Source organism: Bactrocera oleae, chromosome Y, assembly GCF_042242935.1.
Source record: "Bactrocera oleae isolate idBacOlea1 chromosome Y, idBacOlea1, whole genome shotgun sequence".
Lineage (NCBI taxonomy): Eukaryota > Metazoa > Arthropoda > Insecta > Diptera > Tephritidae > Bactrocera > Bactrocera oleae.
In genome coordinates, this window is record NC_091542.1 from 70,944 (window position 1) to 192,839 (window position 121,896).

At 37.5% G+C, this 121,896-nt stretch overlaps 3 protein-coding genes and 2 pseudogenes across 3 annotated transcripts; 1 reads left to right on the forward strand and 4 right to left on the reverse strand.

The window, feature by feature from the left end:
- Positions 1-60,036: 60,036 nt before the first annotated feature.
- On the reverse strand, positions 60,037-60,654 carry LOC138858267 (uncharacterized). The gene has a single exon (XM_070112771.1). The coding sequence runs from the start codon at positions 60,652-60,654 to the stop codon at positions 60,037-60,039; it is 618 nt and encodes a 205-aa protein (XP_069968872.1).
- Positions 60,655-61,305: 651 nt separating this feature from the next.
- On the reverse strand, positions 61,306-68,694 carry LOC118680925 (uncharacterized). The gene is made up of 6 exons (XM_070112772.1): positions 68,612-68,694; positions 66,309-66,580; positions 65,158-66,236; positions 64,137-64,558; positions 63,200-63,563; positions 61,306-61,545 (listed from the first exon to the last, which is right to left on the reverse strand). Exons 1-6 carry the CDS (start codon positions 68,692-68,694, stop codon positions 61,306-61,308), a joined length of 2,460 nt encoding a protein of 819 aa, XP_069968873.1.
- Positions 68,695-70,603: 1,909 nt separating this feature from the next.
- On the forward strand, positions 70,604-82,095 carry LOC138858268 (uncharacterized). Its single transcript, XM_070112773.1, has 5 exons — positions 70,604-71,393; positions 75,943-76,221; positions 78,686-78,964; positions 81,420-81,698; positions 81,872-82,095. The coding sequence occupies exons 1-5, from the start codon at positions 70,604-70,606 to the stop codon at positions 82,093-82,095; spliced, it is 1,851 nt and encodes a 616-aa protein (XP_069968874.1).
- Positions 82,096-83,004: 909 nt separating this feature from the next.
- LOC138858293 (importin-4-like) lies at positions 83,005-98,684 on the reverse strand (annotated as a pseudogene).
- A 367-nt stretch (positions 98,685-99,051) lies between these two features.
- LOC138858269 (importin-4-like) lies at positions 99,052-121,345 on the reverse strand (annotated as a pseudogene).
- Between the last annotated feature and the right edge of the window lie 551 nt (positions 121,346-121,896).

The following is a 121,896-nucleotide window of genomic DNA, read 5'->3' on the forward strand; positions in this document are numbered from 1 at the left end:
TAAGCATACCCTGCTTAATAATTTGCTGTTGGTCAACCGCCACTTTGTTCCATTGACGCAATTTCGCTAAATGCTTCTTAAGTAGTGCAACAGAATATTGACGCACCTGTGGCTTCATTGTCGAGACGGCAATTTCGCAAATAGCTGGGACATTCCCAGAATGCTTGTAAGCCTCCTGCAAATCAGCGGTGGCCTTTTTGATTACATCGTTAGCCGAAGAAAGTAAATTTGTAATAATTTGGATCATTTACTGCATTTTGAATTCCAAAAATTGCTTTCTGTTCCCAAAGACACTTATTCCAGTAGTTTTTCGCTCTTTTCGCTTAAATTACACGCTTACAAATTTCCCAATTATTTGCTTCTCTTGCTTTGCGCCAACTGCTTTATGTTGCTTCATTTTTTTAGACGCACATATAACCGAACTCACACGTGAATACAAAAAAATTTATCGCAATTTCTACTTTTGAATGATAGAATACAAATAGCTAATAAGCAAATTTACTTAAAGCTTTTTCTTGTATATTGCCCAAAAAATTATTCGAATTGTGATCCAAATATGTGACTGATTGCGCCTTGTTTCGTTGTTTTATCCGTTCCGGCTCGAAGGACCATATATAACCAAGTATATTGCCAGCACCCTCTACGATAGTCTCATCATATTCGCTCTATTCAGCGTCTTCGTCTTCATCTCCAGTAAACTCGTCAAATTGGACAAAGAGTACAACAGAAACTTCTTCGTCATGATGCATAATTTGACCCAATTTGGGTATCATAATTGTAATAGCATTGTAAACGCCTTGCAAATCTTGTAGTTTGTATAGAGCCACAATCGAAGATTTCAATGCGTCAATCGACGCTTTACGTATATCTTCCTATGGATGATCGATCATCTTGTAAACATTTTGATAAGATTTCTCCAAGTAAGGCATGAAAGCGACTCTGGTATGTACGGTAAATTTCTTCAATGCTAAAATGACCTCCTCTTTTTCAACACTGTATCCCGCAATGAGGTTCAAATCATCATCCTCCACATCTGAGTTTTCACTCTTATGGCGCTTTTACCGACTGCGCTTATGTTAACCTGTTGCTCTCGCAACCTGTTGCTACAGAGTATAATAGTTTTGTTCACCTAACGGTTGTTGGTATCACCTAAAACTAATCGAGTTAGATATAGGGTTATATATATATAAATAATCAGGATAAAGAGACGAGTTGAAATCCGGGTGACTGTCCGTCCGTCCCTGCAAGCTCTAACTTGAGTTAAAATTGAGATATCTTTATGAAACTTGATAGACATTTTTCTTAGTACCGTAAGACGGTTGATATTGCAGATGGGCGTAATCGGACCACTGTCACGCCCACAAATCGCCAATAATCAAAAACAAATAAATTGCAATAACTAAGCTCCGCAATAAGATACAATAGTGTTATTTGGTAAACAGGATCACAGCCCCTCCCTGCATCTGCAGTTAAATTTTTTTTTTAAGTGGGCGTGGTCCCGCCCCTAATAAGTTTAATGTACATGTCTCCTAAACCACTAAAGCTGTAATAGCCAAATTCACTAAAAGCATATGGTTTTAGAACCATAGGGTGAAATCGGGTGACAAGCCCGGCCACTCTTTATATAACGGTACTGTTAAAAAATACTAAAAGCGCGATAAGCCAAGCACCAAACACGCCAGAGACGTTAAATTTTATCTCTGGGATGGTATGAGATGACTTTATAGGAACCGTAAATGTTCGGTTACATCCGAACTTAGCCCTTCCTTACTTGTTTATTTTGGGGTTGTTGTGTGCTAATTGATTAATAAGGAATATTTAAAATTATTGAATATAAAGATTAGACTGAAGAAAGTGTAGAAGGAAAATTATATAAGTCACATTGATTCACTATTCACCCTAAATGGTTAACTGATGAAAATGCCATTAATTTTCGTAGGGAAGATTGGTTGAGCCCTCCTAATGAACCAATAATTTTGAGCCAATAATTATGAATTCCATAAAGTTGGTTTCTGTAAGATAAGAGATTTACATAAGAGGTAAAATTTTTGATCAATTTATTGAAGCTATTGTATTTGTTCAGGAGAGCCCTTCTATTACATTAGGAAATCAGTAATGGAAGGGTGCTGCACCACTTTTTAATAATAACGATGAGATAATTATTGCATTGGGTTGGCAACTATGAAATTGCGGATTTCACTCATAGATGGCTTCAGTTGAATTTTTAGGTTTGCTGGCGTAGTCCAAATGTAAAACACATTTCGTTATTTGATAGTTGGTAATTCAGCTATCAATCAGTAAAAAAAAGTTCGATCGGTTGCGTAGTTTTCAAACGCGGTTCAAAAGGAACATTTTCGTCATATTTTGCGTTTTTATTTTCGAAAAAGGGAAAAACACACCACAAGTTCCCAAAGAGTTATGTGCTCTTTATGGCGAAGCAACCATAAAAGAACGGCAGTGTCAAAATTGGTTTGCCAAATTTCATTCTGGTGATTTTTCACACAAAGATGAAAAACGCTCTGGTCATCCAGTTGAAGTTGATGACGACCTGATCAAAGCAATAATCGATTCGGATCGTCACAGTATAACACGCGAGGTTACAAAGAAGTTTCAGGTTTCGCGAACTGAAAGAAACGCATTTAACGCAACGCATTAACAGTTGTGATTTGTTAAAGAAACTTAATGAAAATTATCCATTTTTAAAACAAATGATAACTGGCGATGAAAAATGGGTTTCTTACAACAATACCAGCCAAGTCCACACACATCTTTGGTCACTCGGCAAAAATTATTGCAGCTTGGTTAGGATGTTTTGCCACATCCACCATATAGTCCTGACCTTGCACCATCGAATTACTTTTTCTTTCGATCTTAACAAGGCTCCTTGATTGGGAAAAATTTCAATAATGATGATGATGTCAAATCGTACCTGATTTAGTTATTTGCAAATAAAAACCAGAAGTTTTATGAACGTGGGATTATGATGCTGCCTTAAAGATGGAAAAGGTCATTGACAAAATGTTAATTTGTTAATATAATATAGATATATATACATGTATATGTAAATACAAGTATTGTATAAGTACATATGTATATAAGTATAATCACCCCAATTTTTTAATTTTTTATGTATTGGTTTTTTGCAATTTTCCGTTAAAGTTAGGAAAAATATAAGTATATAATACTCAAATTTTTAGTTTTTATATTTTCCTTCAATGTTTCCATACGCGTGTTTTCAACCTTATAAAACGGATTTTCATAGTTTTAACGGTATACAGGTTCTACAAACATACATACATAATTAATAAAAAACTTAAAACGATACACTTACATTGTCTCGCCTCAAGGGGCTTTTCCCTGTTTTTGCTTAACGCCTGCTGTTCCGATGCCTGTAGTGCAGCTCTCTCTCTGTGTTTTTGCTGCTGTATATATTGTGTATTTTGTTGTGAATCTCGCTCCCGTGTTTGATTGTTAATGTCTTTTTTATACTCTCGCAACCTGTTGCTACAGTGTATAATAGTTTTGTTCACCTAACGGTTGTTTGTATCACCTAAAATTAATCGAGTTAGATATAGGGTTATATATATATAAATGATCAGGATGAAGAGACGAGTTGAAATCCGGCTGACTACCTGTCCGTCTGTCCGTCCGTCCGTCCGTGAGACCGTTGGTATTGCAGATGGGCTCAATCGGACCACTGCCACGCCCACAAAACGCCATTATTCAAAAACAAATAAATTGCCATAACTAAGCTCCACAACATGATACAAGACTCTTATTTGCTATACAGGATCACAATAGCGAGGGGCATCTGCAGTTAAAATTTTTTTTTAAAGTGACCGTGGTCCCTCCCCTAATAGGATTAATGTGTATATCTCCGAAACCGCTAATGCTATATTAACAAAATTCACTGAAAGCAAATGTTTTTAGTACCTCTATCTACAGTGTGAAAATGAGTGAATTCGGGTGACAACTCCGCCCACTCCCCATATAACGGTACTGTTGAAAAATACTAAAAGCGCGATAAGCCAAGCACTAAACTCGCCACAGACGTTAAATTTTATCTCTGGGATGGTATGAGATGACTTTATAGGAACCGCGTTCAAAATTAGTCAGTGAGCGTAGCACCACCCAATTTTAGGTGAAAACCCATATATTGGGATCTGCTTAACCGATTTTTATCAAATTCGGTGCATAACGTTCTTTTCATATTTCTATGTTATAGTGCGAAAATGAGCGAAATCGGACTACAACCATGTATATTTCCCATATAATACCATTTTCAATTCCATCTGATTCGAGTAGACTCTCGAAGCAGGGTATGCTTAATGCGCAATTGTGCTAACGCTCATCTACAGCTATTGCTCTTCGGCCGATCTTAAGCAAAGCGAGCTAGGTTCTACATTTGCTATTTTGGCTGCTGCGACTCCGGATCAATTTTTGCAGCATATGAAATCGATTTGCGAAATTTTCACTGCTGCACTGGTGGCCACCGAAGCAACTACACCTGTTATTTTCAACATACTAGCTAGTATGACTTCTTTGGTGCCGTTCACATTGGGTCACAACACAGCCAAACAAACGTTGCAGAAGTCCATACCGTTAATTGCTAAATCCCTTCAAGCATTTGCAGGCTGAGGTCGATCAATTTGTTCATACTTTTGATGTTCTCGAGAGTATGGCAGATTTGAATGCTAAATTGCTGAACAATCACATCAAATTATTGTTGGAGTTCTGCTTATGCTGGCTGGTTGGTGCGACTTAAGAAAAAATTGATTATCCACCACAAGTTGAGCGAGCCAATAATTCGAGTGGTTTTCAATTTGATGACAACTGAACCCGAACTACTCAAACAATGGATCTGCGTGCATTGAGCGTGCAACTTTTGGAGCCCGCCTTGATGGATCAGGACCCACTACCACGTCGTGCTGCCTACTTAAGCATGGCTATGCTGAATACTGTTAAAGTAGGCATCACCGACCTAATACTTGTTCGTAATGCAGCCTTCTTTGCGCTGGGACAATTCTCCGAACATTTACAATCAGACATCACCAAATTCGCATCACAAAACCTACCTATACTTTGCCAAACACATTGATCGTATGTTGTATGCGCTAGAAACGTTTTGTGATAATTTGGAAGACGAAATGAAGCCATATTTGTCGGTGCTTATTAAAATTTTATTCGAGGCTCTGAATCCCAACAATTCGGTTCGTCTGCGATCATATTTGGCTCCAACAGAAAAAGAGGGTATTATCAGTCTGCGTCCATAGGCTATCGACACTCATGCTGCCTTGGCTCGCACGTTCGGCAAGCAAAGCTTCATGCCGTTCGCCACAGATACCATGACGTTCGCTTTGAATTTACTCGAGAAGGCTAAGGATCTCGATGTACGTTGTGCTCTTTTTAATTTGATTGCCTTATTGGTTGAGGTGGTAAATGAGGAGCTGGCCTCCGTTTTCCCGAAGGTGATTGAATGCATATTTGATTCTATACTCTCTACAGAGAAGGTTGTACCAGCATTTAAAGACGATGATGGAGTATCAGCGGCAGCAGAGGAGGCCGTAGAAAACGAAGACGATATCAATATTGAAAAATCGGATGGGAAGGATGATGAGTTGGACAACATTGCGGGATACAGTGTTGAAAATTCATTTAGATGAAAAAGATGAGGCCATTTTAGCATTGAAGGAATTTGCCAAGCATACCGGAGTCGCTTTCATTCCTTACTTGGAGAAATCTTATCAAAATGTTTACAAGATGGTCGGTCATCCACAGAAAGACATACGTAAAGTGTCAATTGACGCATTGAACTCGTTCATTGTTGCTCTATACAAACAACAAGATTTGCAAGGCGTTTCCAATGCTATTACAATTTAAATACCCAAGTTGGGTCAAATTGTGAATGATGACGAAGAAGTTTCTTTTGTGTTGTCTGCACTTGTAGGTTTGGGTGATCTTTTAAAAGAGTTGAAGCAAATCTCTCTTCCAAAGGTTGAGCTTGAGCGAATACGATGAGGCTATCGTAGAGGGTGCTGGCAATATACTTGGTTATTTATGGTTTTCAACATTGTAACTGGTATGACTTATTTGGTGCCGTTCACATTGGGTCACAACACAGCCGAACAAATGCTGCAGAAGTCCATACCGTTAATTGTTAAATTTGAGGTCGATCAATTTGTTCATGCTTTTGAAATTTTCAAGAGTATGGCAGATTTGAATGCTTAATTGCTGAACAATCACATCAAAATGTTGTTGAAGTTCTGCTTGGAAACAGCAAGTAATGCCCTATTTGATAGCGCTGTGCGCATTAAAGCCGTGGCTTACGTTGGCTCGTTGGTGCGCTTTAAGAAAAAATTGATTATCAAACAAAAGTGGATCGAGCTCATTATTCGAGTTGTTTTCAATTAGATGGCAACTGAACCCGAAAACGAAGACGACGATGAAGAGTACTTTTTGGGTCAAGACAGCTCGAATCCGATGACAACGGCTACTCAAACAATGGATCTGCTTGCACTGAGCGTGCCACCAGAGAAATTAATTCCGCCATTATTGCAACTTTTTTAGCCTGCCTTGCAGGGTCAGGACCCACTGCGACGTCGTGCTGCCTACTTAAGCATTGCCGCTATAGCCGAAGGATGCTCGGAGGCTATTTGCAACTAATATCTTTAAACCAGGCGACCAGCGATGGAAGATCTTTCGATTCGAGCACCCGCCTTCTCTAAATTCACTTCGTTTTTATCAACTGATTTTACTTGCGGTGAGTTAAATCAAAATTAATTTTGTACTTGGCTATTATTCATTCACCACATCAATTCACATCCACCTCACCACTCCTACTTACCATATATTTCACATCACTACACAATGCACCAACACGCAACACATACAACATCACCACGATAAGACTACAATAAAGCCATCAATAGATATATAAGGGACTACAAAAGGATCCCGTACGCTTCTTTTTAGCATCGATTCGCTTACGAGAGAACATCTTTCGGTTCGAGCACCCGCTTTCCCAAAATCACTTCCTTTTTAACACGCTTATATTAGTTTCACTTGTATGTCTGTTTGTAACTAAACTAAACTCGATTACAAAGTATGCGCAAAATGTTTGCATACTTTTAGGCATATTTTGACATCTCAATCGGAACAAATCAACTGAACAGACAGAACAAAAATTATGATATTTAGGATAAAATTTTTTAATGGCAGATCAAAATATGGAATTTAATGGGTAAACTATGCCCCAGAGCACAAAGTCGAACTACACGGCTTCTGTATGCGTACGCACACAAAGCGAGATTGCGACCACAAGCCACTTACTAGTAGCAAAAACAAAAGTAGGGCCTTTAAAAGTAATAAGTCTATTACGACTTGAACTGTGTAGCGTTACTACTAGCCAAACTAGTATCTATGGTGCGAATGCATTTAAACATGGCTGACTAATTCCGCAATTTTCCCACCACTGATTTTATCGTATACAAGGTTAACACGGCTTTAATATAATATTATTGTTATAAATATATAATTATAAATAATTATGAAATTTATCGTGTTTATGTAGGTAACGCATATGTCCGAAAAGAATCAGCATTACAAGATCTGAAAGGTGCAGCTTGCCGTATTTTATCACACGGGTTGACCAATCGAAAAGAACAAAATGATATGGCGATCAGGCCCGTAGACAAAAACGAATGCGTTTTGTGTGTGGTGCGTCGTATGTGGCGAGGACCTGTGAGTGTTTTCTAGGGTGCGCCATTATTTTCCCGGGTATAGTGGAGTGTACATGTAGAGGAAGGTTTAACCTATTTAACCATTCTGGACCCCTTGGCGAATATTTTCCCTAGTTTTACACATGTTTACTGAAACGGTATATGTATTAATTTCGGCATACTGCTTCTGAAGTAGCCGATCGCGCAGTGGGTCAGATGGTGATGGAGTAATGTTATATCCATATTGACCTGTAGTGTATAAAACGGCTTTGATTTTTAAAATATAATTTGTATGCATTTTGATGCGCATTTAAGTGCTTTAAGGTAGGCAATTTTATTGTGCGGGTTTATGAAGTTTCGTATTTATTGTATTCTGCGGTTGTTTCTTGTAGAAGTTTTTTATTTGTATCGTTTATTTAAAATTTCTTTACCGTCGGCTTATTAAGGTTAACGACTCCACGGCTGACTCAGATATGGCCAGAATGGATGCTCTTTTGAAACCTTTGAAGAGGGATCTTGTGAGAGTACAGTGATTAGCCGTGAATTGAAAATGGCATTTTTTTTAGTTGGTAATGTGGTAAATTCGATATATTTATGTTTGAGATATTCTTTTTTAAGGATGTTTTGGTTGAATTATATATATTTATGTTTTTAACACTGGAGTAGTCAGAAGAAGCTCTGACTTGGTTTTTGTGCCAATTTGTAGAATGTTGGAAAATTGTGGCTTTGATGGTAATCGTACGACGTACCGGCCATTATTTTATCGAGTAGTTGTGGCTTTGTAGAAGTCCCCACAATACTAATCTTCTGAGGTTGTACTTGATAGGAGGGAGCGTTTTTCTAACTCCCGAAATTTCCTTAATTGTGAACTAAGGGATTCTTTTGAACTCTCGTCAATTTAAGTTGTTGATGTGGAAACTGGTTCTGTAACCAGTCCACTTACAATCCAACCGAATATAGTATTTTGTGCCACAAGTGGGTTTGAAATTTTCTCAATACCTTCAAATATTATCTGTGGTATGAGTTCGCGGCCTAATAACTTTAGGTGTGAAACCTTTTGCCAATGCTTGCTATTTATTGATTTTAAAACTTGTTAGTTTTGTTGACAGTTGTAGCCTGTTTTGTGCCCTAAACGCTATAAATGATCGTTGTGACCCTTGGTCTATTAAGGCCCTAAGCTTAAACAGTTCTCCTCGGTGTACGATGGAGACAACTGCTGTGGGTAGAAAAATAGTACTCTACTTTGATTTTCGCTGTGTAGTGTTTGGGTTTTTAATGCCTTTGAGCAGCATGGTACTTCTTGGCAATTTTCGCAATATTGATTATCGGGATTTGCTTTTTCAATTAAACCCTTTTCTTATAAGCGATACTTTGGGGTGAGCTGGGATATGTGCTGTAATGAAGCATTGAGTGGTGTTTGTTACAATAGAAGCAATTAAATTTGCTTACAAAATTATTTCGTTCGTTAACTTTTAAGTGTTTGAACTTCTCGCACGATTGTAATTTATACCCTCTTATGTATAGTTCGCGTGACGTATGTTTTTTATGTTCGGTTGAGAACGATTGTGTTTTATATAAGCTTCTGTTTATATTGTTGTTGTATCTACTTGGGGTCTGTTGAAGATTCTATTGTGGTCATTTTGATAGGTTTAGGTTTTAATAATTTTTGTGTCTACCCTTTCAGCGATTTCGTACTGGGTAGTTAGAAAGGCTCCCATAAAAGTAACGATTTTTCTGGTAATGCATATGTTTACCATTATAGGGTCCCTGCTATCTGTGAGAATATTCAGTCTATTAGTGTCTTTCGTTTTCATATCTAGATTTTAGAGCTTCCGAAGCAAAATTTAAGTTGTCGTCATTTAGTGCGAACTGTTTTACTATTGTGCCTGCTTGACCTTTAGTTTTGTATCGAAGGTGATAAAATTTTTGTGCAAGTGATAATTTTGGATGGTTGATGTATACGGCTGTAAACATGTCCCGGAAGGACGGCCGTTTTTCATAACCTCTGTAAAATGTTTCTATGTCACATGCGGGCACCTCGAGTTGGATGCCTGAACTTGCCTCGTGATTCTGTATTTGTGGCAGCTCTACTTTCGGATGTGGGGTAGGTACAATTGCATATACTTATTAGCTTTAATTGATCAGAAATCATAGATTTTCTTTCTTTGTACTGGTTTAAGCAGTTTTCGTATATTGCGTAAGCCGATGATTTAAAATTGTGTGGTAGGTCCAAACTGTCATATCTACATATAAATGATAATTAATACAGAATACTCTTTTACGTTTATAAGAGTTGTTTTTTGGACTAGATAAGTAATTACTTGCGAAATAAATGTTTTAATTTGTATTTTATCGTGAATATTTTGTTGTGAGAGTCATTTTCATTTTCTTAATTAAGTTATTAAGAATCGCACTTTTAATTTAACAATACTTATTATGTCGTTATGTTGATGTATTTAGGTACACCCTAATACACGGACTTGGGAATATATATATATATTTATGTGCTCATGAAATTGAGAGCTCGTTGAAGAGATCAAAACATTTTGTACACAAGTATTCACGGATTGTTTGTGCGTATGTATGTTTATTTTCTAATGCAATTGAGAGCTCGTTGAAGAGATCAATGTGCTTTTTATTGTTTTTTTTTATACGCAATACTGTTTATTTGTTACAAGGGGTATTGCGGGATATATGCCAATGTGGAATTTGAAAAGATGTACATATACATATGCACTTATGTTATTGTATTTTTTTTTTCTTATTGAGAGTTTTTTTTTTGTTTGCGTTTTAATAAACAATACAAATAAGAAAATTTTATATAATATTTAATATATTTTTATAACAATGTTGATTTATTTATATGAAAATCACTTTTAAGTGAATATTAAATTAAAATGTTAATTAAAATTGTATATAAGAGTTTACTATTACCCAGCGGAGGGTAGACAGGCAGATTCTAGGCCGTATGATTATATACTTGAACATATAATATGCGTACAGATGTTCGCATTACGAAGAGAGCGCGAAACCAAACTTGCAGGTACTTGTGCAATTATGTTTATATGCTATTATACTTATGTTAAAGTAAGTATAGATATAATAGGTAAGCATATATGTATTTTTTGTTTGTTTTTCCCCTCTTTGTTTTTCCTTTCATATTTTATAATTCTTTTGCTTACGTATTTTATGCAATCCTGCTTGTTGCTTTTTGTTTGTTTTTATTTTAACCTAAGGTGTATTGCTGGAGAAATGTGCAAGTATATACTTGAATTTGTTTGTTGTGTTTGTTAATAGGTGCGTTGGAATACATAAAGGTAAGCGTGTAGTTAGGCAATAACTTAATATTAATTTGTGTTCTTTTGTTTTAATATATAAGTATCTATTAGGAAATATATGTTATACCGACTGTAGTCAGTTTTTCCCTCCAAAAAACACTGCAAGACTGAGACAGTTTGGTAACCGTTTTTTTGGTAAACGTATTTGTTATAACCGGTTCTATATATGTATATAAAACTGTAATTTTTACATACATATATGCATGATAAACTAAAAGAATAGCAAAACGATACGACTCACTTTATACTCCCTCAGGGGTTTTCTGAGGGGATAATATATATGTATTGTATGTCCGTGTGTGTATTCCATTTTTGTTAATTCCTTCTCCGCTTCCAGTTGCGCCTGGTTTTAGTGAGTGTTGTTTTTGTTTATTGTTGTTTGTTTCGCGCCCATTTAAATTACTTTTATTTATGTTTTTGTATTTAGGTACTTTAGTATTTCGAGCTCGTTTGTGTTTCTGGCAGATTGTATTTAGCGCCCGATTTGTGAGTTTTTAATTTTTTTTAAATGTTTTGCAAATTTTGCACTGTGTATTTACATATGTAAATGTGTTTCTTTATTTGTGTTTTAACAATTGAACTTATTGCCATCTCTGTTTTTGTTTTTTTGGTATTATTGCATATGAGTTTTCTGTATATACATATGTGTGAAGATATGTACTTGTATGTATACATATACTTGTACATATATATTGTCACTGCACTTCTCTGCTTTGTCAACACACTTTTGTTCTGTAGTTTTGTTTTTTTTTTTTTTGTTTGCGTCACTACATTTTTTTTTATTTTAGCTAGTTACCGCACTTTGCATATTTTCGATATGTATTTTTTCCAATAGTGCCTTTCTGTGATGCTCGAAGGACCATGACTAATTCCCCAATTCGTTGAGAGCACACACCACCAATGATAAAACATTTCACCACTTCACTTATAATCGCGTGGATAATTTAAATAAAAATGCGATATATACAAGGTTGACACGGCTTTAATATTATTGTTATAAATATATTATTATTAATTATTATGAAATTTATCCTATTTATGTTGATAAATCATATGTCCGAAATGAAACAGCATTACGAGTTCTGAAAGGTGCAGCCTGTCGTAGTTTTATCGCACGGGTTGACCAACCGAAGAGAACAAAATGATGTGGCGATTAGCTCGTAGACGAAAACCCGTGAGTCTTCTCAGATGTGATGCGTCGCGTTAGGGTGCGACACTATTTTACCGAGTAGAGTGGTGTATGAAGGGAGGTTTTACCCATTTAACCAATGGCGAAATACAAACTATATCTGTGGTCCGATTCGGAAATTGTACTAGCCTGGCTGGAAGACGTATATTTCCAATCGAATGTCTCAAATACTTGACCTAGTAGGATCAGCCACTTGGCGACACGTAGCCAGTGCTGACAATCCAGCTGATCTAGAAACAAGAGGGTACAAAGCCCTGCACCTTGCCACCACCAACCTCTGGTGTAACGGCCCTCGTTTGTTGATAGGATCTCCCGATTATTGGTCACAACTGCCCATGCGTAAAATAAATGCCCCAGAGAGTTAACAAACCGATTCTTTTCTCACAACATTGCAGGATAATGACATCCTCGAGCGAAAAGCAAATACTCAAGTGCATTACCTCAGCAGCGATATATCACTATTGAGAGAATCAAAACCTTTGATTAGAGATTGGTTCTAAACCCATTCCTCGACACGAAAGGTCTAGTTCATGTGAATGGTCGGCTTGCCAATTCAAGCGTAACGATTATTACGCCTTGGAGCGAACGCCATCCCATAATTGTACCAGAGAAGTATCGACCTACGCATCAGTTATATCCACATATTAATGCTTGTTGCTGAGCATCGCCTCATGCAACATATGGTCCGCCAGGAATTTTATATTCCCTGACTTAAGCCCCAAATAAAGAAGTGCATTTCTTGTGCAAGCTTGTCGTAGTTCTGCACCACGCATAAGCAAAAGATGCGAACACAGATTTTGGCATCACTTCCCCGGAATGCTCCACTTTGGTCTGCCTTCTGCATTACAGGTGTCAATTTTGTTGGGCCGTTTCAAATAAAGGCGTCCAAGTTAAGGTCTCCCACTCTCATATAAAGCTGTGTGGCTGTCTTTATCTGTATATAATTCTTTCCAAAGTTTTCAAAGAAAAACACTCACAACGATTCGCTTTTAATACAATTGTAATTTTATTTTGTAATTGAAAGTACGGGTTTTATACACTCCCTAAATACCACAATCACTTGCGACGCAGCGCAGAGAAGAGGAAAAAAAATGTATATAAATGCCTTTGATAGCAATTTAACTGGTTCGGATCAGATCCGCTGATGTGACGAATCCACGGATGACGGTGCTTTCGCTGCGAGTTCAAAACGAAGAAGAGCCAAGCCGATTCTCGTGTCCGTGGTTTTGTTGATGGTTGGTGGGGTGATCGCCCGGTGTGTTGTGTATCCTGGGTGGTAGGGTCGTTGTGTGAGGTGTATGTTGCGTGAGGTGAGGTGGTGAATGTTGCGAGAGGTGATGTGGTGAATGTTGCGTGTCAGTGATGTGTGAGGTGTGTTGGTGTAAGTTTTCGGGACGACGTAGGCTCATTTAGCCATCCCGGCCCCCCTAGGCGAATATTAGCCTAGCAGACGCTGAAGTTGTCGCAGCGTGTATACGACGCTGCTCAGCCCAGTGGCACGGCGGGGTGGTAGCCGAAGCAGGCTACGGCGCGTAATTGCTTCGTTGCGTGGGCGCCAGGAACGCGGCTCCGGAGGGGGGGCCAAACGGCGAGGTCGTGCTGATGTGTGTCCGGGGAGTCGCCTGACTACGCCGCGGCGGTGGGATTCAGTTAGTCGACCACTGTCGCGCCTCGCGGTGCGGTGAAGGAGTGTGTGATGTTGCTCACCGCACATCTGACAATGGCCCCTTGACTCACATGCGGTTGTTGCATGGGTGTGCGCCAGACAATTCAGGCAGTGGCCATGTGCCTGGGCGATTTGCTGTCGTTGGACTGGTGGCATACCTTTAAATATGCCGCAATGTTGCAAGCGGTGTGAGCGACGACATAGCGGGCATCGGAGGCGATGCTGCTCCGCAGACAGCGAGGATGACGGGGTTAGTGGCCGCGTGCCACTACGAGGAGCGATTGGAGGGGCTGTGGTAGCCGTTGTTCGGGGTGCAGGATTTGCCCCAGGGCGTGGCACAGTAACGGGCGAACGTATTGCTGGCGTTGGTGTTGGTGCATTTCCGTCCATAATGATCTATATGCGAAAAAGTTATTTAGATTATAAGTTTGTCGCATGATTGAGTTGGAAATTTGGGTCACGTTAAGTGGCATAAATGGGTCGTTTGGTCGATCGACCTTTTACAGGATTTAGGTTTTTCTTTGATTTATTAATTTTAGCGGTTTTTGGTTCTTATCGGGTTATTATTTACGTTTGTTCGGTATTATCGGCGGTGGGTAAAAAGCATAGCTTTACGAGCGGTCTCGTTAGTGTTCCGGTTTGCGTACGGAGATCGACCACTCGGATGTGACCATCGGAACCATGGTGAAGGTTTTCTATGCGGCCAAGCCGCCATTCAGTAGGGGGGAGACAATCATCGTGTACTAGTACGCAATCTCCAAGCTTCGGCGCCTTTTCTGGAGCTTTCCAGCGGTACCTCTTGTGGAGGTCCTTTAGATAATCTTCTTTCCAGCGGCGACTAAAATAGTGATGGAGAATTTTGATTCTTTCCCATCGGTTTAATAAGGATAGCGACTCCACGTCTGGCTCAGGTATGGCCAGAATGGGTGCTCCTTTGAGAAAATGCTCAGGAGTTAGGGCGGTGAAATCGGAGGGATCTTGCGAGAGGGTTGTGATTGGCCGTGAATTGAGTACGGCTTCAATTCGAATTAATAAGGTCGAGAATTCTTCATAATTATACTTGTAGTTTCCAGCTACTTTTTTGAAATGGGATTTAAAGCTTTTCACAGCTGATTCCCATAAACCACCCATATGAGGAGCGCTTGGGGGGATGAACTGCCAATTAATGCCTTGGGGTGCGTACTTCTGTACAATCTCAGGTGAGACTTGTTGGATAAAGTCCACAAACTGTTTCTCAGTGGCTCTTTTGGCTCCAATAAACGTTTTGCCGTTGTCACTCATAATTTTTGAAGGAAAACCACGCCGTCCGACGAAGCGAGCGAATGCCGCGAGAAAAGCCTCTGTCGTCAGATTTGTACATAGCTCAAGGTGAAGCCTTTTATTAAAGTGGGAGATCTTAACATTGAAGCCTTTATCTGGAAAGGCCCAGCAAAATCGACACTTGTTGTTGTGAAGGGCAGAGCAAAGTTGCAGCGTTCAGGTGGAAGTGCTGCCATTATCTGCGTTCGCATTTTTTGCTTGTACGTTGTGCAAACTTTGCACATGTAAATGCACTTCTTTATTTGAGGCTTAAGACGGGGAATATAAAACTCTTGGCGGACTATTTTATTTCTCGGCTGAAGTAGCGCGTTTGCGTAGATGCGATAAGAGCGCCTTTTGCTTATTGTAAGTGTAGGTGCGTTAATTTATCGCATTGGGGGTATATTGGAGGTGTTCCGTTAACTTTAGTTTTGAGCTGCTCTATAAATTTGATCATGTATGCAACTACTCTGAGGGCTCGGGGGAACGATGAGAATCGCTCAAGGATGTCAGTATCATCCGATGCATGAAAGGAGTCGATTTTTCGACTTTCTGGGGCAATTATATTGCGCATGGGCGATTGTGGCCAAGAATCGGAAGATTATGTTAACCATCGGGGGCCATTCCACCAGAGGGTGGTGGTGGCAAGATGCAGGGGTTTGCATCCTCTTGTACCTAGATCAGCAGGATTGTCAGCACTGGCTACATGTCGCCAAGTGGCTGATCCTACTAGATCAAGGATTTGAGACGTTCGATTGGAAATATACGTCTTCCATGCATGTGGTGGTTTTTCTAACCAGGCGAGTACGATTTCAGAATCGGACCACAGATATAGTTTGTATTGTGCCATGTTTAAATGCGTTTGTACGATGGACACGAGTTTGGCTAGTAGTAGCGCTCCACATAATTCAAGTGGTGGTAGACTTATTGTTTTTAAAGGAGCCACTTTTGCTTTTGCTACTAGTAAGTGGCATGTGGTCGCATTGTCGCTTTGTGTGCGAACATATATAGTTGCGCAATATGCCTTTTCAGAAGCGTCACAGAAGCCATGTAGTTCGACTTTGTGCTCTGGGGCATAATTTACCCATCGAGGGATTTGTATCTGTGAGATATCATTTAGATTGCTCGCAAACTGGGACCACTTTTCTAAACGCAGTGGTTTTACTTGTTCGTCCCAGTCGGTTCCATCTAACCATAATTCTTGTATTAGAATTTTGGCTTGTATCATAACTGGCGAAAGCCATCCTGCGGGGTCGAAAAGTTTCGCCACCGAGGATAGAATTTGCCGCTTTGTTATGGCGGATATTGCAGATATTGACTCTGTAGTGTATGAAAACTGGTCAGATATTGCATTCCATTGGATCCCCAGAGTTTTTGTTGTACTTTCCTTTTCGAATTTAAGGAAATTAGTATCTAACAAATTTTCATGTGGTATATTTTTTAGAATATTAGGGTGGTTCGCCGTTATCTTTTCAACGGAAACCCTTCGGTATTTAAGGCTTGTATCACTTGTGATAGGGACTCGTATGATTGTGGAAGACTGTGACTTCCAGACAAGATATCGTCTACATACGTTTGTGTTTTTAGCACTTTGGTTGCCAGAGGGAATTCTGACTTTGTGTTTTCTGCCAATTCGTGCAGTGTTCGAATGGCTAGATATGGAGCACAGTTGACGCCAAAAGTAACTGTTTTTAATTTATAGTCGCGGAGTGGACTATTGGGAGATTTTCGGAAAATAATTCGCTGAAAATCTTAATCGTCTTTATGTACGACTATTTGTCTATACATTTTTTCGACGTCTCCGTTAAATACGTATTTGAATATACGCCAATTTAAAATTAGTAGCATTAAATCTGGTTGGAGCGTGGGTCCCGTAAAGAGGATATCATTTAGGGAATTCCCCGAGCTGGTGGATCTTGATGCATTAAAGACAATTCTTACTTTAGTTGTTTTTTTGTCTGGCTTTACTACTGCGTGATGAGGCAAGTAAAATGAGTAATACTTGCCATTTATGATTTTTTCGCATGGGCTTACTTCCTCCATGTGGTCTAAATGGAGGTATTCTTCTAACACGCTATCGTATTCTGGCTTAAGCTCACCTTTTTTAAGTAAGTTTTTTTCCATACTTAAAAACTGCTGTATAGCAGAGGTGCGAGAGTGACCTAAGGCGAGTGTGTTAGGAAATTGTTGTTTTAGTGGTAGTCGTACGACGTACCGACCATTATCTGATCTAGTAGTTGTGGCTTTGTAAAAGTCTTCACAATACTGATCTTCAGGGGTTGTGATTGGTATGGGGGGAGTTCTTCTAACTCCCAAAATTTTTTCAATTGTGAATTGAGGTATTCGTTTGAGATTTCCTCAACCTGAGTGGTCATGGTGGTAACTGGTTCCGAAACTAGTCCACTTATGATCCACCCAAAAATAGTATTTTGTGCCAGAAGTGTATTTGAAATTTTCTCAATACCTTCGAGTATTATCTGTGGTATGAGATCGCTGCCTAATAGAAGGTCTATTTGAGCGGGAGTGTTGCAGTTGGGATCTGCTAGCTTTAGGTGTGAAACCTTTTGCCAATGCTTGCTATTTATGTGATAGCTTGGAAGCATATTTGTAAGTTGCGGTAAGACTATAGCTTCTGCTTGTATGTGCTTATCCGCTTGGGGGGAAATTAAGGTAATGGGGCAGATTTTATTAGAGTTTTGAACTACTCTTCCGCCCATTCCTGTAATTTCAAAGTTGGCTTGTTTTGTTGGCAGTTGTAGCCTATTTTGAGCCCTAGACACTATGAAAGATCGTTGTGATCCTTGGTCTATTAAGGCTCTAAGTTTAAACAGCTCTCCTCGATGTTCGGTGGAGACGACTGCTGTTGGTAGTAGTACTCTACTTTGATTTTCGCTGTGTAGCGTTTGGGTTTTTAATGTCTTTGAGCAGCATGGTGCTTCTTGGCAATTATCGGGATTTCGCACTTCGGGATTTGCTGTTGCAACTAAACCCGTGGCTCTTTTTGTATTTTGGGGGTGAGCTGGAAAATGTGCTGTAATGCAGCATTGAATGATGGCGTTTATGACAATAAACGCAATTAAATTTGCTTTCGCACTCTTTAAGTGTATGTGCATTTGATAGGCAATTTGTACAAAGTCTTTTCGTTTTTATAAAATTGTTTCGATCGAAAATATTCATCTTTTTGAATCTCTCGCAAGATTTGAGCTTATGCCCCCTGTACATAGTTCGCATGACGTTTGCTTGTACTGTTCGGATGTGAACGTTTGATTTTTGAAGAAGCTTCTATTTAAATTGTTGTTGGTACTGGCTTGGGGTCTGTGGAAGCTTCTATTTAGGTCATGTTGAACGGGTTTCGTTCTGACCATTTTTTTATCTACCCTTTCTGCGATTTCATATTGGGTAGTTAGGAAATCTTTCATTTGTTGCCACGTGGGGAATTTTCTTCGTGATGAGAGCGATTGTTCCCATAGAAGTAATGATTGTTCTGGTAATGTAACCGCACTTTGTTTTAAACTAAAGCATTTTTTTCCTTTTTTTTTTTTTCTTAACTGCACGTACTGTTACATTACTGTAATTTTGCTTCTTTTTTTTTTTTCTCTTTTGGTAACTGCACTGTATTTCGATATGTATATGTATATCACTTAAGGTTTTTTTTTTTTTTTTATAAATGTATTTTTTATTTTTTTGTTTTGTTTTAAACATCCATAGTGCCGTCCACTAGGGCTCCAGCGACCATATATAATTCTTTCCAAAGTTTTCAAAGAAAAACACTCACCACCATTTGCTTTTAATACAATTGTAATTTTATTTTGTAATTGAAAGTACTGGTTTTATACACTACCTAAATACCACAATCACTTGCGACGCAGCGCAGAGAAGAGGAAAAAAAATGTATATAAATGCCTTTGATAGCAATTTAACTGGTTCGGATCAGATCCGCTGATGTGACGAATCCACGGATGACGGTGCTTTCGCTGCGAGTTCAAAACGAAGAAGAGCCAAGCCGATTCTCGTGTCCGTGGTTTTGTTGATGGTTGGTGGGGTGATCGCCCGGTGTGTTGTGTATCCAGGGTGGTAGGGTCGTTGTGTGAGGTGTATGTTGCGTGAGGTGAGGTGGTGAATGTTGCGAGAGGTGATGTGGTGAATGTTGCGTGTCAGTGATGTGTGAGATGTGTTGGTGTAAGTTTTCGGGACGACGTAGGCTCATTTAGCCAGTCTGTTTTATGACAAAAGCAGTGCACCTGGAGCTTTGTACTAATCTGACAAAGGACGCTTTCCTCGCTCCACAAGTCCGCACCCCAAAGCATTAATTGGCAATTTATATACCCAAACGCTCCTCAAATGAGTGGTTTCTGGGAATCAGCTGTAAAAGGCTTCAAATTTTACTTCAAAAAGATTGTTGGAAATTAAAAATTAATTACGAGGAATTCTCGGGATTTTTAATCCGAATTGAAGCCGTTCTCAAGTCACGGCCTCTCACAATCCGCTCGCAAGATCCCTCCGATTTCACAGCCTTAACTCCAAGATACTTTCTCAAAGGAACACCCATTCTGGCCATACGTGAACCAGGTGTAGAGTCGCTATCCTTATTAAATCGCTGGGAAAAAATTAAAATTCTCCATCACATATCTCAAATACATAAAGGATCTCCATAAACAATACCGTTGGAAGACTCCTAAGCACCAAAACTTGGAGACTGTGTGATCAATCATGATGATTGTCTACCTCCTACCGAATGCCGGCTTGGGCGCATAGAAAAGCTACATTATGGCTTCGACGGTCATATACGAGTAGTTGATCTTCGTACGCGAAGCAGAACGCTAACTAGACAGCTCGTGTAGCTATGCTTTCTCCCAACCGCCGATAATCGCGACACAGCAAGACGCAAACAATCAACCGATACTACCGCAATAAAATAAAATAATCAAATGCCGTGACACGAGCATCCGTAGCCTGACAAATCTGCATAATCAAACAAATCTTTAATACAGATTAACATGAATATACCCTACGCAGCCGCTCAACACGACCTCAACCCTTAACTCGTGTGGTACGCCCGCGGAATGGAGCATCAATACGGCATCGACAGCCTAGATCACAACCACGGTCGTTCCACGGCTCTTAGCAGCATTGTGGCAACGCTACAACAGCTGCAGCGACTACTAGGCTAGTCCTTTGCCTAGAGGGGCCGGGATGGCTAAATTATCACTCAGTCCCCCTCACCAGAAGACACTGTCACACCAGAGAACTGAAAACAACGAGAAGGTGCAGATTCGACAGCGAACAATTTGTAGAATTTTATCAAGGAGTTCACCTCACATGCACGAGAAACAAATAACATTTTTCGCTTTTATAACAGCGGTGAATCTGTAAACATACGCTCTTTTAACACTACCAACCGACTAAGATTGCAGATAATATAAAATGTAAGCAAAACTGGGAATATTGATATGTCATTTGAAATATATTTTCTTTTATTGAAATATTATTTATTATTACTTTTAAATTATTTTATGTTAATTCATTTTTACTTTATTGTGAGTTATTTATAATAATTTAAACATATTTTGATATATTTCTTAAAATCATTCATTTACTTGACACCATTATGGAGTCACAAAAGTACAGAATTGTGTTTTGCAGTCGGCATTTCACATTCATGCTTAAATTTTTCTTTTCAAATGCATGTGTAAAAGTAGTTATGTACGTAAATATGTACTTACATATATAATATTATGACATGCATATATTATGTCGTTTGCACATTTGTATGTATTTGTATGTATATATGCACACTCAATTCTTCATGTGAAATCTCCGTTGACACGTTTTTTGCTTTTATGTCAAAGAGTCAATCTGTCGAAGGACTGACGCGACGACAAAGCGTCACAACATTGTGTTGTTGGTAGAAAATCCGAGATGTGCCAAAAAATAAACGAACGCGTGCCGATTGTCTTCGCTTCCCTTGCCGCTTTAACAGCTTTGCCTACAAATTATTGTAGGTATGTATGGTTTTATATGAACATGTATACATATTGACGCAGAGTTTTGCGAGTCACGGAAAAATATTTTAGAATTGTAAAATATTTTAAATCAACAAAAGCTTTGTTGCCACTTTTGTCACTTTTTTCTGTGTTTTGTGGGCTTGCAGGGTTATCACCTTTCCCTTCTAGAGGAAACATAAAAAAGTTGTTCAATTTATGATTTCTAGCTTTTGCCATCGTCACGAAAAGACGCTTGTAGAAAAACGCATGCTCGGGGAGATGTGTAAGGCGTTTGCTTTCATGAATGAAACGACTTAGCTTATTGCTTGTGCGCCAGCGTTCATGAATGAAAATGTTGTTGGTGTGTGATTTACTACAAATTTAGGATTTGTCAATTTGGCTGCCATATTGATTTTGCCTGACGTACTTACATTTGTACGCTTAAATGTATGTATATTTGTGTATGCATTACTTATTTGCGCGGTCATACGTATATTTCTACATAAGTACATACTTACATATAGAGCAGTGCGCTCATATGTATTTATTGGTAATTGCTAATATATTATTATATTATATAATATAACATTTGTGCAAAAAAATCATATTTTATCAATTTTTCATCATAAAAATCGTTTATATGGCAAAAAATAATTATGTATATATGAAGTGGCATTTGTATTTTTTGCTTGCTACACATATCTACATACATTTAAGCGTAGAAATGTAAGTACGTCAGGCTGTATCGGTTGATTGTTTGCGACTTGCTGTGTCGCGATTATCGGCGGTTGGGAGAAAGCATAGCTTCACGAGCTGTCTAGTTAGCGTTCTGCTTCGCGTACAAAGATCAACTACTCCTATATGACCGTCGGAGCCATAATGTAGCTTTTCTTTGCGCCCAAGCCGGCATTCGGTAGACAATCATCATGGATGATCACACAATCTCCAAGTTTTGGTGCTTGTTCAGGAGTCTTCCAACAGTATTGTTTATTGAGATCCTTTATGTATTTGAGAATATGTGATGGAGAATTTTAATTTTTTCCCAGCGATTTAATAAGGATAGCGACTCCACACCTGGCTCAGGTATGGCCAAAATGCGTGTTCCTTTGAGAAAGTATCTTGGAGTTAAGGCTGTGAAATCGGAGGGATCTTGCGAGAAGATTGTGAGAGGCCGTGAATTGAGAACGAGAATTCTTCGTAATTAATTTGTAATTTCCAATAACCTCTTTGAAGCTGAATTTGAAGCTTTTTACAGCTGATTCCCAGACCACTCATATGAGGAGCGTTTGGGGATATAAATTGCCAATTAATGCTTTGGGGCGCGGACTTGTGTACAATCTCCGGTGTGACTTGTTTGATAAAGTCCACAAACTGTTTTTCGGTGGCTATTTGAGCGCCGATAAATGTTTTACCACTGTCGCTCATTATCTTGGATGGAAAGCCGCGTCGTCCGACGAATCGAGCAAATCCTGCAAGGAAAGCCTCCTTTGTCAGATTAGTACAAAGCTCAAAGTGCACTGCTTTTGTCATAAAACAGACAAAGACAGCCACACAGCCTTATATGAGAGTGCCGCCACTCACTTGGACGCCTTTATTTGAAAAGGCCCATCAAAATTGACACCTGTGATGGAGAAGGCCGACCCAAGTGCAGCATTCCGGGGGAAGTGATGCCATAATCTCTGTTCGCATCTTTTGCTTATGCGTGGTGTAGAACTACGACAAGCTTGCACAAGAAATTCACTTCTTTATTTGGGGCTTAATTCGGGGAATATAAAATTCCTGGCGGACCATATGTTGCATGAAGCGATGTTCACCCACAAGCATTAATATCTGGATATAACTGTTGCGTAAGTCGATACTTCTCTGGTACACTTATAGGATGGCGTTCGCTACAAGGCGAAATATTCGTTAGGCTTGAATTGGCAAGCCGACCATTCACATGAAGTAGATCTTTCGTGTCGAGGAATAGGTTTAGAACCAATCTCTTATCAATAGGTTTTGATTCTCTCAATAGTGATATATCGCTGCTGAAGTAGTGCACTGGAGTATATGCGATAAGAGCGCCCTTTGCTTTTCGCTTGAGGATGTCATTATCCCGCAATGTTGTGAGAACAGAGGATGGGAAGTTGTGACTAATAATCGGGAGATATGACATATATTTCCAAATAGATACTATATAATATATTAAAACAAAAGAAAAAAAATTAATATTAACTTATTCTAACTCCACGCTTACCTTTGTGTATTCCAACGCACCTATTAACAAACACAAAAAACAAATTCAAGTATATACGTGCACATGTTCTTAACTGTATTGTTTATTAAAACGCAAACAAAAAAACTCTCATTAAAAAAAAATACAATAACATAAGTGCATATGCATACAAGCATCTTTTCAAAGTCCACATTGGCATATATCCCGCAATACCCCTTGTAACAAATAAGCAGTATTGCGTATAAAACAAAAACAATAAGAAGCACATTGATCTCTTCAACGAGCTCTCAATTGCATTAGAAAATAAACATACATACGCACAAACAATCCGTGAATACTTGTGTACAAAATGTTTTGATCTCTTCAACGAGCTCTCAATTTCATGAGCACATAAATATATATATATTACAGGTCCGTGTATTAGGGTGTACCTAAATACAGCAACATAAGGACTTAATAAGTATTGTTAACTTAAAAGTGCGATTCTTAATAACTTAATTAAGAAAATTAAAATGACTCTCACAACAAAATATTCAAGATAAAATACAAATTAAAACATTTATTTCGCAAGTAATTATTTATCTAGTCCGAAAAACAACTCTTATAAACGTAAAAGAGTATTCTGTATTAATTATAATTTATCGCTGCGATTTTATCAGTTTACACTGAGAAAAATTTTAATCAACTTTGATACAGTAGAAAAAAAGTAGATAACATAACAAAAATGTTTAATGACGACAAAAATAAAATTACACCTGCAGAAGCTACACGCGCACAAAGCAAATAAAAGGAAAAGATATTTGTGCCACCAAATTTATTTCTGAGAGTGACAGATTAACACGATAGTGCACTCGATTTTCATTTTCACTGATTCAAGACATCTCTGAATCGTTATTGGAAATAAAAAACAAAATATTGACAATATTTGGACTCGTCTCCAAACGGCTCATGATGCCATAGTAGATTATGACAGTTTAGACCTACCACACAATTTTAAATCATCGGCTTACGCAATATACGAAAACTGCTTAAACCAGTACAAAGAAAGAAAATCTATGGTTTCTGATCAATTAAAGCTAATAAATGCAATTGCACCTACTCCACATCCGTGAGTGGAGCTGCCACAAATTCAGAGTCAAGAGGCAAGTTCAGGCATCTATCTCGAGGTGCCCGCATGTGACACAGAAATATTTTATGGAGGTTATGAAGAATACCCGTTCTTCTGGGACATGTTCACTGCCGTATACATCAACCATCCAAAATTATCAAAAGCGCAAAAATTGTATCACCTCCGATACAAAACTAAGTGGTCAAGCAGGCGCAATAGTTAAACAGTTCGCACTGTGAACCTTCTCTATAATCTACATTCTCTGTCAGAACCAAGAAAACAAAAAACGTGAGCTACGGCGTTTTGGCCCATTTTACATATTTATTAAAGCAAGTGTCAATAATTGCGCCAAAATCAAAGAAATACAATTTGCACCTTCTCGTTGTTCTAAGTTCTATGCTCCAACTACACCGCTTCATCAGGGTAAATAATGACACAACCTAATACAACACACCACACCTTGGAACACAACTCGCACTCACAACATACACGGCCACACTGCACACGATGTCACCACAAAAAACAGAGTGAGCTTATTGATTTCACCGTTTACTTATTGCATGTAAATATGTATGCTTACTGACTAAAAAACTATTAACAAAAAGCCGTTTTAACAACATATAGAACGGTTACCAAACCATCATACTTTCGGGCTTAATTTATAAGAAAAACCGTAAACAGTTTGGTACAATATAGGTATATCCAAATATATATACAATAAAAAATAAATAATTATCGGATGCCCTTATGCTTATCTTTATGTATACAAACACATCCATTCCACAAACACAAAAAATCGAAAAAATATTATTCAAGTATTTACCTGCAAATATTTTCCGGCAATACCCCTTATTTTTAACAAAAATAGTAAGCAGGATTGCCTAAAAAGCCAAATAAAGAGAATCAAACATAAACAAATCAAACCAACATGTACATATATGCATACCTATTATATCTATACTTACTTCACCATAGGTAGGTAGGTAGGTAAAGTGGCTGTCATTCGACACACTTAGGCCTTTAGGAGGCCCATTGTGATACCACTGGGACTGTGATCCCCTCACTCTATTGGCTCCTCTCTGAACCACCCCGTACTTCTGATGAACTTCATCAGTGAGACAAGTTTTATCTGTGCAACCTCCGAGACGTCGTCAAGAAACCCACGACCGATGGTTGCGATTCTTTTCCTATATAGTGCTGCGCAATCGCATAGCAGATGTTTAATGGTCTCCTCCTCTTTTACTTCCTGACAGCTTCTACAATAGTCGTTATATAGCGCGCCAAGTCTACTTGCATGTCTGCCTATTAGACAGTGGCCTGTTAGTACTCCTACGACAGTTCTTATATCATTCCTCTTGAATTTAAACAGTCGGCATGTGCGGCTCATATTCCATTCTTGCCACGTTTGCCTGCTGGTTGAGCAGGTCAGTGATTGATTCCACTGACACTCGGATATATTAATGACATGTTTGTCGATTAGGTATCTACACGTAGCCAGAGGCATATTTATGTCCACCTTACCAGGATCTAGTTGTAGGGTGGTGCCTGTTCTGGCTAGTTCATCTGCTACGCAGTTCCCAGGGATGTCACTGTGTCCTGGAACCCATTGCAGATTTACCGTGAAATAGGATGACAGATCCGCTAGAAGATCATGGCAATCCTTCACTGTCTTCGACGAAATCCTATGAGACATCAGAGATTTCAAAGCCGCCTGGCTGTCTGTATATATAAATACACTTCTTGTTGTGATTACGCTTTTTGTTAGTACAAGAAGGCTTTCTTTAATTGCAGTGACTTCTGCTTGGAAGACACTGCAGTGGTCTGGTAACCGGAAGGCGATTTTGGTATCTAGTTTAGCCGAGAAAACACCGCCGCCTACCATGGTTATCCAGCTTGGAACCATCCGTATAGAAGCTTATCCCTGCTGCCTTGTCCACTACATCCCTTTACCACTCCTCTCTGGAGGGGAAGGCAATATTGAGGACCGGATTTAGGTTAAGCTCCCAAGGATTGTGAAAATCCGTAGTTATGGGAAGAAACGGGAACTTCCTAAGTATCATAGAATACCCCTTGTTGCTGTCGACTAATAGGGAGGATTTCCTCAGTCTCAGAGCTGACTTCGCTGCCATTTGCTTGCAATACAAATCTGTTGGCAGCAAGTGTAAAATTATGTTGAGTGCCTGGCTTGGCGTAATTCTGAGAGCTCCACTGATGCAAATACTAGCTGCTCTTTGTATACTTTCCATGCTTCTAATCGCATATTTCTTTTTTGTAATTGGCCACCATACTACTATCCCGTAGGTCATGATCGGCCTTACAATTGCTGTGTACAGCCAGTGAGCCACCCGAGGTGTCAGTCCCCACCATTCTTTTACATGTGTAAAGCGCTGTAGCAGCTTTCTTTACCCTCGCTTCCAAGTTTTGTTTCCAAGAAAGCTTCCTGTCCAAAATTAGTCCCAAGTAGCTTGCTTTATCTCCTATCGTTAGCCTGGTGCCATTTAAAAATTTAAATTCAGTCCGCATGATACGGCCCATCGATTAATCTCGTTTAATATTGTCTGCATAAGACTAGCGAGGGTGTTCGGGAACTTGCCCCTAACCGAGACTGCCACATCATCAGCGCAGGCCACAACATGTACCCCCTTCTTTTCTAGATCCACAAGCATTTTATTCATTGTCAGGACCCAGAGAAGTGGGGATAACACGCCTCCTTGGGGTGTACACCTACGACAGATCTGTGCATCGTTGAAGCTCCCAGCGTTGAAATAATTGACCTGCCCAAGAGCATCTGTTCAATTAATTTCCGGAGAGGCTCAGATATGCCCAGATCTTTAAGCGCGCTCAATATGGCCTTCGGCTGGATGTTGTTGAAGGCACCTTCTATGTCTAGAAAGGCTACGAGGGTGTATTCTTTTATTTCCAGAGACTTTTCAATCTCTGCTACCACTTCGAGTACGCATTGCTCTTAAGTGCTTCCTGCATTTTTTCTGCATGTTCTTAAGAATTGGGGACCACCAAGGAGGTCTAATTCTTCCCCTACTGTACGTTAATGGACAAGCTACCTCTAGTGCTTGACGACAAGAATCTGTGAATCGTTTAACGAGGATGTCTAGGTCCACTTTCTTTTCCGGTTGGAATGGTGGAATCATAGGAATACGCTTGTTTACCTCCTGCATGTGCATCTGCCAGTTCGTTTTCCTATGATTCCTAAATTTCTCTTCTCTAACTACATTTTCTTCAATTATACACTCAATGTAGCGGTGGTCTGAGAAGGAGTGTTCCAATACCCTCCAATGTGTTATTTTATCCACCAGTTCTTCCGATACCAGTGTTATATCTAATACTTCCTGTCGGTTTCTGGTTATAAATGTTAGCGTACTACCTTTGTTACATAACAAAAGCTTACTTCCTATTAAATAATTAAAGAGCAACTCACCCCTTTCATTAATATCCTTGCTTCCCCATAGAGTATGGTGCGCATTGGAGTCGCACCCAAGTATAATCGAACACTTGGATGCTTCGGCGTCTCGTACCAGCTCTTTGAACAGCTGCGATGGTACTGCTACCTCGTCGTACGGCATGTAGCATGATGCCAGCCGGTATTTCTTCTTGCCCGTCTCCCAGCTTACCACCGTAGTGTCGTTACTACTGTAACTGTGTAATAAAAAGACATTAAGCTTTTTGCTAGCCAATATACATGTCCTAGGCTTACCTACACAACCATTCGCGTATAGGTTATATCCTGGTGTCCTCAGACCGCAAATACGCCCTCCGTTAACCCATGGCTCCTGAATGAGGACAAAGTCAGGCCGTTCTTCTGCCATGCGGTTAACTAGGGCTAGAGACGCTAGTTTGCTGTGGTGTAGATTAATTTGGAGAAGACGCATTAGTTATTGTCTTCTCTGCATCTTCATGAGAGTCGCTTAAAAGCCCACTCTCAGTGTAAAGTTTAGAGAGTCTGTCCGCAAGCTCAGACCCCGAAGTACACTCACCGTGATCTCTGCGTCGCTCGAGGACTCCATTGGATCTTCCTCGACTTCGCACTCCGATTCCGATGCTAAGTTTTCTCCTGCATCGGCGTCTGATTTGTAGGTCATGACCTTTACTTTTGTGAATCTGTAGTTGATCTCTCCGCCACTTTTCGCTAGCGGTTCTACGGATTCTTTTGTAAGAAGCAGCAGAATCTGCATTGTGGCTCGTTTCGTCTCCACACCAGATTCCGCTGCGGGGTCGTCAAAGGCCTTGACGAATCTCTATCCCCAGTTGGCAGATTTGGGTTGCAGGCTCTTATGAGCTGCATTATTTCGTCCGGCTGCGATGGTGTAGCCGGGATCCATACCCTTGCCCTCGGTCGGGATGGGATATCTTTTCTGTCTACCGCCACTAATTTGGCTCCGGGGTAGACCTCCCCTACCTTAGCTATTGCTGCTTTATATAGCTGGACTGATCTCTCGTCGTCACACGCTATCATCTTAATCTGCCCTTGATACCATCCGGCATCCTTAGTAGCACTTCCAAAGCCACATTCGTCAGTGCGGCTTGCACCCATTTCCATTGGGCTCTGGGAATTTTTCCTTCGGGGTCACCCTCATCCAGTACCCCAATGACAATGCGGTTCCGGGCCACATCAGCAAAAGATCTTACGGGCGTCACGCCCTTAGTTTTCGGTCTCTTAGCTGACGGCTTAGCCTCTTCAGCGGACCTTTGTCTTTTTGTTGCCACTATCTAGCTTGAAGTTAGGTAGAACAGCTCTCGCGCAATCAATGGATTTCTGGAGCTCCTTTGTGAGCTCCTCATTGGTTGGCGGTTGCAGCTCCACCTTCTTCACCTGCGTTGCTGTTTTCGTGGCGCCAGCCTTGGCTACTGCCCCCTTAGCATTTGCCTTTGCTCCAGGACCAAGCTTCGCACTTGTCCTCGCTTTGGCTGTTGTCGAGCTCGTGCCAAACGCTGCTCTTCTCTGGTAACAACTCGCTCCCTCCGGTCTTTTTAAAGGAGGTCCGGACTCCTTTTTGTTTTTGTTACTATTGTTGTTATTATTTTGGCTCATATTTTGGACCCATGAGTGTAGGGGAAAGTATGTCCGCTTGCGCATAGCCCCCGCTACGCAAGTAAGGCTATCTTATTACGGAGGGCACCAGGTATCCGTAAGCTCCGTGCGAGACTGGGCTATTAAAGGTACCCCAGCCAGGTTGATCTTCGGCACGGGTCGCATGACACCTTGATCCAGCCCTTTATATATCTCCTACCATGGTAAGACCTCCTATCTGGATGCTGCACTATTGAAGAGTCCCGAACACCCAGATAGGAAGCCTGACCTTAGCTAGATACCTCACTACTAACGTCGTGAACCTGTGGTATCTATTTCCAGTTGGCACCCTCGTGGAGGGTTCAGCGGAGGATTTTACCAACCTACTTTACCATAAGTACATATAATAACATATAAACATAATTGCATAGAGATAATACCTGCACATTATTCATTTCGCGCTCTCTTCGCAGTGCGACCATACATGTTTATACAAACGCCATTTAATCTATGCCTATGCTTATATACCCTCTATACATAGGGTCAGTTATACATTGAAAATTTACAATATAAAAAGTTATAAAATTACATGAAAAATAAAACAATAAACGTTGTGGTAAAATGAACACTACTAGATATTAAAAAATTAAAAATAATATATAATTTATTAAAAACAAAAATACACATATTTTCACAGTCCACATTGGCATACATCCCGCAATACTCCTTGTAACAAAAAAGCAGGATTGCGTACAAAACAAAAAAAAAACTAAAAGCACATTTATTTCTTCAACGAGCTCTCAATTGTATTAGAAAATAAACATACATACGCACAAACAGTCCGTGCATACTTATGTACAAAGTGTATTGATCTCTTCAACGAGCTCTCAATTTCACGAGCACATAAATATTATATATACTAACAAGTCCGTGTATTAGGGTGTACCTAAATACATCAGCATAAGATAAAAAATATTATTGAATTAAAAGTGCGATTTTTATCAATTAAATTAAACAAAGCAATATATTCAAAATAAAACCACAACAAAATCATATTGCAAGTTAATTTCGTTTACACTGAAAAAATAAATAAAAGGTTATATATTAATAATTCATTCAGACATTATATAAATAAAGTAACAAAAATGGTTAACGGCGACAAAAGTCAAACTACACCTGTAGGAGCTACACGCTCAAAACAGGTTGCCAATTTCATTTCTGAGAGCGACAGATTAACACGATACTGCACTCGATTTTCATCTTCACCGATTCAAGACATCTCTGAATCGTTACTGGAAATAAAAAAAACAAAATATTGACAATTTTTGGACTCGTCTCCAAACGGCTCATGACGCCATTGTAGATTATGACAATTCAGATCTACCACAAGATTTAAATCATCGGGCTACGCACTATACGAAAACTGCTTAGACCAGTACAAAGAAACAAAAGCTATGATTTCTGATCAATTAAAGCTAATAAAAGCTATGATTAAAGCGATGGCACCTACTCCACATCCGAGAGTAGAGCTGCCACAAATTCAAAGTCAAGAGGCAAGTTCAGGCATCTATCTCGAGGTACCCGCATGTGACACAGAAATATTTTATGGGGGTTATGAAAAATACCCGTTCTTCTGGGACATGTTCACTGCCGTATACATCAACCATCCAAAATTATCAAAAGCGCAAAAATTGTATCACCTCCGATACAAAACTAAATGTCAAGCAGGCGCAATAGTTAAACAGTTCGCACTAAATAACGACAATTTCAATTTGAAATTGAATGAAAATGAAAGAATATTGGTCGATAAACATGTAACGACACTAATAAACTTGCCTAAAATTCAAAAAGAAACCAGCGAAGAATTTATAAGACTACAATCCACCGTTTGTCGGTTTTATCGACACAAAACATTCCCACAGAGAGCTGGGGCCCTATACTGGTAAACATATGCACTGCCGCATTACCAGAAAAATCATTACTTTTATGGGAGCAATCGCTCTCATCACAAAAGAAATGCCCCACGTGGCAACAAATGAATGACTTTCTAACTACGCAGTACGAAATCGCCGAAAGGGTAGATAAAAAACTAATTAAAATAAAAATTGTTCAACACGACCTAAAAAGAAGCTTCAATTGACCCCATGCTAGTAGCAAAAAGAAATTAAACAGAAGCCTTTACAAAACGCAATCGCTCACATCCGAACAGTACAAACAAACGTCATGCGAACTATGTACAAGGGGGGATAAGCTCTTGCGAGAGATTCAAAAAATTGAATATAATAAAAACAAAAAGACTTTGTACAAATTGCCTATCACATGCGCATACACTTAAAGAGTGCGAAAGCAAATTTAATTACGTTTATTGTCATAAACGACATCATTCTATGCTTCATTATAGCAATTTTTCCAGCTCACCCCCTAACAGCGCAAATATGAAAAGAGCCACGGGTTTTGTTGCAACAGCAAATCCCGAAGTGCGAAATACCCAAAATTGCCAAGAAGCACCATGCTGCTCAAAGGCAATAAAAACCCAAACGCTACACAGCGAAAATCAAAGAAGGGTACTACTACCCACAGCAGTCGTTTCCATTGAACATCAAGGAGAACTGTTTGAACTTAGGGCCTTAATAGACCAAGGATCATAACGATCTTTCATACCGTCTAGGGCACAAAATAGGCTACAACTGCCAAACAAACAAAACAAAAATCTTTTCTCCCCAAGTGGATAAGAGAATTAAAGCAGAAGCTATAGTCTTACCGCAGCTAACAAACATGCTTCCAAGCTATCATAGAAATAGCAAGTATTGGCAAAAGGTTTCACACCTGAAGCTAGTAGATCCCAAGTGCAACACCCCGGCTCAAATAGACATTCTATTAGGCAGCGACCTTATACCGCAAATAATACTTGAAGGTGTTGAAAAAATTTCAACCACCCTTCTAGCCCAAAACACTATATTTGGTTGGATTCTAAGTGGACTAGTTACAGAACCAGTTTCCACATCAACAACTAAAGTTGACGAACATTCCAAAGAATCTTAGCTTAATTCACAATTAAGCAATTTTCGGGAGTTAGAAAAACGCCCCCTCATAACGACTCCAGAAGATCAGTATTGTGAAAACTTCTACAAAGCCACAACTACTCGATCAAAGAACTGCCGGTACGTCATACAACTACCACTAAAGGCTCAATTTTCCAACACTCCACATAATGGGACAAAAAACAAAGTCAGTGTTTCCTTTGCCAATGTTCGAAACACTAATATATGTAATCCAAACATATCACCCAAATATATTAATACCTATTCCGAAAGATAATTTTTTGTACACCAATTTCCTTAAATTTTAAAAGGACAGTACAACAAAAAAACAGAGGATCCAATGAATCTGTCTAGTTTTAATATCCTACTGATTCAATATCTGCGTTATCCCCAATAACAAAGAGGCAAATTTTATCCTCTGTGGCAAAACTTCGACCCCGCAGGATGGCTGTCGCCAATAATGATAAAAGTGCTGATTAAAAAACTATGGCTAGACGGAACCAACTGGGACGAACAAGCGAAACATATTCGCTTAGAAAATTGATCGCAATTTACACACAATTTTACCGCAATTTCGCAGCTACAAATACCATGTTGGGCGAACTATTCCCAAATTACCAACGCAAACCAGATTGCTTCGGCGACATCTCAGAAAATCCATACTGAGCACCAATTCAAATTGATCCAGTCCTTTTTGTTAAGTTGCTGTGTGGTATGTCATCATGTGTAGTGTTTTCAAATGTTGAGTGTGGTGTGGTGCGTTGCATGTGGCGAGGACCTCTGAGTGTTCTCTAGGGTGCGCCATTATTTTTTCAGGTATAGTGGAGTGTACATGTAGAGGAAGGCTGATCAGATATCGCATTCCATTGAGTCCCCTGTATTTTTATGTTGCCCTTTTCAAATTTAAGGAATTTAGTGTACCAGAAGTTTTCTTTTGGAATATTTAGTAATATATTTGGATGTTTTGGTTGAATTATATATATTTATGTTTGAGATATACTTTTTTAAAGTAGGATTTGAAGCTTTTTATAGCTGATTCCCATAAACCAGTCATATGAGGAGCGCTTAGATTGATGCCATAACTGCGACCTTTGCTTTCGATAAGTCTAGGTGCGTCACTGTATCACATTGGGAATATGGTGATCCTTTAACATTATCTTTTAATTGTTTCATAATTATAAAAATTTAGGCAACTACAATACGAGCCACTATAGTAACATAGGTGTCGATTTTTCGACTTCTTAGGACAACTATGCTGCGAACGATATTATGTATGGACGTGGACGATTGTGGCCAAGAATAATTATTAATGCGGATAATGCGGATATTGACTCAGTAGGATATGAAAGCTGATCAGATATCGCATGCCATTGGGTCTTTTGTATTTCTATGTTGCCCTTTTCAAATTTAAAGAAATTAGTGTACAACACATTTTTTTTGGAATATTTAGTAATATATTTGGATGTTTTGGTTGAATTATTAAATATATATATTTATGTTTTTAACACTGGAGTAGTCAGAAGAAGCTCTGACTTGGTTTTTTATGCCAATTTGTAGAATGTTGGAAAATTGTGACTTTGGTGGTAGTCGTACCAGAGAACTTAAATGAATGAAAAAATGAAAATGTTGTTTTAAGTTCTCTGCTCGTACGACGTACCGGCCATTATTTGATCGAGCAGTTATGGCTTTGTAGAAGTCCCCACAATACTAATCTTTCGTTTTTCTAACTCCCGAAATTTCCTTAATTGTGAATTAAGGGATTCTTTTGAACTTTCGTCAATTTAAGTTGTTGATGTGGAAACTGGTTCTGTAACCAGTCCACTTAGAATCCGACCGAATATAGTATTTGGTGCCAGAAGTGTGTTTGAAATTTTTTCAATACCTTCAAGTATTATCTGTGGTATGAGATCGCGGCCTAATAGCTTTAAGTGTGAATCCTTTTGCCAATGCTTTCTATTTATTGATTTTAAAACTGGTTAGTTTTGTTGGCAGTTGTAGCCTGTTTTGTGCCCTAGACGCCATAAATGATCGTTGTGATCCTCGGTCTATTAAGGCCCTAAGCCTAAACAGTTCTCCTCGCTATGTAGTGTTTGGGTTTTTAATGCCTTTGAGCGGCATGGTGCTTTTTGACAATTTTCGCGATATTGATTTTCGGGATTTGCTTTTTCAATTAAACTCTTTTCTTATAGGCGCTGCTTTGGGGTAAACTGGGATATGTGCTGTAATGAAACATTGAGTGATGTCTTTTATAGCAATTGAAGCAATTAAATTTGCTTGCAAAATTATTTCGTTCGTTAACTTTTAAGTTTTCGGTTGTGAACGATTGCGTTTTATATAAGCTTCTGTTTATATTGTTGTTGTATCTAGCTTGGGGTCTGTTGAAGATTCTATTGAGGTCATTTTGATAGGTTCAGGTTTTAATAATTTTTGTGCCTACCCTTTCAGCGATTTCGATTTTTCTGGTAATGCATATATTTACCAGTATAGGGTCCTTGCTGTCTGGGATAATATTCAGTTTATTAGTGTCTTTCGTTTTCATATCTATATTTTAGAGCTTCCCAAGCAAAATTTAAATTGTCGTCATTTAGTGCGAACTGTATTCTATTGACCCTGCTTGCCCTTTAGTTTTGTATCAAAGGTGATAAAGCTTTTGTGCATGTGATAATTTTGGATGGTTGATGTATACGGCTGTAGACATGTCCCGGAAGGACGGCCGTTCTTTATAACGTCTATAAAATGTTTCTATGTCACATGCGGGCACCTCGAGGTGAAAGCCTGAACTTGCCTCGTAATTTTGTATTTGTGGCAGCTCTACTCACGGATGTGGAGTAGGTGCAATTGCATTTATTCGCTTTAATTGATCAGAAATCATAGATTTTCTTTCTTTGTACTGGTTTAAACAGTTTTCCTATATTGCGTAAGCCGATTATTTAAAATTGTGTGGTAGATCTAAACTGTCATAATCTACTATGTCATCATGAGCCGTTTGAAGACGAGTCCAAAAGCTGTCAATATTTTGTTTTTTTATTTCCAATAACGATTCAGAGATGTCTTGAATCAGTGAAAATGAAAATCGAGTGCACTATCGTGGTAATCTGTCACTCTCAGAAATAAATTTGGTGGCACAAGTATCTTTTCCTTTTATTTGCTTTGTGCGCGTGTAGCTTCTGCAGGTGTAATTTAATTTTTGTCGTCATTAAACATTTTTGTTATGTTATTTACTTTTTTTCTAATGTATCAAAGTTGATTAAAATTTTTCTCAGTGTAAACTGATAAAATCGCAGCGATAAATGATAATTAATACAGAATACTCTTTTACGTTTATAAGAGTTGTTTTTCGGACTAGATAAATAATTACTTGCGAAATAAATTTTTTAATTTGTATTTTATCTTGAATATTTTGTTGCGAGAGTCATTTTATCAAAATCATTTTCATCATTTTCTTAATTAAGTTATAAAGAATCGCATTTTTAACTTAACAATACTTATTATGTCCTTATGTTGATGTATTTAGGTACACCCATAACACGGACTTGTAATATATATATATTTAAGTGCTCATGAAATTGAGAGCTCGTTGAAGAGAACAAAACATTTTGTACATAAGTATTCACGGATTGTTTGTGCGTATGTCTGTTTATTTTCTAATGCAATTGAGAGCTCGTTGAAGAGATCAATGTGCTTTTTATTGTTTTTGTGTTATACGCAATACTGCTTATTTGTTACAAGGGGTATTGCGGGATATATGCCAATGTAGACTTTGAAAAGATGCTTGTATGCATATGCACTTATGTTATTGTATTTTTTTTTAATGAGAGTTTTTTTGTTTGCTTTTTAATAAACAATACAGTTAAGAACATGTGCACGTATATACTTGAATTGGTTTTTTGTGTTTGTTAATAGGTGCGTTGAAATACACAAAGGTAAGCGTGGAGTTAGGCAATAAGTTCATATTATTTTTTTTTCTTTTGTTTTAATATATTATATAGTATCTATTTGGAAATATATGTTATATCTCCCGATTATTGGTCACAACTGCCCATCCTCTTTTCTCACAACATTGCAGGATAATGACATCCTCTAGCGAAAGGCAAAGGGCGCTCTTATCGCATATACTCCAGTGCACTACTTCAGCCGCGATATATCACTATTGAGAGAAAAACAGTTTGTGGACTTTATCAAACAAGTCTCACCGGAGATTGTACATACTTAAGTACAAAGCTTATGTGAAATCTCCGTTGACATTTTTTTTGTTTTTATGTCACAGAGTCATTCTGTCTAAGGACTGACGCGACGACAAGGCGTCACAACATTGTGTTGTTGGTAGAAAATCCGAGATGTGCCAAAAAATAAACGAACGCGAGCCGATTGTCTTCGCTTCCCTTGCCGCTTTAACAGCTTTGCCTACAAATCATTGTAGGTATGTATGGTTTTATATGAACATGTATACATCTTGACGCAGATTTTTGCGAGTCACGGAAAGATATTTTAGAATTGTAAAATATTTTAATCAACAAAAGCTTTGTTGCCACTTTTGTCACTTTTTTCTGTGTTTTGTGGGCTTGCAGGGTTATCACCTTTCCCTTCTAGAGGAAACATAAAAAAGTTGTTCAATTTATGATTTCTAGCTTTTGCCATCGTCACGAAAAGACGCTTGTAGAAAAACGCATGCTCGGGGAGATGTGTAAGGCGTTTGCTTTCATGAATGAAACGACTTAGCTTATTGCTTGTGCGCCAGCGTTCATGAATGAAAATGTTGTTGGTGTGTGATTTACTACAAATTTAGGATTTGTCAATTTGGCTGCCATATTGATTTCTGGTGCTGATGCTATTTGAGACAATTGTTCTTTTTTTGTACAACAATGTTTGTATTTTGCCTATTGCCTGACGTACTTACATTTCTACGCTTAAATGTATGTAGATTTGTGCATTGTATAAGCTTACAATTAGCCAAAGAATCAGCTGTTTTCTTATGTGTGTGAAACAGCCGTGATCACCTGATCGAATATTCCTTTTTTTGACACAGAGTTTTAAATAAAAGGATGTAGTTTAACAATTTGTTTATGAACATGTATTTGTAATGAAAATAATAATGAAAACTTTTAAGAAAATTTTCGGAACAAAAGATTATTATATATTTATTGCTTTTCCTCACCATGCAATATAGGCGCGTTACCGATCTTTTTTGGGTGTTCGGTTCCCCAGGAGGCCTATATTCACCCATATAATATATACAGTTCTAAAACAATCTACTTTTCATAACAATTATAACTCTAAAAGATATATACATAAAATCAGGTACATAATTCAGGTTCATGAATATTAATTACATTAACAATATAACATTAACAATATAAGTTGAAATATTCAACTTGATTTAAACAAAAAAGAAAATAAATATATAAAAATCAGGTACAATTCAATTATAAAATAATATATTTGATAAAATTGGAAACATTTAATAACATTTCAATAGAATAAATATTAATTTAAATAATAATATGTAAATTTAATCTTTAGAAATTAAAACAACCGAAAAATATTTGAATATGTAATAAAAACATTCTTAAAGTTATAAATTTTAAAACATAACACGGCAACACACTAGCAGATTTCTGTCATTTGGACGTTTTAGTAGCAGAATAATGGTTGGCAACCCGTACAAAGTGTGACTTTAGTAGCAGAATATTGGTTGGCAACCCGTACCAAGTGTGATTTTAGTAGTAGAATTTTCGAGGCAACCCGTACCAAGTGGGATATTTTTGCGTGTGTATTAGTGAAAATCTTAGGATTGGCTACTTGTAGATTTATACAATGGATTTGTGTATGCATTACTTATTTGCGCGGTCATACGCATATTTGTACATAAGTACATACTTACATACAGAGCAGTGCGCTCACATGTATTTATTGATAATTGCTAATATATTATTATATTATATAATATAACATTTGTGCAAAAAAATCATATTTTATTAATTTTTCATCATAAAAATCGTTTATATGGCAAAAAATAATTATGTATATATGAAGTGGCATTTGTATTTTTTGCGTGCTACACATATCTACATACATTTAAGCGTAGAAATGTAAGTACCATCGTAAAGGGGGAGTAGAGAAAGAATCAGCTGATGGATGTAAACAATGCTACAGCTGAGAGGGGTCCATGGAGAAACGTCAAGTCCGCCTAGGGGTTGAGTTTCTATTGATAGCCAAGATGGCCGACTTTTAACCGGAAAATGGTTGCATTTGGCTATTTTCTCTTAATTTATAAAAAAGTTGTCCAAAAAATATTGATTATATGTAAAACTTTAATATGTTTTCAAAATAGAATAAGTTTATTTTAATATATGTTCTTAAAAAAGCGACTATTATTGGCAAATTTCAGAGTAATTACGATATATATTTATGCCTTTTTTTAACTGTGGTAACTTAATAAATAATCACCACAGAGAAATGTAAGGTGCAATTAAGCAACCATGTCAAATAACAGGATGCGGAAAATGCTTATTCAACGAAACTGAGGGCAATGTTTAAAAATTTGCAATACAATCTTCGTAAAATAATGAATATTTCATATTGCTCCTGATAAAACTGCTCAAACAAGAATTTTTATCAATGAGCAGGTGTGTATTAATGCGTTTGACTAAAAGTTGTTAATAAATTCAAATGCCAGTATTGCTATTGAGCATTGCATAACATTGTTGCGCAAGCTAATTTTATAATACTTTTTAAAAAAGAAATATATCTACCGTATTTTATTTACCCTTATAAAATGTTTTATACTATAAAGATATTGCAACTTCAACAAATTATTTATTTTAGGAGTCTATATATTTGAAAACTAAATTTAGAACTATAGAACAATATGGTAATTGATTTATGTAAAGAGTTATATGTAAAATATTGTACATATTATAATGGCTACAGGCTGAAATACAGAGACAACTACCTGATATGTCTACCGTATTTTATACTATAAAGATATTGCAACTTCAAAAAATAATTTATTTTAGAAGTCTATATATTTAAAAACTAAACTAAGAACTATATAATAACATAGTAAGTTGTATAAACGATTGTACATATATCCACCCTTAATTGCTGATATATAAAACGTAAAAAAATTTGTGATTAAATAAATCTATACTTAAATTAGAGCACTAGTAAAATTTCTTGATATAATTACAATGATAAATTTTGCTTTATTGTTTAAATGAATTATTATCACTTGTATGGCAATGATAAGTTTTGCTTTTTTGATTATATAAATTATTATTACTTATAGTATCAAATTTTGTTACAATAGTTATTTCTTCCCGTCCACTCATAGTTAAATTGAATTTTCAGTTTGCCCATTAATAAGTTATTTAAATGCTTAAAAATATGCCGCATATTTACCTATATCAACATGGTATGATATTATATATTGTTAGCATTAAACATCAATTAATAACCAAAATTTAAAATATTTATAAATAATTATTTAGGCGTTTACTGCTATGCGCAACCCGTTTTAACCCCTCGCCACCCTAACTCACCATGGCCGCCATGTTGGTTTTATTGTGAACGTACGCCTCAGAGGTGGCGAAACTACTGTGAATGGGACTTCCCTACTCCCTTATACCATGGTAAGTACGTCAGGCTGTATCGGTTGATTGTTTGCGACTTGCTGTGTCGCGATTATCGGCGGTTGGGAGAAAGCATAGCTTCACGAGCTGTCTAGTTAGCGTTCTGCTTCGCGTACGAAGATCAACTATTCGTATATGACCGTCGGAGCCATAATGTAGCTTTTCTATGCGCCCAAGCCGGCATTCGGTAGACAATCATCATGGATGATCACACAATCTCCAAGTTTTGGTGCTTGTTCAGGAGTCTTCCAACGGTATTGTTTATTGAGATCCTTTATGCATTTGAGAATATGTGATGGAGAATTTTAATAGCGACTCCACACCTGGCTCAGGTATGGCCAGAATGCGTGTTCCTTTGAGAAAGTATCTTGGAGTTAAGGCTGTGAAACCAAAGGGATCTTGCCAGAGGATTGTGAGAGGCCGTGAATTGAGAACGAGAATTCTTCGTAATTAATTTGTAATTTCCAATAACCTCTTTGAAGCTTTTTACACCTGATTCCCAGACCACTCATATGAGGAGCGTTTGGGGATATAAATTGCCAATTAATGCTTTGGGGCGCGGACTTGTGTACAATCTCCGGTGTGACTTGTTTGATAAAGTCCACAAACTGTTTTTCGGTATTTGAGCGCCGATAAATGTTTTACCACTGTCGCTCATTATCTTGGATGGAAAGCCGCGTCGTCCGACGAATCGAGCAAATCCTGTACGGAAAGCCTCCTTTGTCAGATTAGTACAAAGCTCAAGGTGCACTGCTTTTGTCATAAAACAGACAAAGACAAGCTTGCACAAGAAATGCACTTCTTTATTTGGGGCTTAGGTCAGGGAATATAAAATTCCTGGCGGACCATATGTTGCATGAGGCGATGTTTAGCAACAAGCATTAATATGTGGATATAACTGATGCGTAAGTCGATACTTCTCTGGTACAATTATGGGATGGCGTTCGCTCCAAGGCGTAATAATTGTTAGGCTTGAATTGGCAAGCCGACCATTCACATGAACTAGACCTTTCGTGTCGAGGAATGGGTTTAGAACCAATCTCTTATCAATAGGTTTTGATTCTCTCAATAGTGATATATCGCTGCTGAGGTAATGCACTTGAGTATTTGCTTTTCGCTCGAGGATGTCATTATCCTGCAATGTTGTGAGAAAAGAGTCGGTTTGTTAACTCTCTGGGGCATTTATTTTACGCATGGGCAGTTGTGACCAATAATCGGGAGATCCTATCAACAAACGAGGGCCGTTACACCAGAGGTTGGTGGTGGCAAGGTGCAGGGCTTTGTACCCTCTTGTTTCTAGATCAGCTGGATTGTCAGCACTGGCTACGTGTCGCCAAGTGGCTGATCCTACTAGGTCAAGTATTTGAGACATTCGATTGGAAATATACGTCTTCCAGCCAGGCTAGTACAATTTCCGAATCGGACCACAGATATAGTTTGTATTTCGCCATTGGTTAAATGGGTAATACCTCCCTTCATACACCACTCTACTCGGTAAAATAGTGTCGCACCCTAACGCGACGCATCACATCTGAGAAGACTCACGGGTTTTCGTCTACGAGCTAATCGCCACATCATTTTGTTCTCTTCGGTTGGTCAACCCGTGCGATAAAACTACGACAGGCTGCACCTTTCAGAACTCGTAATGCTGTTTCATTTCGGACATATGATTTATCAACATAAATAGGATAAATTTCATAATAATTAATAATAATATATTTATAACAATAATATTAAAGCCGTGTTAACCTTGTATATATCGCATTTTTATTTAAATTATCCACGCGATTATAAGTGAAGTGGTGAAATGTTTTATCATTGGTGGTGTGTGCTCTCAACGAATTGGGGAATTAGTCATGGTCCTTCGAGCATCACAGAAAGGCACTATTGGAAAAAATACATATCGAAAATATGCAAAGTGCGGTAACTAGCTAAAATAAAAAAAAATGTAGTGACGCAAACAAAAAAAAAAAAACAAAACTACAGAACAAAAGTGTGTTGACAAAGCAGAGAAGTGCAGTGACAATATATATGTACAAGTATATGTATACATACAAGTACATATCTTCACACATATGTATATACAGAAAACTCATATGCAATAATACCAAAAAAACAAAAACAGAGATGGCAATAAGTTCAATTGTTAAAACACAAATTAAGAAACACATTTACATATGTAAATACACAGTGCAAAATTTGCAAAACATTTAAAAAAAATTAAAAACTCACAAATCGGGCGCTAAATACAATCTGCCAGAAACACAAACGAGCTCGAAATACTAAAGTACCTAAATACAAAAACATAAATAAAAGAAATTTAAATGGGCGCGAAACAAACAACAATAAACAAAAACAACACTCACTAAAACCAGGCACAACTGGAAGCGGAGAAGGAATTAACAAAAATGGAATACACACACGGACATACAATACATATATATTATCCCCTCAGAAAACCCCTGAGGGAGTATAAAGTGAGTCGTATCGTTTTGCTATTCTCTTAGTTTATCATGCATATATGTATGTAAAAATTACAGTTTTATATACATATATAGAACCGGTTATAACAAATACGTTTACCAAAAAAACGGTTACCAAACTGTCTCAGTCTTACAGTGTTTTTTGGAGGGAAAAACTGACTACAGTCGGTATAACATATATTTCCTAATAGATACTTATATATTAAAACAAAAGAACACAAATTAATATTAAGTTATTGCCTAACTACACGCTCACCTTTATGTATTCCAACGCACCTATTAACAAACACAAAAAACAAATTCAAGTATATACTTGCACATTTCTCCAGCAATACACCTTAGGTTAAAATAAAAACAAACAAAAAGCAACAAGCAGGATTGCATAAAATACGTAAGCAAAAGAATTATAAAATATGAAAGGAAAAACAAAGACGGGAAAAACAAACAAAAAATACATATATGCTTACCTATTATATCTATACTTACTTTAACATAAGTATAATAGCATATAAACATAATTGCACAAGGACCTGCAAATTTGGTTTCGCGCTCTCTTTGTAATGCGAACATCTGTACGCATATTATATGTTCAAGTATATAATCATACGGCCTAGAATCTGCCTGTCTACCCTGCGCTGGGTAAAATTAAACTACTATATAAAATTTTAATTAACATTTTAATTTAACATTCACTAAAAAGTGATTTTCATATAAAAAAATCAACATTGTGGTAAAAGTATATTAAATATTATATAAAATTTTCTTAATTGTATTGTTTATTAAAACGCAAACAAAAAAAAACTCTCAATAAAAAAGCACATTGATCTCTTCAACGAGCTCTCAATTGCATTAGAAAATTAACATGCATACGCACAAACAATTCGTGAATACTTGTGTACAAAATGTTTTGATCTCTTCAACGAGCTCTCAATTTCATGAGCACATAAATTTATATATATTCACAAGTCCGTGTATTTGGTTTAGGTACGCCCTTATACATCAACATAAGGACATAATAAGTATTGTTAAATTAAAAGTGCGATTCTTAACAACTTAATTAAGAAAATTAAAATGACTCTCACAACAAAATATTCAAGACAAAATACAAATTAAAACATTTATTTCGCAAGTAATTATTTTTGTAGTCCGAAAAACAACTCTTATAAACGTAAAAGAGTATTCTGTATTAATTATCATTTATATATATCGAGGTGCCCGCATGTGACATAGAAACATTTTACAGAGGTTATGAAGAACGGTCGTCCTAGCTAGATACAACAACAATATAAACAGAAGCTTATAGAAAACGCAATCGTTCACAACCGAAAAAACATACGTCATGCGAACTATACATAAGAGGGTATAAATTACAATCGTGCGAGAAGTTCAAAAACTTAAAAGTTAACGAACGAAATAATTTTTCAAGCAAATTTAATTGCTTCTATTGTCATAAAAAACACCACTCAATGCTTCATTACAGCACATACCCAGCTCAGCCCAAAGCAGCGCTTATAAGAGAAGGGTTTAATTGAAAAAGCAAATCCCGAAAATCAATACTGCGAAAATTGCCAAGAAGCACCATGCTGCTCAAAGGCATTAAAACCCAAACACTACACACCGAAAATCAAAGTAGAGTACTATTGTACTACCCACAGCAGTTGTCTCCATCGAACACCGAGGAGAACTGTTTAAGCTTAGGGCCTTAATAGACCAAGGATCACAACGATAATTTATAGCGTCTAGGGCACAAAACAGGCTACAACTGCCAACAAAACTTACCAGTTTTAAAATCAATAAATAGCAAGCATTGGCAAAAGTTTTCACACGTAAAGCTATTAGGCCGCGATCTCATACCACAGATAATACTAGAAGGTATTGAGAAAATTTCAAACACACTTCTGGCACAAAATACTATATTCGATTGGATTCTAATTGGACTGGTTACAGAACCAGTTTCCACATCAACAACTTAAATTGATGAAAGTTCAAAAGAATCCCTTAATTTACAATTAAGAAAATTTCGGGAGTTAGAAAAACGCTCCCTCCTATTAAGTACAACCCCAGAAGATTAGTATTGTGGGGACTTCTACAAAGCCACAACTACTCGATGAAACAATGGCCGGTACGTCGTACGACTACCATCAAAGCCACAATTTTCCAACATTCTACAAATTGGCACAAAAAACCAAGTCAGAAATTCTTCTGACTACTCCAGTGTTAAAAACATAAATATATATAATTCAACCAAAACATCCAAATATATTACTAAATATTCCAAAAGAAAACTTCTGGTACACTAAATTCCTTAAAGTTGAAAAGGGCAACATAAAAATACAGGGGACTCAATGGAATGCGATATCTGATCAGTTTTCATATCCTACTGAGTAAATAATCCAAACAATATTCACATCTCCCGATTCTTGGCCACAATCGCCCACGTCCATACATAATATCGTTCGCAGCATAGTTGTCCTAAAAAGTCGAAAAATCGACACCCATGTTTTTATAGTGGCTCATATTGTATTGTCCAAATTTTTATAATTATGAAACAACTAAAAAATAATGTTAACGGATCCCCATATTCCCAATACGATACAGTGAAGCACCTAGACTTACCGAAAGCAAAGGTCGTAGTTATGGCGTCGATCTAAGTGCTCCTCATATGACTGGTTTATGGGAATCAGCTATAAAAAGCTTCAAATCCTACTTTAAAAAAGTATATCTCAAACATAAATATATCGAATTTACCGCATTACCAACTCAAAAAAAAGCCATTCTCAATGATTAGCCGTCACTGTACTCTCGCAGGAGCCCTCTTCAAAGGTTTCAAAAGAGCATCCATTCTGGCCATATCTGAGTCAGGCGTGGAGTTGCTAACCTTAATAAGCCGACGGTAAAGAAATTTTAAATAAACGATACAAATAATAAAGTTATAAAGAAACAACCGCAGAATACAATAAATACGAAAAGCAACTACAACCTCATAAATCCGCACAATAACATTGCCTACCTTAAAGCACTTAAATAAGCATCAAAATGCATACAAATTATATTTTAAAAATCAGAGCCGTTTTATACACTACAGGTCAATATGGATATAACATTACTCCAACACCATGTGACCCACTGCGCGCTCGGCTACTTCAGAAGCAGTATGCCGAATAAATATATATACAGTTTTAGTAAACATGTGTAAAACTAGGAAAAATATTTGCCTAGGGGTCCAGAATGGTTAAATAGGTTAAGCCTTCCTCTACATGTACACTCCACTATACCCGGGAAAATAATGGCGCACCCTAGAGAACACTTACAGGTCCTCGGCACATACGACGCACCAAACACAAAACTCATTCGTTTTTGTCTACAGCCTTATCGCCACATCATTTTGTTCTTTTCGATTGGTCAACCCGTGTGATAAAACTACGTGAAGCTGCACCTTTCAGTACTTGTAATGCTGATTCTTTTCGGACATATGCGTTACCTACATAATCACGATAAATTTCATAATTATTTATAATTATATATTTATAACAATAATATTATATTAAAGCCGTGTTAACCTTGTATACGATAAAATTGGTGGTGGGAAAATTGCGGAATTAGTCAGCCATGTTTAAATGCATTCGCACCATAGATACTAGTTTGGCTAGTAGTAACGCTACACAGTTCAAGTCGTAATAGACTTATTACTTTTAAAGGACCTACTTTTGTTTTTGCTACTAGTAAGTGGCTTGTGGTCGCAATCTCGCTTTGTGTGCGTACGTATACAGAAGCCGTGTAGTTCGACTTTGTGCTCTGGGGCATAGTTTACCCATCGAGGGATTTGTATCTGTGAGACATCATTTAAATTGCTCGCAAACTGGGACCACTTTTCTAAACGAAATGGTTTTATTTGTTCATCGCAATCGGTTCCATCTATCCATAATTCTTGTATTAGTCTTTTGGCTTGTATCATAATTGGCGAAAGCCATCCTGCGGCGTCGAAAGGTATTGCCACAGATAATAAAATTTGTCGGTTTGTTATGGCGGATAATGCTGATATTGACTCTGTAGTATATGAAGACTGGTCAGATATCGCATTCCAGTATCCCCAGAGTTTTTGTTCTAATTTCCTTTTCGAATTTAAGGAATTTACAGTCCAACAGATTTTCTTTAAGTATGTCCTTTAAGATATTAGGTTCGCCATTATCTTTTTGAAGACAACTCCGACCTAAATATTATAATTCAGCCACTAATTACCCAACTGAATTTTTAGACTCGTTGGATGTGCCTGGTTTACCACCGCACAATTTGCAACTTAGGGTTGGCTCGACAGTGATCATGATTAGAAATTTAAACCAACCAAAACTGTGTAATGGAACACGTTTGGTGATAAGAAAACTGATGACCAATGTGATTCCCGCGTTGATATTCAAAGAATTTTAAAGAAATTTAGAGACGAGGAAGTTCTTATTCCAATGAATTTAAACGAATTCAATTCCCGATTCGTCTTGCCTTCGCCATTACGATTAACAAATCACAGGGTCACGTGGCATGTTTACGTGTCGGTAAGCCATCCGCTTTATTTGTTCTTGAGCCTGGCAAAATAAACAAAGAATGTCTTTTGCCACAAGGTGCTTGAATAAAAAGAGTTAATCCGAGTGCATCACATGCTACACAACATACTTTATTTTAATCTTTTTTTTTCTGACACGTGTTTGAAGTACTTAATTTTAATTTGTATTCTCTTTCTGTATGTATTGTTGATCATAATTAAATACTTTTATATATCTATCTATGTTCATATTTATTTTGTATCATTGTTTTACCTTCATCAGAGCCTAAATTAGTTCAGCTAAAAGATAACACGACATTAATTGACTGTTAGGCAGTACGAACTTCGCCGGGCCAGCTAGTATGTATTGTATATATTATATTAACAAATTATTGATTGCCTTAACTTATGCGCTTACATTTGTATACATATACTCACAACAACCACAAACTAAAAATTAAAGTTCAAGTATTTACGTGCAACGAATTTCCGACAGTAGCCCTTAGGCTTAATAAAGCAACTAGCGGGACTGCGTAACAACAAGTAAGCTAAAGACACAATAACAATTAAAGCTAGAATCTACAGCAAAAAGACAAAAATACAAACATACATACATATACATTCAATCGGCAAACAATACGCAAATTGCATTCACCGATAAACCTTATAAATAAAAATTATCTTATATATTTACATATATAATTATATCCGAATATATTAACAATAACTCTTATAAACGTAACATAGTATTCTGTATTAATTATCATTTATATGTAGATATGATAGTTTGGATCTACCACACAATTTCAAATCATCGGCTTACGGAATATACGAAAACTGCTTAAACCAGTACAAAGAAAGAAAATCTATGATTTCTGATCAATTAAAGCTAATAAGTATATGCAATTGTACCTACTCCACATCCGAGAGTAGAGCTGCCACAAATACAGAATCGCGAGGCAAGTTAAGGCATCTACCTCGAGGTGCCCGCATGTGACATAGAAACATTTTACAGAGGTTATGAAGAACGGCCGTCCTTCCGGGACATGTTTACAGCCGTATACATCAACCATCCAAAATTATCACATGCACAAAAATTGTATCACCTTCGATACAAAACTAAAGGTCAAGCAGGCACAATAGTAAGACAGTTCGCACTAAATGACGACAATTTAAATTTTGCTTGGGAAGCTCTAAAATCTAGATATGAAAACGAAAGACACTAATAAACTGAATATTCTCACAGACAGCAGGGACCCTATACTGGTAAACATATGCATTACCAGAAAAATCGTTACTTTTATGGGAGCCTTTCTAACTACCCAGTACGAAATCGCTGAAAGGGTAGACACAAAAATTATTAAAACCTAAACCTATCAAAATGACCTCAATAGAATCTTCAACAGACCCCAAGCTAGATACAACAACAATATAAACAGAAGCTTATATAAAACGCAATCGTTCACAACCGAACATAAAAAACATACGTCATGCGAACTATACATAAGAGGGTATAAATTACAATCGTGCGAGAAGTTCAAAAACTTAAAAGTTAACGAACGAAATAATTTTCCAAGCAAATTTAATTGCTTCTATTGTCATAAAAAACACCACTCAATGCTTCATTACAGTACATACCCAGCTCACCCCAAAGCAGCGTTTATAAGAAAAGGGTTTAATTGAAAAAGCAAATCCCGAAAATCCCGAGGAGAACTGTTTAAGCTTAGGGCCTTAATAGACCAAGGATCACAACGATCATTTATAGCGTCTAGGGCACAAAACAAGCTACAACTGTCAACAAAACTAACCAGTTATAAAATCAATAAATAGCAAGCATTGGCAAAAGGTTTCACACCTAAAGCTATTAGGCCGCGATCTCATACCACAGATAATACTTGAAGGTATTGAGAAAATTTCAAACACACTTCTGGCACAAAATACTATATTCGGTTGGATTCTAAATGGACTGGTTACAGAACCAGTTTACATCAACAACTTAAATTGATGAAAGTTCAAAAGAATCCCTTAATTCACAATTAAGGAAATTTCGGGAGTTAGAAAAACGCTCCCTCCTATCAAGTACAACCCCAGAAGATTAGTATTGTGGTGACTTCTACAAAGCCACAACTACTCGACAAAATAATGGCCGGTACGTCGTATGACTACCATCAAAGCCACAATTTTCCAACATTCTACAAATTGGCACAAAAAACCAAGTCAGAAATTCTTCTGACTACTCCAGTGTTAAAAACATAAATATATATAATTCAACCAAAACATCCAAATATATTACTAAATATTCCAAAAGAAAACTTCTGGTACACTAAATTCCTTAAATTTGAAAAGGGCAACATAAAAATACAGGGGACTCAATGGAATGCGATATCTGATCAGTTTTCATATCCTACTGAGTCAATATCCGCATTATCCGCAATAATAATTTCGACCCCGCAGTATGACTTTCGCCAATTATGGTACAAGCGAAAATCCTGGTCACAATTCTCCAATAATCCAAACAATATTCACATCTCCCGATTTTTGGCCACAATCGCCAACGTCCATACATAATATCGTTCGCAGCATAGTTGTCCTAAATAGTCGAAAAATCAACACCTATGTTACTATAGTGGCTCATATTGTAGTTGTCTAAATTTTTATAATTATGAAACAACTAAAAAATAATGTTAAGGGATCACCATATTCCCAATGTGATACAGTGACGCACCTAGACTTACCGAAAGCAAAGGTCGCAGTTATGGCGTCGATCTAAGTGCTCCTCATATGACTGGTTTATGGGAATCAGCTATAAAAAGCTTCAAATCCTACTTTAAAAGAGTATATCTCAAACATAAATATATCGAATTTACCATATTACCAACTCAAAAAAAAGCCATTCTCAATTCACGGCTAATCACTGTACTCTCGCGAGATCCCTCTTCAAAGGTTTCAAAAGAGCATCCATTCTGGCCATATCTGAGTCAGGCGTGGAGTCACTAACCTTAATAAGCCGACGGTAAAGAAATTTTAAATAAACGATACAAATAATAAAGTTATAAAAGAAACAATCGCAGAATACAATAAATACGAAAAGCAACTACAACCTCATAAATCCGCACAATAAAATTGATTACCTTAAAGCACTTACATGAGCATCAAAACGCATACAAATTATATTTTAAAAATCAAAGCCGTTTTATACACTACAGGTCAATATGGATATAACATTACTCCATCACCATGTGACCCCACTGCGCGCTCGGCTACTTCAGAAGCAGTATGCCGAAATAAATACATATACCGTTTTAGTAAACATGTGTAAAACTAGGAAAAATATTCGCCTAGGGGTCCAGAATGGTTAAATAGGTTAAGCCTTCCTCTACATGTACACTCCATTATACCCGGGAAAATATTGGCGCACCCTAGAGAACTCTCACAGGTCCTCGCCACATACGACGCCCCACACCACACTCAACATTTGAAAACACTACACATGATGACATACCACACAGCAACTTAACAAAAAGGACGGGATCATCACCCACACATTCAATTCACAAAACGCATTCGTTTTCGTCTAAGGGCCTGATCGCCACATCATTTTGTTCTTTTCGATTAGTCAACCCGTGTGATAAAACTACGCCAAGCTGCACCTTTCAGAACTTGTAATGCTGATTCTTTTCGGACATATGCGTTACCTACATAAACACGATAAATTTCATAAATATTTATAATTAAATATTTATAACAATAATATTATATTAAAGCCGTGTTAACCTTGTATACGATAAAATCGGTGGTGGGAAAATTGCGGAATTAGTCAGCCATGTTTAAATGCATTCGCACCATAGATACTAGTTTGGCTAGTAGTAACGCTACACAGTTCAAGTCGTAATAGACTTATTTCTTTTAAAGGACCTAATTTTGTTTTTGCTACTAGTAAGTGGCTTGTGGTCGCAATCTCGCTTTGTGTGCGTACGTATACAGAAGCCGTGTAGTTCGACTTTGTGCTCTGGGGCATAGTTTACCCATCGAGGGATTTGTATCTGTGAGATATCATTTAGATTGCTCGCAAACTGGGACCACTTTTCTAAACGAAATGGTTTTATTTGTTCATCGCAATCGGTTCCATCTATACATAATTCTTGTATTAGTCTTTTGGCTTGTATCATAATTGGCGAAAACCATCCTGCAGCGTCGAAAGGTATTGCCACAGAGAATAAAATTTGTCGGTTTTTTAATGCGGATAATGCTGATATTGACTCTGTAGTATATGAAGACTGGTCAGATATCGCATTCCATTGTATCCCCAGAGTTTTTGTTCTAATTTCCTTTTCGAATTTAAGGAAATTATAGTCCAACAGATTTTCTTTAAGCATGTCCTTTAAGATATTAAGGCGGTTCGCCATTATCTTTTTGAAGACAACTCCGACCTAAATATTATAATTCAGCCACTAAGTACCCAACTGAATTTTTAGACTCCTTGGATGTGCCTGGTTTCCCACCGCACAATTTGCAACTTAGGGTTGGCTCGACAGTGATCATGATTAGAAATTTAAACCAACCAAAACTGTGCAATGGAACACGTTTGGTGATAAGAAAACTGATGAGCAATGTGATTCCCGCGTTGATATTCAAAGAATTTTAAAGAAATTTAGAGACGAGGAAGTTCTTATTCCAATGCCCTTTGAATTTAAACGAATTCAATTCCCAATTCGTCTTGCCTTCGCCATGACGATTAACAAATCACAGGGTCACGTGGCATGTTTACGTGTCGGTAAACCATCCGCTTTATTTGTTCTTGCGCCTGGCAAAAAAACGAAGAATGTCTTTTGCCACAAGTTGCTTGAATGAAAAGAGTTAATCCGAGTGCATCACATGCTACACAACATACTTTATTTTAATCTTTTTTTTTTTCTGACACGTGTTTGAAGTACTTAATTTTAATTTGTATTCTCTTTCTGTATGTATTGTTGATCATAATTAAATACTTTTATATATCTATCTATGTTCATATTTATTTTGTATCATTGTATTATCTTCATCAGAGCCTAAATTAGTTCAGCTAAAAGATTACACGACATTAATTGACTGTTAGGCAGTACGAAGTTCGCCGGGTCAGCTAGTATATATTGTATATATTATATTAACAAATTATTGATTGCCTTAACTTATGCGCTTACATTTGTATACATATACTCACAACAACCACAAACTAAAAATTAAAGTTCAAGTATTTACGTGCAACGAATTTCCGACAGTAGCCCTTAGGCTTAATTAAGCAACTAGCGGGACTGCGTAACAACAAGTAAGCTAAAGACACAATAACAATTAAAGCTAGAATCTACAGCAAAAAGACAAAAATACAAACATACATACATATACATTCAATCGGCAAACAATACGCAAATTGCATTCACCGATAAACCTTATAAATAGAAATTATCTTATATATTTACATATATAATTATATCCGAATATATTAACAATAACTCTTATAAACGTAACATAGTATTCTGTATTAATTATCATTTATATGTAGATATGATAGTTTGGATCTACCACACAATTTCAAATCATCGGCTTACGGAATATACGAAAACTGCTTAAACCAGTACAAAGAAAGAAAATCTATGATTTCTGATCAATTAAAGCTAATAAGTATATGCAATTGTACCTACTCCACATCCGAGAGTAGAGCTGCCACAAATACAGAATCGCGAGGCAAGTTAAGGCATCTACCTCGAGGTGCCCGCATGTGACATAAAAACATTTTACAGGGGTTATGAAGAACGGCCGTCCTAGCTAGATAAAACAACAATATAAACAGAAGCTTATATAAAACGCAATCGTTCACAACCGAACATAAAAAACATACGTCATGCAAACTATACATAAGAGGGTATAAATCCTTAGGGCCTTAATAGACCAAGGATCACAACGATCATTTATAGCGTCTAGGGCACAAAACAGGCTACAACTGCCAACAAAACTTACCAGTTTTAAAATCAATAAATAGCAAGCATTGACAAAAGGTTTCACACTTAAAGCTATTAGGCCGCGATCTCATACCACAGATAATACTAGAAGGTATTGAGAAAATTTCAAACACACTTCTGGCACAAAATACTATATTCGGTTGGATTCTAATTGGACTGGTTACAGAACCAGTTTCCACATCAACAACTTAAATTGATGAAAGTTCAAAAGAATCCCTTAATTCACAATTAAGGAAATTTTGGGAGTTAGAAATACGCTCCCTCCTATCAAGTACAACCCCAGAAGATTAGTATTGTGGTGACTTCTACAAAGCCACAACTACTCGATGAAATAATGGCCGGCACGTCGTATGACTACCATCAAAGCCACAATTTTCCAACATTCTACAAATTGGCACAAAAAACCAAGTCAGAAATTCTTCTGACTACTCCAGTGTTAAAAACATAAATATATATAATTCAACCAAAACATCCAAATATATTACTAAATATTCCAAAAGAAAACTTCTGGTACACTAAATTCCTTAAATTTGAAAAGGACATCATAAAAATACAAGGGACTCAATGGAATGCGATATCTGATCAGTTTTGATATCCTACTGAGACAATATCCGCATTATCCGCAATAATAATTTCGACCCCGCAGTATGACTTTCGCCAATTATGGTACAAGCGAAAATCCTGGTCACAATTCTCCAATAATCCAAACAATATTAACATCTCCCGATTCTTGGCCACAATCGCCAACGTCCATACATAATATCGTTCGCAGCATAGTTGTCCTAAATAGTCGAAAAATCAACACCTATGTTACTATAGTGGCTCATATTGTAGTTGTCTAAATTTTTATAATTATGAAACAACTAAAAAATAATGTTAAGGGATCACCATATTCTCAATGTGATACAGTGACGCACCTAGACTTACCGAAAGCAAAGGTCGCAGTTATGGCGCCGATCTAAGTGCTCCTCATATGACTGGTTTATGGGAATCAGCTATAAAAAGCTTCAAATCCTACTTTAAAAAAGTATATCTCAAACATAAATATATCGAATTTACCACATTACCAACTCAAAAAAAAGCCATTCTCAATTCACGGCTAATCACTGTACTCTCGCGAGATCCCTCTTCAAAGGTTTCAAAAGAGCATCCATTCTGGCCATATCTGAGTCAGGCGTGGAGTCACTAACCTTAATAAGCCGACGGTAAAGAAATTTTAAATAAACGATACAAATAATAAAGTTATAAAAGAAACAATCGCAGAATACAATAAATACGAAAAGCAACTACAACCTCATAAATCCGCACAATAAAATTGATTACCTTAAAGCACTTACATGAGCATCAAATTATACGCATACAAATTATATTTTAAAAATCAAAGCCGTTTTATACACTACAGGTCAATATGGATATAACATTACTCCAACACCATGTGACCCACTGCGTGCTCGGCTACTTCAGAAGCAGTATGCCGAAATTAATACATATACCGTTTCAGTAAACATGTGTAAAACTAGGGAAAATATTCGCCAAGGGGTCCAGAATGGTTAAATAGGTTAAACCTTCCTCTACATGTACACTCCACTATACCCGGGAAAATAATGGCGCACCCTAGAGAACACTCACAGGTCCTCGCCACATGCGACGCACCACACACAAAACTCATTCGTTTTTGTCTACAGCCTTATCGCCATATCATTTTGTTCTTTTCGATTGGTCAACCCGTGTGATAAAATACGGCAAGCTGCACCTTTCAGATCTTGTAATGCTGATTCTTTTCGGACATATGCGTTACCTACATAAACACGATAAATTTCATAATTATTTATAATTATATATTTATAACAATAATATTATATTAAAGCCGTGTTAACCTTGTATACGATAAAATCGGTGGTGGGAAAATTGCGGAATTAGTCAGCCATGTTTAAATGCATTCGCACCATAGATACTAGTTTGGCTAGTAGTAACGCTACACAGTTCAAGTCGTAATAGACTTATTACTTTTAAAGGACCTACTTTTGTTTTTGCTACTAGTAAGTGGCTTGTGGTCGCAATCTCGCTTTGTGTGCGTACGTATACCGAAGCCGTGTAGTTCGACTTTGTGCTCTGGGGCATAGTTTACCCATCGAGGGATTTGTATCTGTGAGATATCATTTAGATTGCTCGCAAACTGGGACCACTTTTCTAAACGAAATGGTTTTATTTGTTCATCGCAATCGGTTCCATCTATCCATAATTCTTGTATTAGTCTTTTGGCTTGTATCATAATTGGCGAAAGCCATCCTGCAGCGTCGAAAGGTATTGCCACAGAGAATAAAATTTGTCGGTTTGTTATGGCGGATAATGCTGATATTGAGTCTGTAGTATATGAAGACTGGTCAGATATCGCATTCCATTGTATCCCCAGAGTTTTTGTTCTAATTTCCTTTTCGAATTTAAGGAAATTATAGTCCAACAGATTTTCTTTAAGCATGTCCTTTAGGATATTAAGGCGGTTCGCCATTATCTTTTTGAAGACAACTCCGACCTAAATATTATAATTCAGCCACTAATTACCCAACTGAATTTTTAGACTCCTTGGATGTGCCTGGTTTCCCACCGCACAATTTGCAACTTAGGGTTGGCTCGACAGTGATCATGATTAGAAATTTAAACCAACCAAAACTGTGCAATGGAACACGTTTGGTGATAAGAAAACTGATGAGCAATGTGTTTCCCGCGTTGATATTCAAAGAATTTTAAAGAAATTTAGAGACGAGGAAGTTCTTATTCCAATGCCCTTTGAATTTAAACGAATTCAATTCCCAATTCGTCTTGCCTTCGCCATGACGATTAACAAATCACAGGGTCACGTTGCATGTTTATGTGTCGGTAAACCATCCGCTTTATTTGTTCTTGCGCCTGGCAAAAAAACAAAGAATGTCGTTTGCCACAAGTTGCTTGAATGAAAAGAGTTAATCCGAGTGCATCACATGCTACACAACATACTTTATTTTAATCTTTTTTTTTCTGACACGTGTTTGAAGTACTTAATTTTAATTTGTATTCTCTTTCTGTATGTATTGTTGATCATAATTAAATACTTTTATATATCTATCTATGTTCATATTTATTTTGTATCATTGTATTATCTTCATCAGCCCCTAAATTAGTTCAGCTAAAAGATAACACGACATTAATTGACTGTTAAGCAGTACGAAGTTCGCCGGGTCAGCTAATATATATTGTATATATTATATTAACAAATTATTGATTGCCTTAACTTATGCGCTTACATTTGTATACATATACTCACAACAACCACAAACTAAAAATTAAAGTTCAAGTATTTACGTGCAACGAATTTCCGACTGTAGCCCTTAGACTTAATAAAGCAACTAGCGGGACTGCGTAACAACAAGTAAGCTAAAGACACAATAACAATTAAAGCTAGAATCTACAGCAAAGAGACAAAAATACAAACATACATACATATACATTCAATCGGCAAACAATACGCAAATTGCATTCACCGATAAACCTTATAAATAGAAATTATCTTATATATTTACATATATAATTATATCCGAATATATTAACAATAACTCTTATAAACGTAAAATAGTATTCTGTATTAATTATCATTTATATGTAGATATGAAAGTTTGGACCTACCACACAATTTTAAATCATCGGCTTACGCAATATACGAAAACTGCTTAAACCAGTACAAAGAAAGAAAATCTATGATTTCTGATCAATTAAAGCTAATAAGTATATGCAATTGTACCTACTCCACATCCGAGAGTAGAGCTCCCACAAATACAGAATCACGAGGCAAGTTTAGGCATCTACCTCGAGGTGCCCGCATGTGACATAGAAACATTTTACAGAGGTAATGAAGAACGGCCGTCCTAGCTAGATACAACAACAATATAAACAGAAGCTTATATAAAACGCAATCGTTCACAACCGAACATAAAAAACATACGTCATGCGAACTATACATAAGAGGGTATAAATTACAATCGTGCGAGAAGTTCAAAAACAGAAAAGTTAACGAACGAAATAATTTTTCAAGCAAATTTAATTGCTTCTATTGTCATAAAAAACACCACTCAATGCTTCATTACAGCACATACCCAGCTCACCCCAAAGCAGCGCTCATAAGAGAAGGGTTTAATTGAAAAAGCAAATCCCGAAAATCAATATTGCGAAAATTGCCAAGAAGCACCATGCTGCTCAAAGGCATTAAAAACCCAAACACTACACACCGAAAATCAAAGTAGAATACTATTGTACTACCCACAGCAGTTGTCTCCATCGAACACAGAGGAGAACTGTTTAAGCTTAGGGCCTTAATAGACCAAGGATCACAACGATCATTTATAGTGTCTAGGGCACAAAACAGGATACAACTGTCAGCAAAACTAACCAGTTATAAAATCAATAAATAGCAAGCATTGGCAAAAGGCTTCACACCTAAAGCTATTAGGCCGCGATCTCATACCACAGATAATACTTGAAGGTATTGAGAAAATTTCAAACACACTTCTGGCACAAAATACTATATTCGGTTGGATTCTAAGTAAACTGGTTGCAGATCAAGTTTACATCAACAACTTAAATTGACGAAAGTTCAAAAGAATCCCTTAATTAACAATTAAGGAAATTTCGGGAGTTAGAAAAACGCTCCCTCCTATTAAGTACAACCCCAGAAGATTAGTATTGTGGGGACTTCTACAAAGCCACAACTACTCGATGAAACAATGGCCGGTACGTCGTACGACTACCATCAAAGCCACAATTTTCCAACATTCCACAAATTGGCACAAAAAACCAAGTCAGAAATTCTTCTGACTACTCCAGTGTTAAAAACATAAATATATATAATTCAACCAAAGCATCCAAATATATTACTAAATATTCCAAAAGAAAACTTCTGGTACACTAAATTCCTTAAATTTGAAAAGGGCAACATACAAATACAGGGGACTCAATGGAATGCGATATCTGATCAGTTTTCATATCCTACTGAGTCAATATCCGCATTATCCGGAATAATAATTTCGTCCCCGTAGGATGACTTTCGCCAATTATGGTACAAGCGAAAATCCTGGTCACAATTCTCAAATAATCCAAACAATATTCGCATCTCCCTATTCTTGGCCACAATCGTCCACGTCCATACATAATATCGTTCGCAGCATAGTTGTCCTAAAAAGTCGAAAAATCGACACCTATGTTACTATAGTGGCTCATATTGTAGTTGTCTAAATTTTTATAATTATGAAATAACTAAAAAATAATGTTAAGGGATCACCATATTCCCAATGTGATACAGTGACGCACTTAGACTTACCGAAAGCAAAGGTCGCAGTTATGGCGTCGATCTAAGTGCTCCTCATATGACTGATTTATGGGAATCAGCTATAAAAATCTTCAAATACTACTTTAAAAAAGTATATCTCAAACATAAATATATCGAATTTACCACATTACTAACTCAAAAAAAAAGCCATTCTCAATTCACGGCTAATCACTGTACTCTCGCGAGATCCCTCTTCAAAGGTTTCAAAAGAGCATCCATTCTGGCCATATCTGAGTCAGGCGTGGAGTCACTAACCTTAATAAGCCGACGGTAAAGAAATTTTAAATAAACGATACAAATAATAAAGTTATAAAAGAAACAACCGCAGAATACAATAAATACGAAAAGCAACTACTAAAGCACTTAAATAAGCATCAAAATGCATACAAATTATATTTTTAAAATAAAAGCCGTTATATACACTACAGGTCAATATGGATATAACATTACTCCAACACCATGTGACCCACTGCGCGCTCGGCTACTTCAGAAGCAGTATGCCGAATAAATATATATACAGTTTTAGTAAACATGTGTAAAACTAGGAAAAATATTTGCCTAGGGGTCCAGAATGGTTAAATAGGTTAAGCCTTCCTCTACATGTACACTCCACTATACCCGGGAAAATAATGGCGCACCCTAGAGAACACTTACAGGTCCTCGCCACATACGACGCACCACACCACACTCAATTCACAAAACGCATTCGTTTTCGTCTACGGGCATGATCGCCACATCATTTTGTTCTTTTCGATTGGTCAACCCGTGTGATAAAACTACGGGAAGCTGCACCTTTCAGAACTCGTAATGCTGATTCATTTCGGACATATGCGTTACCTACACAAACACGATAAATTTCATAATTATTTATAATTATATATTTACTAGCAAACCCGGCAAACTCCGTTTCGCCACCAGATGGCTTTTTTTTATGTAACATTTCGTTTGGTAATTAAAAGATGAAGAAAAATTTTTTTTTGTTTTATATTCAAAAAGAAAAAATTTTATTTCATTTCACAACAGTAATGAATTCATTTCGATGACAAAAATGAAGTGTTATTTAGTTGAAATTCTCTAAGTAAATGAACGTGAATCCAAAGTGAATACTGAATCGAAGCGTTATACGTGTCCGCATATTATCCGTTTCATTGAAGTGCTCTCTGGTAAACCACATTTTTTGTTTTTTGGTCTGATGTTAACACAAACAAAGCGGATGGTTTCCCAACTCGTGAATACGCCACGTATATCTGCCCATGTGAAAAACAATAATTTTCTAAATTTATCCCGCAAACACTAAGCGATTGACCTTGCGACTTGTTAATTGTCATTGCGAACGCAAGGCGAACTGAAAATTGCAATCGCTTGAAGTCAAACGGAAGATCAGTCGGAATCATTGGTATTCGAGGAATACATACATTTTCACCTGCGTACTTGCCGTTAATAATGGTTGCCTCAATCAAATTCGGCATAAGTCTTTTTACCGACCAGAGGGTTCAAAAACTCCGTTGGATAATTTACTACATCATCGGGATTTGTTATGGAATCAACGGATTTGTATGTCACCAAATCGCTAGCAATTTTTGATTGAATGGTGAAATTTAGTGCGTGTACATCATTATTCTTTGCGGCAAGAATTGCTCGTTGACTCAACCAAGCATGATTCTGATAATTCTCACTAATGTTTGAGAAAACATTTTCAATAAGAGCTAATTGAGAGTCTACAAATCGGCAAAAGTCGTTGGTAAGAGTAATTAATCCAGATGTCGCATCAACTGGGACTTTCCCAATTCCTAAAGCTAACAATTGTTTGGAAAATTGTTCCGCACTTTGATCATTTTGAAGTTGAACTCTCATATAAGTGGTTAGCGATAATGTTTTTACGTTATTCCATAAAGGTGATGCCTTCAGGCAAGCATTCAATTCATCTGCAGGCGTTCCACGGGGAATTACTGGCAACGGCTGCCTGAAATCGCCTGCCAACAATACCATCAAGCCGCCAAAGATGTTGTTATTTCGCCGAAGATCCTTCAGTGTAAAGTTAAGTGCTTCAAGTGACTTCTTGTGTGCCATTGTGCACTGATCCCAAACAATGAGCTTGCATTGCATCAACAACTTTCCCATTGCACTGGATCGGGAAATATTGCATGTTGGAGTATCAATTGTTTTTAAATTGAGTGGCAACTTAAGCGCAGAATGTGCAGTACGACTGCCGTCAAGAAGAGTCGCCGCAATTCCAGATGATGCTAACGCCAAAGCTATGTCACATCTTGATCGAATGGTGGCCAAAATCAATCTCAATCTCTTGGTTTTGAACTTTAACTTTGATAGTTCGACCATTATCTTCTTTTGAACGCCGACGATAAACTGGATATCTGGAGCTTAGACTTTTATTCGTTGTTACGCCTGAAAATGCAAAATTAAATGAATTGTTAATGGAAACCAATAATAGCAATAATTAGTGTGTGAATATTGTACCTGAAATTGGATCGACCATCTTCAACATGATGTCGTACCCGTCTTGCCCTTGCCAATAAATGATTGGATATTGTAACGCATCGTTCAAACGATGTGTCTCGTTTACACGATGCATGATATTGCTTCTTCGCTGAACGAAAATGTCACGCGATTTAGTTAGATCGCCAACAATAATTGCAGCAACATCATTAACGGTGGGTGCATTGAATCTTCGCACATGTTCACCTGTTGGAGTACAATCCGCTCTTATGACAAATTTGTTCGTTCCAATGCTGTTTTGAACATATTAACCACAGCATTATTAGCGTGTAAAAATGATTGCAACTGTTCAATAATTCGTCTCTTTAATTGTTGTGTTCCCTGTATATTGCTCCGCACATTCAGCTGATCAACCATCGACGAAATTAAATATATTTGCAGAAATTGATGCGGTTCATCTGGTGTTGGCACCATTGAACCATGCAAATGATACATTTGTCCTTGTATCTGTAATTGCAAACAATCATTTGTTAAAGAATACGGTGTAACTTCTGATCGTGTGATGGTGTAGTGTGTGGTGTATATGTAGTTGTTATGTGTTGCAATTTATTGTGTTGGTGTGAATGATCGGTTATGTGTGTTGTATCTTAACCTTGCAAGTCGGCATGAAGCCGCCTTCTCGATTGATATTAGTTCCAAAGGAAGTCATGCGAAAGCAGTTATTGTATTCAAGGATGTGTTGAAGAAAATGGCTGGAATCGGGATCACTTCCATCGAACAATGGTCTCAGTGGTTCTGGTGGTGTAAGTAATGGATCCAGTTTGACTTTTCCACTTGCGCAGCACAATCCAGCCGTTTCTCTTTTGAAATTTAACGCATTGCAATATCGGCATATAGTCGTCATTGATCCAATATCTAAATTTTCATCATAACTGTAGTTCGCAGTGGGATCATATTGGAATGCCAAGCGATTGTATGAAGCTAATGATCTTCGTGTGTTCACGCGTTGTCTCAATCGGGCATGTTCTCTTATTATATTTTGTCTTTCTACGCTTAAGTTCTGTGAATACACTTGTTACTGACTTGCATGTCTTGTGCGACGGCCGATGTTTGCACGTCGTCCTCTAGGCATTTTGGACTATGGACAGAGTAGTGAATTTAACCTCAAATGCACGATCCACATAATTTACACAGTTCAACTTACCACCTGTGTATAAAAATACACGTTATTGATTTGATGGTTTCCAATTGAAATGTTAGGAAACGAATAACTTATTTTTTTAAAGTTTTTTTTCACAATTTCAAGTGAACACAATACCGGTTTGTCACATGAAATTAAATGAGCAGAGAACAATGAGTAGCTGTCAATCAATGTATCACGCACCGGCGCCATCTACTTAAAATATTGGTTTGTAGTACATGCTATGTATCAGAGATGGCGCTGTATGTGAAAAAAGATTTTCCCGCTTTTCTGTTGAAATTTTTCCTGAATTTTCTTTGCTATAAACCTCACGGAGCCCGAGACCTTTCCAACGAATGCGACACCGTGGAAATCGGTTCTTGCGTTCTGGAGTTATAGCCTCAGGAAGGAAAACCCGACTTATTTTTATATAGTAGACTAGCAAACCCGGCAAACTCCGTTTCGCCACCAGATGGCTTTGTTTTATGTAACATTTCGTCTGGTAATTAAAAGATGAAGAAAAATTTTTTTTTTGTTTTATATTCAAAAAGAAAACATTTTATTTCATTTCACAACAGTAATGAATTCATTTCGATGACAAAAATGAAGTGTTATTTAGTTGAAATTCTCTAAGTAAATGAACGTGAATCGAAAGTGAATACTGAATCGAAGCGTTATACGTGTCCGCATATTATCCGTTTCATTGAAGTTCTCTCTGGTAAACCACATTTTTTGTTTTTTGGTCTGATGTTAACACAAACAAAGCGGATGGTTTCCCAACTCGTGAATACGCCACGTATATCTGCCTATGTGAAAAACAATAATTTTCTAAATTTATCCCGCAAACACTACTCGATTGACCTTGCGACTTGTTAATTGTCATTGCGAACGCAAGGCGAACGCAAGGCGAACTGAAAATTGCAATCGCTTGAAGTCAAACGGAAGATCAGTCGGAATCATTGGTATTCGAGGAATACATACATTTTCACCTGCGTACTTGCCGTTAATAATGGTTGCCTCAATCAAATTCGGCATAAGTCTTTTTACCGACAGTCGAGTACCGTTGCAAAGTCGCGTTGGATTCAAATTACGCAATATCATAATAACTGTACCAACTTTGAGTTGCAAATCATGTGGTGGAAATCCTGGTAACTCCAGAGGGTTCAAAAACTCCGTTGGATAATTTACTACATCATCGGGATTTGTTATGGAATCAACGGATTTGTATGTCACCAAATCGCTAGCAATTTTTGATTGAATGGTGAAATTTAGTGCGTGTACATCATTATTCTTTGCGGCAAGAATTGCTCGTTGACTCAACCAAGCATGATTCTGATAATTCTCACTAATGTTTGGGAAAACATTTTCAATAAGAGCTAATTGAGAGTCTACAAATCGGCAAAAGTCGTTGGTAAGAGTAATTAATCCAGATGTCGCATCAACTGGGACTTTCCCAATTCCTAAAGCTAACAATTGTTTGGAAAATTGTTCCGCACTTTGATCATTTTGAAGTTGAACTCTCATATTAGCGGTTAGCGATTATGTTTTACGTTATTCCATAAAGGTGATGCCTTCAGGCAAGCATTCAATTCATCTGCAGGCGTTCCACGGGGAATTACTGGCAACGGCTGCCTGAAATCGCCTGCCAACAATACCATCAAGCCGCCAAAGATGTTGTTATTTCCCCGAAGATCCTTCAGTGTGAAGTTAAGTGCTTCAAGTGACTTCTTATGTGCCATTGTGCACTCATCCCAAACAATGAGCTTGCATTGCATCAACAACTTTCCCATTGCACTGGATCGGGAAATATTGCATGTTGGAGTATCAATTGTTTTTAAATTGAGTGGCAACTTAAGCGCAGAATGTGCAGTACGAGTCGCCGCAATTCCAGATGATGCTAACGCCAAAGCTATGTCACATCTTGATCGAATGGTGGCCAAAATCAATGATGACAAATGTTTTCCCTGTTCCTCCAGGTGCGTCCAGGAAGAATAGACCACCAGTATTATTGTCCACCGCTTGCATTAATATTTTGTATACTTGTTTTTGCTGTTCATTCAGCAACGGCACATTATTTCGAACGAATTCCTGCAATGTATCAACATTGTATTGCAGCTCTCGATTTAATTCTTGGTTGAATGCATCATGCATCGATCGATTTGGCGCAATCATTCCTACTTCAATCAGTAGCTTGTTTGCAATAGTCAAGCATTGATCCTCAATCAGCATCAATCCTTCATTGTAGATTTGATCGGTTATTTGGATGTCAGGATTATTCGTTTGGATGCGCAAGCGATGCAAGATATCTTCACATATGTCGTCTTTGTATTTGTTCCATAACTGAATTGGTTGCGAAAGAAAACATGTGGTGATGATAATTGCGAACAGCGTTCGTATTTGGTACGCATTTGATGAAACAACTGAATCCGCAAGTGTTAAATCCCAATGAGAATCGTTCTCCAGCAAACCCAATAGTTGACATGCTTCTCGATATGTTTGGCATTGGTGGCCATTCACAGTTTTCAAATGCGCAAATGATTTTGGTCAACGTACATTTACCAACAGCAGTCGCAAATAAAAACATTCATCATTTCTAGGATGAACAGTATACATGCGACCTAGTGCATCAGCGGAAAACAGATGTTGCCAATTTGGAACTGGGGTTCCTTGTTTGCGACGTTGGAATTTCTTTGTTGATTGATTCCTAGTGTAATACTTGGGCATTTCAACGTACATCAGCGTCGCTGCGAAGGGATCTGCTTCACACATTGCAAAGAAGCTAGTCAATGTTGTCGATAGTGGTCTCTCAGCTCGTTGTGCCGCATTAGCCTCAGTGAAGTAAACTCTTTGGCCATTTTCCAAATGCACTGCTAAATATACAACTGTGGGATATCTTTCATGAATTTGAAATGAGAACACAGTGCTTCATTAGTACTGACGTATCTGCCCATTTGGAAGTTGCTGATTTCGTCATTCGTATTTTCCGACGCAATACCAAACACAGCCATATCGCTGCCTTTTGTGACGTACTTGCACAAATATTTGATTGATTTGGCCGAATGACAACTCTCAACGTTTGCATGTGTTTTGAAAATACGTGATAGCAGTGGGCAATATGGTTCAATGAATTCATTTCCGATCTCAATCTCTTGATTTTGAACTTTAACTTTGATAGTTCGACCATTATCTTCTTTTGAACGCCGACGATAAACTGGATATCCATCGTTCCCTGTGACTATTTCGGTAACTAACGGTCGCGGATATCGTTTTGTGCACTTTCCATCAGCCATGCAAGGCGATATTGGATTTAATGCACCGCACGGTCCATGAACCATCTGTGTCATCACAATGTCGTGTAGATGGGGATCAGTGACTGGATCAGGAATTTCAGCTGATATGATGTCATCTACTTCATTTGAATGTAATTTGTTCAGCAACCAAATTAGGATATGAGCATGCGTTAGTCCACGCTGCTGCCATTCCACCGAGTACATATAACAACGTGTGTCACCAAAAACTTGATACTTAGTAAGCACATCCATCATAACCTTGAGTTTTTGCTGAAATACTCTGCCGATTATGTCATGGCGATCTTGCGGTTTTTGGCCCGGTTCCAACTCACGTTCAATTTCCGTCCACTTTGGATTGCATGTGAGCGTAATAAATAAATCCGGAGTTCCATAATTTCGCACGTACGTCATAGCATCTTGAGCGTATTCGTGCATGTGGCGAGGGCTTCCGATATAAGATGATGGGAGAATCGTCAGACGTCCAATATTCTGAACATCACCATCTGAATGAATAGCATCACGCAAGTGTATATAGTCCTCAGATCGTAGCTTTGCCTGATTGAATCGGATGAACGCTAAACGTTTGGTCTCGACTTTGACATACATGTCGGCAGCGAATTGCTGGAATAGCCGACGGCACTTCAGAATGACATTCTCCTCATGTGTGCGAATCATCATAGGATACGCATAGTAATTCATTGCGCTTAGATTTTTATTCGTTGTTACGCCTGAAAATGCAAAATTAAATGAATTGTTAATGGAAACCAATAATAGCAATAATTAATGTGTGAATATTGTACCTGAAATTGGATCGACCGTCTTCAACATGATGTCGTACCCGTCTTGCCCTTGCCAATAAATGATTGGATATTGTAACGCATCGTTCAAACGATGTGTCTCGTTTACACGATGCATGATATTGCTTCTTCGCTGAACGACAATGTCACGCGATTTAGTTAGATCGCCAACAATAATTGCAGCAACATCATTAACGGTGGGTGCATTGAATCTTCGCACATGTTCTCCTGTTGGAGTACAATCCGCTCTTATGACAAATTTGTTCGTTCCAATGCTGTTTTGAACATATTAACCACAGCATTATTAGCGTGTAAAAATGATTGCAACTGTTCAATAATTCGTCTCTTTAATTGTTGTGTTCCCTGTATATTGCTCCGCACATTCAGCTGATCAAGCATCGACGAAATGAAATATATTTGCAGAAATTGATGCGGTTCATCTGGTGTTGGCACCATTGAACCATGCAAATGATACATTTGTCCTTGTGTCTGTAATTGCAAACAATCATTTGTTAAAGAATACGGTGTAACTTCTGATCGTGTGATGGTGTAGTGTGTGGTGTATATGTAGTTGTTATGTGTTGCAATTTATTGTGTTGGTGTGAATGATTGGTTATGTGTGTTGTATCTTAACCTTGCAAGTCGGCATGAAGCCGCCTTCTCGATTGATATTAGCTCCAAAGGAAGTCATGCGAAAGCAGTTATTGTATTCAAGGATGTGTTGAAGAAAATGGCTGGAATCGGGATCACTTCCATCGAACAATGGTCTCAGTGGTTCTGGTGGTGTAAGTAATGGATCCAGTTTGACTTTTCCACTTGCGCAGCACAATCCAGCCGTTTCTCTTTTGAAATTTAACGCATTGCAATATCGGCATATAGCCGTCATTGGTCCAATATCTAAATTTTCATCATAACTGTAGTTCGCAGTGGGATCATATTGGAATGCCAAGCGATTGTATGAAGCTAATGATCTTCGTGTGTTCACGCGTTGTCTCAATCGGGCATGTTCTCTTATTATATTTTGTCTTTCTACGCTTAAGTTCTGTGAATACACTTGTTACTGACTTGCATGTCTTGTGCGACGGCCGATGTTTGCACGTCGTCCTCTAGGCATTTTGGACTATGGACAGAGTAGTGAATTTAACCTCAAATGCACGATCCACATAATTTACACAGTTCAACTTACCACCTGTGTATAAAAATACACGTTATTGATTTGATGGTTTCCAATTGAAATGTTAGGAAACGAATAACTTATTTTTTTAAAGTTTTTTTTCACAATTTCAAGTGAACACAATACCGGTTTGTCACATGAAATTAAATGAGCAGAGAACAATGAGTAGCTGTCAAACAATGTATCACGCACCGGCGCCATCTACTTAAAATATTGGTTTGTAGTACATGTTATGTATCAGAGATGGCGCTGTATGTGAAAAAAGATTTTCCCGCTTTTCTGTTGAAATTTTTCCTGAATTTTCTTTGCTATAAACCTCACGGAGCCCGAGACCTTTCCAACGAATGCGACACCGTGGAAATCGGTTCTTGCGTTCTGGAGTTATAGCGTCAGGAAGGAAAACCCGACTTATTTTTATATAGTAGGTAACAATAATATTAAAGCCGTGTTAACCTTGTATATGATAAAATCGGTGGTGGGAAAATTGCGGAATTAGTCAGCCATGTTTAAATGCATTCGCACCATAGATACTAGTTTGGTTAGTAGTAACGCTACACAGTTCAAGTCGTAATAGACTTATTACTTTTAAAGGACCTACTTTTGTTTTTGCTACTAGTAAGTGGCTTGTGGTCGCAATCTCGCTTTGTGTGCGTACGTATACAGAAGCCGTGGAGTCGACTTTGTGCTCTGGGGCATAGTTTACCCATCGAGGGATTTGTATCTGTGAGATATCATTTAGATTGCTCGCAAACTGGGACCACTTTTCTAAACGAAATGGTTTTATTTGTTCATCGCAATCGGTTCCATCTATCCATAATTCTTGTATTAGTCTTTTGGCTTGTATCATAATTGGCGAAAGCAATCGTGCCACGTCGAAAGGTATTGCCACAGAGAATAAAATTTGTCGGTTTGTTATGGCGGATAATGCTGGTATTGACTCTGTAGTATATGAAGACTGGTCAGATATCGCATTCCATTGTATCCCCAGAGTTTTGGTTCTAATTTCCTTTTCGAATTTAAGGAAATTACAGTCCAACAGATATAAGTATGTCCTTTAAGATATTAGGGCGGTCCGCCATTATCTTTTTGAAGACAACTCCGACCTAAATATTATAATTCAGCCACTAATTACCCAACTGAATTTTTAGACTCCTTGGATGTGCCTGGTTTACCTCCGCACAATTTGCAGCTTAGGGTTGGCTCGACAGTGATCATGATTAGAAATTTAAACCAACCAAAACTGTGCAATGGGATACGTTTGGTGATAAGAAAACTGATGAGCAATGTGATTCCCGCGTTGATATTCAAAGAATTTTAAAGAAATTTAGAGACGAGGAAGTTCTTATTCCAATGCCCTTTGAATTTAAACGAATTTAATTCCCGATTCGTCTTGCCTTCGCCATGACGATTAACAAATCACAGGGTCACGTGGCATGTTTACGTGTCGGTAAACCATCCGCTTTATTTGTTCTTGCGCCTGGCAAAAAAACAAAGAATGTCGTTTGCCACAAGTTGCTTGAATGAAAAGAGTTAATCCGAGTGCATCACATGCTACACAACATACTTTATTTTAATCTTTTTTTTTCTGACACGTGTTTGAAGTACTTTATTTTAATTTGTATTCTCTTTCTGTATGTATTGTTGATCATAATTAAATACTTTTATATATCTATCTATGTTCATATTTACTTTGTATCATTGTATTATCTTCATCAGAGCCTAAATAAGTTCAGCTAAAAGATAACACGACATTAATTGACTGTTAGGCAGTACGAAGTTCGCCGGGTCAGCTAGTATATATTGTATATATTATATTAACAAATTATTGATTGCCTTAACTTATGCGCTTACATTTGTATACATATACTCACAACAACCACAAACTAAAAATTAAAGTTCAAGTATTTACGTTCAACGAATTTGCGACAGTAGCCGTTAGGCTTAATAAAGTAACTAGCGGGACTGCGTAACAACAAGTAAGCTAAAGACACAATAACAATTAAAGCTAGAATTTACAGCAAAAAGACAAAAATACAAACATACATATACATTCAATCGGCAAATAATACGCAAATTGCATTCACCGATAAACCTTATAAATAAAAATTATCTTATATATTTACATATATAATTATATCCGAATATATTGACATAAGCGCCAGCAGAGGAGGCCGATGAAAACGAAGATGATATCGATATTGAAAACTCGGATGGGGAGGATGATGATTTGAACAACATTGCGGGATACAGTGTTGAAAATTCATATTTAGAAGAAAAAGACGATGACATTTTATCATTGAAGAAATTTTCCGAGCATACCGGAGTCGCTTTCATCCCTTACTTGGAGAAATCTTATCCAAATGTTTACAAGAGTATCGATCATCCACAGGAAGACATACGTAACGTGTCAATTGACGCATTGAGCTCCTTCATTGTGGCTCTACACAAACTACAAGATTTGCAAGACGTTTCCAATGCTATTACAATCTTGATACCCAAATTAGGCCAAATTGTGCATGAAGAAGTTTCTGTTGTGTTGTCTGCACTTGTAGATTTGAGTGATCTTTTGAAAAAGTTGAAACAAATCTATTTACCAACGGTTGAACTTCGTGATGTAGTCTTCTCTTGTATAACAGAAATGCTCCAGGGCAAGGTCGCTTGCCAGTTTGACGAGTCTACTGGAGATGAAGACGAAGATGCTGAGGAGAGTGAATAGGATGAGGCTATCGGAGAGTGTGCTGCCAATATACTTGGTTATTTATGATCCTTCGAGCCGGAACGGAACAAACAACGAAAGCAAGGCGAAATCAGGCACACAATATACAAGTAAAAGCTTTCAGTTAATTTTCTTATTAGCTGTTTTTATTCTATCATTCTTTGAAAATCATCTGCCAGCTGAGGTAGTACGGAGAATATTGGTGCAATTCACATAACGTTTTGCAAATAATTATATGCAAAAAGTAGAAATTGCGATACATTTCTTTGTATTACGTGTGAGTTCGGTTATAAGTGCGTCTAAAAAAACGAAGGAACATAAAGCAGTTGGTGCAAAGCCAAATAAGCAAATAATTGGCAACTCGGAATAAGAGTCTTCGGGAACAAAACGAAATTTTTGGAATCCAAAATGCAGCAAATAATCCAAATTATTACAAATTTTCTTTCTTCGGCTAACGGTGTAATCAAAAAGGCCACCGCTGATTTACAGGAGGCCTACAAGCGTTCTGAGACTGTACCAGCTCTTTGCGAAATTGCCGTCTCGACAATGAAGCCACAGGTGCGTCAATATTCTGTTGCACTACTTAAGAAGCATTTTGCGAAACTGCGTCAATGGAACAAAGTGCCGGTTGAGCAACAGCAAATTATTAAGCAGGGTATGCTTTATGCCCTCATGCAGGAGCAGCAAAAGTCTGGGCGTAAAGCAATTGCTCAATTTGTTGGTGTTTTGGTGCGTCGCGAAGCCAAAGAGTTTGACTCATGGATGACCGAAGTGCTAAAGTTCACCTACAGCTACTGCTCTTCTACCGATCCTAAGCAAAGCGAGCTAGGTTCGTCTTCATTTCCTATTTTGGCTGATGCGGCCTCTGATCAATTTTTGCAGCACATGGAATCGGTTTCATATTGGAATGGAATGTTCACTGCTGCAGTGGTGACCACCGAAGCAACTGGCAACATGGCTACACCTGTTATTTTCAACATTCTAATTAATATGACTTCTTTGGTGCCGTTCACATTGGGCCACAGAACAGCCGAACAAAAGTTGCAGAAGTCCATACCGTTAATTGGAAATCCCTTCAAGCATTTGCTGGGCAGACTGAGGTCGACCAATTCAGATGGCATTCAGTTGGCAGATTTAAATGCTAAATTGCTGAACAATCACATAAAAATGTTGTCGAAGTTGTTCTTGGAGGCAGCAAGTAATGCCCTATTTGATAGCGCTATGCGCATAAAAGTCGCGGCTTACGTTGGCTGGGTCGTTCGCTTAAAGAAAAAACTGATTTTCAAACGAAAGTTGATCGAGCCCATAATTTGAATTTTTTTTCAATTTGATGGCAACTGAACCCGAAAACGAAGACGATGATGAAGAATAATTTTTGGGTGAAGACAACACGAATCCGATGACAAGGGCTACTTAAACAATGGACCTTGCACTGAGCGTGCCACCAGAGAAATTGACTCCGCCATTATTGCACCTTTTGGAGCCCGCCTTGCAGAATCAGGACCCACTTCCACGTTCTGTTGCCTACTTAGGCATGGCCGCCACAACCGAAGGATGCTCGGAGGCTACTTGCAACAAATATCTCGAAACCATGCGCCGGAACATCTTTCGGTTTGAGCACCCGCCTTCCCTAAATTCATTTCGTTTTTATCAATTGATTTTACTAGCGGTGAGTGAAATCGAAATTAATTTCGAACTTGGTTATTATGGTGGTATGGCTAAATGACCACTCATTCCCCATCATCATAAGACACTGTCACACCACATTTACCACATCAATTCACATCCACATCACCACGCCTACCGCCCATACATTCCACATCACTACACCATGCACCAACACGCACACATATACAACATTGCCACGATCACACTACCATAAAGCCATCAATCAATAGATATATAAGGGACTACAAAAGCATCCCATACGCTTCTTTTTAGCATCGATTCGCTTACGAGAGAACATCTTTCGGTTCGAGCACCCGCTTTCCCAAAATTACTTCGTTTTTACCGACTGATTTTACTAGCGGTGGGTGAAATCAAAATTAATTTCGTACTTGGTTATTTATGGTCCTTCGAGTCCTAGTGAACGGAACTATTTAAACATAAAAGAAAAAATAATAATAATTAAATAACGTGAACAAAAACTAACAGCGTGAACAAAAAATAATGTGACAAAAACTGAACAAATAGTGAAATATAACCGGTTCATTTATTAGAAAACAAATAAAAAAAAACCCGTGGAGTGACAAAAACTGAACAAAAAAAAACCAAAAAGGTACAGTGACAGTTCTTGGAAAAAAAGTGCAGTGTAATATAAAGAAATATACAAATATATATATATATATGTTATTTGTGTACATAAAGAAAATAAATGTACGTATATATAAGTATATACATACATATGCCAAAAGCGAATTTGAGAGTTGAGTGACCGAACATATGTTCGAACACATAAACACACATATATAACATAAAAGAGGAAAAGCGGATAAACATATTAAATGTCCCAAAAAACAAAAACATTAAATTAAAACATACTTAAACACAAAAATAAACGAGCGCGAAACCAAAAAACAAAAAATCGAAACGCGGCGCGAATCCCAAAAATATACATAAAAACCAAAACATTAATAATCAAATATCATAGGTGGCAACACTTCAAGCTCTTAAGCTGCAATTCTTTTAGCTATGTACATTTGTGTTTTTATTTTAAAAAATTCTCGAAGTTTAACTAATTTTTATTACCGTGTTAATACAAATTTTTAGGGATTAAACTCTCAGTTTCATGATAAGTATTTTATGTTCTGTTTTTTGCGGTATTAAAAAGTTTAAACTTTCCAATTTTTGGTGCCGAGTCAGCCTTTCTTTCATTTTGTTTTATTTTATTATATTTTCTCACTTTGTTTATCTTATCTACTTCTTTATTCACAGCTGTGTTGCGTTTAGCTTTTTATTTGTTACAGTGCTTCTAAAACTGCTCGCTATATTGCTTCTTCAAATAGTCTTGGTTTTAAACTTTGTTAAAAAAAAATTGTTCTTAATTGAATTTATTATTATTAATATTTTATTAACACACTAATTTATTATTAATCTATTAAATTTTGTTCTACCTACTCTTTAATTTGATCTTCATTCTTGTGGTTTATTATGTCTTGTAACTTCCCCAATTGTAACATTAAAGGCGAGCCAGATCGCTACGTTTCATGCTGGCTTTGTGATGGGCTTGCCCATATTAAATGTGCTGGACTGACTGGTAGAATCTTAGATTCTATTATCGACTGTAAGGGATTGCGTTGGTCCTGTTTAAATTGTAGATCTATTGAAATCGATCTATTTAAAGTTTATAGGGAGACACGCAATGGCTTTAACGAAATCGGTCGTGATCTTGTAACCCTCACTGAAAAATTTAGGCACTATGAAAAATTGTTCAAATCTTTTAAGTGCCTGAATGATTCTCACGAATCCTCTAAACCTGCTCCTAAGCGTAAACGTCCTTCCGATGAAGTAACACTTAGTTCTTCTGTTCAGAAAAGAACGTCTCCTCCCAATGACCTAATAAATCTCTCTTCTCCTTGCCCTCAAGGTGATAAGCCGTCAACTTCCAAAGAGCTCAATTCCCCAAAAGCTCTATCTAATAGTAATAAGTGTCTCACAATTCCAGAGGCTCCCGCTATTAACTTAGTAGCATCAGTTAATAACTTAATAGTTATTCCACCTAAAAAGTCTATATTTATTTCGAGACTTGCCAAAGATACCTTGGTGGAGGACATTAAATCTTACATTTCGTCACGTTTAAAAATCGATGATATCAATATACGTAAATTTAACTTCAATTATGATAGAAGTATATCATCGTTTAAAATAGACGTATCTCTTGAAACATTCAAAAAGATCTTAGATAGTTCATTCTGGCCACCTGGGACTTTTGTACGCGAATTTAAGCCTAAACTTAGAAGTCAAATTGAGGAAAACATTGCTAAATTAGCAAAAGCAACCACCGATATAAAAAACTGATTGGTAAAAATTCGCTAAGCATTTATTATCAAAATGTTAAAGGTCTTAATACAAAATTTACCGACTTGTATTTAAACAGTTCCAATTTTAATTTCAATATTATATAATTGGATTTACAGAAACATTTTAAAAACCTCACATATTTGATAATGAGATTTAAAACAGCAAATTTCAAGTTTTTAGATGTGATCGACTGAACAGAATCGGTGGAGGTGTTCTATTTGCCGTGCATTCCTCTATCCCATCTGAAAATATTCTTGTTCCAGGGACCGACTCATTTGAATTTAAATGTATTAGAGTATACGTTAATAGTTGCTTTATTTATTTAACCCTATCTTATATACCACCCCATTCCGACTTATCTGTATACATGCAGCATGCTTCTTTAATAAATAGTGCTACCTCGATGGCAAATAATGCAGATTCAATAATTGTATTAGGTGATTTCAATTTACCGTGTGCTTCGTGGAAACCATTCGATGACTATATCGTGCCGATTTGCAATCGGTCATGTTTTAATGAGTTTTTCGAAAAAATGTCCGAGTTGGGTTTGAACCAAATTAATTTGATTCCGAATAAATTTGGTAAATGCTTAGATTTAGTATACGTTGATACCTCCGCAAAGTGTTCCGTTATTCAGAGTAATCCTCTTGTTCTACCAGAGGACTCATATCATCCTGCTTTGGAAATATCTGTCGAAATCTCAGGCATTGTACGGGATAATAATCATCAAACTTCGTGCTTCTGTAGTCGGTTTAACTTTGCAAAAGCTAATTTAAAAAAATTAAATATAGAACTTTCTACAATAACATGGCCTAATTATAATGGTGACATTGAATTGAGTGTCTCTCATTTTAATAATATTATTATGAAATTATTTGAAAAGTATGTTCCAATAGTAATTGTTAACAAAAACAAAAGTATAAGTCCGTGATTTTCGAAAGAGTTATATAAATTGAAAAACAGAAAAATCGAGCCTTTAAACATTTTAAAAAAACCGGTTCACTTGTCGACTATTCTAAATATTCGCTATTGCGTCGACAATATTTTTTTGACCTAAATACGGGCGCGAGATTAACAACAAAATATATATGCAGCAGCAAAAACACAGGGAGAGAGATGCACAACAGGCATCGTAAAAGCTGGCGATAAGGCAAAAAGAGAAAACTACAAAATCCTCAAAAAAAACACACACATCTATTCTCCCCAAAACCCCCTTGAGGTGAGACAAAGAAAGTGTATCGTTTTAATTTTTTTTATTAATTATATATGTATGTTGTAAATCCTGTATACTGTTAACGTTAACGGAAAATTCCTAAAAATTGATATATAAAAAAAATAAAAAATCCGGTGAATATACTTATATACATATGTACTTATATAATACTATATTTACATATATATGTGTATATATGTATTTTATATTAACAAACTATTGATTGCCTTAACTTATGCGCTTACATTTATATATATTATATATGCACACAACAACCACAAAAGAAAAAATAAAAGTTCAAGTATTTATTTGCAACGAATTTCCGGCAGTACCCCTTAGGCTTAATAAAGCAATTAGCAGAACTGCGTAACAACAATTCAGCTAAAGGCACAATAACAATTAAAGCTAGAATCTACAGTAAAAAGACAAACTACATACATATACATTCAATCGGCAAACAATACGTAAATTGCATTTATCGATAAATCTTATAAATAAACATTCACTTTAAAAGAGGAGGCCATTTTAGCAATTAAGAAATTTGCCGAGTATACCGGAGTCGCTTTCATCCCTTACTTGGAGAAATCCTATCAAAATGTTTATAAGATGATCGATCATCCACAGGAAGACATACGTAAAGTGCCAATTGACGCATTGAAATTGTTAATTGTGGCTCTATACAAACTACAAGATTTGCAAGACGTTTCCAATGCTATTACAATTTGGATCCCCAAATTGTGTCAAATTGTACATGATGCCGAAGAAGTTCCTGTTGTGTTGTCTGCACTTGAAGGTTTGGGTGATCTTTTGAAAACGATCGGTTGAACTTCGTGATTTTGTCTTCTCTTGTATAATGGACGTGCTCCAGGGCAAGGTCGCTTACCAATTTGACGAGGAGCGAATACGATAAGGCTATCGTAGAGGGTGCTGGCAATATACTTGGTTATTTATGGTTTTCAACATTGTAACTGGTATGACTTATTTGGTGCCGTTCACACTGGGTCACAACACAGCTGAACAAACGTTGCAGAAGTCCATACCGTTAATTGTAAATCCCTTCAAGCATTTGCTGTGCAGACTGAGGTCGACCAATTCGTTTATGTTTTTGATATTCTCGAGAGTATGGCAGATTTAAATGCTAAATTGCTGAACAATCACATAAAAATGTTGTTGGAGTTCTGCTTGGAGGCAGGAAGTAATGCCCTATTTGATAGCGCTATGCGCATAAAAGTTGCGGCTTACGTTGGCTGGTTCGTTCGCCTTAAGAAAAAACTGATTTTCAAACGAAAGTTGATCGAGCCCATAATTTGAATTGTTTTTCAATTTGATGGCAACTGAACCCGAAAACGAAGACGATGATGAAGAATACTTTTTGGGTGAAGACAACACGAATCCGATGACAAGGGCTACTCAAACAATGGACCTTGCACTGAGCGTGCCACCAGAGAAATTGACTCCGCCATTATTGCACCTTTTGGAGCCCGCCTTGCAGGGTCAGGACCCACTTCCACGTTCTGTTGCCTACTTAGGCATGGCCGCTATAGCCGAAGGATGCTCGGAGGCTACTTGCAACAAATATCTCGAAACCATGCGCCGGAACATCTTTCGGTTTGAGCACCCGCCTTCCCTAAATTCATTTCGTTTTTATCAATTGATTTTACTAGCGGTGAGTGAAATCGAAATTAATTTCGAACTTGGTTATTATGGTGGTATGGCTAAATGACCACTCATTCCCCATCATCATAAGACACTGTCACACCACATTTACCACATCAATTCACATCCACATCACCACGCCTACCGCCCATACATTCCACATCACTACACCATGCTCCAACACGCACACATATACAACATCGCCACGATCACACTACCATAAAGCCATCAATCAATAGATATATAAGGGACTACAAAACGATCCCATACGCTTCTTTTTAGCATCGATTCGCTTACGAGAGAACATCTTTCGGTTCGAGCACCCGCTTTCCCAAAATTACTTCGTTTTTACCGACTGATTTTACTAGCGGTGAGTGAAATCAAAATTAATTTCGTACTTGGTTATTTATGGTCCTTCGAGTCCTAGTGAACGGAACTATTTAAACATAAAAGAAAAAATAATAATAATTAAATAACGTGAACAAAAACTAACAGCTTGAACAAAAAATAATGTGCCAAAAACTGAACAAATAGTGAAAAATAACAGGTTCATTTATTGGAAAACAAATAAAAAAAAACCCGTGGAGTGACAAAAAGTGAACAAAAAAAAAACCAAAAAGGTACAGTGACAGTTATTGGAAAAAAAAGTGCAGTGTAATATAAATAAATATACAAATATATATATATATATATGTTATTTGTGTACATAAAGAAAATAAATGTACGTATATATAAGTATATACATACATATATACATACATATGCCAAAAGCGAATTTGAGAGTTGAGTGACCGAACATATGTTCGAACACATAAACATACATACATAACATAAAAGTGGAAAAGCGGATAAACTTATTAAATGTCCCAAAAAACAAAAACATTAAATTAAAACATACTTAAACACAAAAATAAACGAGCGCGAAACCAAAAAACAAAAAATCGAAACGCGGCGCGAATCCCAAAAATATACATAAAAACCAAAACATTAATAATCAAATACGGGCGCGAGATTAACAACAAAATATATATGCAGCAGCAAAAACACACACAAAAAAAACACACACATCTATTCTCCCTAAAACCCCCTTGAGGCGAGACAAAGAAAGTGTATCGTTTTAATTTTTTTTATTAATTATATATGTATGTTGTAAATCCTGTATACTGTTAACGTTAACGGAAAATTCCTAAAAATTGATATATAAAAAAAATAACAAATCCGGTGAATATACTTATATACATATGTACTTATATAATACTATATTTACATATATATGTGTATATATGTATTTTATATTAACAAACTATTGATTGCCTTAACTTATGCGCTTACATTTATATATATTATATATGCACACAACAACCACAAAAGAAAAAATAAAAGTTCAAGTATTTATTTGCAACGAATTTCCGGCAGTACCCCTTAGGCTTAATAAAGCAATTAGCAGAACTGCGTAACAACAATTCAGCTAAAGGCACAATAACAATTAAAGCTAGAATCTACAGTAAAAAGACAAACTACATACATATACATTCAATCGGCAAACAATACGTAAATTGCATTTATCGATAAATCTTATAAATAAACATTCACTTTAAAAGAGGAGGCCATTTTAGCAATTAAGAAATTTGCCGAGTATACCGGAGTCGCTTTCATCCCTTACTTGGAGAAATCCTATCAAAATGTTTATAAGATGATCGATCATCCACAGGAAGACATACGTAAAGTGCCAATTGACGCATTGAAATTGTTAATTGTGGCTCTATACAAACTACAAGATTTGCAAGACGTTTCCAATGCTATTACAATTTGGATCCCCAAATTGTGTCAAATTGTACATGATGCCGAAGAAGTTCCTGTTGTGTTGTCTGCACTTGAAGGTTTGGGTGATCTTTTGAAAACGATCGGTTGAACTTCGTGATTTTGTCTTCTCTTGTATAATGGACGTGCTCCAGGGCAAGGTCGCTTACCAATTTGACGAGGAGCGAATACGATAAGGCTATCGTAGAGGGTGCTGGCAATATACTTGGTTATTTATGGTTTTCAACATTGTAACTGGTATGACTTATTTGGTGCCGTTCACACTGGGTCACAACACAGCTGAACAAACGTTGCAGAAGTCCATACCGTTAATTGTAAATCCCTTCAAGCATTTGCTGTGCAGACTGAGGTCGACCAATTCGTTTATGTTTTTGATATTCTCGAGAGTATGGCAGATTTAAATGCTAAATTGCTGAACAATCACATAAAAATGTTGTTGGAGTTCTGCTTGGAGGCAGGAAGTAATGCCCTATTTGATAGCGCTATGCGCATAAAAGTTGCGGCTTACGTTGGCTGGTTCGTTCGCCTTAAGAAAAAACTGATTTTCAAACGAAAGTTGATCGAGCCCATAATTTGAATTGTTTTTCAATTTGATGGCAACTGAACCCGAAAACGAAGACGATGATGAAGAATACTTTTTGGGTGAAGACAACACGAATCCGATGACAAGGGCTACTCAAACAATGGACCTTGCACTGAGCGTGCCACCAGAGAAATTGACTCCGCCATTATTGCACCTTTTGGAGCCCGCCTTGCAGGGTCAGGACCCACTTCCACGTTCTGTTGCCTACTTAGGCATGGCCGCTATAGCCGAAGGATGCTCGGAGGCTACTTGCAACAAATATCTCGAAACCATGCGCCGGAACATCTTTCGGTTTGAGCACCCGCCTTCCCTAAATTCATTTCGTTTTTATCAATTGATTTTACTAGCGGTGAGTGAAATCGAAATTAATTTCGAACTTGGTTATTATGGTGGTATGGCTAAATGACCACTCATTCCCCATCATCATAAGACACTGTCACACCACATTTACCACATCAATTCACATCCACATCACCACGCCTACCGCCCATACATTCCACATCACTACACCATGCTCCAACACGCACACATATACAACATCGCCACGATCACACTACCATAAAGCCATCAATCAATAGATATATAAGGGACTACAAAACGATCCCATACGCTTCTTTTTAGCATCGATTCGCTTACGAGAGAACATCTTTCGGTTCGAGCACCCGCTTTCCCAAAATTACTTCGTTTTTACCGACTGATTTTACTAGCGGTGAGTGAAATCAAAATTAATTTCGTACTTGGTTATTTATGGTCCTTCGAGTCCTAGTGAACGGAACTATTTAAACATAAAAGAAAAAATAATAATAATTAAATAACGTGAACAAAAACTAACAGCTTGAACAAAAAATAATGTGCCAAAAACTGAACAAATAGTGAAAAATAACAGGTTCATTTATTGGAAAACAAATAAAAAAAAACCCGTGGAGTGACAAAAAGTGAACAAAAAAAAAACCAAAAAGGTACAGTGACAGTTATTGGAAAAAAAAAGTGCAGTGTAATATAAAGAAATATACAAATATATATATATATATATATGTTATTTGTGTACATAAAGAAAATAAATGTACGTATATATAAGTATATACATACATATGCCAAAAGCGAATTTGAGAGTTGAGTGACCGAACATATGTTCGAACACATAAACACACATATATAACATAAAAGAGGAAAAGCGGATAAACATATTAAATGTCCCAAAAAACAAAAACATAAAATGAAAACATACTTAAACACAAAAATAAACGGGCGCGAAACCAAAAAACAAAAAATCGAAACGCGGCGCGAATCCCAAAAATATACATAAAAACCAAAACATTAATAATCAAATACGGGCGCGAGATTAACAACAAAATATATATGCAGCAGCAAAAACACACACAAAAAAAACACACACATCTATTCTCCCTAAAACCCCCTTGAGGCGAGACAAAGAAAGTGTATCGTTTTAATTTTTTTTATTAATTATATATGTATGTTGTAAATCCTGTATACTGTTAACGTTAACGGAAAATTCCTAAAAATTGATATATAAAAAAAATAACAAATCCGGTGAATATACTTATATACATATGTACTTATATAATACTATATTTACATATATATGTGTATATATGTATTTTATATTAACAAACTATTGATTGCCTTAACTTATGCGCTTACATTTATATATATTATATATGCACACAACAACCACAAAAAAAAAAATAAAAGTTGAAGTATTTATTTGCAACGAATTTCCGGCAGTACCCCTCAGGCTTAATAAAGCAATTAGCAGAACTGCGTAACAACAATTCAGCTAAAGGCACAATAACAATTAAAGCTAGAATCTACAGTAAAAAGACAAACTGCATACATATACATTCAATCGGCAAACAATACGTAAATTGCATTTATCGATAAATCTTATAAATAAACATTCACTTTAAAAGAGGAGGCCACTTTAGCAATTAAGAAATTTGCCGAGTATACCGGAGTCGCTTTCATCCCTTACTTGGCGAAATCTTATCAAAATGTTTATAAGATGATCGATCATCCACAGGAAATCATACGTAAAGTGCCAATTGACGCATTGAAATTGTTAATTGTGGCTCTATACAAACTAAAAGATTTGCAAGACGTTTCCAATGCTATTACAATTTGGATCCCCAAATTGTGTCAAATTGTACATGATGACGAAGAAGTTCCTGTTGTGTTGTCTGCATTTGAAGGTTTGGGTGATCTTTTGAAAACGATCGGTTGTCGTAGAGGGTGCTGGCTTGGTTATTTATGGTTTTCAACATTGTAACTGGTATGACTTATTTGGTGCCGTTCACATTGGGTCACAACACAGCTGAATAAACGCTGCAGAAGTCCATACCGTTAATTGTTAAATTTTTTCAAGCATTTGCTTTGCAGCCTGAGGTCGATCAATTTGTTCATGCTTTTGATATTCTCGAGAGTATGGCAGATTTGAATGCTAAATTGCTGAACAATCACATAAAAATGTTGTTGGAGTTCTGCTTGGAGGCAGGAAGTAATGCCCTATTTGATAGCGATGTGCGCATTAAAGCCGTGGCTTACGTTGGCTGGTTGGTGCGCCTTAAGAAAAAATTTATTATCAAATAAAAGTTGATCGAGCCCATAATTCGAGTTGTTTTCAATTTGATGGCAACTGAACCCCAAAACGAAGACGATGAAGAAGAATACTTTTTGGGTGAAGACAACTCGAATCCGATGACAACGGCTATTCAAACAATGGATCTGCTTGCACTGAGAGTGTCACCAAAGAAATCAATTCTGCCATTATTGCAACTTTTTTTGCCCGTGTTGCAGGGTCAGGACCCACTGCCACATTGTGTTTCCTACTTAGGCATGGCCGCTATAGCCGAAGGATGCTCGGAGGCTACTTGCAACAAATATCTCGAAACCATGCAACGGAACATCTTTCGGTTCGAGCACCCGCCTTCTCTAAATTCACTTCGTTTCTTCAAGCAAGATGATATCGATAATGATAACTCGGATCGGGAGGATAATTATATGGACAACATTGCGGGATACAGTGTTAAAAATGCATATTTAGATGAAAAGATGGAGTACCGTTCATCCCTTACTTTGAGAAATATTATCGTAAAGTGTCAATAGACGTATTGAGCTCGTTTATTGTGACTAGGTATAAGGCCAAAATAGTAAATGTAGATGAATCTAGCTCGCTTTTTTTAGGATCGGTAAAAGAACAGTAGCTGTAGATGAACTTTATCACTTCGCTCATCCATGAATCAGACTCTTTGGCTTCGTGACGCACAAAACCATCAAGAAATTGAGCAATAACCTTACGTACAGACTTTTGTTTCTCCTGCATGAGGGCATTAAGCATACCCTGCTTAATAATTTGCTGTTGGTCAACCGGCACTTTGTTCCATTGACGCAATTTCGCTAAATGCTTCTTAAGTAGTGCAACAGAATATTGACGCACCTGTGGCTTCATTGTCGAGACGGCAATTTCGCAAATAGCTGGTACAGTCCCAGAATGCTTGTAAGCCTCCTGCAAATCAGCGGTGGCCTTTTTGATTACATCGTTAGCCGAAGAAAGTAAATTTGTAATAATTTGGATCATTTACTGCATTTTGAATTCCAAAAATTGCTTTCTGTTCCCAAAGACACTTATTCCAGTAGTTTTTCGCTCTTTTCGCTTAAATTACACGCTTACAAATTTCCCAATTATTTGCTTCTCTTGCTTTGCGCCAACTGCTTTATGTTGCTTCATTTTTTTAGACGCACATATAACCGAACTCACACGTGAATACAAAAAAATTTATCGCAATTTCTACTTTTGAATGATAGAATACAAATAGCTAATAAGCAAATTTACTTAAAGCTTTTTCTTGTATATTGCCCAAAAAATTATTCGAATTGTGATCCAAATATGTGACTGATTGCGCCTTGTTTCGTTGTTTTATCCGTTCCGGCTCGAAGGACCATATATAACCAAGTATATTGCCAGCACCCTCTACGATAGTCTCATCATATTCGCTCTATTCAGCGTCTTCGTCTTCATCTCCAGTAAACTCGTCAAATTGGACAAAGAGTACAACAGAAACTTCTTCGTCATGATGCATAATTTGACCCAATTTGGGTATCATAATTGTAATAGCATTGTAAACGCCTTGCAAATCTTGTAGTTTGTATAGAGCCACAATCGAAGATTTCAATGCGTCAATCGACGCTTTACGTATATCTTCCTATGGATGATCGATCATCTTGTAAACATTTTGATAAGATTTCTCCAAGTAAGGCATGAAAGCGACTCTGGTATGTACGGTAAATTTCTTCAATGCTAAAATGGCCTCCTCTTTTTCAACACTGTATCCCGCAATGAGGTTCAAATCATCATCCTCCACATCTGAGTTTTCACTCTTATGGCGCTTTTACCGACTGCGCTTATGTTAACCTGTTGCTCTCGCAACCTGTTGCTACAGAGTATAATAGTTTTGTTCACCTAACGGTTGTTGGTATCACCTAAAACTAATCGAGTTAGATATAGGGTTATATATATATAAATAATCAGGATAAAGAGACGAGTTGAAATCCGGGTGACTGTCCGTCCGTCCGTGCAAGCTCTAACTTGAGTTAAAATTGAGATATCTTTATGAAACTTGATAGACATGTTTCTTAGTACCGTAAGACGGTTGGTATTGCAGATGGGCGTAATCGGACCACTGTCACGCCCACAAATCGCCAATAATCAAAAACAAATAAATTGCAATAACTAAGCTCCGCAATAAGATACAATAGTGTTATTTGGTAAACAGGATCACAGCCCCTCCCTGCATCTGCAGTTAAATTTTTTTTTTAAGTGGGCGTGGTCCCGCCCCTAATAAGTTTAATGTACATGTCTCCTAAACCACTAAAGCTGTAATAGCCAAATTCACTAAAAGCATATGGTTTTAGAACCATAGGGTGAAATCGGGTGACAAGCCCGGCCACTCTTTATATAACGGTACTGTTAAAAAATACTAAAAGCGCGATAAGCCAAGCACCAAACACGCCAGAGACGTTAAATTTTATCTCTGGGATGGTATGAGATGACTTTATAGGAACCGTAAATGTTCGGTTACATCCGAACTTAGCCCTTCCTTACTTGTTTATTTTGGGGTTGTTGTGTGCTAATTGATTAATAAGGAATATTTAAAATTATTGAATATAAAGATTAGACTGAAGAAAGTGTAGAAGGAAAATTATATAAGTCACATTGATTCACTATTCACCCTAAATGGTTAACTGATGAAAATGCCATTAATTTTCGTAGGGAAGATTGGTTGAGCCCTCCTAATGAACCAATAATTTTGAGCCAATAATTATGAATTCAATAAAGTTGGTTTCTGTAAGATAAGAGATTTACATAAGAGGTAAAAGTTTTGGTCAATTTATTGAAGCTATTGTATTTGTTCAGGAGAGCGCTTCTATTACATTAGGAAATCAGTAATGGAAGGGTGCTGCACCACTTTTTAATAATAACGATGAGATAATTATTGCATTGGGTTGGCAACTATGAAATTGCGGATTTCACTCATAAATGGCTTCAGTTGAATTTTTAGGTTTGCTGGCGTAGTCCAAATGTAAAACACATTTCGTTATTTGATAGTTGGTAATTCAGCTATCAATCAGTAAAAAAAAGTTCGATCGGTTGCGTAGTTTTCAAACGCGGTTCAAAAGGAACATTTTCGTCATATTTTGCGTTTTTAATTTCGAAAAAGGGAAAAACACACCACAAGTTCCCAAAGAGTTATGTGTCTTTATAGCGAAGCAACCATAAAAGAACGGCAGTGTCAAAATTGGTTTGCTAAATTTCATTCTGGTGATTTTTCACACAAAGATGAAAAACGCTCTGGTCGTCCAGTTGAAGTTGATGACGACCTGATCAAAGCAATAATCGATTCGGATCGTCACAGTATAACACGCGAGGTTACAAAGAAGTTTCAGGTTTCGCGAACTGAAAGAAACGCATTTAACGCAACAGATTAACAGTTGTGATTTGTTAAAGAAACTTAATGAAAATTATCCATTTTTAAAACAAATGATAACTGGCGATGAAAAATGGGTTTTTTACAACAATACCAGCCAAGTCCACACACATCTTTGGTCACTCGGCAAAAATTATTGCAGCTTGGTTAGGATGTTTTGCCACATCCACCATATAGTCCTGACCTTGCACCATCGAATTACTTTTTCTTTCGATCTTAACAAGGCTCCTTGATTGGGAAAAATTTCAATAATGATGATGATGTCAAATCGTACCTGATTCAGTTATTTGCAAATAAAAACCAGAAGTTTTATGAACGTGGGATTATGATGCTGCCTTAAAGATGGAAAAGGTCATTGACAAAATGTTAAAGTCTTAGTTGCTAACCCAATATATACAAATGTAACCGCATAAGTTAAGGCAATCAATAATTTGTTAATATAATATATATATATATACATGTATATGTAAATACAAGTATTGTATAAGTACATATGTATATAAGTATATTCACCCCAATTTTTTAATTTTTTATGTATTGGTTTTTTGAAATTTTCCGTTAAAGTTAGGAAAAATATAAGTATATAATACTCAAATTTTTAGTTTTTATATTTTCCTTCAATGTTTCCATACGCGTGTTTTCAACCTTATAAAACGGATTTTCATAGTTTTAACGGTATACAGGTTCTACAAACATACATACATAATTAATAAAAAACTTAAAACGATACACTTACATTGTCTCGCCTCAAGGGGGTTTTCCCTTTTTTTGCTTAACGCCTGCTGTTCCGATGCCTGTAGTGCAGCTCTCTCTCTGTGTTTTTGCTGCTGTATATATTGTGTATTTTGTTGTGAATCTCGCTCCCGTGTTTGATTGTTAATGTCTATTTTATACTCTCGCAACCTGTTGCTACAGTGTATAATAGTTTTGTTCACCTAACGGTTGTTTGTATCACCTAAAACTAATCGAGTTAGATATAGGGTTATATATATATAAATGATCAGGATGAAGAGACGAGTTGAAATCCGGCTGACTACCTGTCCGTCTGTCCGTCCGTCCGTCCGTGAGACCGTTGGTATTGCAGATGGGCTCAATCGGACCACTGCCACGCCCACAAAACGCCATTATTCAAAAACAAATAAATTGCCATAACTAAGATCCACAACATGATACAAGACTCTTATTTGCTATACAGGATCACAATAGCGAGGGGCATCTGCAGTTAAAATTTTTTTTTAAAGTGACCGTGGTCCCGCCCCTAATAGGATTAATGTGTATATCTCCGAAACCGCTAATGCTATAATAACAAAATTCACTGAAAGCAAATGTTTTTAGTACCTCTACCTACAGTGTGAAAATGAGTGAATTCGGGTGACAACTCCGCCCACTCCCCATATAACGGTACTGTTGAAAAATACTAAAAGCGCGATAAGCCAAGCACTAAACTCGCCACAGACGTTAAATTTTATCTCTGGGATGGTATGAGATGACTTTATAGGAACCGCGTTCAAAATTAGTCAGTGAGCGTGGCACCACCCAATTTTAGGTGAAAACCCATATATTGGGATCTGCTTAACCGATTTTTATCAAATTCGGTGCATAACGTTCTTTTCATATTTCTATGTTATAGTGCGAAAATGAGCGAAATCGGACTACAACCATGTATATTTCCCATATAATACCATTTTCAATTCCATCTGATTCTTTCACTTTCCAATATGCATATCAAGCAACAATGATTATATCGGGGTAAAACTTTGCGTGAATAATACGTTTAAAGTATGCCACCTTGTGACCAAAAATTGTCTAAATCGAAGCAAAACTCTTCAAGCCCCTAAGTACTAAATATGTGGACCCCAGTGCCTATAATTGACCTTCTACCGAAAATATTCAGTCAATCCACAAAGAAATCTCAAACGAGTATACCATTTGACTTTGCGAGAGTATAAAATGTTCGGTTACATCCGAACTTAGCCCTTCCTTACTTGTTTTTGTATATTTTTGGGTTTCACGGCGAATTCAGATTTTTTGTTTTTGTGTTTCAGTATTTTTTGATTTTATGTTTTTTTTTTTTTTGCACATTTAATATGTTTTGCCGCTTTTCTACTTTTATGTTATATATGTATGTGTATGTGTTCGAACATATCTTCGGTCACTCAACTCACAAATTCACCTTTTGCCTATGTAGGCATGTATGTATATATATATAGGTACATATATTTTCTCTATGTACACATATAACATATATATATATTTATATATCTCTTTATATAACACTGCACTGTTTTATCCAATAACTGTCACTGCACCTTTTTGGTTTTTTGTTTTCACTGAATGTTCACTTCTTGGCACCGCACCTTTACCACTGCACCTGTTTTGTTTTTTCCAATAAATGCGCCTATGTTTTATTCACTGTTTGTTCATTTTTTGCCACATTATTTTTTATTCATGTTGTTATTTTTTGTTCACGTTATTTAATTATTATTATTATTTTTTTCTTTAATGTTTAATGACCCATAGTTCCGTTCACTAGGGCTCGAAGGATCATAAATAACCAAGTACGAAATTAATTTTGATTTCACTCACCGCTAGTAAAATCAGTTGATAAAAACGAAGTGATTTTGGGAAAGCGGGTGCTCGAACCGAAAGATGTTCTCTCGTAAGTGAATCGATGCTATAAAGAAGCGTACGGGATCCTTTTGTTGTCCCTTATATATCTATTGATGGCTTTATGGTAGTGTGATCGTGGCGATGTTGTATATGTTGCATGTTGGTGCATGGTGTAGTGATGTGAAATGTATGGTAAGTAGGTGTGGTGATGTGGATGTGAATTGATGTGGTGAATGAATAATAACCAAGTACAAAATTAATTTTGATTTAACTCACCGCAAGTAAAATCAGTTGATAAAAACGAAGTGAAGTTAGAGAAGGCGGGTGCTCGAATCAAAAGATCTTCCGTCGCTGGTCGTCTGGTTTCAAGATATTAGTTGCAAATAGCCTCCGAGCATCCTTCGGCTATAGCGGCAATGCTTAAGTAGGCAGCACGACGTGGCAGTGGGTCCTGACCCTGCAAGGCGGGCTAAAAAAAGTTGCAATAATTGCGGAATCAATTACTCTGGTGGCACGCTCAGTGCAAGCAGATCCATTGTTTGAGTAGCCGTTGTCATCGGATTCGAACTGTCTTGACCCAAAAAGTACTCTTCATCATCGTCTTCGTTTTCGGGTTCAGTTGCCATCAAATTGGAAACAACTCGAATAATGAGCTCGATCAACTTTTGTTTGATAATCAATTTTTTCTTAAAGCGCACCAACGAGCCAACGTAAGCCACGGCTTTAATGCGCACAGCGCTATCAAATAGGGCATTACTTGCTGCTTCCTAGCAGGACTTCAACAACATTTTGATGTGATTCAGCAATTTAGCATTCAAATCTGCCATACTCTCGAGAACATCAAAAGCATAAACTAATTGATCGACCTCAGGCTGCAAAGCAAATGCTTGAAGGGATTTACAATTAACGGTATGGACTTCTGCAACGTTTGTTCAGCTGTGTTGTGACCCAGTGTGAACGCCACCAAATAAGTCATACCAGTTACAATGTTGAAAACCCTAAATAACCAAGTATACAACTTGGGTATTTAAATTGTAATAGCATTGGAAACGCCTTGCAAATCTTGTTGTTTGTATAGAGCAACAATGAACGTGTTCAATGCGTCAATTGACACTTTACGTATGTCTTTCTGTGGATGACCGACCATCTTGTAAACATTTTGATAAGATTTCTCCAAGTAAGGAATGAAAGCGACTCCGGTATGCTCGCCAAATTCCTTCAATGCTAAAATGGCCTCCTCTTTTTTATCTAAATGAATTTTCAACACGGTATCCCGCAATGTTGTCCAACTCATCATCCTTCCCATCCGATTTTTCAATATTGATATCGTCTTCGTTTTCATCGGAATCCTCTGCTGCCGCTGATACTCCATCATCGGGTTTAAATTGTGGTACAACCTTCTCTGTAGAGAGTATAGAATCAAACATGCATTCAATCACCTTCGGGAAAACGGAGGACAGCTCCTCATTTACCACCCCAACCAATAGGGCAATCAAATTAAAAAGAGCACAACGTACATCGAGATCCTTAGCCTTCTCGAGTAAATTCAAAGCGAACGTCATGGTATCTGTGGCGAACGGCATGAAGCTTTGCTTACCGAACGTGCGAGCCAAGGCAGCATGAGTGTCGATAGCCTATGGACGCAGACTGATAATACCCTCTTTTTCTGTTGGAGCCAAATATGATCGCAGACGAACCGAATTGTTGGGATTCAGAGCCTCGAATAAAATTTTAATAAGCACCGACAAATATGGCTTCATTTCGTCTTCCAAATTATCACAAAACGTTTCTAGCGCATACAACATACGATCAATGTGTTTGGCTTCAGCGCCGCCCCTTCGAGATTCATTGCAGAGCTGATGCAAAAATTCGCAAAGTATAGGTAGGTTTTGTGATGCGAATTTGGTGATGTCTGATTGTAAATGTTGGGAGAATTGTCCCAGCGCAAAGAAGGCTGCATTACGAACAAGTATTAGGTCGGTGATGCCTACTTTAACAGTATTCAGCATAGCCATGCTTAAGTAGGCAGCACGACGTGGTAGTGGGTCCTGATCCATCAAGGCGGGCTCCAAAAGTTGCACGCTCAATGCAAGCAGATCCATTGTTTGAGTAGCCGTTGTCATCGGGTTCGAGTTGTCTTCAGCCAAAAATTATTCTTCATCATCGTCTTCGGGTTCAGTTGCCATCAAATTGAAAACCACTCGAATTATTGGCTCGATCAACTTGTGGTGGATAATCAATTTTTTCTTAAGTCGCACCAACCAGCCAGCATAAGCAGAACTCCAACGATAATTTGATGTGATTGTTCAGCAATTTAGCATTCAAATCTGCCATACTCTCGAGAACATCAAAAGTATGAACAAATTGATCGACCTCAGCCTGCAAATGCTTGAAGGGATTTAGCAATTAACGGTATGGACTTCTGCAACGTTTGTTTGGCTGTGTTGTGACCCAATGTGAACGGCACTAAATAAGTCATGCCAGTTACAATGTTGAAAACCATAAATAACCAAGTATACAACTTGGGTATTTAAATTGTAATAGCATTGGAAACGCCTTGCAAATCTTGTTGTTTGTATAGAGCAACAATGAACGTGTTCAATGCGTCAATTGACACTTTACGTATGTCCTTCTGTGGATGACCGACCATCTTGTAAACATTTTGATAAGATTTCTCCAAGTAAGGAATGAAAGCGACTCCGGTATGCTCGCCAAATTCCTTCAATGCTAAAATGGCCTCCTCTTTTTTATCTAAATGAATTTTCAACACGGTATCCCGCAATGTTGTCCAACTCATCATCCTTCCCATCCGATTTTGCAATATTGATATCGTCTTCGTTTTCATCGGAATCCTCTGCTGCCGCTGATACTCCATCATCGGGTTTAAATTGTGGTACAACCTTCTCTGTAGAGAGTATAGAATCAAACATGCATTCAATCACCTTCGGGAAAACGGAGGACAGCTCCTCATTTACCACCCCAACCAATAGGGCAATCAAATTAAAAAGAGCACAACGTACATCGAGATCCTTAGCCTTCTCGAGTAAATTCAAAGCGAACGTCATGGTATCTGTGGCGAACGATATGAAGCTTTGCTTGCCGATCGTGCGAGCCAAGGCAGCATGAGTGTCGATAGCCTATGGACTGATCCATCAAGGCGGGCTCCAAAAGTTACACGCTCAATGCAAGCAGATCCATTGTTTGAGTAGCCGTTGTCATCGGGTTCGAGATGTCTTCACCCAAAAATTATTCTTAACCATCGTCTTCGCCTTCGGATTCAGTTGCCATCAAATTGAAAACCACTCGAATTATTGGCTCGATCAACTTGTGTTGGATAATCAATTTTTTCTTAAGTCGCACCAACCAGCCAGCATAAGCAGAACTCCAACAACAATTTGATGTGATTGTTCAGCAATTTAGCATTCAAATCTGCCATACTCTCGAGAACATCAAAAGTATGAACAAATTGATCGACCTCAGCCTGCACAGCAAATGCTTGAAGGGATTTAACAATTAACGGTATGGACTTCTGCAACGTTTGTTTGGCTGTGTTGTGACCCAATGTGAACGGCACCAAAGAAGTCATACTGGCTAGTATGTTGAAAATAACAGGTGTAGTTGCTTCGGTGGCCACCAGTGCAGCAGTGAACATTTCGCAAATCGATTTCATATGCTGCAAAAATTGATCCGGGGTCGCAGCAGCCAAAATAGCAAATGTAGAACCTAGCTCGCTTTGCTTAAGATCGGCCGAAGAGCAATAGCTGTAGATGAGCGTTAGCACTTCGCTCATCCATGAGTCATACTTTTTATCTTCATGACGCACCAAAACACCGAAAAATTGCGCATTAAGCATACCCTGCTTAATAATTTGCTGTTGCTCAGCCGGTACTTTGTTCCATAGACGCAATTTTGGTCAGCGCTTCTTAAGTAGTACAGCAGAATATTGACGCACCTGTTGCTCCGGTGCCGAGACGGCAATTTCACAAAGAGCTGGTACTGTCTGAGGATCGTTATCCGAAGTAAGCAAATTTGGATTATTTGCTGCATTTTGGATTGATAAAATTGATTTCTGTTTTCAAAGACTTTTATTCCATTTTTTTCGCTCTTTTCGCTAAAATTACACGCTTAAAAAGTTGCCAATTATTTGCTTATCTTGCTTTGTGCCAATTGCTTTATGTTCTTTCGTCTTCTACACGCAAATATAACTGAAATCACACGTGAGTACAAAGGAATGTAACACAATTTCTGCTTTTTGCATATAATTATTTGAAAAAAGTTATGTGAATTGCACCAGTATTCTCCGTACTACTTCACTAGGCAGATGATTTTCAAAAAATGATTTTCAAAAATTAGCTAATAAGAAAATTTACTGACAGCTTTTTCTTGTTTACTTGTATCAGAGAACGTTTATCAGAGAATGTAGATTATTACAGTAGTTGAGCAGAAGGAGAAATTTTAACAGTGGCACGTGAACAGAGCTGAGCACTGAATGTAAATTATGCTCAGAAGTTTGCATTGATATTACAGCCGCATGTTAGCTTATATTTTTTTACATTTATATGCAATCATATTCATAGATATGAAATTCCTTTTCTGAATATCTATGATATCATGAAAAATTTATTACATTTTAATTAAAATATATTACTTCAAAAGAATATTTGCTGTTGCTTTTTAAATATTGCTTATGTTTGATAATATGAAATACTTTCATATAAGTACATATATATGTATATGTATCTGCTATGCTTTACTATATATGTACATACATACATAAGTATATAACATACTAACATAATATCTTAAAAATCTTAATATATTTAAATAGTAATATAAGCAAATCACACCTTTCATGATTTAAAGCATATGTATGTACTTATGTAAGTACAATTCAAATTCAAATCCAGTTATTATCATTTATCTGTAACAACATTTGCGCGCACTGCTCTATATGTACATACATACATATGTGCTTATGACATTGCCACACAAATAATGGATACAAAAACCTACATATTTTTCAATTTTAAAACATTTTTCAATTTTAAAATATTTTTCTACGACAAAATCTGCGTCAATATGTATGCATGCTCATATATTATATAACCATACATATTTACGATGATTTGTAGGCAAAGCTGTTAGAGCGACAAGGGAAACGGTGACAATCGGCGGCCCTTCGTTATTTTTATTCAGCATAAGTCGGATTTTTACCAACAACACAATGTTGTGACGCTTTGTTGTCGCGTCAGTCCTTCGACATAGTGACTTTTTGACAAGAAAACAAAAAACGTGAGCTTCGGCCATTGGTTGTCCGTGGCAACGGAGATTTCGCATCAAACAATGAGTTACATATATATGTGCATGTAGACAAATTAATAATTATAATGGGTACTTTCATATTTGTTTACATGCACACAAATTTCGCAAAAGAGCGAAAAAAAGTGGAATAAGAGTCTTTGAAAGAGAAATCAATTTTTAGAATCCAAAATGCAGCAAATGATCCAAATTATTACAAATTTGCTTATTTCGGATAACGATCCTGAGACTGTACCAGCTCTTTGTGAAATTGCCGTCTCGGCACCGGAGCAACAGGTGCGCCAATATTCTGCTGTACTACTTAAGAAGCACTGACCAAAATTGTGTCAATGGAACAAAGTACCGGTTGAGTAACAGCAAATTGTTAAGCAGGGTATACTTAATGCTCAATTTTTCGGTGTTTTGGTGCGTCACGAAGCCAAAAAGTCTGACTCACGGATGAGCGAAGTGCTAAAGCTCATCTACAGCTATTGCTCTTCGGCCGATCTTAAGCAAAGCGAGCTAGGTTCTACATTTGCTATTTTGGCTGCTGCGACCCCGGATCAATTTTTGCAGCATATGAAATCGATTTGCGAAATTTTTACTGCTGCACTGGTGGCCACCGAAGCACCTACACCTGTTATTTTCAACATACTAGCTAGTATGACTTCTTTGGTGCCATTCACATTGGGTCACAACACAGCCAAACAAACGTTGCAGAAGTCCATACCGTTAATTGTTAAATCCCTTCAAGCATTTGCTGTGCAGGCTGAGGTCGATCAATTTGTTCATACTTTTGATGTTCTCGAGAGTATGGCAGATTTGAATGCTAAATTGCTGAACAATCACATCAAATTATTGTTGGAGTTCTGCTTATGCTGGCTGGTTGGTGCGACTTAAGAAAAAATTGATTATCCACCACAAGTTGATCGAGCCAATAATTCGAGTGGTTTTCAATTTGATGACAACTGAACCCGAACTACTCAAACAATGGATCTGCTTGCATTGAGCGTGCAACTTTTGGAGCCCGCCTTGATGGAGCAGGACCCACTACCACGTCGTGCTGCCTACTTAAGCATGGCTATGCTGAATACTGTTAAAGTAGGCATCACCGACCTAATACTTGTTCGTAATGCAGCCTTCTTTGCGCTGGGACAATTCTCCCAACATTTACAATCAGACATCACCAAATTCGCATCACAAAACCTACCTATACTTTGCGAATTTTTGCATCAGCTCTGCAATGAATCTCGAAGGGGCGGCGCTGAAGCCAAACACATTGATCGTATGTTGTATGCGTTAGAAACGTTTTGTGATAATTTGGAAGACGAAATGAAGCCATATTTGTCGGTGCTTATTAAAATTTTATTCGAGGCTCTGAATCCCAACAATTCGGTTCGTCTGCGATCATATTTGGCTCCAACAGAAAAAGAGGGTATTATCAGTCTGCGTCCATAGGCTATCGACACTCATGCTGCCTTGGCTCGCACGTTCGGCAAGCAAAGCTTCATGCCGTTCGCCACAGATACCATGACGTTCGCTTTGAATTTACTCGAGAAGGCTAAGGATATCGATGTACGTTGTGCTCTTTTTAATTTGATTGCCTTATTGGTTGAGGTGGTAAATGAGGAGCTGGCCTCCGTTTTCCCGAAGGTGATTGAATGCATATTTATTCTATACTCTCTACAGAGAAGGTTGTACCAGCATTTAAAGACGATGATGGAGTATCAGCGGCAGCAGAGGAGGCCGATGAAAACGAAGACGATATCAATATTGATACCGTGTTGAAAATTCATTTAGATGAAAAAGATGAGGCCATTTTAGCATTGAAGGAGTTTGCCAAGCATACCGGAGTCGCTTTCATTCCTTACTTGGAGAAATCTTATCAAAATGTTTACAAGATGGTCGGTCATCCACAGAAAGACATACGTAAAGTGTCAATTGACGCATTGAACTCGTTCATTGTTGCTCTATACAAACAACAAGATTTGCAAGGCGTTTCCAATGCTATTACAATTTAAATACCCAAGTTGGGTCAAATTGTGAATGATGACGAAGAAGTTTCTTTTGTGTTGTCTGCACTTGTAGGTTTGGGTGATCTTTTAAAAGAGTTGAAGCAAATCTCTCTTCCAAAGGTTGAGCTTGAGCGAATACGATGAGGCTATCGTAGAGGGTGCTGGCAATATACTTGGTTATTTATGGTTTTCAACATTGTAACTGCTATGACTTATTTGGTGCCGTTCACATTGGGTCACAACACAGCCGAACAAACGCTGCAGAAGTCCATACCGTTAATTGTTAAATTTGAGGTCGATCAATTTGTTCATGCTTTTAAAATTTTCAAGAGTATGGCAGATTTGAATGCTTAATTGCTGAACAATCACATCAAAATGTTGTTGAAGTTCTGCTTGGAAACAGCAAGTAATGCCCTATCTTGAAACCAGGTAGTAGTTTTTATATATTATTTGTTTAAGTTAATTTTTAAAATTATTTCCTTACTTGGAGAAATCTTATCAAAATGTTTACAAGATGGTCGGTCATCCACAGAAAGACATACGTAAAGTGTCAATTGACGCATTGAACTCGTTCATTGTTGCTCTATACAAACAACAAGATTTGCAAGGCGTTTCCAATGCTATTACAATTTAAATACCCAAGTTGGGTCAAATTGTGAATGATGACGAAGAAGTTTCTTTTGTGTTGTCTGCACTTGTAGGTTTGGGTGATCTTTTAAAAGAGTTGAAGCAAATCTCTCTTCCAAAGGTTGAGCTTGAGCGAATACGATGAGGCTATCGTAGAGGGTGCTGGCAATATACTTGGTTATTTATGGTTTTCAACATTGTAACTGCTATGACTTATTTGGTGCCGTTCACATTGGGTCACAACACAGCCGAACAAACGCTGCAGAAGTCCATACCGTTAATTGTTAAATTTGAGGTCGATCAATTTGTTCATGCTTTTAAAATTTTCAAGAGTATGGCAGATTTGAATGCTTAATTGCTGAACAATCACATCAAAATGTTGTTGAAGTTCTGCTTGGAAACAGCAAGTAATGCCCTATCTTGAAACCAGGTAGTAGTTTTTATATATTATTTGTTTAAGTTAATTTTTAAAATTATTTTCAAATTTTTAGTTCGATATTCTTTAAAAGCGTGTGTCTTTAGTTTTTTTAAACTATATTTATTGTTTTTTTGGGACATTTAATAAGTTTATCCGCTTTTCCACTTTTATGTTATGTATGTATGTTTATGTGTTCGAACATATGTTCGGTCACTCAACTCTCAAATTCGCTTTTGGCATATGTATGTATGTATGTATATACTTATATATACGTACATATATTTTCTTTATGTACGCAAATAACATATATATATATTTGGATATTTCTTTATATTACACTGCACTTTTATTTCCAATAACTGTCACTGTACCTTTTTGGTTTTTGTTTGTTCACTTTTTGTCACTCCACGGGTTTTTTTATTTGTTTTCCAATAAATGAGCCGGTTATTTTTCACTATTTGTTCATTTTTTGGCACATTATTTTTTGTTCACGTTATTTAATTATTATTTTCTTTTATGTTTAATGGCCCATAGCTCCGTTCACTAGGGCTCGAAGGACCATAAATAATCAAGTACGAAATTAATTTTAATTTTACTCACCGCTAGCAAAATGAGTCGATAAAAACAAAGTGATTTAGGGAAAGCGGGTGCTCGAACCGAAAGATGTTCTCTCGTAAGCGAATCGATGCTAAAAAGAAGCGTATGGGATGCTTTTGTAGTCCCTTATATATCTATTGATTGATGGCTTTATGGTAGTGTGATCGTGGCGATGTTGTATATGTGTGCGTGTTGGTGCATAGTGTAGTAATGTGGAATGTAAGGGAGGTAGGTGCGGTGATGTGGATGTGAATTGATGGGGTGAATGTGGTGTGACAGTGTCTTATGGTGATGGGGAATGAGTGGTCATTTAGCCATACCACCATAATAACCAAGTACGAAATTAATTTCGATTTCACTCACCGCTAGTAAAATCAATTGATAAAAACGAAATGAATTTAAGGAAGGCGGGTGCTCAAACCGAGAGATGTTCCATCGCATGCTTTCGAGATATTTGTTGCAAATAGCCTCCGAGCATCCTTAGACTATAACGGCCATGCTTAAGTAGGCAGCACGGCGTGGCAGTGGGTCCAAGGCGGGCTCCAAAAGTTGCAATAATGGCGGAGTCAATTTCTCTGGTGGCACGCTCAGTGCAAGGTCCATTGTTTGAGTAGCCGTTGTCATCGGATTCGAGTTGTCTTCACCCGAAAAGTATTCTTCATCATCGTCTTCGTTTTCGGGTTCAGTTGCCATCAAATTGAAAACAATTCAAATTATGGGCTCGATCAACTTTCGTTTGAAAATCAGTTTTTTCTTAAGGCGAACGAACCAGCCAACGTAAGCCGCAACTTTTATGCGCATAGCGCTATCAAATAGGGCATTACCTGCTGCCTCCAAGCAGAACTCCAACAACTTTTTTATGTGATTGTTCAGCAATTTAGCATTTAAATCTGCCATACTCTCGAGAATATCAAAAACATAAACGAATTGGTCGACCTCAGGCTGCACAGCAAATGCTTGAAGGGATTTAACAATTAACGGTATGGACTTCTGCAACTTTTGTTCGGCTGTTCTGTGGCCCAATGTGAACGGCACCAAAGAAGTCATATCAATTTGAATGTTGAAAATAACAGGTGTAGCCATGTTGCCAGTTGATTCGGTAGTCACCAATGCAGCAGTGAACATTCCATTCCAATATGAAACCGATTCCATGTGCTGCAAAAATTGATCAGAGGCCGCATCAGCCAAAATAGGAAATGAAGACGAACCTAGCTCGCCTTGCTTAGGATCGGTAGAAGAGCAGTAGCTGTAGGTGAACTTTAGCACTTCGGTCATCCATGAGTCAAACTCTTTGGCTTCGCGACGCACCAAAACACCAACAAATTGAGCAATTGCTTTACGCTCAGACTTTTGCTGCTCCTGCATGAGGGCATAAAGCATACCCTGCTTAATAATTTGCTGTTGCTCAACCGGCACTTTGTTCCATTGACGCAATTTCGCAAAATGCTTCTTAAGTAGTGCAACAGAATATTGACGCACCTGTGGCTTCATTGTCGAGACGGCAATTTCGCAAAGAGCTGGTACAGTCTCAGAACGCTTGTAGGCCTCCTGTAAATCAGCGGTGGCCTTTTTGATTACACCGTTAGCTGAAGAAAGAAAATTTTTAATAATTTGGATTATTTGCTGCATTTTGGATTCCAAAAATTTCTTTTTGTTCCCGAAGACTCTTATTCCGAGTTGCCAATTATTTGCTTATTTGGCTTTGCACCAACTGCTTTATGTTCCTTCGTTTTTTTAGACGCACTTATAACCGAACTCACACGTGAATACAAAGAAATGTATCGCAATTTCTACTTTTTGCATATAATTATTTGCAAAACGTTATGAGAATTGCACCAATATTCTCCGTACTACCTCAGCTGGCAGATGATTTTCAAAGAATAATTGAATAAAAACAGCTAATAAGAAAATTAACTGAAAGCTTTTTCTTGTATATTGTGTACCTGATTTCGCCTTGCTTTCGTTGTTTGTTCCGTTCCGGCTCGAAGGATCATAATTAACCAAGTATATTGCCAGCACACTTTCCGATAGCCTCGTCCTATTCACTCTCCTCAGCATCTTCGTCTTCATCTCCAGTAGACTCGTCAAATTGGCAAGCGACCTTGCCCTGGAGCACTTCTGTTATACAAGAGAAGACTACATCACGAAGTTCAACCGTTGGTAAATAGATTTGTTTCAACTTTTTCATAAGATCACTCAAATCTACAAGTGCAGACAATACAACAGAAACTTCTTCGTCATCATGCATAATTTGGGTATCAAGATTGTAATAGCATTGGAAACGTCTTGCAAATCTTGTAGTTTGTGTAGAGCTACAATGAAGGAGCTCAATGCGTCAATTGACACGTTACGTATGTCTTCCTGTGGATGATCGATACTCTTGTAAAAATTTGGATAAGATTTCTCCAAGTAAGGGATGAAAGCGACTCCGGTATGCTCGGCAAATTTCTGCAATGCTAAAATGTCATCCTCTTTTTCATGTAAATATGAATTTTCAACACGGTATCCCGCAATGTTGTTCAAATCATCATCCTCCCCATCCGAGTTTTCAATATCGATATCATCTTCGTTTTCATCGGCCTCCTCTGCTGGCGCTTTTATCCACCGCGCTTATGTTAATATATTCGAATGTAATTATATACGTAAATATATAAGATAATTTTTATTTATAAGATTTATCGGTAAATGCAATTTGCGTATTGCTTGTCGATGGAATGTATATATATGTATGTTTGTATTTTTGTCTTTTTGCTGTAGATTCAAGCTTTAATTGTTATTGTGCCTTTAGCTTACTTGTTGTTACGCATTCCTGCTACTTGCTTTATTAAGCCTAAGGGATAATGTCGGAAATTCGTTGAACGTAAATACTTGAACTTTAATTTTTTTTTTGTGGTTGTTGTGAGTATGGGTATTCAAATGTAAGCGCATAAGTTAAGGCAATCAATAATTTGTTAATCTAATATTTACAATATATACTAACTGACCCGGCGAACTTCGTACCGCCTAACAGTCAATTAATGTCGTGTTATCTTTTAGGTGAACTAATTTAGGCTCTGATGAAGGTAATACAATGATACAAAATAAATATGAACATAGATAGATATATAAAAGTATTTAATTATGATCAACAATACATACAGAAGGGAATACAAATTAAAATTTAGTACTTCAAACACGTGTCAGAAAAAAAAAGATTAAAATAAAGTATGTTGTGTAGCATGTGATGCACTCGGATTAACACCTTTCATTCAAGCACCTTATGGCAAACGACATTCTTTGTTTTTTTGACAGGCGCAAGAACAAATAAAGCGGATGGTTTACCGACACGTAAACATGCCGCGTGACCCTGTGATTTGGTAATCGTCATGGCGAAGGCAAGACGAATCGGGAATTGAATTCGTTTAAATTCAAAGGGATCATCGGAATCCTTGGAATAATAACTTCCCCGTCTCTAAATTTCTTTAAAATTCTTTGAATATCAACGCGAGAATCACATTGCTCATCAGTTTTCTTATCACCAAACGTGTTCCATTGCATAGTTTTAGTTGGTTTAAATTTCTAATCATGATCACTGCCAAGCCAACCCTAAGTTGCAAATTGTGCGGTGGTAAACCAGGCACATCCAAGGAGTCTAAAAATTCAGTGGAGTAATTAGTGGCTTCATCTGCGTTTGCTTCACAGTCGATAGATTTGAAAGAATACATAGTTCCTACGATTTGATTCTGAATTATAATATTTAGGTCGGAGTTGTCTTCAAAAAGATAACGGCGGACCGCCCTAATATCTTAAAGGATATACTTAAAGAAAATCTGTTGGGCAGTAATTTCCTTAAATTCGAAAAGGAAATTAGAACAAAAACTCTGGAGATAAAATTGATTGCGATATCTGACCAGTTTTCATATACTACAGAGTCAATATCAGCATTATCCGCATTAAAAAACCGACAAATTTTATTCTCTGTGGCAATACCTTTCGACGCCGCAGGATGGCTTTTTCCAATTATGATACACGCCAAAAGACTAATACAAGAATTATGGATAGATGGAACCGATTTGGATGAACCAATAAAACCATTTCGTTTAGAAAAGTGGTCCCAGTTTGCGAGCAATCTAAATGATATCTCACGGATACAAATCCCTCGATGGGTAAACTATGCCCCAGAGCACAAAGTCGAACTACACGGCTTCTGTATACGTACGCACACAAAGCGAGATTGCGACCACAAGCCACTTACTAGTAGCAAAAACAAAAGTAGGTCCTTTAAAAGTAATAAGTCTATTACGACTTGAACTGTGTAGCGTTACTACTAGCCAAACTAGTATCTATGGTGCGAATGCATTTAAACATGGCTGACTAATTCCGCAATTTTCCCACCACCGATTTTATCGTATACAAGGTTAACACGGCTTTAATATAATATTATTGTTATAAATATATAATTATAAATAATTATGAAATTTATCGTGTTTATGTAGGTAGCGCATATGTCCGAAAAGAATCAGCATTACAAGATCTGAAAGGTGCAGCTTGCCGTATTTTATCACACGGGTTGACCAATCGAAAAGAACAAAATGATGTGGCGATCAGGCCCGTAGACAAAAACGAATGCGTTTTGTGTGTGGTGCGTCGTATGTGGCGAGGACCTGTGAGTGTTCTCTAGGGTGCGCCATTATTTTCCCGGGTATAGTGGAGTGTACATGTAGAGGAAGGTTTAACCTATTTAACCATTCTGGACCCCTTGGCGAATATTTTTCCTAGTTTTACACATGTTTACTGAAACGGTATATGTATTAATTTCGGCATACTGCTTCTGAAGTAGCCGAGCGCGCAGTGGGTCAGATGGTGATGGAGTAATGTTATATCCATATTGACCTGTAGTGTATAAAACGGCTTTGATTTTTAAAATATAATTTGTATGCATTTTGATGCGCATTTAAGTGCTTTAAGGTAGGCAATTTTATTGTGCGGGTTTATGAGGTTTCGTATTTATTGTATTCTGCGGTTGTTTCTTGTAGAAGTTTTTTATTTGTATCGTTTATTTAAAATTTCTTTACCGTCGGCTTATTAAGGTTAGCGACTCCACGGCTGACTCAGATATGGCCAGAATGGATGCTCTTTTGAAACCTTTGAAGAGGGATCTTGTGAGAGTACAGTGATTAGCCGTGAATTGAAAATGGCATTTTTTTTAGTTGGTAATGTGGTAAATTCGATATATTTATGTTTGAGATATTCTTTTTTAAGGATGTTTTGGTTGAATTATATATATTTATGTTTTTAACACTGGAGTAGTCAGAAGAATTTCTGACTTGGTTTTTTGTGCCAATTTGTGGAATGTTGGAAAATTGTGGCTTTGATGGTAGTCGTACAACGTACCGGCCATTGTTTCATCGAGTAGTTGTGGCTTTGTAGAAGTCCCCACAATACTAATCTTCTGGGGTTGTACTTAATAGGAGGGAGCGTTTTTCTAACTCCCGAAATTTCCTTAATTGTGAATTAAGGGATTCTTTTGAATTTTCGTCAATTTAAGTTGTTGATGTAAACTTGATCTGCAACCAGTTTACTTAGAATCCAACCGAATATAGTATTTTGTGCCACAAGTGGGTTTGAAATTTTCTCAATACCTTCAAGTATTATCTGTGGTATGAGATCGCGGCCTAATAACTTTAGGTGTGAAACCTTTTGCCAATGCTTGCTATTTATTGATTTTAAAACTGGTTAGTTTTGTTGACAGTTGTAGCCTGTTTTGTGCCCTAGACGCTATAAATGATTGTTGTGACCCTTGGTCTATTAAGGCCCTAAGCTTAAACAGTTCTCCTCGGTGTACGATGGAGACAACTGCTGTGGGTAGAAAAATAGTACTCTACTTTGATTTTCGCTGTGTAGTGTTTGGGTTTTTAATGCCTTTGAGCAGCATGGTACTTCTTGGCAATTTTCGCAATATTGATTATCGGGATTTGCTTTTTCAATTAAACCCTTTTCTTATAAGCGATACTGTGGGGTGAGCTGGGATATGTGCTGTAATGAAGCATTGAGTGGTGTTTGTTACAATAGAAGCAATTAAATTTGCTTACAAAATTATTTCGTTCGTTAACTTTTAAGTGTTTGAACTTCTCGCACGATTGTAATTTATACCCTCTTATGTATAGTTCGCGTGACGTATGTTTTTTATGTTCGGTTGAGAACGTGTTTTATATAAGCTTCTGTTTATATTGTTGTTGTATCTACTTGGGGTCTGTTGAAGATTCTATTGTGGTCATTTTGATAGGTTTAGGTTTTAATAATTTTTGTGTCTACCCTTTCAGCGATTTCGTACTGGGTAGTTAGAAAGGCTCCCATAAAAGTAACGATTTTTCTGGTAATGCATATGTTTACCATTATAGGGTCCCTGCTATCTGTGAGAATATTCAGTCTATTAGTGTCTTTCGTTTTCATATCTAGATTTTAGAGCTTCCGAAGCAAAATTTAAGTTGTCGTCATTTAGTGCGAACTGTTTTACTATTGTGCCTGCTTGACCTTTAGTTTTGTATCGAAGGTGATAAAATTTTTGTGCAAGTGATAATTTTGGATGGTTGATGTATACGGCTGTAAACATGTCCCGGAAGGACGGCCGTTTTTCATAACCTCTGTAAAATGTTTCTATGTCACATGCGGGCACCTCGAGTTGGATGCCTGAACTTGCCTCGTGATTCTGTATTTGTGGCAGCTCTACTTTCGGATGTGGGGTAGGTACAATTGCATATACTTATTAGCTTTAATTGATCAGAAATCATAGATTTTCTTTCTTTGTACTGGTTTAAGCAGTTTTCGTATATTGCGTAAGCCGATGATTTAAAATTGTGTGGTAGGTCCAAACTGTCATATCTACATATAAATGATAATTAATACAGAATACTCTTTTACGTTTATAAGAGTTGTTTTTTGGACTAGATAAGTAATTACTTGCGAAATAAATGTTTTAATTTGTATTTTATCGTGAATATTTTGTTGTGAGAGTCATTTTCATTTTCTTAATTAAGTTATTAAGAATCGCACTTTTAATTTAACAATACTTATTATGTCCTTATGTTGATGTATTTAGGTACACCCTAATACACGGACTTGGGAATATATATATATATATTTATGTGCTCATGAAATTGAGAGCTCGTTGAAGAGATCAAAACATTTTGTACACAAGTATTCACGGATTGTTTGTGCGTATGTATGTTTATTTTCTAATGCAATTGAGAGCTCGTTGAAGAGATCAATGTGCTTTTTATTGTTTTTTTTATACGCAATACTGTTTATTTGTTACAAGGGGTATTGCGGGATATATGCCAATGTGGAATTTGAAAAGATGTACATATACATATGCACTTATGTTATTGTATTTTTTTTTTCTTATTGAGTTTTTTTTTTGTTTGCGTTTTAATAAACAATACAAATAAGAAAATTTTATATAATATTTAATATATTTTTATAACAATGTTGATTTATTTATATGAAAATCACTTTTAAGTGAATGTTAAATTAAAATGTTAATTAAAATTGTATATAAGAGTTTACTATTACCCAGCGGAGGGTAGACAGGCAGATTCTAGGCCGTATGATTATATACTTGAACATATAATATGCGTACAGATGTTCGCATTACGAAGAGAGCGCGAAACCAAACTTGCAGGTACTTGTGCAATTATGTTTATATGCTATTATACTTATGTTAAAGTAAGTATAGATATAATAGGTAAGCATATATGTATTTTTTGTTTGTTTTTCCCTTCTTTGTTTTTCCTTTCATATTTTATAATTCTTTTGCTTACGTATTTTATGCAATCCTGCTTGTTGCTTTTTGTTTGTTTTTATTTTAACCTAAGGTGTATTGCTGGAGAAATGTGCAAGTATATACTTGAATTTGTTTTTTGTGTTTGTTGATAGGTGCGTTGGAATACATAGAGGTAAGCGTGTAGTTAGGCAATAACTTAATATTAATTTGTGTTCTTTTGTTTTAATATATAAGTATCTATTAGGAAATATATGTTATACCGACTGTAGTCAGTTTTTCCCTCCAAAAAACACTGTAAGACTGAGACAGTTTGGTAACCGTTTTTTTGGTAAACGTATTTGTTATAACCGGTTCTATATATGTATATAAAACTGTAATTTTTACATACATATATGCATGATAAACTAAAAGAATAGCAAAACGATACGACTCACTTTATACTCCCTCAGGGGTTTTCTGAGGGGATAATATACAGTGGGTCACAGCTTATTTGATACAGCATTCGATATAAATTTCGAATCCTAATATTTTCTAAACTGAAAGGAATATTGGAAAAATTTAAACGCTATATTATAGAGTAAAGAATTTCATATATATAATCTACTTCATTTATTTCAAAAATATTTCATTTTCAAATATATGTATATAAAATTAAAATTACTGCTTAATTTCAGGTCACAGCTTATTTGATACAGTTCAATTCATTCTAAAATAACATAAACAAATCACTTTCCATCTTAAATTTTAATATTTTGTGTGGAAGCCTTTCGCCTTAACAAGAGCCTGGATCCCGGTTGGCATTGATTGGACCAACTTTTGTGTGGTTTCTGGGGTAATTTTCTGACATTCCTCTAGTAACAACAATTGAGCAGCGTGAACTGGTCATAAACCATTTTAAAAATTGTAAATCGGTTCGAAAAATTGGTGAAATTGTGAACCTTAGTGCCTCCACTGTACATCACATCATTGAGCGATATTTACATGAAAATCGATTGGAAAATAAAGGCAGAAGCGCGCCAAACAAAATTTTTAGTGCTACCGACGAGCGCTATATTGTTCGAAAAATCAAGGTAAACCCCAAACTATCGGCTCCAAAATTGGTTGTAGATGTTCAGCAAGAATTAGGAAAAACATGCATGCTGAAACTATCCGCCGCGTACTCCGCGAACATGATTTTAATGGCCGAGTAATTAGTAAAAAAAAAAAGAAAAGAATTATGTCGACTAAAGTTCGCTCGGGAACATGTTTGTAAGACCCATGATTTTTGGAACACGGTTATATTTTCAGACGGGTCAAAATTCAATATTTTTGGGTCCGACAGCATGTCTTACGCTTGGCGAAAAAAGAATAGAGAGCTAAATAAGGAGAACTTGAGAGCTACGGTGAAACATGGCGGTGGAACTGTGATGGTCTGGGGTTGTATGTCCGCAGCCGGTGTAGGAAATGTGGAGTTTATTGAAGGGACAATGGACAAAAATATGTATCTTAATATCCTAAGAAGGAATTTGCTGCAAAGTGCCGAGAATCTTGATATAAAAGAAAAATTCCGCTTTTATCAAGATAACGACCCAAAACACAAAGCAGCAGTCGCTCAATCCTGGCTCATATGGAACTGTCCCCATTTGATGACACCCCCGGCACAGTCACCTGATATGAATGTTATTGAAAATTTGTGGGCATTATTAGACAAAAACCTTCGAAGCCACAAAATTTCGAACAAAGAGGAATTGAAAAAGGCGCTACTAGAGGAATGGCAGAAAATTACCCCAGAAACCACACAAAAGTTAGTCCAATCAATGCCAACCAGGATCCAGGCTCTTGTTAAGGCGAAAGGCTTTCACACAAAATATTAAAATTTAAGATGGAAAGTGATTTGTTTATGTTATTTTAGAATGAATTGAACTGTATCAAATAAGCTGTGACCTGAAATTAAGCAGTAATTCTAATTTTATATACATATATTTGAAAATAAAATATTTTTGAAATAAATGAAGTAGATTATATATATGAAATTCTTTACTCTATAATATAGCGTTTAAATTTTTTCAATATTCCTTTCAATTTAGAAAATATTAGGATTCGAAATTTATATCGACTGCTGTATCAAATAAGCTGTGATCCACTGTATATGTATTGTATGTCCGTGTGTGTATTCCATTTTTGTTAATTCCTTCTCCGCTTCCAGTTGTGCCTGGTTTTAGTGAGTGTTGTTTTTGTTTATTGTTGTTTGTTTCGCGCCCATTTAAATTACTTTTATTTATGTTTTTGTATTTAGGTACTTTAGTATTTCGAGCTCGTTTGTGTTTCTGGCAGATTGTATTTAGCGCCCGATTTGTGAGTTTTTAATTTTTTTTAAATGTTTTGCAAATTTTGCACTGTGTATTTACATATGTAAATGTGTTTCTTTATTTGTGTTTTAACAATTGAACTTATTGCCATCTCTGTTTTTGTTTTTTTGGTATTATTGCATATGAGTTTTCTGTATATACATATGTGTGAAGATATGTACTTTTATGTATACATATACTTGTACATATATATTGTCACTGCACTTCTCTGCTTTGTCAACACACTTTTGTTCTGTAGTTTTGTTTTTTTTTTTTGTTTGCGTTACTACATTTTTTTTTATTTTAGCTAGTTACCGCACTTTGCATATTTTCGATATGTATTTTTTCCAATAGTGCCTTTCTGTGATGCTCGAAGGACCATGACTAATTCCCCAATTCGTTGAGAGCACACACCACCAATGATAAAACATTTCACCACTTCACTTATAATCGCGTGGATAATTTAAATAAAAATGCGATATATACAAGGTTGACACGGCTTTAATATTATTGTTATAAATATATTATTATTAATTATTATGAAATTTATCCTATTTATGTTGATAAATCATATGTCCGAAATGAAACAGCATTACGAGTTCTGAAAGGTGCAGCCTGTCGTAGTTTTATCGCACGGGTTGACCAACCGAAGAGAACAAAATGATGTGGCGATTAGCTCGTAGACGAAAACCCGTGAGTCTTCTCAGATGTGATGCGTCGCGTTAGGGTGCGACACTATTTTTCCGAGTAGAGTGGTGTATGAAGGGAGGTTTAACCCATTTAACCAATGGCGAAATACAAACTATATCTGTGGTCCGATTCGGAAATTGTACTAGTCTGGCTGGAAGACGTATATTTCCAATCGAATGTCTCAAATACTTGACCTAGTAGGATCAGCCACTTGGCGACACGTAGCCAGTGCTGACAATCCAGCTGATCTAGAAACAAGAGGGTGCAAAGCCCTGCACCTTGCCACCACCAACCTCTGGTGTAACGGCCCTCGTTTGTTGATAGGATCTCCCGATTATTGGTCACAACTGCCCATGCGTAAAATATTTTCCAGAGAGTTAACAAACCGACTCTTTTCTCACAACATTGCAGGATAATGACATCCTCGAGCGAAAAGCAAATACTCAAGTGCATTACCTCAGCAGCGATATATCACTATTGAGAGAATCAAAACCTATTGATAAGAGATTGGTTCTAAACCCATTCCTCGACACGAAAGGTCTAGTTCATGTGAATGGTCGGCTTGCCAATTCAAGCCTAACGATTATTACGCCTTGGAGCGAACGCCATCCCATAATTGTACCAGAGAAGTATCGACCTACGCATCAGTTATATCCACATATTAATGCTTGTTGCTGAACATCGCCTCATGCAACATATGGTCCGCCAGGAATTTTATATTCCCTGACTTAAGCCCCAAATGAAGAAGTGCATTTCTTGTGCAAGCTTGTCGTAGTTCTGCACCACGCATAAGCAAAAGATGTGAACACAGATTATGGCATCACTTCCCCGGAATGCTCCACTTTGGTCTGCCTTCTGCATTACAGGTGTCAATTTTGTTGGGCCGTTTCAAATAAAGGCGTCCAAGTTAAGGTCTCCCACTCTCATATAAAGCTGTGTGGCTGTCTTTGTCTGTATATAATTCTTTCCAAAGTTTTCAAAGAAAAACACTCACCACCATTCACTTTTAATACAATTGTAATTTTATTTTGTAATTGAAAGTACGGGTTTTATACACTCCCTAAATACCACAATCACTTGCGACGCAGCGCAGAGAAGAGGAAAAAAAATGTATATAAATGCCTTTGATAGCAATTTAACTGGTTCGGATCAGATCCGCTGATGTGACGAATCCACGGATGACGGTGCTTTCGCTGCAAGTTCAAAACGAAGAAGAGCCAAGCCGATTCTCGTGTCCGTGGTTTTGTTGATGGTTGGTGGAGTGATCGCCCGGGGTGTTGTGTATCCTGGGTGGTAGGGTCGTTGTGTGAGGTGTATGTTGCGTGAGGTGAGGTGGTGAATGTTGCGAGAGGTGATGTGGTGAATGTTGCGTGTCAGTGATGTGTGAGGTGTGTTGGTGTAAGTTTTCGGGACGACGTAGGCTCATTTAGCCATCCCGGCCCCCCTAGGCGAATATTAGCCTAGCAGACGCTGAAGTTGTCGCAGCGTGTATACGACGCTGCTCAGCCCAGTGGCACGGCGGGGTGGTAGCCGAAGCTGGCTGCGGCGCGTAATTGCTTCGTTGCGTGGGCGCCAGGAACGCGGCTCCGGAGGGGGGGCCAAACGGCGAGATCGTGCTGATGTGTGTCTGGGGAGTCGCCTGACTACGCCGCGGCGGTGGGATTCAGTTAGTCGACCACTGTCGCGCCTCGCGGTGCGGTGAAGGAGTGTGTGATGTTGCTCACCGCACATCTGACAATGGCCCCTTGACTCACATGCGGTTGTTGCATGGGTGTGCGCCAGACAATTCAGGCAGTGGCCATGTGCCTGGGCGATTTGCTGTCGTTGGACTGGTGGCATACCTTTAAATATGCCGCAATGTTGCAAGCGGTGTGAGCGACGACATAGCGGGCATCGGAGGCGATGCTGCTCCGCAGACAGCGAGGATGACGGGGTTAGTGGCCGCGTGCCACTACGAGGAGCGATTGGAGGGGCTGTGGTAGCCGTTGTTCGGGGTGCAGGATTTGCCCCAGGGCAGTAACGGGCGAACGTATTGCTGGCGTTGGTGTTGGTGCATTTCCGTCCATAATGATCTATATGGGAAAAAGTTATTTAGATTATAAGTTTGTCGCATGATTGAGTTGGAAATTTGGGCCACGTTAAGTGGCATAAATGGGTCGTTTGGTCGATCGACCTTTTACAGGATTTAGGTTTTTTTTTGATTTATTAATTTTAGCGGTTTTTGGTTCTTATCGGGTTATTATTTACGTTTGTTCGGTATTATTGGCGGTGGGTAAAAAGCATAGCTTTACGAGCGGTCTCGTTAGTGTTCCGGTTTGCGTACGGAGATCGACCATTCGGATGTGACCATCGGAACCATGGTGAAGGTTTTCTATGCGGCCAAGCCGCCATTCAGTAGGGGGGAGACAATCATCGTGTACTAGTACGCAATCTCCAAGCTTCGGCGCCTTTTCTGGAGCTTTCCAGCGGTACCTCTTGTGGAGGTCCTTTAGATAATCTTCTTTCCAGCGGCGACTAAAATAGTGATGGAGAATTTTGATTCTTTCCCATCGGTTTAATAAGGATAGCGACTCCACGTCTGGCTCAGGTATGGCCAGAATGAGTGCTCCTTTGAGAAAATGCCCAGGAGTTAGGGCGGTGAAATCGGAGGGATCTTGCGAGAGGGTTGTGATTGGCCGTGAATTGAGTACGGCTTCAATTCGAATTAATAAGGTCGAGAATTCTTCATAATTAAACTTGTAGTTTCCAGCTACTTTTTTGAAATGGGATTTAAAGCTTTTCACAGCTGATTCCCATAAACCACCCATATGAGGAGCGCTTGGGGGGATGAACTGCCAATTAATGCCTTGGGGTGCGTACTTCTGTACAATCTCAGGTGAGACTTGTTGGATAAAGTCCACAAACTGTTTCTCAGTGGCTCTTTTGGCTCCAATAAACGTTTTGCCGTTGTCACTCATAATTTTTGAAGGAAAACCACGCCGTCCGACGAAGCGAGCGAATGCCGCGAGAAAAGCCTCTGTCGTCAGATTTGTACATAGCTCAAGGTGAAGCCTTTCATTAAAGTGGGAGATCTTAACATTGAAGCCTTTATCTGGAAAGGCCCAGCAAAATCGACACTTGTTGTTGTGAAGGGCAGAGCAAAGTTGCAGCGTTCAGGTGGAAGTGCTGCCATTATCTGCGTTCGCATTTTTTGCTTGTACGTTGTGCAAACTTTGCACATGTAAATGCACTTCTTTATTTGAGGCTTACGACGGGGAATATAAAACTCTTGGCGGACTATTTGTTGCATGAGGCGGTGCTCAGCGTGTAGCATCAGTATGTGGACATAATGCAGATATGATGTGGCAAGCCGTGCTTTTTCTGGTATGATTATAGGATGTCGTTCGTTGTATGTCAGGCTGGAGTTGACAAGCCGACCATTCGCACGAAGCAAACCCTTTGTGTCCAGAAATGGATTTAGTACTAAAAGTGAGCTCTTTTTATCGATTGGCTTCGAATCTTTTAGCAATGATATTTCTCGGCTGAAGTAGCGCGTTTGCGTAGATGCGATAAGAGCGCCTTTTGCTTTTTGTAAGTGTAGGTGCGTTAATGTATCGCATTGGGGGTATATTGGAGGTGTTCCGTTAACTTTAGTTTTGAGCTGCTCTATAAATTTGATCATGTATGCAACTACTCTGAGGGCTCGGGGGAACGATGAGAATCGCTCAAGGATGTCAGTATCATCCGATGTTGCATGAAAGGAGTCGATTTTTCGACTTTCTGGGGCAATTATATTGCGCATGGGCGATTGTGGCCAATAATCGGAAGATTCTGTTAACCATCGGGGGCCATTCCACCAGAGGGTGGTGGTGGCAAGATGCAGGGGTTTGCATCCTCTTGTACCTAGATCAGCAGGATTGTCAGCACTGGCTACATGTCGCCAAGTGGCTGATCCTACTAAGTCAAGGATTTGAGACGTTCGATTGGAAATATACGTCTTCCATGCATGTGGTGGTTTTTCTAACCAGGCGAGTACGATTTCAGAATCGGACCACAGATATAGTTTGTATTGTGCCATGTTTAAATGCGTTTGTACGATGGACACGAGTTTGGCTAGTAGTAGCGCTCCACATAATTCAAATCGTGGTAGACTTATTGCTTTTAAAGGAGCCACTTTTGCTTTTGTTACTAGTAAGTGGCATGTGGTCGCATTGTCGCTTTGTGTGCGAACATATATAGTTGCGCAATATGCCTTTTCAGAAGCGTCACAGAAGCCGTGTAGTTCGACTTTGTGCTCTGGGGCATAATTTACCCATCGAGGGATTTGTGTCTGTGAGATATCATTTAGATTGCTCGCAAACTGGGACCACTTTTCTAAACGCAGTGGTTTTACTTGTTCGTCCCAGTCGGTTCCATCAAACCATAATTCTTGTATTAGAATTTTGGCTTGTATCATAACTGGCGAAAGCCATCCTGCGGGGTTGTTGTACTTTCCTTTTCGAATTTAAGGAAATTAGTATCTAACAAATTTTCATGTGGTATATTTTTTAGAATATTAGGGTGGTTCGCCGTTATCTTTTTCAACGGAAACCCTGCGGTATTTAAGGCTTGTATCACTTGTGATAGTGACTCGTATGATTGTGGAAGACTGTGACTTCCAGACAAGATATCGTCTACATACGTTAGTGTTTTTAGCACTTTGGTTGCCAGAGGGAATTCTGACTTTGTGTTTTCTGCCAATTCGTGCAGTGTTCGAATGGCTAGATATGGAGCACAATTGACGCCAAAGGTAACTGTTTTTTAATTTATAGTCGCGGAGTGGACTATTGGGAGATTTTCGGAAAATAATTCGCTGAAAATCTTGATCGTCTTTATGTACGACTATTTGTCTATACATTTTTTCGACGTCTCCGTTAAATACGTATTTGAATATACGCCAATTTAAAATTAGTAGCATTAAATCTGGTTGGAGCGTGGGTCCCGTAAATAGGATATCATTTAGGGAATTCCCCGAGCTGGTGGATCTTGATGCATTAAAGACAATTCTTACTTTAGTTGTTTTTTTGTCTGGCTTTACTACTGCGTGATGAGGCAAGTCAAATGAGTAATATTTGCCATTTAGGATTTTTTCGCATGGGCTTACTTCCTCCATGTGGTCTAAATGGAGGTATTCTTCTAACACGCTATCGTATTCTGGCTTAAGCTCACCTTTTTTAAGTAAGTTTTTTTCCATACTTAAAAACTGCTGTATAGCAGAGGTGCGAGAGTGACCTAAGGCGAGTGTGTTAGGAAATTGTTGTTTTAGTGGTAGTCGTACGACGTACCGACCATTATCTGATCTAGTAGTTGTGGCTTTGTAAAAGTCTTCACAATACTGATCTTCAGGGGTTGTGATTGGTATGGGGGGGAGTTCTTCTAACTCCCAAAATTTTTTCAATTGTGAATTGAGGTATTCGTTTGAGATTTCCTCAACCTGAGTGGTCATGGTGGTAACTGGTTCCGAAACTAGTCCACTTATGATCCACCCAAAAACAGTATTTTGTGCCAGAAGTGTATTTGAAATTTTCTCAATACCTTCGTATTATCTGTGGTATGAGATCGCTGCCTAATAGAAGGTCTATTTGAGCGGGAGTGTTGCAGTTGGGATCTGCTAGCTTTAGGTGTGAAACCTTTTGCCAATGCTTGCTATTTATGTGATAGCTTGGAAGCATATTTGTAAGTTGCGGTAAGGCTATAGCTTCTGCTTGTATGTGCTTATCCGCTTGGGGGGAAATTAAGGTAATGGGGCAGATTTTATTAGAGTTTGTACAAAGTCTTTTCGTTTTTATAAAATTGTTTCGATCGAGTTAGTAGCGAGAGTCATAGTTCGCATGACGTTTGCTTGTACTGTTCGGATGTGAACGTTTGATTTTTGAAGAAGCTTCTATTTAAATTGTTGTTGGTACTGGCTTGGGGTCTGTGGAAGCTTCTATTTAGGTCATGTTGAACGGGTTTCGTTCTGACCATTTTTTTATCTACCCTTTCTGCGATTTCATATTGGGTAGTTAGGAAATCTTTCATTTGTTGCCACGTGGGGCATTTTCTTCGTGATGAGAGCGATTGTCCCATAGAAGTAATGATTTTTCTGGTAATGCGGCAGTGCATATGTTTACCAGTATTGGATCCCAGCTGTCTGTGGGAATATTTTGTATCGCGCCCGCATTTTTGATTTATGTTTTGTATTAAGCTTCGCGCCCGTTTTGTTAATTTTATTGTTTTATGTGTTTTTAATATTTATTGAACTTTTATTTATTTTTTTTTTTTATTGTTTACCAGCATTCTATATGCACTGCACTGCACTTATTGTGCACTTATATGTACATATGAGTAATTATACTTTGTAATTAATTTTTTTTTTTTTTTTTTTATTGTTTAACAGTATTCCAGTAATGTGGCTATATGCACTGCACTGCACTTATTGCACTTAGAGATGTACATATGTATTTTTCGTTTGTAACCGCACTTTGTTTTAAACTAAAGCATTTTTTTCCTTTTTTTTTTTTTCTTAACTGCACGTACTGTTACATTACTGTAATTTTGCTTCTTTTTTTTTTTTCTTTTTTGGAAACTGCACTGTATTTCTATATGTATATGTATATCACTTAAGGTTTTTTTTTTTTTTTATAAATGTATTTTTTTTTTTTGTTTTGTTTTAAACACCCATAGTGCCGTCCACTAGGGCTCGAACGACCATATATAATTCTTTCCAAAGTTTTCAAAGAAAAACACTCACCACCATTCGCTTTTAATACAATTGTAATTTTATTTTGTAATTGAAAGTACGGGTTTTATACACTCCCTAAATACCACAATCACTTGCGACGCAGCGCAGAGAAGAGGAAAAAAAATGTATATAAATGCCTTTGATAGCAATTTAACTGGTTCGGATCAGATCCGCTGATGTGACGAATCCACGGATGACGGTGCTTTCGCTGCGAGTTCAAAACGAAGAAGAGCCAAGCCGATTCTCGTGTCCGTGGTTTTGTTGATGGTTGGTGGGGTGATCGCCCGGTGTGTTGTGTATCCTGGGTGGTAGGGTCGTTGTGTGAGGTGTATGTTGCGTGAGGTGAGGTGGTGAATGTTGCGAGAGGTGATGTGGTGAATGTTGCGTGTCAGTGATGTGTGAGGTGTGTTGGTGTAAGTTTTCGGGACGACGTAGGCTCATTTAGCCAGTCTGTTTTATGACAAAAGCAGTGCACCTGGAGCTTTGTACTAATCTGACAAAGGACGCTTTCCTCGCTCCACAAGTCCGCACCCCAAAGCATTAATTGGCAATTTATATACCCAAACGCTCCTCAAATGAGTGGTTTCTGGGAATCAGCTGTAAAAGGCTTCAAATTTTACTTCAAAAAGATTGTTGGAAATTAAAAATTAATTACGAGGAATTCTCGGGATTTTTAATCCGAATTAAAGCCGTTCTCAAGTCACGGCCTCTCACAATCCGCTCGCAAGATCCCTCCGATCTCACAGCCTTAACGCCAAGATACTTTCTCAAAGGAACACCCATTCTGGCCATACGTGAACCAGGTGTAGAGTCGTTATCCTTATTAAATCGCTGGGGAAAAATTAAAATTCTCCATCACATATTCTCAAATACATAAAGGATCTCCATAAACAATACCGTTGGAAGACTCCTAAGCACCAAAACTTGGAGACTGTGTGATCATCCATGATGATTGTCTACCTCCTACCGAATGCCGGCTTGGGCGCATAGAAAAGCTACATTATGGCTTCGACGGTCATATACGAGTAGTTGCTCTTCGTACGCGAAGCAGAACGCTAACTAGACAGCTCGTGAAGCTATGCTTCCTCCCAACCGCCGATAATCGCGACACAGCAAGACGCAAACAATCAACCGATACTACCGCAATAAAATAAAATAATCAAATGCCGTGACACGAGCATCCGTAGCCTGACAAATCTGCATAATCAAACAAATCTTTAATACAGATTAACATGAATGTACCCTACGCAGCCGCTTAACACGACCTCAACCCTCAACTCGTGTGGTACGCCCGCGGAATGGAGCATCAATACGGCGTCGACAGCCTAGATCACAACCACGGTCGTTCCACGGCTCTTAGCAGCATTGTGGCAACGCTACAACAGCTGCAGCGACTACTAGGCTAGTCCTTTGCCTAGAGGGGCCGGGATGGCTAAATTATCACTCAGTCCCCCTCACCAGAAGACACTGTCACACCAGAGAACTGAAAACAACGAGAAGGTGCAGATTCGACAGCGAACAATTTGTAGAATTTTATCAAGGAGTTCACCTCACATGCACGAGAAACAAATAACATTTTTCGCTTTTATAACAGCGGTGAATCTGTAAACATACGCTCTCTTAACATGACCAACCGACTAAGATTGAAGATAATATAAAATGTAAGCAAAACTGGGAATATTGATATGTCATTTGAAATATATTTTCTTTTATTGAAATATTATTTATTATTACTTTTAAATTATTTTATGTTAATTCATTTTTACTTTATTGTGAGTTATTAATAATAATTTAAACATATTTTGATATATTTCTTAAAATCATTCATTTACTTGACACCATTATGGAGTCACAAAAGTACAGAATTGTGTTTTGCAGTCGGCATTTCACATTCATGCTTCAATTTTTCTTTTCAAATGCATGTGTAAAAGCTCTCAATTTCATGAGCACATAAATATATATATATTACAGGTCCGTGTATTAGGGTGTACCTAAATACAGCAACATAAGGACATAATAAGTATTGTTAAATTAAAAGTGCGATTCTTAATAACTTAATTAAGAAAATTAAAATGACTCTCACAACAAAATATTCAAGATAAAATACAAATTAAAACATTTATTTCGCAAGTAATTATTTATCTAGTCCGAAAGACAACTCTTATAAACGTAAAAGAGTATTCTGTATTAATTATAATTTATCGCTGCGATTTTATCAGTTTACACTGAGAAAAAATTTAATCAACTTTGATACAGTAGAAAAAAAGTAGATAACATAACAAAAATGTTTAATGACGACAAAAATTAAATTACACCTGCAGAAGCTACACGCGCACAAAGCAAATAAAAGGAAAAGATATTTGTGCCACCAAATTTATTTCTGAGAGTGACAGATTAACACGATAGTGCACTCGATTTTCATTTTCACTGATTCAAGACATCTCTGAATCGTTATTGGAAATAAAAAACAAAATATTGACAATATTTGGACTCGTCTCCAAACGGCTCATGATGCCATAGTAGATTATGACAGTTTAGACCTACCACACAATTTTAAATCATCGGCTTACGCAATATACGAAAACTGCTTAAACCAGTACAAAGAAAGAAAATCTATGGTTTCTGATCAATTAAAGCTAATAAATGCAATTGCACCTACTCCACATCCGTGAGTGGAGCTGCCACAAATTCAAAGTCAAGAGGCAAGTTCAGGCATCTATCTCGAGGTGCCCGCATGTGACACAGAAATATTTTATGGAGGTTATGAAGAATACCCGTTCTTCTGGGACATGTTCACTGCCGTATACATCAACCATCCAAAATTATCAAAAGCGCAAAAATTGTATCACCTCCGATACAAAACTAAGGGGTCAAGCAGGCGCAATAGTTAAACAGTTCGCACTGTGAACCTTCTCTATAATCTACATTCTCTGTCAGAACCAAGAAAACAAAAAACGTGAGCTACGGCGTTTTGGCCCATTTTACATATTTATTAAAGCAAGTGTCAATAATTGCGCCAAAATCAAAGAAATACAATTTGCACCTTCTCGTTGTTCTAAGTTCTATGCTCCAACTACACCGCTTCATCAGGGTAAATAATGACACAACCTAATACAACACACCACACCTTGGAACACAACTCGCACTCACAACATACACGGCCACACTGCACACGATGTCACCACAAAAAACAGAGTGAGCTTATTGATTTCACCGTTTACTTATTGCATGTAAATATGTATGCTTACTGACTAAAAAACTATTAACAAAAAGCCGTTTTAACAACATATAGAACGGTTACCAAACCATCATACTTTCGGGCTTAATTTATAAGAAAAACCGAAAACAGTTTGGTACAATATAGGTATATCCAAATATATATACAATAAAAAATAAATAATTATCGGATGCCCTTATGCTTATCTTTATGTATACAAACACATCCATTCCACAAACACAAAGAATCGAAAAAATATTATTCAAGTATTTACCTGCAAATATTTTCCGGCAATACCCCTTATTTTTAACAAAAATAGTAAGCAGGATTGCCTGAAAAGCCAAATATAGAGAATCAAACATAAACAAATCAATTTGTTGAAGCAAATCTCTCTTCCAAAGGTTGAGCTTGAGCGAATACGATGAGGCTATCGTAGAGGGTGCTGGCAATATACTTGGTTATTTATGGTTTTCAACATTGTAACTGCTATGACTTATTTGGTGCCGTTCACATTGGGTCACAACACAGCCGAACAAACGCTGCAGAAGTCCATACCGTTAATTGTTAAATTTGAGGTCGATCAATTTGTTCATGCTTTTAAAATTTTCAAGAGTATGGCAGATTTGAATGCTTAATTGCTGAACAATCACATCAAAATGTTGTTGAAGTTCTGCTTGGAAACAGCAAGTAATGCCCTATCTTGAAACCAGGTAGTAGTTTTTATATATTATTTGTTTAAGTTAATTTTTAAAATTATTTCCTTACTTGGAGAAATCTTATCAAAATGTTTACAAGATGGTCGGTCATCCACAGAAAGACATACGTAAAGTGTCAATTGACGCATTGAACTCGTTCATTGTTGCTCTATACAAACAACAAGATTTGCAAGGCGTTTCCAATGCTATTACAATTTAAATACCCAAGTTGGGTCAAATTGTGAATGATGACGAAGAAGTTTCTTTTGTGTTGTCTGCACTTGTAGGTTTGGGTGATCTTTTAAAAGAGTTGAAGCAAATCTCTCTTCCAAAGGTTGAGCTTGAGCGAATACGATGAGGCTATCGTAGAGGGTGCTGGCAATATACTTGGTTATTTATGGTTTTCAACATTGTAACTGCTATGACTTATTTGGTGCCGTTCACATTGGGTCACAACACAGCCGAACAAACGCTGCAGAAGTCCATACCGTTAATTGTTAAATTTGAGGTCGATCAATTTGTTCATGCTTTTAAAATTTTCAAGAGTATGGCAGATTTGAATGCTTAATTGCTGAACAATCACATCAAAATGTTGTTGAAGTTCTGCTTGGAAACAGCAAGTAATGCCCTATCTTGAAACCAGGTAGTAGTTTTTATATATTATTTGTTTAAGTTAATTTTTAAAATTATTTTCAAATTTTTAGTTCGATATTCTTTAAAAGCGTGTGTCTTTAGTTTTTTTAAACTATATTTATTGTTTTTTTGGGACATTTAATAAGTTTATCCGCTTTTCCACTTTTATGTTATGTATGTATGTTTATGTGTTCGAACATATGTTCGGTCACTCAACTCTCAAATTCGCTTTTGGCATATGTATGTATGTATGTATATACTTATATATACGTACATATATTTTCTTTATGTACGCAAATAACATATATATATATTTGGATATTTCTTTATATTACACTGCACTTTTATTTCCAATAACTGTCACTGTACCTTTTTGGTTTTTGTTTGTTCACTTTTTGTCACTCCACGGGTTTTTTTATTTGTTTTCCAATAAATGAGCCGGTTATTTTTCACTATTTGTTCATTTTTTGGCACATTATTTTTTGTTCACGTTATTTAATTATTATTTTCTTTTATGTTTAATGGCCCATAGCTCCGTTCACTAGGGCTCGAAGGACCATAAATAATCAAGTACGAAATTAATTTTAATTTTACTCACCGCTAGCAAAATGAGTCGATAAAAACAAAGTGATTTTGGGAAAGCGGGTGCTCGAACCGAAAGATGTTCTCTCGTAAGCGAATCGATGCTAAAAAGAAGCGTATGGGATGCTTTTGTAGTCCCTTATATATCTATTGATTGATGGCTTTATGGTAGTGTGATCGTGGCGATGTTGTATATGTGTGCGTGTTGGTGCATAGTGTAGTAATGTGGAATGTAAGGGAGGTAGGTGCGGTGATGTGGATGTGAATTGATGGGGTGAATGTGGTGTGACAGTGTCTTATGGTGATGGGGAATGAGTGGTCATTTAGCCATACCACCATAATAACCAAGTACGAAATTAATTTCGATTTCACTCACCGCTAGTAAAATCAATTGATAAAAACGAAATGAATTTAAGGAAGGCGGGTGCTCAAACCGAGAGATGTTCCATCGCATGCTTTCGAGATATTTGTTGCAAATAGCCTCCGAGCATCCTTAGACTATAACGGCCATGCTTAAGTAGGCAGCACGGCGTGGCAGTGGGTCCAAGGCGGGCTCCAAAAGTTGCAATAATGGCGGAGTCAATTTCTCTGGTGGCACGCTCAGTGCAAGGTCCATTGTTTGAGTAGCCGTTGTCATCGGATTCGAGTTGTCTTCACCCGAAAAGTATTCTTCATCATCGTCTTCGTTTTCGGGTTCAGTTGCCATCAAATTGAAAACAATTCAAATTATGGGCTCGATCAACTTTCGTTTGAAAATCAGTTTTTTCTTAAGGCGAACGAACCAGCCAACGTAAGCCGCAACTTTTATGCGCATAGCGCTATCAAATAGGGCATTACCTGCTGCCTCCAAGCAGAACTCCAACAACTTTTTTATGTGATTGTTCAGCAATTTAGCATTTAAATCTGCCATACTCTCGAGAATATCAAAAACATAAACGAATTGGTCGACCTCAGGCTGCACAGCAAATGCTTGAAGGGATTTAACAATTAACGGTATGGACTTCTGCAACTTTTGTTCGGCTGTTCTGTGGCCCAATGTGAACGGCACCAAAGAAGTCATATCAATTTGAATGTTGAAAATAACAGGTGTAGCCATGTTGCCAGTTGATTCGGTAGTCACCAATGCAGCAGTGAACATTCCATTCCAATATGAAACCGATTCCATGTGCTGCAAAAATTGATCAGAGGCCGCATCAGCCAAAATAGGAAATGAAGACGAACCTAGCTCGCCTTGCTTAGGATCGGTAGAAGAGCAGTAGCTGTAGGTGAACTTTAGCACTTCGGTCATCCATGAGTCAAACTCTTTGGCTTCGCGACGCACCAAAACACCAACAAATTGAGCAATTGCTTTACGCTCAGACTTTTGCTGCTCCTGCATGAGGGCATAAAGCATACCCTGCTTAATAATTTGCTGTTGCTCAACCGGCACTTTGTTCCATTGACGCAATTTCGCAAAATGCTTCTTAAGTAGTGCAACAGAATATTGACGCACCTGTGGCTTCATTGTCGAGACGGCAATTTCGCAAAGAGCTGGTACAGTCTCAGAACGCTTGTAGGCCTCCTGTAAATCAGCGGTGGCCTTTTTGATTACACCGTTAGCTGAAGAAAGAAAATTTTTAATAATTTGGATTATTTGCTGCATTTTGGATTCCAAAAATTTCTTTTTGTTCCCGAAGACTCTTATTCCGAGTTGCCAATTACTTGCTTATTTGGCTTTGCACCAACTGCTTTATGTTCCTTCGTTTTTTTAGACGCACTTATAACCGAACTCACACGTGAATACAAAGAAATGTATCGCAATTTCTACTTTTTGCATATAATTATTTGCAAAACGTTATGAGAATTGCACCAATATTCTCCGTACTACCTCAGCTGGCAGATGATTTTCAAAGAATAATTGAATAAAAACAGCTAATAAGAAAATTAACTGAAAGCTTTTTCTTGTATATTGTGTACCTGATTTCGCCTTGCTTTCGTTGTTTGTTCCGTTCCGGCTCGAAGGATCATAATTAACCAAGTATATTGCCAGCACACTTTCCGATAGCCTCGTCCTATTCACTCTCCTCAGCATCTTCGTCTTCATCTCCAGTAGACTCGTCAAATTGGCAAGCGACCTTGCCCTGGAGCACTTCTGTTATACAAGAGAAGACTACATCACGAAGTTCAACCGTTGGTAAATAGATTTGTTTCAAC

Coding starts and splice junctions, on each gene's coding strand:
- LOC138858267 (XM_070112771.1), bottom strand. CDS start 60,654: ATGGCACACAAGAAGTCACTTGAAGCACTTAACTTTACACTGAAGGAT.
- LOC138858268 (XM_070112773.1), top strand. CDS start 70,604: ATGCAGCAAATAATCCAAATTATTACAAATTTTCTTTCTTCGGCTAAC. Junction 71,394..75,942: donor GTTGTTCTTGGAGGCAGCAA/GTAATGCCCTAT, acceptor TCACTTTAAAAG/AGGAGGCCATTTTAGCAATT. Junction 78,965..81,419: donor TGTGTTGTCTGCACTTGAAG/GTTTGGGTGATC, acceptor TCACTTTAAAAG/AGGAGGCCACTTTAGCAATT.
- LOC118680925 (XM_070112772.1), bottom strand. CDS start 68,694: ATGATCACTGTCGAGCCAACCCTAAGCTGCAAATTGTGCGGAGGTAAA. Junction 66,581..68,611: donor GAGTCTAAAAATTCAGTTGG/GTAATTAGTGGC, acceptor TGTTCAAAACAG/CATTGGAACGAACAAATTTG. Junction 63,564..64,136: donor GGCCACCATTCGATCAAGAT/GTGACATAGCTT, acceptor CCCAAACATTAG/TGAGAATTATCAGAATCATG.